At 51.9% G+C, this 128492-nt stretch overlaps 10 protein-coding genes across 17 annotated transcripts; 1 reads left to right on the forward strand and 9 right to left on the reverse strand.

Annotated features, from left to right (window-relative positions):
• Positions 1 to 3747: 3747 nt before the first annotated feature.
• On the reverse strand, positions 3748 to 20282 carry LOC141568499 (peptidoglycan recognition protein 4-like). The gene is made up of 11 exons (XM_074318636.1): positions 20245 to 20282; positions 18085 to 18174; positions 17894 to 18006; positions 13860 to 13925; positions 13089 to 13220; positions 12252 to 12477; positions 10749 to 10867; positions 9343 to 9495; positions 7920 to 8118; positions 5001 to 5119; positions 3748 to 3926 (listed from the first exon to the last, which is right to left on the reverse strand). The coding sequence occupies exons 1-11, from the start codon at positions 20280 to 20282 to the stop codon at positions 3748 to 3750; spliced, it is 1434 nt and encodes a 477-aa protein (XP_074174737.1).
• On the forward strand, positions 20197 to 22806 carry S100A9 (S100 calcium binding protein A9). Of its 2 annotated transcripts, XM_019713206.2 has the most exons (3): positions 20197 to 20354; positions 20738 to 20903; positions 22412 to 22806. In XM_019713206.2, the coding sequence occupies exons 2-3, from the start codon at positions 20763 to 20765 to the stop codon at positions 22691 to 22693; spliced, it is 423 nt and encodes a 140-aa protein (XP_019568765.1). In that variant the 5' UTR covers positions 20197 to 20354; positions 20738 to 20762; the 3' UTR covers positions 22694 to 22806. The 2 variants fall into 2 exon arrangements, with proteins under 2 accessions (XP_019568765.1, XP_019568764.1); XM_019713205.2 differs by lacking the exon at positions 20197 to 20354 and having other exon boundaries at positions 20692 to 20903.
• A 7653-nt stretch (positions 22807 to 30459) lies between these two features.
• LOC109435380 (protein S100-A12) lies at positions 30460 to 32178 on the reverse strand. The gene is made up of 3 exons (XM_019713217.2): positions 32037 to 32178; positions 31170 to 31333; positions 30460 to 30684 (listed from the first exon to the last, which is right to left on the reverse strand). Exons 2-3 carry the CDS (start codon positions 31305 to 31307, stop codon positions 30544 to 30546), a joined length of 279 nt encoding a protein of 92 aa, XP_019568776.1. The 5' UTR covers positions 31308 to 31333; positions 32037 to 32178; the 3' UTR covers positions 30460 to 30543.
• A 10258-nt stretch (positions 32179 to 42436) lies between these two features.
• On the reverse strand, positions 42437 to 43588 carry S100A8 (S100 calcium binding protein A8). The gene is made up of 3 exons (XM_019713218.2): positions 43435 to 43588; positions 42775 to 42937; positions 42437 to 42636 (listed from the first exon to the last, which is right to left on the reverse strand). Exons 2-3 carry the CDS (start codon positions 42913 to 42915, stop codon positions 42508 to 42510), a joined length of 270 nt encoding a protein of 89 aa, XP_019568777.1. The 5' UTR covers positions 42916 to 42937; positions 43435 to 43588; the 3' UTR covers positions 42437 to 42507.
• Positions 43589 to 48534: 4946 nt separating this feature from the next.
• On the reverse strand, positions 48535 to 51834 carry LOC109435391 (protein S100-A15A). Its single transcript, XM_019713233.2, has 3 exons — positions 51697 to 51834; positions 50324 to 50549; positions 48535 to 48890 (listed from the first exon to the last, which is right to left on the reverse strand). The coding sequence occupies exons 2-3, from the start codon at positions 50471 to 50473 to the stop codon at positions 48714 to 48716; spliced, it is 327 nt and encodes a 108-aa protein (XP_019568792.1). The 5' UTR covers positions 50474 to 50549; positions 51697 to 51834; the 3' UTR covers positions 48535 to 48713.
• A 7541-nt stretch (positions 51835 to 59375) lies between these two features.
• LOC109435383 (protein S100-A7) lies at positions 59376 to 95954 on the reverse strand. 4 transcript variants are annotated; one of them, XM_074318462.1, is made up of 4 exons: positions 95936 to 95954; positions 95580 to 95646; positions 60509 to 60666; positions 59376 to 59600 (listed from the first exon to the last, which is right to left on the reverse strand). In XM_074318462.1, the coding sequence occupies exons 3-4, from the start codon at positions 60647 to 60649 to the stop codon at positions 59436 to 59438; spliced, it is 306 nt and encodes a 101-aa protein (XP_074174563.1). In that variant the 5' UTR covers positions 60650 to 60666; positions 95580 to 95646; positions 95936 to 95954; the 3' UTR covers positions 59376 to 59435. The 4 variants fall into 4 exon arrangements, with proteins under 4 accessions (XP_074174563.1, XP_019568779.1, XP_019568778.1 ...); XM_019713220.2 differs by lacking the exon at positions 95936 to 95954 and adding an exon at positions 85120 to 85229 and having other exon boundaries at positions 95580 to 95865; XM_019713219.2 differs by lacking the exon at positions 95936 to 95954 and having other exon boundaries at positions 95580 to 95860.
• Positions 95955 to 96881: 927 nt separating this feature from the next.
• S100A5 (S100 calcium binding protein A5) lies at positions 96882 to 100140 on the reverse strand. 2 transcript variants are annotated; one of them, XM_019713229.2, is made up of 3 exons: positions 100085 to 100140; positions 98780 to 98931; positions 96882 to 97127 (listed from the first exon to the last, which is right to left on the reverse strand). In XM_019713229.2, exons 2-3 carry the CDS (start codon positions 98915 to 98917, stop codon positions 96987 to 96989), a joined length of 279 nt encoding a protein of 92 aa, XP_019568788.2. In that variant the 5' UTR covers positions 98918 to 98931; positions 100085 to 100140; the 3' UTR covers positions 96882 to 96986. The 2 variants fall into 2 exon arrangements, with proteins under 2 accessions (XP_019568788.2, XP_019568787.2); XM_019713228.2 differs by having other exon boundaries at positions 96882 to 97130.
• Positions 100141 to 101887: 1747 nt separating this feature from the next.
• S100A4 (S100 calcium binding protein A4) lies at positions 101888 to 104077 on the reverse strand. Of its 2 annotated transcripts, none has more exons than XM_019713213.2 (3): positions 103927 to 104077; positions 102927 to 103082; positions 101888 to 102184 (listed from the first exon to the last, which is right to left on the reverse strand). In XM_019713213.2, the coding sequence occupies exons 2-3, from the start codon at positions 103065 to 103067 to the stop codon at positions 102020 to 102022; spliced, it is 306 nt and encodes a 101-aa protein (XP_019568772.1). In that variant the 5' UTR covers positions 103068 to 103082; positions 103927 to 104077; the 3' UTR covers positions 101888 to 102019. The 2 variants fall into 2 exon arrangements, with proteins under 2 accessions (XP_019568772.1, XP_074174890.1); XM_074318789.1 differs by lacking the exon at positions 103927 to 104077 and adding an exon at positions 103234 to 103327.
• A 1126-nt stretch (positions 104078 to 105203) lies between these two features.
• Positions 105204 to 107166, reverse strand: S100A3 (S100 calcium binding protein A3). The gene is made up of 3 exons (XM_074318790.1): positions 107101 to 107166; positions 106162 to 106307; positions 105204 to 105720 (listed from the first exon to the last, which is right to left on the reverse strand). The coding sequence occupies exons 2-3, from the start codon at positions 106300 to 106302 to the stop codon at positions 105556 to 105558; spliced, it is 306 nt and encodes a 101-aa protein (XP_074174891.1). The 5' UTR covers positions 106303 to 106307; positions 107101 to 107166; the 3' UTR covers positions 105204 to 105555.
• Positions 107167 to 114235: 7069 nt separating this feature from the next.
• S100A2 (S100 calcium binding protein A2) lies at positions 114236 to 117306 on the reverse strand. Of its 2 annotated transcripts, none has more exons than XM_074318791.1 (3): positions 116947 to 117306; positions 115382 to 115627; positions 114236 to 114489 (listed from the first exon to the last, which is right to left on the reverse strand). In XM_074318791.1, exons 2-3 carry the CDS (start codon positions 115520 to 115522, stop codon positions 114337 to 114339), a joined length of 294 nt encoding a protein of 97 aa, XP_074174892.1. In that variant the 5' UTR covers positions 115523 to 115627; positions 116947 to 117306; the 3' UTR covers positions 114236 to 114336. The 2 variants fall into 2 exon arrangements, with proteins under 2 accessions (XP_074174892.1, XP_019568773.1); XM_019713214.2 differs by having other exon boundaries at positions 115382 to 115529; positions 116947 to 117301.
• Between the last annotated feature and the right edge of the window lie 11186 nt (positions 117307 to 128492).

The following is a 128492-nucleotide window of genomic DNA, read 5'->3' on the forward strand; positions in this document are numbered from 1 at the left end:
GAAATATCGGGTTGATGGGTTGATATGAGACTCACAATTGAAGTGAGTGCTTCCTTTTTTCTAATATTTTCTACATTGGAGAAATTACTGTCACAGTCAAGAGAGTCCTAATTTCTTAGCATCATTAATACATTTTCCACAAACATTTTTGCCTCTTCTTTCTTTAAATTGTCTGTTTTCAAGGCCATTATGAAAACCAAATTGTATTGCCTACAAAACTTTCCTCAGAATAATAATTGGACTAAATACATTATGCCAAGGTATTACTGAGCAAACGAATCTTAACATGGTTGTTTTTAAATATATACCTTATGCTTGAGTTCTAGAATACAACTTTATTAAAGGCATTACTTTGACTGTTACATCATATGTTAGATGATTGTTCTAAATTAATTTTTTATAATCTCTTCAATGTAATCCAATGTTTCATTGATGCTGCAAGGGAGCTATTAAGCTCTTGGACAATATAAAAACTATTAAGGGTATCAAGAGAAATTTCAGCTTCTTCATTTACTGCCAAGTTTAAAGGTTTCCGAGAGAAAGGACCACAGAATTCTTTAGAAAAAAATTTAGGATCTTTGGAGAACTTTTAAGGGTTCTCTATGTATCTGTCGCATTATTGTGCGACACCAAACCTTCCAGTCAAACCCATCTTGTTCACTCAGTTATTCTGCACACAATTATCTACTTCACAATTACCACGTGAAGCTCATTATCCAAGGATAAGTCAAACAAGAATTAATTCCCTTTCAAGGCACTACTAATGCTGTTAGGGACACAGGCTCAAACACCAATCAGTGTTAGGACAGTCCAGTGAAATGTGGACATCCATGTTCTCTGTCACAACGAATTAAAAGGAGCAACAGGGAGACCAGGAATGGGTTATTCAGTCCCGAAGCTATTTAATGGGTTATGAAACCATAGCCCTGTGCGTTTGTGTTTGGCCTCAGCAGGGAGTGCAATGGTGGCAGTGGAAGTGTGAGACGTGAAAGAGACTAGGAATTTCCGGGGTTCTCCAGTGGGAAAGTGGGGTAATCCACAGAGGTGAGAGCTCTGCGAGCAGGGGCAGCTGAGATGAAGCCAGGGGAACGCATTTGGAGTGGAGACAGTTGAAGGGACTGAGATAACAGATGTGTTCTCCGTGGGAAGCAGCCTGGAGGCCAGAGGAATGATCAAGTATTGGCCTGATCCGACCCGAAGGGAAGGACCGCAGTCTGAAGACACCTTTGGGCCATGGAGAGGGTGCCGAGACGTTCTCGTGCACAAGAGACATGGTGGGGGGAGACAGGAAGACAGTGAACGCCTAGTGGAGGGAAGTTTGCCAGCAGTAGGGCCCGAAATATTATGGTTCCACAAAGTACCTTGCAAGGAGTCCAAGATCACGGTACCAGCATGGTCGGTGTCTGGTGAGAGCCCTTTTCCTGGCTGTAGACAGCTGCCGTCCACTGTGTCCTCACATGCTGTCTCTTCTCAGAAGAGCTCTAATCCCATTTTCTTTTAAATGGTGGCCACTCATATGTATTACAATTATATCTAGTCATATGAAACCTCTACCTGATAGCACAGGTGACCATGTGTTTCTGGGTGGGAAGGACAGACAGGATGGCCCTGACGCCTGGCTCCCAGTGGGAGTGAGAACCACATCCTGCCATGCAGTGGGTCGGAGCTGAGCCAGACCAGGCAAGCGAGGATGGTCAGAAGGGCAGTGGGATTTCATTTGTCTGGGAGGATGGGACGACAGGGCACAGTGGGGCTGGGACAGGTGCATGACAGCAGCATCCGTCAGGCAGGACCTGGCTCTGGGGCCCTGGGAGGTCCTCACAGAGAGAGAGGAGCCTCGAGAACATGACAAGACCCCTTGGCCCTTGGCAAGAGGGGACGAAGCTGTCGGGTAGCGGGGAGGAAGGCGAGAGAGCAGACAACACATCCACACAGCTCCCCTCCCCTGAGGGTCAGGACTCAGCTAACAAACTATCTCTTGTCATGCACGGTCTTAGGTCAGCTAAGACGCTCAGCAGACGCACCCTGGACAAGACACCTGTCCGGGAGCCCCAGCTGAGGGGGCCCTTGAGCCCAGAGAATTCCGCGTCCTCAGCTGCCATGAGAACAAGGTCACACGCCCCACCCTCACGACCTCACCTGTGCCTGACTCTCCTTTTGTCTTACAATAACTTTATATGGCGTTGGACCTCAATTTGTTTTATGTTGCTTATTTGACATAAAATTAGTTTTCCTGAACTTTTCAAGGGGATGTATGGTTTTGGGTGGCATTTCTAATCCCATCTCTCTAGAGTTCCCTGTTCGTCACTGTAGTCTGGCAAGTGTTCGAGGAAGGGTGGCGACTGCTACTGAGAGAACACGGAGCTGGACGCCCACCCCCATTCTTATCTGACCCTTTTCTGTTCTTTTGTGTCTCGTATCCATGACCTGCATGACATTCTTCCCAGGGGTTCTCCCCTGGGGGACTCTGTTCTAGAAGTTGGCTCGTTTTGAGTCGTAGGACCCAGACTGCTCCAGGTCCCGCAGACGTTGCCACAGACAGACCGTGTAAGCCCCTCCTGGCTTTAGCTGCTGAGCTGTCTACACTTGTAGCTACGTACAGTTTCATCATGTGAAGGCCTCAGATCCATCGGCATCCTGCTGTCGCCCTCTGCTTCCTCCTACACCGATGCTGGAACCCTAGAGACCTATGGCTCTTGGTGGTTGGTCTCCATCTGCTAGTTCCGGGAGTTTGTAAAGAGATTCTGTCCCCTAGTGGTGTGGCTGGATCTCCCAGGTAAAAGGACCAGTTGGGGACTTGTCATTGGCCTCTGCTGTGGGCAGGCTGGACAATCAACAGTAGTAGTGGCTGGTTCAGTGAAGGGAACTACACTGTCACTGGACCCAGGTGTCGCGTTCATCTCTGCATCTCTTCATCACTTTTCACATGAGACCCTTGAGAAAGTACCCAGGTAGTTAGAGAAATAGACTGACTGATGTCATGTGATCTAGCTGGTTATTATGACTCTACTCTGCCACAAACGCCCTTGAAGGGCAGTCACCTGGGACACCAGGGGCCCGATCTTGCTCTCTCCCGTCCTTGGTCCTGGGGCCAAGTCTTTAGCCACTGCCCACAGGAGACATCTGATTATGCAGGCAAAGCAAGAAACAGACATAGTGCTTGAAGTTCTGCTCACTAGAGGGGAGTATTTGCACAGGAGGAAAGGGGGGGCACACTGTGTTCAGGGGAATGGTGTGTATGATCCCTGGAGGTCGGGGAGCCCTCGGTGTGGTTGGCGGAGGATAACAGCTCTGCCGCCGTGTGCTCCAGCTCTACTTCTCCCTATGCACATTTTTCCCTTTTATTCAGCCAGTCTGTTTTTCTCTTTCTCTCCTCCCCTGTTTTCCAGACCAAGACTAGAGAAAACAAAGGACACTTCTGTGTTTCCAATACAGGCAGGGAGGGCTGCAGAGCTCCACAGCAATGGGTCCTCACTCAGCCCAAGGCCCAGCAGGGCGCCCAGGGCAGAGGAAGATGGCGAGAGGGGAAGTGGGCCCAGACTCAGAGGGCTGGATGCACAGCCACGGGGATAGGGGGTCGCTGGAGGATGCCAGCAGAAGAGGGTCATACCAACCTGAGACAGGAGGGATGGATGGGGCTGGCAGGGAGGGACATGAGGTGTTGAGCCATCGTGGAGGGTGAGGACAGGGGTGGCCCAGCAGCCTGTGGGAGAAGTGGGGGGACAGTCTCAGGGCGCAGGGGCTCCCTCACTGTCTGAAATGAGGCCAGCTGCTGATGACATCATACAAAGCCTTCCCAGGAGACAGGGTATTGCTAACGTCACTGTGCCCCACCAGAAGGTAGTTGGGAGTCAGGTACCCCTTGTCCACTGCACACTGGATCAGGGCTTGGGCTGCCTCCAGTGCCGCGGCGTTGGGGGGCTTTTCTGCAAAACACAGATGGGGCACCAGTTATAGGATTCCAGGGTAACCTGCCCAGGGCAGGACCCACTCCTGGATACCCCCAGCCCACACCTACCCCCAAGCTAATATATCCACTGTTGCCAGCCACTCTAGACAGACAGACAGACAACCAAGTCAAGACTTGAGATCCCTCAATGCCAGAGTTCTTCCTGAATCCAAACAGCAGAGCCTGGGATAAAATATACAGTGACCTGGGATGTACGAAGCCTTTCTCCACTGCAAAAGTTTAGTCTGGCACTTTGCTCCTGGGGGCCATCGTAGCCCCCCCCAGGGGACATTTGGTGGTGTCGAGGGACATTTTGGGTTGTCACAACGAGGGGAAGGACGTTGCAGGCATCGAGCGGCAGAGGCCCGGGACGCTGCTAAACGCCCTGCAATGCACAGGACCGTCCCCACAAGAAACAATGATCTGGTCTGAACGTCAGCAGAGCCGAGGCTGTCACCTTGCTTTAGGTACAGGTGAGCTTCCTGCACCGTCTTCCCAGCCGCATCTCCAGGCACATTCCGGGGTCACCCTCTGCCCCTCCCAACGCTCACTTTAGTATCAGCCTGAACCAGCCCCAGTGACACGGCCTCCTCTTCCCAGAGGTTCTGCAGAAGGCTGCTGAGTCTAAACAAACTCTGGTCAAGAGCTCTGAGCAATGACAATTCTCAGCGTGCACTCCACGTGCAGAGACAAGGGCTCGCCCACCGTGGTTGTGACAAGTGAGGAAAGTGTCCCCACACTGTGGCCGTGGTAGTAACCTAGAAAAAAGTAGGCACGAAGGCTTTGTCTCCTCCTCTTCCGCGTGTCTTGGATAGTGGAGGAGAGACATTTGACTGGGTGTGAAGGAGGTAGATTTAGGGTGTCTTTCTGTGTGGGGGAGTCACACTTCTTGTCACAGTCAACTTAGTAAAACATCCAAGTTGGAAGCTGGGTCAATCCAGCAAATGCAGCCACTAAAATGATGCGTGAGTCGGAGGCCACTGTCTTCCCCACCAGACACTCTCCCTCAAACACCACACGATGACCACGACTGCTGAAAGCATCCACCTACCTGAGAAGGTACCCATGAAGGCCAGGCCCAGGGCAATGTCATTGTACCCCGGAGTGTGGGAGCCTTGAACGTTCCAGCCTACGCCTTCATAAATGGCACCATCCTGGCCCACGAGGAAGCTAGAAGACCGCAAGGAGAGACAGAAGTCAGCACGAAAGAGACGCACTGTGGGATGATTTCACTCATTCATTTATTCGTGCCTTAACTCATCACACATTGATTAACTAGTACATTCTAAGCACACCACTGCTGCCCCAAGTAGCTGTTTATGAAGCAAAGAGCTACCGCTTTCAATCCCTACAACCTGGCCTTCTCCACACCTCGTCCATCAAACCCCAAGGGGACCTGTGACCTCTTCAGACTCAGTACAAAGTACACTTCTCTGCCCTTGCCTTCCCTGCTCTCTGTGAACTTGACACTATGCACCCCTCCCGCCCTCTCAAGCGTCCCCTCCCCGTCACTTCCATCGCACCACGCCCTCCCGGCCATCTTCCCCGGCTGTTCCTGGTCAGTCTCCTGTGCATCTCCTCTTGCTGTGCCCGTCCCTACACATGGGGGACCTCGGAGGGCCGCCCTCAGCCCTCTCCTCTTCTCCCTGGACACATCCTCCCAGGACCAACCCACCCACTTCCTCCGCTTCAGTTGCCATCCAGGAAAGTCCACATGTCCATACCTGGACCTACCTTCTCCCCCACCTGTTCCTCTTTCTGGGCTCCCCATCTTGGTGAAAGGCACCACCACCCCCCATTGGCTCCATCCACTCATTGACCAGCTCGTCACCTGCATCTCCCCACCGCTCTCTCTGTGGACCACCGTATCCTCGGCATAGACCCCTAGCCTCCTCTGACCGCTTAGAGTCCCCACTCTCTCCATGACAGTCTGGTCACCAACCCCTCCTGCCTGGATGGCCGCACAGTCCTCAGACTGATCTCACCACCTCCAGCCCTGCCTTTTCCACTCCTTTTCTGAAGCACTGACGACAATGTTCTTTCCAATACAAATCTTATGTAGAACCCTGCTTTCGGCATCCAGACACAGCGTCCCAACTCCCCAGCTTAAGTTATAAAACCCTTCATGGGATGGCCCGTTTGCTTCCCCGGGTTTACCTCTCACCACACCCCCTTTGGCATCTATTTTTATCATGATAAACTTCTCTGGGCTCCTCAAAGGTACCCTTCTCAGGCTGGCACCCAGGCCTTTACAGAGTTCCCGGCCCCCTCCCTCCTCTGACTAGCTCCCTCTCAGCCCTTAGGTCCCAGCTAACATATTACACCCTCAGGGCATGTAGCCTTCACCCTATATCCCCAGCAACCTAAACAAGAGTTAAAAACACTCCCTGAAACTAATTTTAAAAAATGGTAAAAAAAAAAAAAAAAAAAGAGTTAAGGACCCTCCTGTTCACAACCCTGTGTCCTCACTCATAGCATCTAAAGCACTTGATTAGGATTTATTTGTTTAGTTAGCTTCCTCCTTCACCAGAGTGTTAGCTCCATGGAGACAGGAACCTTCTCTGGGTACATCTCCTGGCATCCCCAGGGCACCGCCTGGGCCCACACACAGTGGGCAAAGCAACCTCGTTTCCATGAATTAATTTACAGCAAGTGGGTATTTACTCCTGACCACAGAGTGTCTGTCTCAAGATAAGCAAACAGCACAGTTGAAGGGAAAGGACCTTGCAGCCCCTCTCAGTTTCCAGTTTAGGATTTCCAGACGTACAGCCAATTTTCAGGAATCCGTTCTAATGAAAGCACACAGTGCTATGAGTAACCCTGCATAGCAGGGCCTAGCTAAGCAGCGGGGGGGCCCTGATAGGTGATGGACGCTGGAGGAAACGTTCTCTCCTATCTTGAAAGGGGTGTTGCTAAAATGGGGAGGGAGAGAGAAGAGGCAGTCAGCCCAGGAGCATACAGCAAGGGATGGTAACTCCATCTAAGGCACGGCCGCTGCATACGGCTGTGTAGGTGGCACTCTGCACAGAGGTACCGAGCTAGCGGCCCAGAAGGACTAACTCCAGCTCCACTAGCTATGCCATGAACACCCTAGAGGAAAGGCTCCTTTGATTGATGTACAAATATGCCGTCTGGGCTAGTGGTGGCCGAGCCTGAGACAAAATTCTGTGTGACTGCTTCTGATGGGGTGTTAGGTGGCATCTAACCCCATCTGGGAGCTCTGAGAGCATCCTTCCGGAAGATTCAACTCTCCCATTTGGTTAGTGTGTTCTTGACTAAAGAATGGCAGATCTTGTCAAATACATGGTGATGGAAGGAGAACTGACTCTGGGTGGTGAACACACAATGGGATTTATAGATGATGTCATACAGAATTGTACACCTGAAATATATGTAATTTTACTAACAATTGTCACCCCAATAAATTAAAAAAAAAAAAAAAGAATGGCAGATCTTGACATTAGAGAAATCAGACGACATTATCTGGGCTCTCCCTCTGACTTCAGATAGGAAAGATATTCTCCCCAAGGAGGCGGACAGTTTCCAGATGCAAAGGAACAGCACAAGTCTAACATGAGGGAGACAGACTTCAGGTTATGGCCGAACCGAGGGGCAACCCTGAGCTGTTGGTTCGTGGGAAGTGATCGCGTGAAAAGGACACAACCTTAGAGCATCCTTTCTACCGGTCTCACCATCTCGCACACATACGACTTCCTCTAACACCTTTCCAGCAAAGGCTTCGCTCCATCCTGTTGATATATGACCTCTAACAAGGACACACATTTTGAGAACACGCTCAAGGGGCATGACGACCCCCTCAGCTAAGTCCTAACAAAGGCCCACCCAGCGCCACGAGAGGGATCTGTGGTGGCACACGGGGCCCCTCTCCCGTGGTGGACACTCAGTAAGCCTTAGCTCCCGTTCCCCTTCCCTTGGGGGTGCCTGCCCATGTGTCCTCAGGTCCACTTACTTATACCCAATGTCACATGCTCTGAATCTGTCTATGAACAGAGACTGCATAGTTTGGACCTGCGGACGGCACTCATCAGACGTGTTACAGGTTCTCTTAGCGGTGTGAATGACGATGATATACTTCGCCGGGAGGGTCATCGAGGGGCAGTGGGTCTCCCTGGCCTCCCAAGCTGACCGAGGGACAATGGCGGGGCAAGCTGTGTGGGGCAGAAAAAGCATGCGTGTGAGGGTCTGACACGCCTCCCATGTCCCCCTACCGCACCAGACGGCTGACGTAATTCTCCGGACCTCCCAACACCCCCCGACCCTGAGGGCAACCTGACCTGATCCTGGCTGTGGAAGCCAGGACAGCCCCCCCTCAGATATGGGGGGGGTCTGCACAGAGAGATTGGACTCAATAGACACGAACCAAAGAGCCACAGGTTCTAACCAGACAGTGGGGATGTTAACTCTGAGGGGTTGTGAATGCTTTATTCCAAAGATAAAGTGTCCTTATTTATCTGCATGATTGCCGTGTGTGTGTGTGTGTGTGTGTGTGTGTGTGTACATGTGTAACGGGGCCCTTTCAGAGAAATGAACTGAATTTTCATTGGAAAGCACCTTTGAGAGTCACTTGTAATCCATAAAACTATCTGTTAATGGAAGCAATTCCTAATATTGACAGGCGGCATTAACCCAAAAGCAAAGATCGATTTTACTTAGAGCTTTCATATAATAGAGCTAATTTTCCTTAAAACTTTATTAAGTCCAAGAAAAGGCTGAAAGCGCTGATTAACTATGCTGGTCCTGACGTTGCCGCTTATTAAACCCCAAATGTACCTTTCCTCTTCCTTTTATCACCTGATAAATGTTAAACTCCTCCTGTGAAGTCAGTGTAAGTGGAGCCAGAAGCGCTTCAGGCCACAGCTGCCACCTTAGCTTTTGTATTCAGAACCATGTGCGTTTGCGCTTATGTGTTTGTGTCCAACGCCTGCCCGCTCCCAGATTCTTTCCCTCCACAGCACCTTTCATCATATAATATATAAAATGTTTTGCTGGTTTATTTGTGCATGGGCTCTCTCGCCCCTCTAGACTGAAGTTCACGAGGGCACTGCTTTGGCACGTTTTGTTCACTGGCCCAGCATCAGTGAGAAGCAGGTGCCCAGTAAATAATTGCTGAATGACTGAAGGAATGAATGGACATGTATCACCATGGGGATAAAGCCGCAGCTCTGATAGTCTAGGAACCTGAGGGACAGAGACGTGACCTGGAGGGTCCCTCCCAAGGTTTGCCAGCCCTAAAGTTTCAGACAGTTGGGTGACCAGTGGCCCTATCAGCAGGAATCCAGTGAGAGCCTGACTGAAAACGTCACTCCCGGTGGCATCTGGAAGTGACTGGGGGAGGAGGCTGGAGGAATGCCCAGTGAGGTTGAAGGTCTTACCTCTCTTAGGACTGGCCGTCCACAGAGGGGCCAGGCAGTTCTCGCCTTTCACAAGAAGTGGCTGAATGTACAGGGGTGACAGGTGGCCCTGTTGGACAGCATAGGCGATCAGGCCCTCCATGGCGGAGAGGGCCGCAGGGCTTGGGCTGTGGCCTACGAGAGAGTGACCGGTGGCAATCCTCAGTCTGGCCTGCGTCAGCGGACTGTGGGGCAAGACGACATATCCTACCAGCCCCTGGGTAGTGACATGTCCCAACAGCTATTGGAGGGGAAGAAAGGGGATGGACTCATCCCCCAGGTCCAAAGCCTGAAAGGCAAGGATCCACCAGGAGCTCTCAGTGGCCCAGGATGAAGATCTTTCCCAAAGACCCACCAACACCTATGCATCCCCTCCTGGTGGCCATGGAAGAGCTGCAGACAAAGCCATGCTCAGGGTTTCTCACCGGAAGGGGCCCTTCTGCACATGTGCCAGCCCTTGACCTTCATGAATGGGTTTACTCCTCACCACAGACCTCAGCGGTGGACGCTGTTATTAACCCCACTGCTCAGAAAGAGGAACTTGAGACTCCAGAAAGCAATGCGCTCAAGACCCCCCTGCTAACCAGGTGACATCCAGGTGGCAGCAGGTGGTCACAGAGATAAACCACACCGAGGTGTCTGGCATGCTGGGAACCACCCCGGGTCTGGACAAGGGAGGAGAGGGCTTGTGTTTTGATTCCTCTCCTTACAGCCGTGTCACCTCGGGCCATTTATCTCTCTGAGGCTGCACTTTGTATCACAGTGATGCTGACACTTCCTGGACGGTCTCTAAGGGTCTTGGGAAGGGACAACAAGAAACTAGATATGCACTAACTTTGTTACCAGTCAAACGGACACAGATCCCATGAAATGCTCCTGTGGCATGTGTGTTGGGGGTGGGGGGGCGGTGCAACAATAAGATTAGGAGAAAGTGGAAGGCATTCAGGGATCAGAGGTCTCGAAGAGGTTTTTTAAAATTGCATAGAAAACCTTGGAGTAAGCGAGCTGGAAGGAGGAAGAGCCTGGCAGGGAATGGGACTGTTGCTACGGACGTGTCCGGGCTGGACAGGAAGACGTGGCAGTCGTTGACACAGAAGGGAGAGCTGAGGCCCAGATGCTTCTGAGATAAGAGCAGGAGAATGAGGCTGTAGAGAGAAGGGGGGACAGCGCCCCCACCGTGAGGTGGCCAGAGGAAGAGTCCACTGCAGAGGCTGAGAAGGGATCCAGGGGCGAGGACGGCCGCCAGCACACCCTGTTGTGTAAGTCAAGGGTGGGGCGAATCCCAGGAGACAGTGGGTCACAGGGAAGTATGAGAGGGGAGAAGGCAGCAGAGCGAACGGAAAGAAGCAGGTGGGTCTTTGGAGAAGGACAGCTGGGGTGACCGTTACCTTCCTTGGCGCCGAAGAAGGCGAGGCCCAGGGAGACGTTGTTGTAGCCCTGGGTGTGCGTGCCTTGCACGTCCCAGCCAACACCTTCATACACCCTGCCGTCGTCCCCAACCAGGAAGCTGTGGAGTAGGGAGATATGGGCTCAGGGGCTGGCACTGTGGCACATGCCTGCGAGAGGAGGAACCACCTGCCTCCCCTCCAAAGGGACAATGGCTCGAGCCATGGTCACTAAAGGGAATCTGTGTGGACTCGTCCCAGACAGTGGCTAAGCTAAGTCATTTATACGTGTCCTGAGAATTCAGAAGGACCCACTCCCTTGTTCCGACGCCCCCGGGATTTCTCATACTCAGAAGGAGAAGAGGTCTGCCATTAGCACACACCCAAGCACACAACGTAAGAGTCTCTCTGCCTCCACATTCCTTTAACATGGCTCCCTTCCTTCCTCCACAATACATGCTTCCGAGTAATCTCCACACCGGTTGTCCATGGGATTTCTCCCTGCCAGGGCAACTGTCTTACAAAGACTCTCCAACAAGGATGTGGATGGAGGCAGTGTATTTGGGAAGAGATCCCAGAAGCCACAATGAGGAATCAAGAAGAATGGGACAGAAGGTAGAAACCCAATAAAATGTGGGAGCTGGGATGGGAACAGTCTCCACCTGGGGCTCAATCCCCTGCACCACCACCACCACCAGCCCCACACGTGACCTTCCCAGGAACCGTGCACTTACACCTTGGAATTGTCCCTCAGAAGGGCTGGGGGCTGAGGAAGTTACCCACAACTCCTCCCCCCGCCAGGGGGATATTATTCCCCTTCACCTCACAGGATTTGGGTGAAAGCCCGGAGCAGGAAACAGAGAGACGCAGTGGGCACTTAAGGCAGGAAGCCATCACCATGCACAGAAATTAGAGAAAGTCAGAGGTGCGCCGAGGGCATGTGGTCGTGGCCACCAATAGGGTCTGGTAGAGTGACCATCAGGGTGAGAGATGGACGATTGCCTCAGCAAGATGGAAGCCCATACGTGTGGTGAAGTGGATACGCAGAGGACAAAGAGACAGTTCGGAGCCAGTGTGGGCTCCACAGTTGTCACACAGCTGTGTGACTTGGAAGAAATCAGCCTCCCAACCTTGGTCCCCTGGCCCATAGCATGGAGATAGTAACGCTTGCCCTACCAACCTCCCACGCTGTCGGGAAGCAAACGCACTCGGGCCCTGGAAATCACCCCTAACCCGCAGTGTGCTGTGTCAACCGGGTTCCCAGGGGGTTTGACAGTATAGTTAGTACTTAACCTTCCCGGCCTCCTTTCAGGAGATCTCAGCATCAAGGACCTCACAGAAAATCCCAAAGGACCTGGAGTTTTTGTAGGCTTTTAAAAATATTTTATTCATGATAAACCCAACGTAATCTCAACCCAGAAAGTCAGGAAATCAGATGAGAAGCGGGGGTGCCTAAAGAGCAGCTCCGACCTCGTGCCTCCCCGTGTCCCCAGCCCAGCCACTTACTTGTAGGCCACGTCACACCAGCTGTTGTTGTGCACGTGCTGAGTCTGCAGTGCTTGCAGCCTCTGACCGCAGACAGTCCGGTTGTGACACTCCAGACCAGGGACGTGGTGTGTGACAAGGAAATCCACTGGCGTGGTCAGCCGAGTGCTGCAGCCCACAGCCTCTGCCCCCCACTCCTTGCGAGAGACCATGGTGGAGACATCTGTGGGGAGAACGCAGGAGGGGGCTGTCACTCAGCACACCTTGCCTATCGTTGTCACATCAGCCCCGGGCGGTGGCATGTACCATCCTGGGCTGTGTCTGTCTCGTGCTGGTGAGGTGAGGAGTCTAGGAGGAGGCCTTCAGCAGCAGGCAGACCCCCTTCCCCCTCCACACCCCCATCTCATCTCCACTCACCCCCAACACAGAGTCTGCACCTGCACAGAGAAACCTGGATGCTTTGCTGACTCCCAGCTGTGCCCACCTTGCACGCCCGCCCTCCCTGCTCCAAAAGGTCTTCTCAGGAGCTTCTCACCACCCATTCTGGGGAATTCCCTGAGTCCCCTGTCCTGGGCACCCCCTGAGCGACTCCGTCTCCTCTGCCTGGGGGCTCCCTCCATGCAGAGCCTGGGTAGGGAGGGTGGGGAGGGTGTGGTCTCCATCCTCAGGTGAGGGGCCTCTGAGTGCAGTGGCGACCTCTCCCCTTACTGGTTTCTGTCCCCTCCAGGCACCCCCCACCCCCCAGGGCCATGGTGATCTGTGCAGGTGCTTTGCCGGTGCCACACTCTGCCCCACATGTCCCCTTCCCAGTCACAAGTGGCTGTTTCAGTCTCAGAGACATCAGGTCACGTGACAAACCCCAGCGGTCCTTAAGCCTCCTTGCATACAGACCCACTCTGCTGTTTCCTGTGAGCAGGGAGTCGTTGGTAAACAGGTACTGGAGCCTCTCCAACATGTGTTTGGCTTGTGCTTGATCCCAGGAGACCTCACCTGCAAAGGGACATTCCGTTTTGCCTGGGTCCTCGGAGAGCCCTGTGCCAGCCACCTCAGTGCACGGGCTCAGGCCAGGAATGGCCACCCCTCCATGGCCCCTCTGCCTCCCCGGGTCCCCGAGCCCCTCCAGGAACCCCTCTGTGCTGCCCAGGACCTGGTGTGCTTTCTCTGGCCAACTCCCCATCGTCCTGCGAGGTTAGTTCCATAGTGAGGGGCAGGGAGCGGGACGTCACCCTTTTCCCAAGGAACTCTCTTATGGACAGACGAGCAGAAAGCCGGGTCAGAGGTGAGACTCTGGTCAACGTAATAACAACACCAACAGAATCCCTGCTCCCGTTTCCCCAAGGCTGTGTCCTTCCTGCGCACTGTCTCCTTTCACCCTCACAATAAATCGAGGAGATTTGTCTCAATTTTCAGGTGGAAAAATTAAGGTTTACAGAGCTGAATAACTCATTTGAAATCATTGCCGGGGGCCGGGCAAGGATTTGAACCCAGGTCTACAGACGCCAAGCTCTGGGCTCTGAATGCAAAGCTACCCTTCTTCCTACACGAGAGTCAGCATTTAAAGAATTCCTGATAAGAGACTTGAGGACCAGCCCTCTCCGTTCCTGTCTGATCCAATGAAGGAAAACTCACCCCAGGCCCCGAGACCCAGCGCGGACAAGACCACAAGGCACGGCAGCAGCATCACGTGGTCCTGGACTGTGGACCGTGGAAGAGACAGATCTTGGAAGAGACGCAGACAGCAAATCAGACGCTGTTCACTCCTCAGGTACCCACCCCAATGCATGTCTGCCTCCTGCCAAACGCGGGCCTCCTGAGGGCCAGCACCTGGCCAGGCTTCCCAGGGTCCCACACTCAGGTCAGCTACTCATTGGATGGATAAACACCCTCATCCTCTTACCCTAGGCAACTCCATTTCATTGAGGGCCTACTATGTGCAGGACGCTAGAACATGCCATCTCATTTAATCCTTACACCACAGCTGCAATGTAGGATTGCAGACTCCCATTCTCCTAGAAGAATCCAGGAACACTAGAACCAACATGAAACGCACATGCGTGGGTCAGTGCGGAGACCTCCTTTCCAGTGGGGGTAGAGTGGGGTGAGAGGGGTGTAGAAGTGGGGCGGTCCCCAGTTCTAGGGCAGAAGAAATCTCCTCATCTTAACACTCCACTGGGTGAAATCCAGATCCTTCGATGGGAGAGGGCTTCCCAGGAAGAAACACACACACTCACACTCAGAAATACCTGGGGTCCTGGGCAGCTCTGGGTACAGGCAGCTCCCCTTTCACACTTGGCCCTGGCCTGTCCTCCAGCCTCTGCTTCCTGGGCCTTGACTCTCCCTGCGCTGGAGGCCACTCCCTCCCGGGAATGGCGCCTCAGGCTCTGGCTTCCAGGAGAGAAGAGGAAAGCTGGACCCCTAACCAAGGTGGAGAGGAGAAGGAGAGCGGAGCTTCCAGGCTGGGTCCACAGCAGCACGAGGAGCTCAGGTGAGACTGGACTCGGGCTGAGCGCTAGGACCCGCCCTGTGAGTAAGCCCAGGTGCCTCCTCCCTGGGAAAGGACACAATTGCCCAAGCTCCCTGAGCGGCTGCCTCGTCCCAGCTCCCGGGAAGCCCGGCCAACCTGGGGGGTACCCCTGGGACCTGGGAGTGTGTCCCACATGTGGGGACTTCCTGCCCTGGAGACAGATGTGCTCTGGGGTGTGGAGGCTGTGAGTGGAGGTCCCTCAGCAACACCCACCCCCTTCTACGCCCTTTCCACCAGGTCACCAGCAGGGGCAGGGTGGGGTCAGAGAAATAGAAAGGTGTGTTCCAGGAGACAGCTGTGATTCTGCCCCTGCAGTCTCCGTGTCCATCATCCCTCTCCTGCCATACCCCGACCCTCAGTGTCAACTGTCACCCACCCAGGAAACCCCCCACAAGCCAGGTATCTCCAGCCCCTGGCCCACTTGCAGCACAAGGCCACGTCACGGTCATCGCCTCACCGGTTCCACACTCTGCAGTCTGGTCTCACTTTTTTCATGGAACCCCATTTTCACTTAAAGAACAGATAATAGCCAAGATGTGGATATTTATGCTAGGGTATACACCTGGCAGGCATTTTCTTGAAAATGAACAGAGTGAAACTTTCAAGTCAAGGAAAACAACCAATGGGATTTGTTAGCATAATAAATACGTATGGAGCGAGGTTTCAAGCACAAATTAGAATTTTGGAATATTGTGCCTGCCACCATGAGTGTGACAATTTCCCAATACTTACAGACTTTTCTGATGAGAGCAATGGTGATAGTAATACATGCCTTTATATATATATGCATATATGTATATCTATTTATATATGATAATGAAATCTGTCAGCACTTGGAAGATGTGTATAGCTTAGTGAATCAATATTTTCCACATGACCAATATATGAAGTTACAAAGTCATGACTGCATAAAAGACCAATTCAAATTTTGTGCTAGACCAATGACTTCTAATATAATAGACTACAATGGATTTGTTGACATGGTTTCAGATTCTACATGGCAACTAACCTTTAAGAAACCTCCACTTGTTGAGTTTTGGTGAATTATCAAAGGAGAATATCCGCAATGATTTTTAAAGACTATAAATATACTCTTCCCTTTTCCATCTGCTTATCTGTGTGAGGCTGGACTTTATATCTTCAATCAAAACAACACATATAGCACATTAAGTGCAGAAGTGGACATGAGAATCCAGTGATCTTATTTTAAGCCATAGAGGTGTGAAAAAAATTTTTTTTATTATATCACTCTTCTCACTAGCTTTTTCAAATATAATTATTTTGTGTGTTCTTTTTAATGTGTTAATATGCAGTGGGTTTACTAACACTACTTTAGGTGAATGAGTACTTCAAATTTTTTAATGTCTAATATTGCAAATATTAATAGATATAACCCACATAAACAAAAGTTCTTTGGGACACTCGATACTCTTTCAAGTATAAAAGGGTCTTGAGAACAAAAAGGTTGAGAACCGGGTCCAACGAATGCCACAGGCTGTCCTAATGCAGGTGTGCCACAAGGGGGCAGCACGGACTCGGCCTTTCACCCACGGGAGTCGCCCCATTCCCTTTCCCCATCACGCCTCCCCTCTTCCTTTTCCTCCGTCTCTGGGTCCTCCCAGCTGCACAGCTTTTTAATCACAGGAAAGAACAATTTTCTAAGCATAGGTTCCGTCAAAACCCATTCAATCACATATTAATCTGCAAACGTTTATCAGCTGTCTCTCAGATGCAAAGCTTATCGTCCAGGGCTGAGTAAACACAAGAACCCCCCCCCCCCCCAAGGAGTTAATCTCGTGAGGGAGACTGACCCAAAGGCCAGTAATTAGAATGCCAACCTGGTAATGTGTGTGAATGCCCTTTGTTTTCTATAAAGGGCTCTATACTCCAAAGGGGAGAGTCAGGGGAAACAAACAGCTGACCTAAAAGCCAGCTGAACCCACTACCTCACTTAATCGATAAGAAAATGGAGCCCTGGACGTGGAAATGACTTCCACAGCCCACCCAGCAGGCCTGGCAAAGCTAGGACTAGAACCCAGCTCTCAGCCCTCAATCCGCTCTAATTTTCAACCAGGGCCCCTCCCATAAGCTACAGGATGCAGAGCCTGGGGAAGGCCAGCGGGGGTGCCTGGTATTACACCCCCGACATAACACCCGGTGTACTATTGGCAACTTAGAAGGAGCAGGATTCTCCACGGACAACAGCAGGCGGCAGAGAAGGGGAAAGGCGCAGACCCACTCTCAGTCCGGGACAGGGGTGGGTGTGGGGGACGTGGGGATTGGGGGAGCACGACCATGGGATTAGAGCTGCAGGAGGTCTGCCTGCTCACCTGTGCTGATTTGTTTTTAACACAGCCCAGGAAACCAGACCCTTTTCTCCCAATGGCCACCTCCAGAGTCACTGTTCAGAACCAGAAAAATTGCCCCAATTCATGCAGGAGGCTCCGAGTTTCCCCAAGGAGACGACCCCACTGCCCACCACCCCTATCCCAACCTCTGGCCTCAGTTGGCGGTGAGGAGGCTGGGTGGGGGTGGGGCTCCTATGGATGGGGCCAGTAATGGCCTGCCAGGGTCAGGACCCGCACAGCTCAGCCCTGCCACCCCCCGCCCCCCAGTCCGGGCTAGTCTGGGACCATGGCGCTGCTGTGCCCCGGGACGAGAGAGAACCCACTACCAACATGGGATGCCATCTATTTCCAAGCCCCGTCCAGCCGCTCACTCCCGCCAACTGCTAATACTATTCACCCTACTGCCACCCTCATTTTACTTTCATGCGGAGTCGACACCATACAGCGACAGTCCGTGGCTCTGCAGAAAGTCACAGGGCAACAGACTGGTGTTCATTTCACACTCACTCGTGTCTTCGTGTTTCTGTGTCCTCTGGCGTCTATTCATTCAACAAACGCTCATCCGACACCCCCTGACCCAGGCCCTGTCGGGAACTGCAGAAGCGAGTCACGCAGCGACGCGGAGGACGCGAGAACTCCGAGGCGCAGCACAGGTGACACACCGCCTGCCCACAGTCAAACTTTGTCCCGCACACACCGTGCTTCCCTGCTAATGTCTTTATTTTCCTCTAAAATTAGGTGACAAATTTTAAAAGCAGACGTTCTCACATAAAAATCTGGATGTCCCGGACCTTCGGAGGTCCGGCAGCACCGGGTCCGCTTTCCCACGTGGCCACCCTGGCCTGCGGCCGAGGTCCATCGGTCCCATTTGCCACAGTCTCCACCGCTCCCTAGTGTCTCGACCCTGAGGCCCCGCGTCAGTAGCCACAGTCACCCTACAGGTGGTGCCCTTGTTGACATTCTCAGGCCCAGCCAGCCTCACCTGTCTCCTCTAAGTTCCTCGTCCCGGAAAGCTGCGTTTGAGATCCTCGGTTCACAGCGGAACGTGCTTCGGTAGAGGCAGCAGAGGGCGCTGTGGGCGCACATATGAGAGGCGCCCAGGCACCTGTCCCAATTGCCTGAAACAAGAGGTTTCCTAACAGCCCGAGGAGGGAGGGCGCGGCCCTGTGCGCTTCCTCCATCAGATCAAACAATGGGGGGCCCGTTGGGGAATGCCCCTGAAGTTTCCATCCACGTATTCCTGCTCCCTACCTGCACTGTCCGTTTATTCATAGATGACGTGCTCATTCATTCAAGCAAGCATTCAGCCAGCATTCATTAAATATGTGCTGTGTGCTTGGCACTGTGCCAGGCGCTGTCCTTAGCTCCCCAGAGTTCAAATGTGACTAGGAATTCAGGATATAAGATTATGCCTTCCCCATGTATTGTGATTCACTCACCAACTTCCCCCAGCGTCTGGCACATAGTAGGTGCTCAACCAATACTTGTATGAATGAATGAGTGAAAAGATAACCGATAATAATACCTCTTCCACCTTTACATGAACGGTCTCAATTCTCAAGGTCGGTCCTATAATTATCCTACTTTACTGATCAAGAAAGTGAGGCACGGAGAGGTTAAGAGGCCAGGTCACACAGCCAGTCTGAACTGAGCCACTATCCCATGTGCCATCTCAGCAGTGCAGACGGGGCGTGCTGAGGGCCAAGTTGTCGCACACACGGGCTGCCTCGGGCTTCCAGGGGGCAGAGCAGCCGTGGGGGCCGGGGCAGTGAGGGAAGGTTTCCTGAGGACCAGACTAAGGACTGGTTCAGGTGGAAGACAGAACCTTCCCTGGTGAAAGGGGAGAGGCCAGAGGAAGCAAGAGGTTAGGGAAGGTGCGTACAGTAGGTCCTCTGGACACGATTCCTGGGCGGAGGGGCAGGGGTGCCAGTAAGGACACGATCCTGCAGCAGATGTGAGGTCTCCCTGTGCCGAGGCCTGAATGGACATGAACGTGAGTAAGAACGCCCCCTGAGGACCTACAGGCCACGATCAGACAAAGGCAAAATATGTATATAAGTTCACTCCAGAGAGGGAGTGTTGAGAGCCAGAAGTGGTGTGGGCATCGTTATCCGTTGTCCGAGGAGAGAGACTGTGCCCCACTGGAAAGAACAGAGCAGGCTCCCTGGACCAGGTAGCATTTGAATGGGGGGGTAAGACTGCACCCTACAGTGGGGGAAGGGCATTCCTGGGGTAAGAGCACCAAAGACAAAGGCCTGGAGGTGGGCCCTGCAATGGGGGGGGCCCAGGGGTGGAGGGCAGGCAGGGCGGGGAGCTTTGTGCCTGTACAGAGCAGCTCAGCCTTCTCCCCTGGGTGATGGGAGGTTTGCAGCCAGGGAGGGACGGGTCTTGCCCAAGAGGCCACATCAAAACAGTTGTCTCGGGTTATGAGCTCCTTGAAGGCGTGGCTCCCACAGCAGGATTTAGAGGAGTAATGCTGACAGCCTCTACAGACACTTACGCCCTGAGGGTCTCTCACACAGGCTACAACAGGAAGTTTAATCCGAATCACCCTTAATCAGGAACAAGGATGTCTGGGCCCAACTCCTGATATGTCACCAACAGGCTATGTGACTTTACTCAGGTCCCTCTGTGTGTGTCAGTTTCTTCATCTGCAATACAAGGGGGTTGACAACCCCGATGGCCCTTCTAACCCCAACTCAATCCACCCCCCCCATAAATCTAAGAACTCCACGTCAACCATTCACCCTCCCACAAGCACAAAGCCAGGCAGGCAGGGGAAGGCTCAGCCATCCTTGCGGGGCTACCCTCATGGGGGAAGGGTCAGAGTGGATCGGGCTCCTCGGGGGTCCTCTGCCCACCACCAGCCACTAGCTAGCATAGGTGGGAAGGTGCCACCTCAACAGGGCAGGGGGAGGGAGGGATGCCAGAGGAGAGGCAGCTTGTTGACTGGGTTTAGGGAGGGCAGGGGTGTGGGGTGTAGGGGAAGTGAACTAACCAACCAGCTTCCTCCTCAACCAGCTCCAGGCCCAGGACAAGGAATTTCACAAAAAAGCAAAAGGATCTGTGTGAACATTTCCTGTCACACCCCAGCCCCCTTCCTGGCAGTGACAGCCCAACTCGGGGTTACCACACTGCTCACCTGTGATGCAATCTGCCCACTAGAGGGCTGAGAGTCATGGCCAGAGGTGGCCTATAAATGCTGGGCACTAACAGCCCTGTCAAACCCCTCTGCGTGACTTCTCTGCTTTGGTGAGTGAGCTGCCAGCTTCCCTGGGCAGGAGCCTGCCTGCCTGCCATCTCTTCCTCTACTCCCCGCCATCTTCCTTTCAAACCCTCCTCCTGGAAGCCCTCCTTGATTGACCCACTCGCTTTAAAGTTTCCTTCACATTTTCTAGGTCTTGTTCTGCAGGAGCTTCCTGTTCTCAAGCGCTCTGATTTGGGGCATTCTCCAGATATTCTAATGCCCATTTCTCACATGTGAGGGACAGGGTCACCTCCCAGTTCAGTTGCAGCCCATGGCTTCCTTTTTATGCTGTTTCCCCCTTCATCCCTGAGAGCAACCCGAAGGAGGTGTCAGGGAAGCTTCCGGCCTTTTCTCCTAAGCACTGACCCCTTGCATCTCCTCTGCTCAGACGGACCAGGAAGGTAGAAGACAGCATGTCGTCCCTGATGGAATGCAGCCTTGAGACTATCATCAACATCTTCCACCAGTATTCCACGCGCCTGGCGCACCCCGACAGGCTGAACCAGAGAGAGTTCAAACAGATGGTGAAAAAGGAGCTGCCCAACTTCCTCAAGGTAGGGCCTGGGCTAAGGAGGGAGGGTGGGGTGCAATGGTCAAGGAGAAAATTCTAGCCTTCAGCCCAGCCTCCGGAGGCAGCGGGCGCCCAGTCCCTGGAGGGGCTCCGAGTTAGGCAGCACCAGCAGAATCAAGAAAGACCAGGCCCTGTCCCAGGCAGGGGTTTGTGGTGGCAAACAGGGACCCAGTGTCCCGATGGGAGAGACAGACACACAGCAAAGACGGTGACCAGGGAAGAGCACAGATAAACCCATTGCCAGTATGTGCCTGAAAGAAAGTCAACGGGAGTGCGGTGTGGGGGTGGGGCTGGGCTGGGGAGGTGACTGACTAGGTCGGTGGACAGGAAGGACCCCTCTGAGATGGTGACCTTTGAGCTGAGACGCGAATGTGGAGGAGGAAGCAGAAGCCGAGGAGACTAAGCCTCAGGCAGACGCTGGGGACAAGACCTGAGGGGGCTCTTCCCACCCCGAGGGTCTCTAGTGGGAACCAAACAAACAGCCTGTGGGAAAGCCCCGCCCAGCACTGACTGGCTGCTACACAGCTCTCAGGACGCGCGTTTACCCATCTGAAAATGATTAGTGCCGTTCTAGGAAAAAGGAGAATTTGTTCCACTAGATCTTTTGGGTTTCTTCACCAATTTGGGCATTTTGGGGGAAGAGCGGCCTGGACGAAGAAGGGTGGGACACCCGGGTCCCAGCCTCAGTTGCATTCCTGGAGCAGATGTCCTGGGTTGGTGGCCAGCCCTCCCCACCGCAGTGGGTGGAATGGTGCAGCGGTAGGAGATGCAATACGAGGATGATGACGGCTCCCCGTAGGGGCAGACCTCAGCAAGCAGGACGCTGAGCCAGGGCAAACAAGAAAGAGCGCAGCCCAGAGGTAGTGCTGGCAAGGTTTCCTCGTGCGAGGCCTGGGCCGGCCCATCCCCCACACCCTCTGCCAGAAGCAGAGTGACGGGCCAGGAGGGGAAACTGGGACCTCGCCAATGCGCTAGGGCCTGAAGGGGACTTAGCTGAGGGGCCCCAGCCAGCGAGTGGCATAACTGGAACAGCCTGAGCTCACTTCTGCCTCACCTTGCGTTGCCCGCATACTTTATCACACCCTTTGGGGTCAGCGGGGACCCACCCTGCTCTCTGTCCCTCCACTAGAGCTGAATCATCTTGTTTTCCTCCGGTGCTTCCCCGTTACACAGGTTGTAACGAGCGTCTCTAATTTGTAACCTCTAGGGAAGGGAGGGTGATGGAAAGGGAGGGAGCGAAGTCGGCAGAAGTGGAGGGAATGGGACAGGACTGACTTCTGCGTCCGATCCCGGTTGTACGAGGAAGAAATGGGAAAGCAAACGGTGCCTCTGCCACATTGTGGGCACCCCGTCCATGGTCGTTTCTAATTTTGAATTGAGACCCAGGAGCCAGGTTTCCCTGTGCTTCTGCCATCGGGTCACTTGCTGTGCTACCGGGCCCCGGGCCTGGCGGCACCCAGGCCTGACCGCCCTGCCTCTCCCAACCTACAGAAGCAGAAGAGGGATGAGGCAGCAATAAACCACATCCTGGAGGAGCTGGACACAAATGGAGACAAGGAGCTGACCTTCGAGGAGTTCTCCATCCTGATCGCCCGGCTGACGGTGGCGTCCCACGAGGAGATGCACAAGACCGCCCCTCCAGGGACAGGCCACAGCCACGGGCCAGGCTTCGGGGAGAGCCGCGGCACCTGCCAGAACAAAAGTGGCACTGAGCAATCTGGCCACGGCCACGGCCACAGCCATGGTGGCCACGGCCACAGCCACAACCACTAATCAGGAGGCCAGGCCACCCTGTCCCCGCCCATCTAGGGCCCCAGGGCTGCATGTGGCATCGCCTTAGCTGTGGGGCTGGGGCCAGGGCTGAAATAAAGTGTTCCTCCAAGCCAGCACTCTCTGCATGTTCTTCCGCTCCCTTCCCAACCTGTCCTGCCCGGGGGTCTGGGGTGCACAGCCCTGGCGTTGATGGGGCTCAACCCCTTCATTCATGATACCAAGATGAGACGCCGCCATAATGTGGGTCTGTTCTGAGCCCCTTGGGCTCCCTGCCCCGACCATTTCCTTACCTCTGACCTCAGGCTCTACTCCCGGTCACCCCAGCCCAGCTCAGGACTCCCCTGTCCAGCCTTGTCACCACAGAAAGCAAAAGGGCCGTATCCCATGCCCTCGAGATGCCAGCCCCCACACCTCCCCCCCCACACACAGCCACAAGGCCTCTTCACCCTGGACTGTCCACACAGCCGTTTCTTTCCTAATGGAAACGAATTCCTCTGCAAGTTTCCAGAGGCACACTGGACGGGCCGCACCTGAGGAATATGGGAGTTTGGGCAGAGGGGACAAGCATAGATGGTGTATTTACACACAATTGGAGCTCCGGAGCCACAGGAGCAGTGGGTGTCTCTTAAGTGAGGAGTGTCTCACGCTCCCCAGGGACACTGGGGCCGGTACACAGGGGTGAGAGTCAGGGAGTCCGGCCCGCGCCCACCCACCCCATGGGGAGGTTGGACTCTGGGTCCAGAGAGGCTTTCAGGCCTGAAGGTCCTGGTTCTAAGTCTTGTGGGCAAGCTGACCACCCTGAGGTGACTGAGGCTCCTCCATCCCGGTCAGTAGCTGAGGGCTCAGGCCAGCAGGGGCACCTGCCTCTCTTTGCAAAACCTGCAGCCTAGCCTGGCTCCCAGCTCCCCGCCTCCAGCGGCCTCCACACCCAACTGCTCACTTCACACACATGCAAGTGACTCCTCTGCCATCTCCCCTGGCCCTTGGGCCTGACAACATCACCAAAAGGTGCCCAGGTTATCACCAGGCTGGGGTGGGCCTTCCAAAGACCAAAGCCCAAATCAGGGGTGTCTGCCTTGTGCCACCCTTCCTGCGGAGAGAAGATGATGGAATTAGGATCAGGGGGAGATGGAGGAAGATTGCCAGCTATCTACGCCCCAGTCTGTCCCCCATATTACACAAGTGGAAAGCCAGGCACAGAGTGGGAAACGGACCAGTCCAGAATCCTACCATGGTGGAGTTGGCCACGACAGAGAAAAGGGCTTGAAACCCATCTTCTCCGCAAGCTGTGCCTCCCAGCTGCTTCCCTGGTGGTGAGGGGAAGAGCAGAGCTGACGGATCACAGTCGCCTCTCCCACACTGCCTGGTGCCCCCCCGCCCCACGCACACCCCTGGGGCCTCTGCTGTGGGTGCAAAGATGTAAGGGCTTCCACTTGAGGGCACGAGGGTGTTTCTAGGAACCGCTGCTGGCCGTGAACTTGGGGAGCAGAGTTTAGAAGCCCCCAATCCCTTCCCTGCCTAACTTGAGGACTCCACAGCTGGGGACACTCACCTTCGGACAGCCCTGCTCCCTCACCTTCCTGTCCCGGGAGAGGGCACCCCTTCTGATTGCAGCTTGGTAGGGGAAAGAGAACCAGTTTGGGAGTTGGGAGGTCAGGGTTGTATCAGTGGCCTTGCCAGAACTCCATGCTTCAGGTAAAGGAGGGTAGAGTAAGGGAAGACGGAGAGGGGAGGAGAGGGGAGGGCAGACTCCACTCACCCCTCTGCCCACCATTACTTATCACAATGTGCCCCGAAGACGTTTGTGACTGCCTCCCACGAGACCATGAACTCCGTGAGGGCCAAGTCTGGGGCTTCTGGCCTAGTCCCTGCTTTATCCCCAGCACCTAGAGAAGTGGCTGGTACATGGTAGGTTCTCAACAGATACTGACATACAGATGTCCTCAGATTTCCTACATGCTTCCTGCTGCTGCGGAGAAAGTGGGGGAAGAAGAGGGTGGGATTAAATCCAGTAGATGGAAGGCTTCTGGATATCATCATGGAACCTCAAACTGGAAGGTAGGGGGCAGGGAGCTGATGGGTCTAAGCCCCTCCCCGGCTTTATCCAGTCGTACCAGTCTTTCTCTGTTGTATGCTAGAAGCTTCCATTTGAAGGAAGGGATTTGTCTTGAAAAAGAAAGTTTGAAAATTGCTGTTTTAACCCAACCTGCCGCACCCCAGGTGTGTCCCCAACAGCCCTGCCGGCACTCCTCCAGGAAAGGAGCCTCCTTCTTTGGCACCGACACTTGGAAGGTCTGTGCTTACACCCAGCCAGAGTCTGGGTCCTCATGCCTGCTGGGCATTAATACCAGTTTCCCACCACATTTACAGGGGCACAGAATAAATCTAACCCCTTCCATCCATGCAGCCACCCACCCACTTCTTCAAAACATTTCCCTAAATGGCATGCAGGCTTTCTCTGGCCTCTGCACCTTTGCACTAGCAATGTTTTCCCCTCCCTGGGGTCTCTCTGTCACCACCTCCATGAAATCTCCCTGACTACCCAGCTTCCTCAAGTACATAGGGGCTTCCTCTGCCAGGCCCAGAGAAGTCTCTGACGCTTCTATCTTTGCACTTCCAGTAGGGAACTGGAACCCTTATCAGCAAGTCTGACAATAAAGCGCCCTGAAGACAGGGATTCGACTGATTTGTTGCTTATCCCCAGGGGCCAGCGGGCACCAAGCTCTGAGTGAGCATTACCCATGAGCAGGTGAAGGTAGGGTGGTCATAGGCCCCGGTGGAGCTGGAGCTGGCCAGTGCGGTGGGAGTTGTGTGGCGAGATGTGAGGTGGGGACAGGCTTGGACATTAGGGACACGTCCGCGGTCTGGCAACCAGGAAGCTGGGAGAGGATGGGACAGCTGAGCAGCAGGATGGCAGGGCTTCTTAGATGCCAAGGGTTCTCCCTTTGCCTATCGCCCTGCTAGCTCAGTCTAAGTAGGAGATTGTTCTAGACCCAGGGAAAGGTCTAGCAGAAAGCTGCTTTCCACAGCCCTGTGGGATGTTCTAGAGACATAGTTTAAGAGAGTCAGCCGCTGCTATCCCATTAGCCCCCGTTCATTCCAAAACAAACGTTTCTCCTAATGTAAGGAGAGTGTCAGTGTCAAGGTTAAGATTCCCACTCCAACTGAGAATGGGTGACTACCTCTATGATTAATGCATCCTTTAGGGAAATAAGAACTTTGGGATTTTCCCCAGTATCAAAATGACTGAAAAACAGAGAACCTGTCATCAAAGACTGCCCTCCAGTTCCCAGAAGAGGGTTCGCTGTCCTGAGCCGTGGAACCTGAACTTCTGGATGACTTTCGGGGAGGCATGAGGAAGGAACCGTGGCAGCCTGAGCTACCACACTCTGCCTAGATGCTTAATAATATTCTGAATTGTCTGGGTGCCCGGGTGATGTGAGATGCTTCTGGAATTGGGGGGAGAGATGAATGATCTTCTCACTTGTCAGTCCACTCATTGATTCACTCAAAAGACTAACTGTGGGTTTACCACGCGTCAGGCTGACTGTGTGTCAGGCTTACTGTGTGTCAGGCGTGGTATATTCTCCGAGGAGCCCCCCATGGGAAACAATGCTTCGCCCTGTCATTAAGACGCTACCAGACCTGCAGGGCAGATGACACAAGTCCTCAAATGCTTCTAATGAGGAAAAAGAAAGGCCAAAGAGATGGGAGGTCCAGGGGGACTTTGAGGGGAGAAGTCTGTCCTCAGCTGGGCTGTCCCCCTGCAGGGACCAGGGTAGAGGGACGTCAAGCCTGGTGGAGAGCCTGTGTGCACAGGCCTGGAAGATGGCAGATGTGGAGTCTGAGCAGGAATGAGGGGCCCCAAGGTGCGAGGGGTGGAGGGAGGTCCTGAGGAAAGGGGGCCAGAATCTAGGCCAGGATGGCCGAGTGCAGAAGCAGGGGAGGTTTTAGAGAGGAAATGATACAATCGTATTTGCATTTCAGAAAAGTCGAAGTGTGGTATGTGGGGTGGATTGTAGGTGGGAAACAGACGGCAGGTACAAGGCTCAGGGGCAGACTGTCCAGGTGAGGGCTGAGGGGAGCCCCAGGGGCACGTCTCAGAGAAGATGGATCCGGCCAGGTCCTCAAGTACCCCAGACCCCATCTCAGCCAGGCAGGCCTGCCCCCAACCCCCCGAAGACAAAGGAGAGAGCTCCGTGCTCTTTCCCAAGAACTCTAGGGAGAAACAGGAAGACAAGCCTCGGGTTTCACCAGCCCTGAGGCAACCTTACACAACCCTGACCCAAGCGTCCCTCTGAAGTAAGATCCAGAAGCCACCTCAGCGCCAGGCCTCCCTCCCGGCAGTTGCTGAAAACTTACATTTTACAAAGCCCTGTGTCATGGATTTTGACACTCCAATTACCAAAGTGACAATAGGACTGAAACTACTGGTTGCTCAAGTCTTGTTTTGCTTCTTAGTGTTCAGTCCCTGTACCCCAACACCCCAGCCAGCTCCCTGGGATTGGACCCCAGCCCCTCCCGTACACAGGAGACAGGGATATGAGTGAGGGCGGGTCGGCTGGCTCTGTCTGAGTACCCATCATTTCTCCCCTTTTCTCTGAGAGTTCTCCCCTTTCCGCTCATGTACCCAGAATTGTCACGTGCAGATTCTACAGTAAAGAAGGGGATGGTTACCGAGCCCTGAGGTGGGGCGGTGGCACCAGGAGGCACGGCAGGTGTCAGAATGCTACCTAGCAGCAAGAGGCGCACCCCCTCACCACCACTCACCTCTCCCTGCCCCCTCCCTTCCTTCATTCTCTCCCAGTCTCTTCCTCGTTGGCTGCTCCCTGCCCTCCAGTCTCGGTGGTGAGGTACCGTCCCAAGTGGCTGGGGTGCTTCGGGAGGGGGATGCCTTTGAGAAGGAACTTGGGGTCACACCTAACCAGGGGTGACTCCCCCAAGAGAAGAGACTCAGCTTCTTCCCCCACCTCCCCATCACCACAGCATCTCACTCTCATTTTATGTCAGTTGTTCATTCCCTCAGTTCGAAAACAGTGACTGGATTCAATTAAACCCACACTCAGCAGGGCTTCATTCAGCAGCTCGGTCACAGAGGAGGCCGCCGGCCCTGCCCTCCTGGGGAGTCCGACAGGAAACACGCCAAGGAATAAATAATAGATCCGTGCAGGTGGGCATGAGTTCCACGCAGAACATAAAAGAGCAAGACGTGACAGAGTGACAGCAAGGTGAGGCGGGGAACCAGTGGGCCTCCCTGGGGAGGTAACAACAAAAACGAGGTCTGAATGGCAAGAAGCACTTGGAAACTCCTGGAGGGTCTTAATCCAGCAAGTGACACAATATGACTGATCTCGGAGGGGCTCATTCTGGCCGCTGTGTGGAGGAGGGATGAGAGGTCAGGAGCAGAAGCATGGGGACCAGGGAGGAAGCTCAGTGGTGTTGATTGAGCCCCGTCTGTATCCTCAAGGAGCCCTCGGTCTAATGGGGGCAACAGACACCCCAGTAGACATTTTCAATATTACGTGTGGGAGAACGAAAAGCAAAGGTGGGTGATGAGCACAGACACCCTGGGAGCACCGAGGAGGCGTTTTGTACCCACCTTCTTGGCTGGGGGGAGGCCGGGTAGAGAGAGGAGGGGTGAGGAAATCTCCCTCAGATTGAGCCCAGCTGAGTTTTGAAAGGGCAAGACTTGCATTTCTGCGTGCCCAGTACTGGGTTAGGTAATGAGAGAAATCAGAGACACACAGGAAGTCAGGTCTTGACAGTCTAGTTTGCTTTCTGTCAACTTTGAAGACTGTCTATATTGGCCAAGTTAAAATGTTGAGTCCTGGTCATTCTTGCCCCGGGGGCTTCAGTAGCCATTCCACTGAATCCAGATCCTTCTCCTGACTTCCAAAGCCCCGCTACACAAGTTGGCTTGGCTTGCGGTGTGCCAGCAGCCTGCCTGAAAGGTCTTTCTGAGGGGCAAGGTGGTGCACACATAGCACCCAAGAGAATGACACTGGTGTCCCTTATGGCACACTGCCGCCCTTGCACAGAGGGCTGGCTCTGTCGGACGAATCATCCCCACAGGAGCCTGACAGCATGACAGGCAGATAAGCCCCAGAGTCCCCAAGCTGAAAATGACTCTGGATGGGAGGTGGAAATATGTGCGGGTGTGTGAATGGGTGAGCTCCCTGGAGGAGGTGACATTTCGGTGGGACCTTAGTGGACAAGCAGGAGTTCCAGAGCCAAAAAAAAGCCCCCCACCCTGGGGCCTAGAACAGGTGCGAAGGATACATTACAATGGTTGCGATGAAGGGGAGAGGGCCCCTCAGCCAAAGAGAACAAGAGGGCACCAGGTCGAAACCCAAGAAGTCTGACGGTTCTCAAGGAAACTGGGAAACATTCTGGGATGGCTGGAGACTAGGGCTCACGGCGGTGGACAGGAGATTGGTGCTGGGACGCTGGAGAGAACAGGTCCAGTCTCTGCGGTCCTGTGGCTCTAACAGGCCTCGTGTGCCTTGGATTGTTTCGTGGTACCTGCCATCGTCAGGCTGTGCATTTTCATGGAGGCAATAGGATCACCTCGTCCAAACATCGCACTTTCCAGATGAAAAGACTGAGCTTCAGAGAAGCGGGGGTCACTGGCTCCGACTCACAGGGCCGAGGGGCCGGGGAGCTGGGAGGCTAACCAAGCACATCCGATTCCGGCTGAGGACGCTTTTCTTCATCCTCAGGTGCCTCTGAGGACAGATTTTAACCAAGTTCTGGGGGTCCTTAACATTTTTCTAAATAGCATTTAAGTCCAATGAGTGGTTCAGTTGGCTATTTTAAAATCACGGCTGGGGGACGTTTTCATGATGGCAAATACACTGAGTTGTGTTCTTGTCGGCTGGCTGTTGTTTTCTACCAGATTCTAATACGACCGTACATCCTCAGAAGTGGCCACAGACATGCATTAAGCAGGAATCCCACTTCTCAGGACAACAGCTTGGTCTGGTTGAAGGGCCTTTTGAGAAAGACCGTACCTATTTGTCCCCTTGGTCAAACACTGGTCAACTTTAACTGTGCAAGTGACCCCCTAAAACCAACCTCAATCTTTGCTCTGGTTGAAAACAACCTTCTCCTGTGGTGGCTGCAGCAGAGATAGCAGCTAACCAGCTACGCTGATCACCTCCTGTATAAATTAGCATCTTACTATTAATTCTGACATTGGCCAAGTGCTCACTCAGCATCGGTGCTGTGCTAAGTGCTTCCGATGTGCAGTTAGGTCATCTAATCCTCACGCTCGCCTCAGGGCCTTAGCTTCTCTCTGCCAGGAACTCCTGGTCCCAGATATCTGCCAGCTGCACTCCTGCCTCCTTTTCCGATTTCTGCGCACGTGCCTTCCCTGACCAGCCTATGCAAGCCAGCAGCCCTCCTCCCCCAACCTTACTCCCCCAATTTAACTCTCGTCACATCCTACCATTGCCTACCTGGGTATCGGAGGATGTATTTTTATTTGTTTGCCTATTTATTTTCTATCCCCACCCCAGTAGAATGCCAGCCCCAAGACGGCAGAAGCTTTGTGTCTTGGGTCTCTGGCTATAATCATAGATGCCCAGTGAATATTTGTGGGATGAATGAACGCACAAGTAGTGAACATTGACTCAATAGGTGAACAAATGAACACAGAGAAGGGGACCTCAGGGGTCTAAACGAGGCAGTCAGAATAGCAGGGGTGGGTTGCGGTCAAGTCTGAGGGCCATGGGCACGGAAAGGAAAAAAATGCAGACACTGTCAAGAACTGTTCAAGAATACATTTATTAACTCTCACTCCACTTGGTTGTTCTTGGGGACATTGCAGGGGAGAAGCCTCTCCGAGTTTCCTACTCTTTGTGGATATTTTCGTGGGCAGTCTCCAGCACACTGGCCACCAGGGCTATGAATTCACTGAACGTCACTTGTCCGTCTTTATCAGTATCCAGACTTTGGAATATTCTGTCAATGGTGGCTTGATCTTTGGTATTCTAGGAGAAGGGGACAGCAGAGACAGTGAGTTGGAAGTGTTCCCTTCCACGCCTTTCTCCAGGCCTCTCTCATCCCTCATGGCTCAGCTCAGGGCGACCCAGAAACATGCATTCATTAGCCCCAAAACTGTGTTGGAGAATCCCGCGTGACAAAACAGAAGACGGAGAGAAGCAATTGTCCTGAGCCATTCTAGAATCAGGCAGCTCTTGACCTGGAAGGTTCTCTGTAGCTCACTAATCCACCCCCTGTCCCCGCCCTGCCTTTCTCCACTTCACTGAAAGGGAACCGATTCCAGAGGGAGGAAGTGAGTAGAGCCTGAGGTGACAAATGGAATTAGTGAGAGAGGGAGGCGGGGCCCCTGAACCTCAGCAGGCACAGGGCGCTCCCCTGGGCTGGAGCCACAATTGGGTCCCTCATCCCGCAGACCTGGCCGCTGCCCTCAGCACAGGGGGCTGGGCGAGTTCCGGCCTGGGGCGTGGCCTACCTTGATTGTGTTGGCCAGTTCCTTCGTGAGCAGCCGTTTCAGCTCACTCTTGACGAGGGTGTCAAAATGCCCCACCCGCACCGAGTACTGGTGAAAGATATTGATGATGCCCTCGAGGTGGTCCTCCAGCTTAGTCATCTTCCCGATGTCGATGTCACGTTAACCTTCAGGAGACAAGGGCAGTCAGGGCCAGGCCCTCCCCACCCCCACATCTCCTCTCTCCTCTCTTCCTGCATCACAGTTTAGACAGGGATAACTTCCCCCACATCTGCTCTGTGTCCTCTCTGCTCGGGGTTTGACCCATGGTGACCCTTCATTTGTGGATTGGATGGAGGGAGAAAGACCCTATAACACCCTCCAACGTTGACAAGAACCAGCCTCAGCTGCCGCAGTGTTCCATGTCCCCATATCTCCTGGGGAGCATAATTCAGAGGATGTCGCTCACTCACGCTCACCTGGGAAGGGTTCTGTGGTTGCCCAGGCTGTTGCCTTTCCCCAGGTGACGATATTTTGGCCACAGGTCCCTTACAGACACTCACTAGCCCACCCACCTCTGCCATCCCTACGTCCTGAGATTGGGTCTACCTAGCCCAGCAAGAGGTGGTCTCCTTGGGTCCAAAATGCAGTCACCCCTTCACTTCATAAGATACATAAATGTCTAATCATTGTGTGGTACACCTGAAACTAATACAATATGGTATGTCGACTGTAATTAAAAAATTAAAATTAAAAAAAAATTTTAAATACAGTCAGCCCAGAGGAGCTCTGGCCAGCTGGGGTTTGTGGCTTGCCACAGCCTGCAAAGGGGCCACTGCGATCACCACACTACAGACCCGCTGAGGGCCCAGCCGAGGAAAAGACACTTACCTTTCTCAAGACAGGAGCACGGAGCTGTAACAAGAAGCTGGAACTGGTGAGGAGCTCTGAGCCAGGGAGGTTTTATAGGGCCTGCAGGCTTCACCTTTGACCTCAAGTGAGGAAACCTTTCTGATTCACTGTTGATGCAATTGCTAGACCAGGATCTGTTGCTCAAAAGAAGCTTCGCACCTGTGGCTTTGACTGCAACATGAGAAGCTCAGATTACACCCATGTCACCCCGCTGCTCAGCCTGAAACAGAACCCCCAGCCCCACCCCACCCACCCACACATTTCTTGGCTCTCTGGCCGGGCGGACCCGGCCTCCAGGTCTAGCTCTGTCCCCTGTATCCAAATAAAGGCCAGGGGAACAAGTTTCACTGCCTCCTGCCTGGAAATGAAGAGTTGGGACTGGCATTTAGCAAGCATCTGTCACAGCAAAAATCACGATGGAATTAAAACACAGACAAGGTAGACATGGAACAGAAAAGGGACAATGGCTTAGAACTCAGGAAATCTGAAGAAAGTACAGAATTCAGTTATTCGTCCTGTATCAGGAGCACTCTGGTAAATGTAATAAATGTACCGTGCGCACGTCAGGTATGCGTGACGGGGAAACTGTGTGCAGATGTGTCGGAACCGCCCACATTCCCGTCTTGATTTTTCCCTAAATCTAAAACTGTTCTAACAAATCATCTACGTGTTTGTAAAAGTGAGCATGTGCCAAGCGTTTCCAACGTGCCCAGACGCTGCTTTACACAAACCCTTTCCTAATTCTCCAGACAGCGCCCCTGGGGCGAGCCCTCACGGTACAGTCATCTGCAGGTGAAGCGATTCAGTCAGGGAGGTTAAGTAACTTTCCTAAGTGCCAAGCCCTCATTTGTCTGCTTCCAAAACCTTTGCCATTGTTGTCACTTCTCCCCTAAAATAAGAATTGGGGTGTTGTTGTTGTTGTTATAAAAAACAATTCCTGCTCAGACGTTTTGTAAAAGAAAAACAAAACCCATAATTTTCGGTGGATGTAGACAACCTTATATCAGACCCTGATCTTTTTCTTCCAGCTTTTTCCCTAATGCTGTTCATTCTTGCTCGGTCTTTGTAAAGATTCTTTCATTGTTGCACCTCCATGCTCCCCCTCCCCACCCCCACCCGGAATCACGGTGTGGGAAGCCCGGTGTTAGGCTTAGGGGCAGGGAAACACAAATCCTGTAGCTGCCTTCCTGGAACTTGGGAACGGATATGACTGACACCTTCTCAGTCATAACATAGGGGATTCACCCCACATGAGTGAAGTGGGAAGCACTGATTGCCAGTCAGGCCAAGGCTAGCAACCCAGATTCCAAACGGGGATGGGGTCTTATGCAAGGCTGCTTTGCAGGCCACAGTGGAAAGCGGTAGATGGGGCGGTCAGCTCTATGCCCCTGTGCAAGCGTTTGCCCTCTGTGAGCCTGTTTCTTTATTTGTGTGGTCATTTCTCTGGTCTCATTTAGTTCCCAGAGTTGTTATGAGGCTCAACTGGGAGACCACGGGAGAAAGTGCTTGAAAACAGTCAAGTGTGAGGTTTAAATTTGTGTTTCTTTTGCCCTCACCCGCCCAGCATGAATGTGGGTCATTCAGCCCAGAGCTGGCCTTCCAGGGGCCTGGACACTGGCCACGGGGGTCTGTCTCCTACAGGGATAAAGAGACTTTCCTCCTGTGTGTCCTGACAGCGGCCACGTGGTGGAGGGGCCTCCACTACGGTCTCTCCTCCAGGAAGCTCCCCTCGCCCCACCCCCACCCAGCACCAGCCCAGCATCTGTGCCAGGCAGCAGGGCCTTTGAGAAGACAAGGAGTCCACATGCAGCAGGGCCTGGCACAGTTCCTGGCACACCGAATAACATCACTTGCCTTACCTTCCTCCCTTGTCCTACCCCAATGAAAAGGTAGGATTGGCCCTAAGGGGAAAGGCCAATCCTGCTCCACAATTGAGTGTCCTGCTGCTGTCCTTGGGGAGCCCAAGGGGGTCCCTGAGACCTGTGGCCTCCTGGCTGGCACCTGGTCTGGTCCCACCTCCCCTCCTCACAGGAGCTCCTCAAGGCCAAGGAGGATGGACGTATGGGAAACTCCTCTGTTGACGGTGGGACACAGACGATGCTACGATGCTGAATACACGCCATGATGCATTTGTCAAAACCCACCGAATGTACGGCACAGAGTGGAGGGAATGTGGAATGCAGACTGTGGACTTTAGTGAATAATAACCTATTGGTGTTCGCTCATCAATTGGAACAAATGCATCACACTAACGCAGGAAGTTAATGATGGGAGATGGGGGAGGGAGGGCCCGGGGGAACATGGGAACGCTGCACTTTCTGCTCAATTTTTTGTAAACCTACAACTTCCCCTAAAACATTACTCTAGTACTATTACTCTATTTTTAAAAAATACTGCTGCATCTCAAGTCACTATGCACAAATAGTAATAGCACACCACGCAAGAAATAAACTTTTCAAATAAATTTTGAGCCAAACTGATACAGATTCACTCTCACAACTCCCTGTATAGTCAGTCAAAGACCATGACAACAATGGGAAACAGAACACATTAGAAAACAATTTAACTAGTGAAAACAAGAATTCATTCTAACTCTTCTAACTTCAACTAGAAATAAATGCGTACTCGGAAGTAGAAGACAGACCATCACCTTCAAGAAAACTGAACTCAATGTGATCATGTAAATATCCTGAAAAGCATGTCGAGATAACATCAGATTTTCATAATGTAAAGAAACCATGGGTTCAGCTGGGACATCTGAATAAACGGTACATGGGAGTTTCTTGTATTACACTTGCAACTTTTCTGTCAGTTTGGAATTTTCCATCACGCTAAATTACATCAAATTGAAATTATGTCAAAATTAAAAGGTACCCCAAAAAAGTACTCATGGGAACCACGTGACTCTGTTAGTCACACCCAAGAAGTGGGCGGAGCACACGCAGAGCTTAAGGTGGGGTGCAGATGGCAACCCCCCAAGGTGGGTTTACTTCCAAGTGAGCCCAGAGAGTGCCCTCACAGAGGTACCGAACTCCTTGAAAGCTGGCCTCTCCAGGAGGGAAATGAACTGCCTGGTATGCAAGGAGAGACACACAAAGGGCGACGATGCTTTGAAGTCTGGGAGACTCTGGGTCTAAAGGAATTCCATCCCTAGAGATATGCAGAGAGCCTCACATGAGCTCTGATCTCTGAGCAATGGTGAGAAAGAGGGGAACGGGCCGTCTTCCACTTGGCACACATTTCCTGACCCTTCGTGTCTGCTAGCTGCTGGCTGGCCGGGCACCAGAGGAGACCACCATGAGCAGTACAGACACGGTCGCACCCTTGAGGAGCTTACAGTCTGGGGAGGAGACAGTCTGAACAAGCGCCTGGTGAGGCAGGGAGAGAGGTGGGAGGTGCAGAGATGAGAAACGAGAAACGTGGCTTCTTGTTTCAACAAAGTACATGACCAGCTTTCCCCTCAGTTCTGGCATGCGGAATGCCAACATAAAGATTCTATGTCTGTGGGGGCAGGGAGGCTAAGGGGAGGGAGTCCTCTCCCTAAGTTGTTTTGGGATGCAAAGCTGATCACCGAGTTTTCAGGAAGTGAGACACCAATCCGTCTGTGCCTTCCCCCACACTCCTGTCAAAATCCCCGATGTGACAGATAGAAAGAGGTTATCAAGGCCTCTGAGATAAAAATGTTTAAGTCGAACCTGGTGACCTCCATTCAGTCCTACAGACTCCAGTGCATGTCCTACAGACTCAGTTACCATGGCAACATGGTCTGAAAGCCTCAGGGCCCCACGGGTCACCACTGAGACCTGGACATGAACCCCTGCAGTGCGTCCCTACAGCCTTGGGCTAGGTTCATCTCGAAAACTGCACAGCCAGACCTGAGAGGCCACACCTTGCAGGCATGAGACACAGCTGCTCTCGAAAGACAACTGAGTGAGACCCCAGCTCCTTGCCCCTTGGCACATGGAAACGGAACTGGGCCCTGCAATGAAGTAAGAAAGCACCTGTGGTGATTGGATAATTCAAGGGTGGGGAGGCCGCAAGAGGAGGAACTGGACAGGCAGGGGCATGAGCAGCTGATGGGGAAAATAAGATCCGTGTCATTTTGCCCTAAACCGATGAATCACGTCCCAATTATATTTATCCCATCCAGCTTACTCAGATTCATGAGCTACTTTGTTCCTCCAGAATTAGGTGACACCTTGGACAAGCTGATCCCATTAGGTAATCAGGTGTGGCAAAGACTATCCAAGTCACTGCTTCCTTTCTTTTTGCTCTGATAGGTAAAAAGAACTCTATTTTTCACAGCTCTGTTGAGGTATAATTAATAGACAAAGCGCTACATGTTGTTAACGCATCCAACTTGAGGAGATTTGACCTACGCAGCACATTCCTGCGATACCATCTCCACAACAGTAAACACACCCATCACCTCCCAACATTTCCAAGTCCCTTTGTTTTTGTTGTGTGTGTGTGTGTGTTAAGAATACATAACATGACATCTACCCGCTTCACAAATGTTTACATGCACAATCCTGTGTTGTTATTGTCCCGTAAGGCCTGTGTTGACCATCAGGTCTCTAGAACTTACTCATTTTGCAGAAATGCAACTTTCTACCCGTTGAGCAATATGGTCACTGCTGCCCTTGAGGGTTCCAGTCAAAGAAGATGACACTGTGCTTGAAGAGCCCCTGCAGGATGCTTCCTGTTTGTGTGTTTGTTTGTTGTTTCCCTCCCTTTACTGTTACATTCGCGTCATGTTGAGACATACACCGACCATATGCAGAGTAGATGGTCATTACAAGGTGAAATACGACAACAAACAGCTGTGACTTTACAGGATGCTTTTAGGACCCTGGACAGATACCAGCGGATTGGGAGAATACTCCAGAGAGCAGGGAAGGAAAATAAAGAATTTTCTGTTTGCTGAAAAATGTAATTCTCTGAGCGTCCCCAGACAAGCTAGCCGCGTAGTGGGCTGTGCTTCAAAAATGATTTTTTTAGCATCTCTTCCTCAGACTCTTTAATCTCTTAAGACGCTGAACCTCTTCCTGGAGAAGGAGGGGCTGGGCCAACCCTTAGAGGGGGTGGTGGGGCCCAGGAGGTGCCGGGAGGGAGTGTGGTTGACAGCACTTGACCTGACAGCCCCAGCAGAGCAGGCTGAAAATTGTAAAAGTGACAGACACCAGAGAAGGGAGGGGAAGTGGAGGTCACGAGATGCCCCACGGGACCCCCATGGGCTTCATGTAAGGAAAACCTGCACAACCATAGGGGGACGCACAGGCCATACAATGTGTGCTGGGAGCTATGAAGCGTTATGGGGCCCCAGTGGGATTTCCAAGAAACGTAGGAAGACGATCAGTGCTGCTAGAACCTGGAAACTACTGGAAAAGGCTCCAGAGGCCAGGCTTGACCAAGTCGGGCCATGGCTGGGCCGCCTGTCACAGAGGGCTCGACGCTGAGGGCTTCCAGCTGCACTCGAGTCACTGAGGCTAATTCAGAAGCGGCAAGGGCCCTGCACAGGCCCAGACACCAAGCTGGGACTCAGTTCCTTCAGAACATCAGTCCGGGGGGAACGTCTAAAGCTCTGAAGGTCTGGGAAGGGGCTGAGGGTGATATTATGCTTCGGTCTTAGATAACTTTATCACGAAGGGTCTAGGACCAAAGCAGGAAAGGGAATCCAGAGCATCGGATTTTGGTTAACTACTTTGCTCTAGAAAGCAGAGTGAAACAAGACGCTGAGCCAACAGGACCGGACGGAGCCCCCGCTGGATTAGGCGGATGATGAGCCTCTGGGTGGGCTATCGCTGCAGGGTAGCTCCCCGCTTTCCTCTGTGCATTAGGCTTTGTCAGCAGCAGGAGGAGGAGGCTCCTAGCCACTGAACGAGGAGTGTGTGCCGACCGCCTGAAAGAGTCGCCAAAGATCTGTGCCCTGACCTTAGCAGCCAGTTCAGATCATGATTTTGGAGACGAGAGAATGGTTCACACGGGAAAGTGTACAGCTCCTAAGACTGGCAGAAAGGCTCCCCAACCCGGGAGGGAGGGGGCATTGTTACTATGAGCTCAGGGAAATCAAAATGCCAATCTTCTTGTTCTATTGTCTGGAGGATGACTCACACCAGGAAAATACCCACAAGTTCAGGCTCTGAGGCACCCAGTTGGTCCCGGAAGGACAGGCGCCCGGGAGAGAAGTTCATGGTGGCATCTGCTGTGCCTTGTTCCATACGCCTCGATGGCAGGGGCCCAGCAGGGAGTGAGGACCAAGAGGCCAGAGAGGCCAGCGGAGGAAGGATGGATCTCGGCACACACTGGATGGAGGCGGACGAAAGGGAGGGCTTTCGTGTCTTAACGGAGCTTTTTCACCTGGAGACCTAATCCTCACGCTGCCACTTGCCAGATTACTCAATGTCGTCAAGGTTCTTCACTTCTCTGGGTCTCCTCCTCTCTCTCGTAATGTTACGAGAAATAAATAAGATCCAGTATCACAAAGTCTAGTGCTGAGAAGCACGATTATCAACAAACACAGTGGGCCCACGTCAAAATGCGTGTCTTAACTCCTTAAGGAGAGAATCAACAAATAGACATTTTTAAATCTGGTTTGAAGAATATTTGAGAATATATAGAGACAGTCAGGAAAGGGATGCCTAAGTCAGACCCTTAAGTTAGATACAAGGATCTTGTAACTTTCAACAGGGTGATGAAAACCCTAACAGTTGGGGGTTTAACGTCTCTACCAGTCTCTACAAACATGTCACCCCATCAGGTAGATGTACCCTGACTTTATCCACTGGGACTTTTTCATCAAATAGACTGTGCCGACCCCTTACATTTCGCAAAAGTGTCAGATGATGGGAGATTCACAAGGTGCAAGGACGTCCTTCTATTCAGACAGACTCTAGCATGAGATCAAAGAGTTACGCAATCACCATTTTGTCTTTTTCCAGATTTGAGATGATTTTTTGTTTCCTTTCGCACTGACACCCAACAGGAGCTCAGTAAGTGTCGGTAGCTTTCCCTTCCTTCTTCAGCCCATTTGAATTTAGGCTGAATTCCCCAGGTCAAGAGGCCAGAAGACAGGCTGGTATCTGGACCCCAACAGAATGGTTCTGGCTCCCAAGTGGAGGGATGTATGAGGAAGTCCTTTCCATTGGAATAAGCTCTTTTGGTCAATTGCCCAATTCCAGGTCCTCTCCATGCCCTTTAGGATTTTTGTCACAACCATGAGGAACCTGGCTGGCTTGGGTGGAGAACCTGGGTGGAGAATCGGATTTCAGACAGGTCATCCTTACTGGCTCCGGAAATCTCAGTGGCCAGATCTGCCTCAATTGGTGAGCTAAGGTCCCCTCTGTGGGCTCAGATGTTACATGAGGTTTCCTGCTGAACTACTTATTTCTCAACTTCCCCATCTTGTTCTTCTTTTGTAGCTGGGGAAACAGGAAACCAAAGCACCTTGCTCTGGGCTACAAGCCGCGTCTGACTCTGCCCAGTGCCTTCCTGTAATGGGCACAGTCTCGTTTGCAAATCACAATCTCCAAGCCTGCCTCCTCCATGGACCTTTCAGGAGGTGACGCCCCTCTCACCTCCACCTCTTTCCCCAGGAAGCCGGTGCCAATGGGGCCTCCTCCCCTGTCCAACCATGAGCTTGGGTATCAACTGTTGATAGCTCAAGGTCAACGCAATTCTTCACAACCAGTGCCCATCACTTAGGGAGAAATTCCAAAGGGCATTCTGGGCCACCTTCCCCATGGTCCCTCTGAGCAAGCTCAGAGCCCCAGACTCCTTGGACTGTCAACTAAAGGCAAAGAATCCATTAACAGCAAGCCCAACAGAGTATCTTCAAGGGGAACCAAAGGCACTGGGGTATGTTGCCCCATGCCCACCCAGACACACATGCACATAGGTACCACGGCACCACCACCACCACCGCCCAGGTGGATACCTGACTTTTACTCTGTCCTTTGTGTACTCTCCCATTATAGTCCCTAAAGGTAGAGTGAGGCCTGGGATGCATCCTTCTGGTCGTTTCTTGCCTGAGCCACTTGGGCCAGCAGCACAGCTTTAAGATGTCCCTCAGACCTGCATAATCTCTGCTTCCACAATGCAGAAGGTGTGTACAGTCCTGACTTACTGGAAACCCTTTGGGGACTGGATAAGCTATCATTCAGGAAAACCAAGAGAGAAGGAAGCAGCTATGTCCCTGGCCTTCTCACTTGTCCAACAGGAACCCATCTCCATGTTCGATGACTAGACAACCCTCATCCCATTTTAGGTCCTAATCTGAATTCTCCCCTGATTGCCAACCATTTTCACTAATATGTTAGTTGATAATAAAACTGGCTGGTGGGCCGGCCCAGTGGCTCAGGTGGTTGGAGCACCGTGCTCCTAACGCCGAGGTCGCCAGTTCAATTCTAAGATTGTAAACAACCATTCTCCCTGGAGCTGGGCTGCCATGAGCAGCCAGAGGTCAGCATGAGCTGCCACAGGCTTCTGTGTGCTGCCATGGGCTTACCGTATGCTACCAGGAACAGCCGGTGGCCAGCATGAGTGGCCGGCAGCTGGCGAGAGCTGCCGTGAGCTGCTGTGAGCGGCCAGCCAACAACTGGTGACTGACTGCCTCAGCCGGGGGGAGCACAAGGCTCATGATACCAGCACGGGTCAGGGAGCTGTGTCCTACACAACTAGACTGAGAAACAATGGCTTGAACCGGGCTTGGCAGGGGAGGCGGAAGAAGCGGGGGAAAAAGCTGGTAATTAAATCCTTGGTTGGTAAATAAAGGTGTAAGTTGTTACTGGTCCCTGCTCATCTGCATTTTTGTACGATTAAAGTTTTACTACAAGCAAAAAGCCCAGGGATCTTGAGTGAGAAATCTTCTACATTGAAAGCCAGTTAATCTGAGTGGTATTTTGTTGGGTAAGGGAAGGGCTTGCTCCTCCTGAAATCTTAGAGGAGTTGGCACCTCCTCCCCTCTTGGGCACCAAGCACTCTGGCTTCTCCAAAAATCCCTGCCCCACCCCACCCCCACGGAGTGGGTTCCTCTTCAGCCCAGGCTCCTGGGGTCACAGGCACACAGTCACCCACAGAGGGGAGAAGGGGCCCCCTGCTGCACTTATGCAGAGGCTCAGTGCCTCCTGCACACAGAGGGACCCCAAGCCAGCCTCTGTGTCCAGGCACGGTGCACCCCCAACTTCACAGAGCAGCAGAGGTGGGGAGGAGGGACGGCAGCAGGAGAGAAACTGATTGGCCCTTAGCAACACACTCCCAGAGTCCCACCACCCACAAAACAACCACACTAATGGAAGTGTTGCACCATCATTGTTAAAACCCAGCTGCAGGACGCATGTGTTAACCTGTTAGGGGGTCTTGGGACCCTTTTGTGAACCTGATGAAATCCACAAAGGAGTGTGCTTCTGTGCAAACTCAGAAGATGCATCCAACTTCAGCTCCATTTCAGGGACGCCTAACAGGCCAAGTGAAGAACCCTGGTTTAGAGACTCTGGTAACAGCGTCCTACCTCCTCCTCTGTCACCACCACCACTGCCCACCACCCAAATGGGGATACCAGAAAACTTCCCAAGGCACCGCATGGAAACTCAGCTCCCAGGCTGGGTGCTGGCTTTCCCATTTAGGAGGCCTTGGAAAATCCAAAGTGACGATGACAGGGAGATGGTTTTAGACAATTCATTGATCACCAGAGCAGTCACCCCACAGGGCAGCATCTGAACACCCTGTTGCTTGAGCTGCGTTTTATTGATGTGTTGGCCTATCTGCCCATTCCTTTATTATTTAATCGAGTTGCAAGATTGGGAGTCACGAGAGACGGACGCCTTCCAAAATCTCTAAGGAGAAATTTCAGGTGTGGGGTCAGGGGGTTATGGTTAGCATTAATCAATGTAGGACTCTAAACATCTGCCTACAGTCACACCACGTATAACGCCAGTGTGTCTGTCTGTCACACACACACACACACACACACACACACACTCACTTCTACTCAGTTACCTCCCTAATTTCCGAAGGGTCACCTCTAAGACATTTAGCAGGAAATAAACGTGTAGCTTAGAGAACAGTAGAAGGTTGCCTTACATTACCAGGTCACCCATTTGGGGACAAGTAAGAGAATCATCAGCTATAGTGTCAGGGACCTTTTAGAATCCTTAAGTCCTAGAACCAGTGACTCAGGGCCGGGGCTGGAAGAGTCGGAAATAGTTTGGGTGAAACTCATGGAGGAAACCAGACAAACGGTCAGCACTGAAGGTTCGTGAGAGGTGGGGCGTGGGGGACAACAGAGGTTTGGTTCTCTTCCTGTGCGTTTCCCAACACCCCCCACTCCAGCCCCCAGGAACCTCATTCCACAAGAGAAAAGCAAGAGACCAAGAAAGGCCTGAGGTATCAGCTACTTTATTATTTTTCAGGGACAAGTCCAGGGGCCCAGCCCCAGGGCCGGACAGCCCTGCTATTCCTTGTGGCTGTCTTCATGGGCCAAGATGCCCACCTTCACCACCAGTGTCAGGAACTCCTCAAAGTTGATTGCGTTATCTTGGTTGATGTCCAACTCTTTGAACCAGGTGTCTGCATCCTTTTTCTGTCACGATGGAGGAAAGAAGCAGAGTGTAAAGATCTCAGTGAGAGCGGAGGCATGGCCATCCACCATGGGGGACCAGGGGCCCCCAGTCTCCTCAGAGCCGGGCAGAGAACCCGGCCACCCCCAGCCCCTCCTCACCTTCATGTACTGGGGACACTCCGTCAGTAACAATTTCTTTAAGTCATCCCTATAGAGGGCATGGTAGTTCCCTTTCTCCAGGGAGTACTTGTGGTAGATTTCAATAAAGTTGTTAATGGCGCTCTCCAGTTCGGTCAGCATGGTGCCCAAGACTTTGCCCCACCTGGAAGGCGGAGCACAGGAGGAAGCCCATGGTGGGGACGGTGCCTCTGCCCACAGCACACTGCAGACTAGGGCACCCTCAAAATGTTCATACCCCAGGGAATGGCTCTGTCCTGGCCTGTACCTCCCGAGTAACTAAACCCAGCAGCTGGCTACAGCGATGACAGGAAGGGGTGGGACGACATGGACACACACACACACACACACACACACACACACATACACACACACACACACACAGTGCCTGCCCGCTCTCCCATGCCCTCACCCTCTGCCCCAGAAAGGCCCAGCTTGGGCAACAAACGTGCCCTCACTCAGAAGTGCAGAGGACTGGCTCCTTCTTTGTCCCTTTCTAGCTCTCCTCCCCCAGAAGTGCAGGCTCTCGCTCCAGACCCCCACGCTCTCTCTCCCCTCTCTCAGACAAGGCTGCCCCACCCCACGCCCGGCCCTCCTGGGGGAAGCTCAAAGTGTATGGCAGACCAGGGCAGTCCCACTTACCAGGTCTCCTTGAAACAGAGTTGACAGAGTAGACAGAGGATGAGCGGGCCGGGTGGCAGCTCCCTTTTATAGCGGCTGGGCTTGGCCAGCTGCCCGGGGCCTCGGGCCTTTCCGAGGCAGCTGCTCCCTTCCGGGGTTGCCACAGCCTCTGGTTTCCTAACCAGGTAAGAGGGACAGTCACTGCACAATGAAGATTTCCGATGGGGGGGGCAGGGAGGGGAACATGTTTGCCAGGAAGTAGAGACCAGGAAGAGGTCATGGTGAGGCCTCCTCTGGGGACTGCCGTCCCCTGGCTTGGGGCCCAGGTTGCTCCCTCCGTAGACCCCACTGTTGCCCATCTCATGCACCATGGCCTGTCTGTGCATCTCAGAAATGGAGCTGAATTTGAATGCATCATTCTGAGTGTGCACAGACGCACACTCCTCTGTGGATTTCATCAGGTCTCAAGGACCCTTTCAAAAGGGTCCCAAGACCCCCTAACAGGTTAACACATGCGTCCTGCGGCTGGGTTTTAACAATGATGGTGCAGCACTTCCATTAGTGTGGTTGTTTTGTGGGTGGTGGGACTCTGGGAGTGTGTTGCTAAGGGCCAATCAGTTTCTCTCCTGCTGCCGTCCCTCCTCCCCACCTCTGCTGCTCTGTGAAGTTGGGGGTGCACCGTGCCTGGACACAGAGGCTGGCTTGGGGTCCCTCTGTGTGCAGGAGGCACTGAGCCTCTGCATAAACGCAGCAGGGGGCCCCTTCTCCCCTCTGTGGGTGACTGTGTGCCTGTGACCCCAGGAGCCTGGGCTGAAGAGGAACCCACTCCGTGGGGTGGGGTGGGGCAGGGATTTTTGGAGAAGCCAGAAGTGCTTGGTGCCCAAGAGGAGAGGAGGTGCCAACTCCTCTAGGATTTCAGGAGGAGCAAGCACCCCTGTCCCCCAACAAAATACCGCTTGGATTGTCTTCCAGCGCCGAAGATTTGTGGCTCATTTCTCTTGGTACAACGCACTTCGTATCCATATAATCTACTAGGAGCCTCAGACCATGCCTGTCAGGAAGGTGGGGCACAGATCCCACCCAGTCTACAGACGTGGGAGCTGAGGGCAGGAGGTGAAGTGCTTCCCCCAGGAGCTTCCCAGACCAGATCTGGGAGGCTCCAGAGGCTGATCTGACAAGAACCTGACTCCGCTGGGAAAAACCCCTTTCCTCTCGCCTTCCTTCAAGCATTCAACAAATACGTACCCTGTGCTCCTCCAGACCTAGGCCATCATCGCCTCCTGGGGGAAGCAGATGGGATTAGCCGCTCTCTCCTTCATGTTTCCACAGCCCTTTGGGCTTCATTATATCAGTAACTTTACAGCTGTGTGGCCTTGGGCCAATTACTTAGCCTCTCTGTGTTATAGTTACCTCAATTATTGAGTAGAGATTAAAAATAGAGTCTACCTTCAACATACAGAATATGAGAGCATATCTGCAAACCATACATCTGATAAGGGGTTAATATCCAGAGTATATAAAGAACCTCCACCACTCAACAACAAAAAAACAAACAACCTGACTGAAAAATGGTCAGAGGACTTGAGTAGAGATTTCTCCAAAGAAGATATACAAACGGTCAATAAGTACACGAAAAGATGCCAAACATCACCAATCTTCAAAGAAATGCAAATCAAAAGCCCAACTAGGTATCACCTCACACCCATGAGAATGGCAACTATCAACAAAAACAGGAAATAGCAAATGTCGGTGAGGATGTGGAGAAATTGGAACCCTTGTGCAGTGCTGGTGGGAACATAAACTACGTTATGAGGATTTTGCCACGATTAAAATTTGTTAACATTTTTAAATTTTTAAAAATCCTAGAAATAAATAGAATCTACCTCATAGTGTTATTGTGAGGATTAATAATAGCTGCAAAATATGTGTGATTTGTGGACTTTTCTTCATATGTATTCGTACATTTTAATAAAAAATTTACACAAAAACCGTCATGTGCTCAGAGCCGTGCCTCACTAGCAGGGCACCCAATTACTGCCCATGGAGGCCCCTGACACCCCAGCTGGGCTGTCAGCCCTCGAGGACCAGCCTGGACCATGCATCTCTGCCTCCCCAGGACCCAGCACCATGCCTGGCACACACAATAACGGCAACAACAAATAATAGCAAAAGCATAGCTAATATTTACTGAGCTTCTACCATGGGCCAGTTGCTGTTGTATGTGCTTTTACTTACAACAATCCATTTCATTCTCACAATAATTCTATGCGCTATGGACTCTCATAATTCCCATTTTCTAGATGAGGAGACTGAGGCCCACAGTGAGACAACACTCAGAGTGCATCAAGCGATTTGGATGACTTATGCCACGTTGCGACATCATCCACTTCCTGCCCTGCCTGGAATGCCTCTTTGCCGGTAAAGTCCCCTTGTCCTTCCTGACGCAACCCGGGCACCATCTGCTGGCCGTCCCTGTCTGTCCCCACCCCTGTGGACACTGAATTCATTCTTCTCTCCTGCTCTCCAAACCCCTGTGCATCACAGCATTTGCCCTGCTGTGTTGTGTTCATCTGTTTCTCACCTGTCTTTTCTTTGGAACAGAAACCACATCACAACCCTCGGGCCTAGTACATACTAGGCACTCAATTAATATTTACTGGGGGGATCGATGAATGCAGAATGGAACACTTGACCTACCCCCTGTCTGATACAGAAATTCCCTTTATCACACCAGCCCCCTGAAACCACTTTGGGAACAAGGCAGGATATAAATCCACCAACCAAATGCAGTCTAACTTCTTACTCACCTTCTTGACAGGAAAATCGGGCTATTTCTGACTTATAATATGAACAGTTTCAACCGGTGACGAAGCATTTGATACGTACCTATTATTCACCAGGCCCTCTCCTATATGACCTGGCATAATAGCACCTTACCCCAGATAGCACATCATATTTGCGGGGTGGCTTTATGTCCACTAACCCTGTGAAGTGGGTATTACAGGTGCAATTATCCTTATGTGACAGATGAGGAAACTGAGGCACGGAGGTTACTCAGGTTCCTCGCTGTCGACATGTGTTCTGCTTTGTCTTGGTGCTTAGGTGCCAAAAAGCAGACATTACAACAGGCAAGCTGGCTTTTCTGAGGCTCCACACCCCCTAACCATGGTCCCTGTGAAGACAGCTTTCTTCATGCAGAGAGTTAAGGAAAGCAGTCCCCAGGTCCAGTGAGGGAGACTCAAGGCAGCCGCCAACCCTGAGCCCCTAGGATGGTGTGCTTTTCAGGGGAGCCTGCTGACCAGTGAGGCCAGCAGAGACAGTCCCCCAGACAGGCACTTTGGGGGCTTCAGGGCGAGCAGAGCCGCTGAGCTGCCCCAGCAGGAGAGGCTGTCGGGAACTGGGTAAGCATATGAGGGGAAGGCAGAGCCTGTAATCATATTGTCAGATGTGGGGCAACCCAGGGGGTGTGGAGCCCGGCCCTGTTTACAGAAAAAAGCACGGTCCTGTGAGTGACCCAATAGAGCCGAGGAGGCCCACCCAGCCTAGGCTGAGTAAATGAGGGCGGCGCAGACAGGTGGTGGAGAGACCCCCCAGGAAAGGGCAGGAGGAAGGCGACCACGGGGCTGAGCTGCCCCCTTGGTACTCAAAGGCCTGTGGAACCCACGTCGGTTCAGATGACACAGGCGGAAGAACCCTCTCCTGGGCTGGCGCCAACTGTCTCCCCGTCTCCCAGAGGCCACGATGCAGCACACACCGGGGTCAGTGGATCCCAGTCTCCTTCCTGCTCTCCTTCTTCCAACACCACTGAGCAGAGCCTGTGCTGACACGGGCCCCGGGGGAAGGGGAGATGCCAAGACACGGTACCTGGCGTGGTGGAGGACACAGACAGCAAACCCCACACACCCAACCACAGTGCGGCAGGGCACCCACCTGCACAGGGCAGCTCAGGCCCCACGGGGCGCAGGAATGTCCACAGGGGAAAAGTGTGAGGCCCAGCTGAGCCCCAAAAGGTAAGCGCTGGTGCACTGGCAAGTGTGGGAGGGGAGGCCTGGGGGGAAGTGGGGCAAAATCAGGCTTCAGAGCTTGTGTGATCAGAGACAAAGGTCCCCACTCAGCCCGCAGGGCGCGGCTCCCCTCACGTGGCACACAGACCCAGCTGGGGGAGGGGACCAAACCAAGCCCCTTAAATGGCCGCCCCGTTAGCACGGGGAGCAACGCGGATGATCGCCCACCATTCTTTTAAAACTCATTGTTTCTACCACAATAAGTTCAGGACACGGGGTCCCAAACCATCATCAGACAAGAAGCCCATCAGGATGGGCCCAGACAGGGCCTAAAGGCAGAGGAAACCCTCCCAGAGGGAGTGTGCGTCCGAGTCCTGGGCTCCCAGGGAGAGATAGGAAAAAAACGGACAACACAGAAACAGCGCAGGGGCAGGTCTCAGCTGGGAGGGGTCAGGGGCCACGACAAGACTTGGATCAGTGAGTCACAGGTGTCCCTGAGTTGGAGTAACACCCATATTCATCATCATTTTTTATTGGTCAAAACCAGACGTAGCCCTTCTTCCTCCAGGAAGACTTCCCTGACTGACAATCACTGAGTTTCCACTCATGGCTCCTCCCCATAACAAGCTGGGTCGTTGGCTTTGCCCTTGCCTGGTCTGACTCAGCACGCGCTGAACCCACCACACAGCTTCCTTCTCAGCCTGGCCTGCCGCCCGCCCCAGGCCCACCAGCACCACCTTCCCCTGTCCGGGCCCCTTCACAGGCCACTCTGCCTTTCTACACTGACTCGTTGGGGCTCTGCCCCAGTGCAGACCTTCAACATGAGGGTCCATGTCGAGTGTGCCTCTGCCCTCCTGGCTCCTGGCCCATCATGTATGTGTAGTGAAAAAATGATCGAAACATCACTTGTCAGAGGGCCAGCTCCCCAACGGAAGAGAGGCCTCCCTCTCCGAGGAAGGCTGGGGGCAGGGGCTGTCTCCCCCTCACGCAGGGGCCCCTGGAGGCAGCAGCTCTGTCTCTTACCCAACATGGAGGGTCCCCTACCTTTGGGGATCAAACCCTCCCCTTTCTGGACCCATCACCGACTCCCTTTCCATGAACTGAGTGACACCAGAAACTGTTTGCAGTTGCTTTATTCTCTTCCCGGCCATCTGCCCTTCCCACAGACATGCACGTGCGTGGGCACACACACCGGGCACACGCAGACACACATGGCAGAGTGCCCCTCCGCCTCCCGGAGCCGGCTCACGCGGGCTCCTGGGGCCGGCCCCTGCGGGGAGGCTGCCCACGGTCCCTCTAGTAGAGGCTGTGCTGGGCGCAGTAATGGGCACACAGCTGCCGGTGGTACTGCAGGTGGTAGTCCCTCAGCAGCCTGCCCAGGATGTAGAGGAACTCCTCAAAGCAGATCTGGTTGTCCTTGTTCTTGTCAGCGGCCCGGAACAGCTCGGCAATGAAGTATGGCTCCTTCCGGCCCTGCAGTGGGCAGAGCGTCAGCCTCCACCCAGGTGCTTGGGCCTGCAGATGGCCAGGCTCCCCTCCACCCGCCCGCTGGAGGGGGATGGGACGGGCACTGTGTGTGGCCCTGCCTGCCGGGGGGGCTTGCAGGAAGCAGCTCCCTACTCAGTGGCCAGGACACCCTGTGCTGCAGAATCAGCCAGAAGAGGCAGAGGGCTGCTGGGCAACTCGACGTGGGGCAGACGGACAGAGCAGACTGGGCACCACTCGCTGGCTGAGGGTCTGCAGGGGCTGAGTGCCTGGCCGTCAGACGGTGCTCTTTAAGCCTGTCTTCCCAGCCGACCTACAACTCCTCGGCAGGGACAGCCCAGCCCGGGCCTTCCCTTGGGGACTCGCCCAGGCAGAGCCCACCTGCCACTCATGTGTGCATCTCCTGCCCCCTGCGGCCAGTGCTGAGTGGGGTCAGATGTCTGTGTGCTGTGGCATCTGCCCAGGGATTGTTTATGACACATGGCCTGTGTCATCTAGAGAAAGCACAGAGTGAGGGAAAGAACAAAGCCATGGGACCTGCAGCTGTCTGGGACATCTGTCCCTGGGGGGCCCGCACCCCGATAAGTGGCAGGGCCTGGTGGTCTTTGCATAGCCCTGTCGTGTAGGCAAATGGCCCTGGTAGGGAAAAGTTTTCCCTAGAAACAGGGGACTGAGCACAATCAACCCTGTCCCTGTGCTGTGACCCTGGTGGCTACACTCCAATAAACGGAGGGCAAGACTCTCCTGTCTGATGTCCCCAAAGGCAGGCAAGGGGAGACGCTCAGAGACCAAGACGCTCTTCTCCTGGATTGCAGTGGCCTTGGGTCAGGACACGGACCTGAAGTCCTTGGAGACGACCATCCAGAGACCCTGGGGCACGGCACAGAGGGCAAAAGGCCGCGCCCCACAGACACTCCGTCACGGGGCCAGGCCTGATGGCAGAGATGTGTAGGCCTGAGCAGGGTGTCCAGGTGTCACCTGGATTCAGGGCTGGGCCCTCAGGCTGGCCCAAGACTCTGTTACCCAGCAGACAAGAGGGGGGAGGGAAAGCTACATTTCCTACCCCTGCGACACCCCACTCCAGTCAGCCACTTACAGAAACCCCAGGAGAAGGGGCTGCCCTGACAGGGCTCTGGGCAGGGGAAGGGTTTAGGACCTGTTCTCGTGGGAATCGAGACAGGAGAGAACAAACAGGTTTGGGGTTAGGATGGAGTTTGGGGGATTAGCGAGGCTTGGGCTGGAGTGGGGCCAGGCTGGGAGCTTCTGGAGAAGAGTCAGCCAGGGCCCATCCTCGCCCTGGCCACAGATTCTGCCCTCAGCACTCCCCCTCCTCCAAGTGAAATTCTCCTGGGAGATGTTCCCTGCACCAGCACCCTCACTTCCAACCACACAGCAGCCCCCATTTGACGCCCCAGACCCACCAAGCTCTCCATGAAACGGGGCACAGTGTCCATGAGCAGGGCCTTCAGCTCTTCCAGCGACAGGGTCTCCACGTCCCCCTCCCGGGCCGCGTACTGATGGTAGCAGTGAATGAGCTGGAAGAGGGATTCTTCCACTGGCGTGTCCGTCATGGCGGCTGGACCCCGGCCCAGGACAGGGGCCAACTCTGGAGATGCCGGGGTGGAGCAGCTGGGGACAGTGGAGACGCTGGGAGGAGAGAGCAGCACCTCATTTGGGCCAGTCCCCAGCGGTGGCCCCTCGCCAAGAATCTTCTCCCCCTCCTTCCTGCCCACCTTCCGGCCCCTTGTGTCAGGGTCCCTCCCTGCCCTCATTCTGACCCTTTGCAAACTCGCCTCAGCCTCTTTGCCCTCCAGGCGGCTTTGCTGAGAACTCTCAGGACCCTGGCTCTGTCCCTTCCCTGGGACTACGGCTTCTGAAACTACACTCCTCGAAGCAAGACAGCATTTTCCAATGGAAATGCTTTTAACCCCCTTGAGAAGACAAGAGCCCCACTACCACAGACTATTGTGTAGCACAAATGACACAGTAAAATAACGATACCACCCAGAGCCCCAGCCCTGAGCAACTGGTGGTGTTTCCCTTCCTCGACGGAGCGTACAGCCCACACGTGGGTCCCAGCGTTGTGGCTGTGGCTGCCCTGCCATGTGTCTAAAGGAGTGTGCCTGCCGTCTGCACAGTCCCTTCATCCCTGCTTCCCATGGCCCTCCCAGGCCCTATGCGCTCGGCTGGCCAGTGGGGGGCAGGTGGGGACACCTGCAGCCTGTCCTGGTCACCCCACGCCACCCATCCCGGTGCTCTGCACACAGGTGAGGAACTAGTGCCGAGACCTCCTGTTCTCACACACACACACTTGCTACGGAGGTGAGATTCCTGTTTTCAGGTGGCAGGACGGTCAGGCCAGCGTCCTCCATGGAGCCTGTTCAGATAAGACTCACAACAACTGCTGGTGCCAACTCTCAGGGAGCCGGCCAGGCACTGGGCAAGGCCCTTTACACACAGTGTCCCATGGCGTCCTCACGCTGACCTCATGGGGTAGGAACCATTACCCCCACTTTTCTGAGTTGGAAATGAAACTCAGAGAGGTCACATAAACTTCCCAAGATCACACAGCTGACCCACCCAGAGCTGGATTCACACCAAAGTCTCTGGGAACACACATCGTTCTCTTAATTGGTCCCCAAACCCCTTTGGGCCACAGTCATGCTGCTGGGACATCCATCTCCATGGCACACACTCTCCAAAACAAGTAAGAAGCCCACCTCTGCTTTTTTGCACCAGCACAGACCCACCACCATCCACCCGCCCTCACAACTCCCTCGGAAAAGGGGCCGACCTGTCGCTTTGGGCAGAGGCTGCTCCAGCGGCCTGCAGAGTATCCTAGAGACTCCCCAGCACTCAGGCAGGAGGCAGTTGTGTGAGCAGCAGCCCCGCCACCAATCCCACAGCCCGCCCCGTCCTCAGTGTCTCTAATCATAGCAGCGAGTCTTGTGACTCTCACAGGATTTCCCACAGGGACAGTGAGACTTAATTGCATTCCTGAGATGACATCACATGACACTTGCTTCCTACAATTAGCCGGTTTCCGGGACCCACCTTCCCTCAGAGCCTGATCTGAAGCATCTCGGATCCACACAAGGTCACTTTATCCATCCCCCTGCCTCAGAGCTCATCCTCCCAGCTCCAAGGTGTGGGTGGGGTCAGACACACGACTTAAATACATCTTCCTTGGATGCCCTCCTCCCTGGGAAGCCCCCAGACTCTACCATCATAAAGCACATTTACTTGTCTGACAAATATTTCTCGAGTACCTACAGCATTCCAGGCCCCTCGAGGCAGTATGAGTAAGTCACAGGGCCAGCTCACAGGGTGGGGTGCGTGGAGGGGACAGAGTCACACACACTGTGAACACTACTAATTTAGTGGCACCAACAGGGTACCCTGGGCACCCAGGAAGGAATACCTTCTGCCTGGAGAGTTGAGGAAGATTTCCTTAGAAGGTGGTCTTTGAGGGGGCACTTGAAGGTTTTTGTTGCCAGAAGAAGCGTGGAGAACCAGCACTCCAGACAGAAGAAACAGCACAGGCAAAGGCTTGGTGGTAGGAAAGAGGGTGGTGGCCTGCTGGGGAAGGAGTCCAAAGCATTCAGAAGAAGCAGGGCTGGAGAGGAGGATGGAGAAAAACAGGAAGGGTCCTGTGTGCCAAGCTAGAGCCTCCACTTTGTCCTGGGCACGGGAAGATGGTAAGTGTTGGGGGATGGGTGGCAGGTGAGAGAGAAGTGGTAGGAACAGTTTTGTTATAGGGAAATAATCGACTGCAATGTGGCAGTGACCCTATTCTAAGGGAGGCCAGATATGTAGGCCTGGTCTCCACACAGGTGCCACCTGAGCCTCTGAGTGACAGGTGAACTGCTTTGCCCCATCTCAAGCCTTCTGTCAGGGAGCCGTTTCTACCTGGCCCCATGCCTCTCCCCTGGGAGGGGCTGCACAAGCTGGTGAGTAGATCTCCCAGAAGGGGGTGCCAAAGGACAGGTAATGGAACTAGAAACTGTCTCCGCATCCTGAAGGTTTGTGAGAAATAGGTAAAAACTTAAGCCAAATCTTTTCCAATTCATGGGGTGAGCCTTCATCTACCCAACATAAAGATTTCCTCAGCAAATACGAGGTTCATCAATACACTAAATAAAAACATGGCTCAAACTTCTAAAAGGTAAAACAATTTGGCAATGCCAAGCTAGAGTCACAGAGAATTTTATTGAATACCTTGTAGTCAGCCATCATTTCCCAGAAATTTATCCCAAGAAAATAATTAAACAGATGTTAAAAAGCAATAAATAGGACATTCTTTACCAGTACACAATCTCTATAGACAAATAACAAAAATAAAAACCTAGAAACCACTTAATTAAGGAATTTGGTATGCCAATATGACCTTGGACAATTACTAGATAATAATTCATCACTCAAAAGGAACTCTATTTTTTTTTCAAATTTTTATGCTTTAATTTTGATTTTTATTCTTAAAAGAAATTGGAAATTTGAATTCATTTCCTCCCACCTCCCAGTTTTTGTTAAGTGCATTATATGTCCAAGTTCTTCATTTTAATTCATCCTTCCTTCATTCTTTTTTTATTCGTCTCAGGTGTACAAAACAACATAATGACTGGACACTTACACACCTCACAATGTGATAACCCCAAGAAGTCTACTATCCATCTGACACCGTACGAAGCCATTACAATACCACTGACTATATTCCCTATGCTGTACTTTACATCCCGTGAAAATATATATATGTAAATTCATCTTTCTGATTGGCTGGACTCTTTCCCAGAAGAGCTCACAGGTGCTAGAGATCCTGAATTCTTTCCTGCTCCAGTGTCTGCCTGCTGCTCTTCTACTTAAATTGACAACCCCCATCAGTTTAATATTTTTGGAGTTTGCTTTCTTTCCTTCAGAACATTCTAGACATTGCTCCATTGTCTTCCCTTAATGAGTCTGGACACCTGGCTTTTCCCCTTGTAGGTTTCTTCTACCTGAATGTCTGAGAAGTCTTTGTTTATCCTCCAAGTTCAATATCTTATCCAGGATACAGCTGAATGTCAGTACTTACATATTTATTTCCCGATGCCGCCTTTTTTTTTTAAGTTATTGGGGTGAGGAACTCTATTTTTGACGCATAGCTTTTTGGGAGGAGGAGGTCATCTTGCAACCCCTTTCACCCTTTTGTTCAATCTGGGACCAAAACGACCCCCCACACTGTCGCAATACACAGTGAGGATCACACATTGTGACTAAGGGGGATTTATCCCAGGGATGCAACATGTGTATATCAATCAAGGTGATAAGATGTGTTAGCAAAATGAAACCAAAAAAAACCCCCACGTTTCTCTCAATAAATGCAGGAAAGGCATTTGACAAAGTTCAACACCCATTCATGATTAAAACTCTCAAAAAAACAGGTACAGAATAATCTTATCTCAACATAATAAAAGCCATATATGAAAAGCACACAGGTAACTTCATAATCAATGGGGGAAAACTGAAAGATTTCTCTCTAAGATCTTATCTAATAAAATTAGACAAGAAAAAGAAATAAATGGCATCCAAATAGGAAAGGAATGAATAAAATTACCTCTATTTGCCGATGGCATGATCATATACATCGAAAACACTAAAGACTCGACAACAAAAACCCTGTTATAAATAATAAATGATTCAGTAAAGTTGCAGGATACAAAACAAACATACAAAATCAGTTGAGTTTCTACACACAAACAAATTACCCAAAAGGCAAATTGAGAAAACAATCTCATTCATAATAGCAACAAGAAAAAATACGTAGGAAATAACTTAACCAAAGAAGTGAAAAACTTGTACATGAAAATTTTCAAAACACTGATGAAGGAAATTTTAAAAGACATAGATACATGGGAAGACATTTTCTTTCATGGGTTGGAAGAATTGATATTGTTAAAATGTCCCTACGACTCACAGTGACCTACAGATTTCAAAGCAATCCCTATCAAAATCCCAATGTCACTCTTTACAAAAATAGAAAAACAATGCGAAAATTCATATGGACAGTGGCCTTTGGTTGGGGACTTAAAAAGCAGAATCAGATTTCTGGTCAAGATGATGGAGTAGGTAAACGCTGTGCTCACCTCCTCACACAATCACATCATAATTACAACTAAACTACAGAGCAACCATCACTGAGAATCAAGTGAAGTCTAGCTGAACCAAAGCCCTACAGCGACAGACATAAGCCGCCTAGAGACTGGTAGGAGGGGCAGAGACTCGGAATGAGCTGGTGCCACACCCACGTGTGACCATTAAAAATTAGGAGGGATATCTCAGCTGCAGAGTTGCCCCTGGGGGAGCAAGGAGTCCCAGCCCCACACCAGGCATCCCAGCCCAGGGTTTCAGTGCTGGGGAGATAAGTCCCCATAATTTCTGGTTGTAAAAACCAGTGGAGATCATGACTGTGTGAGCCGGAGGGAAGATGCAGTCCCAGGTGCTCCTTTTAAAGGGCCCGTGCACGGACTTACGTGCTGATGGAGTCACTCCAGCGCTGGGGCAGCAGCTCGCAAGGCACCAGGGACAGATGGGGAAGGAACTGAATTGTCTGGCATCAGGGTGAGGGCAGGAGGGGCAGCTTCCTCCCAGACAGAGGAGCTGGCGGAAGCCATTGTTTCTTTGTTGAGCCCTCCCCCTTCGCTGCGTGCAGACGCAGGTGGCCATCATATTTGAGTCTCCATCAACCTGGCCCAGCCCTAAAGATTCTGAGACCCCGCCCCACCCCACTTTCGAGCACACCCAAGCCCCTTCCAGTGGCTTTTCCACACAAACCGCCTGCCTTGGCTCATGCTGCAGACTTTCCTAAAATCTCACAAAGTTTCACAAAATCCAAACAAGCAGCTCATTCAGGGCTGGTCATTGACAGAACAAGCCATGATTAGAAACTTGGGATTTTCAGCCCCAACCCCCAATCTCTTGAGAAGGGAAAAGAGCTGAAAATGGAGTTAATGGTCGATCATGAAGCCTACATGATGAAGCTTCCATCAAATCCCAAAAGAATGGGGTTGAGAAGACTTCTGGGTTGTGAACACAGGGACCAAACTTAATATCCATTTGCCCTGAGATACTGCAGCTTGGGCTACGGCAGGATGCCGCAAAAGTGTGTTAGTCCAGTCTCACCAGGGTGGTTTAGAGCCGAAGAGGCCTGGTGTGCAGGGAGAAACCAGGCTAATTCTGCAACTATAGCCCAAAGTGCCAAACTGTCACCAGATTGAAACTTGAGCTGATGTTAGCCATGTTTCAAAGTATTTCAAAGGGCAGAGTGGGGGGCTCCACATTCATTTTCGACCAGAAGGCCAATATGGAGTAGTGCCTAATGGCATGACTTTTAGAATTATACTGACCAGAATCGAATCTTTGTTCAGGAACATACTAAACTGGAATCCGTTGAAGTGTAATTAGTAGTTACTCTGTGTTGTAGCAGAATTAAAAAGGGAGGAAAATTGACAACTGTGCCTGCACTCGTGTGACAGGTAACAGTGAGAGAGATTCTGGACTCCAAAAGGTCTCCAGATATCCTGGCATCACAAGACTCCACTAACTTTTGCAATATGGATAAACACACGCGACTGTAGTTGTGCTGTCCGAGGTACTGAACCCACTGGAACCTTCTCACTGCCCACTCCTCCCTCCGTTTACGTTCTTCTGACTCACACTCTTCAACCCTCGCTATAGGAAGGCCCTTCTTCCCCGCCCACCCCACCCCCAAGTACAGTGGGTTATCTTCTTTTTCACAGTAGTACTCAGAGCACAAACACCACCTTTGCGAATTATAAAGTCAAGGGATCGTCATAGGACGGGTGTTTTAGAGAAAAACAGAAAATAGGCCAGACCATAAAAAGGGGTGGACCTGTGAGGAGAGAGGTTCCTAGGGACAGATGCCTCACGGTCATGCCTTTCTAGATTCTATGGTTGTTGCTGACGGACATCTGGAGCTCAGATGTGAGTACCGAATTTTGACATAGCAATCCTCAAGGAGAACAACCCCTAGAGGAGAAAGGAATGTCTGTGTCCACCTCTCCAGAACTTCTGACGCAGAAGGAAACGGGACCCTACACTAGCCCTGCAGTTTATGTTGAATGTGTCAGTTGGAAAATTGGGGAACATGACCTTGTTTAGCCTTAGGGTGTGAGAAGAAATCGCTGCCGGGAGATAACGGCTAGCGTCCCAACAAAAGCTGTTTGCTGGTTGCCATTACTCTTTTAGCCTGTCTCCACTCTCTGGGGCGCCTTGCTAAGGTGCCCAGCCGACCTCTGGGACTGGAGGTTTTGGATTGCGGATAACACTGGATGGGACGGACCAGAGCTTTCACAAATACACTTAAACAGAAAATGACGTTAGAGTACTTATTTCGTGCCAGGACCACTAGGTGTTGGGGATTGCTAAACAAGTGTTGTCCCTCCATAAACTCAAAGTCTGCATGGAAGACAGACCAATGGGGACAGTGACGTGATGTGGTTGCTGTAATAGAAGTGGGATGAGGGTGAGGGGAGGCACGAAGGAGGGAGAAAAGATCACCTTGGGGAGAAGGGCTGGGGGGTTCACTTCAAAAAGAATCAATAAGAGACGTTGACATGTGAGCTCAGGCATGAAATATTATTTTAACCAGGCAGACAAAGCATTAGAAGACATTTCAGACAGAGGGAGGAGTTAGAAAACTTGACCCTGAGACAGGAGGTAATAATGTGTGTTGTTGGCGTGGGGGGTGCAAGCACTGGGGCCACCAGGAGCTAGGTTCCCAGGACAGGTACAGGGAGGGGTGGGTGGAGAGGAAGCCACATGCCAGCACACAGGAGCCCGGGTGTAATGGTCCCTAACAGTGACAGAGATCTTGGTGCAGGAGGAGGAAAGACAAGGGGAGGGATTGGTGCAGGGAGGAAGGGTTGCAGGGAAGGTGTGGCCCAGAGGAAAGCAGGCACCAGAGACGCTAGTCCAGTGAGGGCAGTTGCTGTGACGGACCATCGGGCACAGGCTGCATGGAGACAGATCAGGGGTCTCCTAGGAGAGAACCTGCAAAGGCCCAGGGAAGCGGGTCTTTCTGAGTTTGAGAGCCGGTGGAAAGGAGGGAGGGAGGGAACAGACAGTAGTGGCCGGACAGTGAGAAGTAGTGGTTGGGAAGCTCAGACGTGGCGCAAACGATGACAGGTGCAGAGGTGGTCAAGGAAGGAGGTCCCTGAGGTGGACGGAGGCAATGATCTGGGAACCGAGGTGCTCAAGAAACAGTGTAAGAAGGGAGTGGATGAGTCACCACACGGACAAATAACTCATGCTGTGTGTTTCCTGCAAGCGCGATAGAAGGAGACTTGGAGACAGTTGCCTAATTTGTCCCTGAAGAACTTTCTCCTGATGAAGGGCTTGGTAGGAGACTGAGGAGGAGGTAGGAGTGACGCAGCCGGATGGCATGAGCTTGCAGGAGAGGGTGCTGATGGAGGCTGCAGGGACATGTCTGGACGTGTCACCGCAGCTCCAGGAGAGTGCTGAACCGGCTGCCTGGCACCGTGGAGAGACCTCCGTCTGTGGGGAGAGCCGGGCTCTGCTGAGGCAGCTTCTGTGCCCTCTTGTTTCGAACTCCTCCGCCCCTAGCACTTTGGCTGGGCTCCACGAGCCCAAGTGGAGTGACATGCCCCTTCCCGTGGCAGATCAAGGACGCTGTCATTTATGGCGCTCAGCATGAGCTGTCCTTCTGATCCCTCAGTGGCCTCTCCTGCGTGCACCCTTTTCAATCCCGTCTTCTCATTTGGTGCCCAGAGGGGGCTGGACTCCAGGACTAGCTTGCGCTTCTCACACCTGGACCACCCACCACCAGGTGGGTTTTCCCAGACAACCAGCGTCTGGCATTTAACAAGCGTTACGAGGTCAGCTCAGCAGACAGCATGACTCTCTGACCTCTACAAGGACACTCACCCAGCTGAAACACAGCCAGACCAGGACACAGCCCAGGCGCGCAGGCCACAGGCCACAGGCCAAGGCTTCCAGTCACTGCTGAGTGTCCCGTTCAGTGACAAGTACCCTGTGTCCCCAGTCTCCTCCCAGCAAGCCCTATTTCACTGGTGCCATCTCCCCTGTGGCCGTGGGGCCACGCTGGGGCAGGAGCGGGTGCGCATGGGGCACAGTGCCGAGACCTCCGCTCCTGATCCTGAGTTGTGTTGGGCCCAGATGCTGACCCCTGGCTGAGAAGGAAAAGCACGGCTGGGGCCTGGCAGAACGCTTTGCATTGCTCACCTCTGCAGCAGGATATGTCGGCTGCACGAGGGAGCAGGGACAGAGGTGGACAGAAGCCCACGTTAGAGAGGTGGCCGGTTATGCTGGAGGCCCCAGGCAGGGCATCCTGTTGCCACGTTCCTGGGTCACCCCACCCCGTGAGCTTCCACAGAAAAGATGCACCAACAAGTGGCAGTTTCGACAGCATAAGTAGCCAAAGAGGAGACATAAGCAGTGTCTGGGGGGAAACACACTTTATTGATTGGGGGGGGCTCTGCAGGCCTCTGGCTGGCCGGGTCACTCGTCGTCCCCACCACAGAGTTTGGCGCCGTGGCTGTGATTGTGGTAGTCTGTGGCGATGCTCCCCAGCACAGACAGGAACTCGGAGAACTCAATCTTCTTGTCCTTATTTTTGTCGTTGTCCTCAAAGACGCCTGACAAGTAATCTTTGCCCAGTGTGTCCTGTGGAAAAAGACACAAAGCAAGGCAAATTCAGTCCCAAAGGAGGAGGCGGAGGCAGAGACGGGGGAAAGCACCACCTGGTCGGGGTGCGTGGAGGGCACGTGGCAGGGGGTGTTAGCATTTCCCTGCAGTTCACTGAGCGACAGTGCTTGGTCCAAGTGTCAGCGTGAATGAACCACGTTGGGGTGGAGAGCGGGCTCTGCCCAGAGCTGCACTAATCAGCGAGCTGGTGGGGTGTCCCCAGCCCCACAGCCACACCCCATCCCTTCAAGGTCACCACCTGCCTAAGTTCTACCCAGAAACTCAAAATAGGCCCTAACCCCTGTCCCCTTCATTCCTAACCTTCCTCTCCTGTCCTCTATTTGGCTTCCAGAATCTTCCACGTTCTGGGTTCCCTCTTCCTGCTCAAGTAGTCTCTGTGTCACCCAGTAACCCTCTCATTTCAGAATCGGTTCAGATTAAATCTCTGTCAGATTAAATTTGGTTGCCAATGAGCTTTCTCGTTGTAAAGCAGGGTGTTAAATTCAGCAGTGATGGAATTTCTATCCTTCCCTCTGATCTCAGGGAGTCGAATGGGAGCCGCTAGAGACAGAGCCTGAGCATGTGAGCTTGAGTCTCCCGGAGGGCGTGTGACAGGTGGGAGGGGACCCAGTCACTGCCCTCCATCTGTCGCGCTGTTGGACCCGCTCATAAGGCCCGTTTCTATCCATACATCGTCACGCTTTGCCACATATGTCACCTCTTACACCCTGATCGTAAGGCGGGACGTGAAGTCCTCCCTGGCCCTTTTGCAGATGAGAATATTGAGGGTCAGAGAATGGGAGTGACTTGTGCAAAGTCACACAGCAAAGTGTCCTCAGCCATGCCAGGGCCCGAGCAACGTGAGACGCCCGCCCCCCGCAACTCACGCAGGCCTTGAGGAAGTGGGGGAAATACTCCTTCAGCATCTCCAGCAGACCCTTCTTATCAATTGTGTCATCGGGGTTCGTGTATTTGTGAAACAAGTCAATCAAGTCCATCACGCACTGCTCAGCCTTCTTGGGACTCATCTTGAATTTTGAAGAAGCTGCCAGAGAGAAAGACAGTGACCTTGATCATCCTTCCCCGGTGAGGACGCTGAGTTAGGACGATGGGGTGGGGCGTGAGGGCTCCGGGAAGCGAGGCTTTGGTGAAGCAGAAGGGGCCCTGGTCCCCTAGGAGGTGGGTGAGGTGCTTAAAAGAAGGGTAGGACCACAGCTGGGACCAGGGCCCATGCAGGCCAGGCTCCAGAGGAGCCAGAGGAGAACACAGAAGCCCACTGGGGACAGGGCCACAGGACAGGGGAGGGGTCAACCACGCTGAAAAGGACGGAGCCTGCGCTGGGACCCAAGTCAAACTCAGCACTTGGACAGCCCTGCCCTTCAAATGGCGTCAGATGCATCTCCTCCGATGTCAACATCATGGTTAGAGTCCTGGGGACAAGACCATGTCCTTGCTGATCTGGTCTAAACTTCCCAGGCTGCTTCGGGAACAAGACCCCCTGGGGCCAGACCAGGACCGTAAGGCAGGCTGTGCAGGAAAGGGGCTGGGGAGCCCCCGGGCGTGCCTGTGAGTAGAATGGTGTGAGCCAAGAAACACGCCCTGGCCTGAGGCCTAGACCATCCCCACAGGAGAGAGAGGGGGACTGGGGACCAGACAGCCTCAGATTCGTAATGAAGAAAAATATCTGCCCTACTTATTAGGCTGTCGGTGGAATGTGGGGAGACGGGCTCCTCCGGATTGTCTGTTATTGAGGATTTTCTGCCCTTCATACCTCCCTGCTCTCTGAATCGCCAAGACTAGACTGTGATTAAATAAAGAGAAGACCTGACTTCCTAAAGCTGGTCACTTCCCCAATATGCTGACTCCCAAGCCAGAGAAATGGGACCGTGCGGCCCTCACATCCCAGACGAGCCAAAGCACCCAGAAAATGCCCACGGCTCACACGGTGGGCGTCTACTACAAGCACCGTTGCCTCCTGAGCTGAGAGAAAGCTCCACGCTGTGACATCGCTACGTGGAACCACCAAGGGCTCTGTCACCTTGGCTGGGGCCAGAGCTAAGCCTGTGCCCGGAAGGTCACTGGGCATCCCCTGGCTTGATCAATGGCTGACCCAGGTAGGTGCAGGTCTTCTCACCAGGGCAGTGGTGAATGGGTACCCCAGGGCGGGGTGAGGAGAACCTTCGAGACTTTGGCAGGGACACCCACTTTCCCACAAGGTTGGGGTACAGAGTGGGTCCTCATCAACCCAAGGCCTGAGAGGCAGGCGAGTCCAGAGAGGAGAGAAGCCAAGGAGAAGAGGGGGAGTCATGCCCACTGGGGACATTTGCACGGGAGTTATCACAGGAGAGCCCAAGAGCAATGGGGAGAGTCTGGTCCATCATCTCGCTGTAGATGAGGACCTCAGAGGGGTGATGTCACAGCCGCTGGACGCAGAGCTGAGCTGGACCCAGGCTCCCGAACCCCCTGCCCCCTTCCCCACCCCCATCACTGCTCGTCCTGCTCCTGCAGACGGCAGAGCACGCCGGGCCCTAAGCTGCGCGCTCCTCCTGGAAAATGCAGACTCAGACCTACCGGAGCTGACGAGGTGTCACTGAGCAGAAGGACGAGTGGGATGTGTGTGCATCTGGGCAAAGACTGGTCCCTTTATAAGGCTCACCTGAGCTTGTCTCAGGGTCTGGGTGGTGCTGGGTCACATGTGCCATGTGCTTCCTGGACCGTTGCCCCATTCAGGTGGGTGGACCACACCTTGGAGGGCGTGTGCAGCATTTTCCAGCAAAATCCCAGTCACCTCCCAGGGACAACATCTAAAACCTTCTCCAGTCCCAAACTTGAACAGGGGCTGGGAAGCTTGTGGGATGTGTCATAAAGGGAGGGTCATGTGGTAAAGGAAACTGGGTTTCTGGACCTGAAGAGGATGGAATGTTGGAATTGGAAAGCCGGCGTGTTGTGTGTTTATTCGTTCACCGAGTCCTTCCACAAATCTGTTCTGATGGCTTCCAGAAACTACCCCCACTGCTCTTAAGATGCACCAGACATCATGATACCTGCCATCCGACATCCCCCTTAAGCTCTATAACCTCATGAGATGGTGTTGTTACCTCCATGTTGACAGGGGAATTGAGGCGTGAGGACACGAAGCCGTCTGCAGAGCTCGTAGATGGCAGTCAAGGCCTGATTTCGAAAACACCTCGTTCAAAACCTTCCTCTGAACCCACCGCTAAACGTGTCAGGTGACTTCAGGGCCCTCCCTCTGGGGACCCAAAGTCAAAGGAGGGAGGCAGGGTCACCTCACTGCCATCTTCACATCGGGTCCTCACTGGAGCCCAGGAGGGTGACTGGTGTCATGAGCCACAGTGACGTTGAGAGCACACAGAGAGGGTAGTGGGTTCAGCTCATCTCCTGCTGGTAAGGGGAGATACGAGCTCAGAACCCTGAATCCTGACTTTAGTCCCACAGTTCTGAACTTCACTTGGCAGCCCCAGGGGTGCCTGAGACCACCAAGGGCCCCTATGTCTGGACTCAGTGATGGTGACCGCCACAGAGTGAGCCATCAGGCCGGGGATTGGGCAAAGTGGGCCCCCCACCCATGACACTGACTTCCCATGAAGCGTGCAGGGAATTTCCTCCTCTCAATGCAGAACAGTCTGCTCAGGAGTGAGTGGCCACGCCCGTGGGCCGGCTATGTCCCAACCTGCTGGGGAAGGCTGGTTCAGGCGCAGGAAACAGGAGCTTGGAGGTCAGGAGGAAGCCTGGGGATGTTTGGGATCTGCCCTGCTGACTCACAAGGACTTCTTGTTCCTGCTCTCTGCTCCCCTTAGGAAACCCTCCCATGGAGTGGGGAAACTGCAGGCAAGACGCCCCGGGACCAGCCCCCACGGAGCCCCGGCCAGGCCCTCCCAATGCCCTGGACCTCCACGCCGCGGCCTGGACTTTCGTCCCCAGTTATGCCACATTCCCTCCAGCGCCATCCCTCCTTAATTCACCCATGTAATCCATTCTCACCCCACTCAAAGCCTCCAGGAAACGGGAATGGGGTGTCTTCGGGTAGGGAACCTGAGATTCCATTCCCACCCCAGCCCTGGTGTCGCTTCTGAATGTCGAACCACGTCAAAATACTTACAGTTCTTAATTTTCATATTTAAGTTTTGCCTTTGTTCAGTTCTCAGCCTCAGTTTCAGAGGCTGAGCTATTCATAATCTTCAGCTCCCAGAATCTAAACATTACGGAGCTGTTGTCGGGTCGCTCATTTATTCATTGACTTTCCTCTAATCTCCATTCCCATTCAATTTCCCTCCCCCCCCAAAAAAAAAAGAAGCAATATTTTTTTCTGTTTCTTTCTATGCATTCTTGCAAATATGAATAGTCCTTTTGGTTCATCTTCTATTTATGCTTTTTATTTGATCAATCATACAGAAAAGTACAACAAACAATAATATACAGCCCAATGAACTACGTCTAACGCCCGTGACTGTCACCCAGGTCAGACAACAGATCATTGCGGCCACCCCCTGCAGTCCCTGCCCGTCCCTCTGCTCCGCAACCACCATCTGAACTGTCAGGAGAAGGCTCTCTCTTCATTTCCTTTCTATTTCACCCCCTCAGCATACATCCCTAAACACCACCGTTTTGCTAGCTTTGTAGACTTTACGTGAATGGAAACCTACTCTTTTCATTCTTCAGCGTCTGCCTTCTGTTGCTCACTATGAAAGTCGTAGGCTTTCTCCATGACAGTATGCATTTGTATGAATGTGACGTGATTTCCAATAACTCTGCCTCAGATACCACTCACTCTTGTCTTGTTGTCCTTTGAGATGGTTCGCTGCTCAGGGATCAGTCACGCTTTCTGGTGAGGTGTATGGAAGGGCCCAGGGCAGGACCTGGTTGGGACAGTCCGGAGTGTTTCAGGAATGAGGAGGGGATGAGCCTCCGGACACAGAGCCCAGGGACCAATTTCACTTCAGCCCTGTTTGCAGGCAAAGGGGTCAGTGTTTGCAGCCATTGTGACTAACGCCAAGCCACACCCCGGCATCTCCCTTATCACTCACCTTCCGGAAGAAGGAAGGGCTCTAGGAATTTTCCTTGTTGCCTTAGGCAAAGAGGCCTTTGTCACCTTGGGCTACACATCCAGGCCAAACTATCTTGGAACCATGTCTAAAGCTTTGGGGATCTGGGAAGGAAGATGGTTTCTGGTCGCCCATCCAGGCACTGAGCTAATAATACAAGAACCACTATTTACGGTCGGTACTGGGCTAGGGGTGGAGTTTCCTAAGGTAGGAGCTTAGAGTATCGTTGCACTGTCTGAGTGGGCAGCAGAGCAGGCTGGCGCCTTGAGTGTTACACTGGACGAAGCAAAGGGGCAGACCCTAATCACCGGCCCGTCACAAAGCCAGAGGAGCAGAAAGACCCAAGGAAAGTGTGGATTTGGGCAAAAGAACAGGATCTTCTGTGAGGCTCAGAGCTGGCCTCGTGCCTCCGGCCAGGAACCCTCGCTGTCTACCTGCCTCCCAGAGCATGGCAGTCCGGCCCAGAATTTCCCACCAGGACCTCTGGCCCGCCAGTGCCTGCTCCACCTGGGGCCCATTCACCCAAAACCTTTGTCCCATCACAAGCCCCAAGGGACCGGGTAAAAGTAACAGAAGACTATAGATTAGAGCAGAGATGAAGGGTTCGTCCACTGACGTCGCTGCCGGAACTGTTTTTTTTATTAGAGATTCCAAATGGGGATTCGTAAATTATATCATTCTTTACACATTCATGATCTAGGATTCTTCTGAATAGAAGAACGTTCTCTCATCCAGGACTAGGATATTTGGTTATTCTGAAATACAACTCATACCAGAGAAGCAGGAAGAAATGCTTAATTCCTTCCCTTTAATTATCAGTTTCCAGAGTATTGAGTTGGTACCTAACAACGCCCGATGATATTCTGGTATTCGTTAAGTCTTCTCTCTCTCTCTCTCTCTCTCTCTCTCTCTCTCTCTTCCCCCCCCCCAACCCCACCTTCCTTCCCTCCCTCCTTTTGTCTCTGTATCATTATGCATCCATGGCGTTCACGTAGTCAGTGTGTCTCAATAAACAGCAGGTTCCTTTGCTTTAAGTCCATGCCCTCACGAGCCCTTGACAGCGCCCCTGATCTGTGGCCCACCGTGATTCACATGCTCGCGTATCTCTCTCCCAGTCCGGTTTTATGATTCTTCTTTGTACTCATCTGGTTGATCTATCTATCACCTCTGTCTGACTTTGGAGACTTGGAGGTCAGGAAACCTTCCGTGAGCAATGTCGCTTGGTTAACTGTCCTGGAGAGGACCCTCATTTACCAATGAATTACCAGTGGGTCTCTGGGGAATTGGAGGTCAGCACTGCAACTGTCAGGAATAGAAAGAGCAATTCTAAAGAGAAATGAGCCTTGAACCGGACAGTTTCCTGGAGGCCTCCACCCTCAGCCTTGCCCAGCTCTCTCACTGGCTCCCGGGAGTGGCCAAAAGCCTTCTGGGGCTTGACCCCACTCTCATCTCTGCCTCGGCTTCACCCCCCAACTTCCTCTGATGTGGACTCTGTCACAGTCATTTGCCCGGGACCCTCTGGCATCTTCCACCACCTGGGACCTTTTTCTTAGCCTCCCAGTTCTTCCAGGGACCCCCTGGTTCATCACCAGCAGCCCCCTAACGCTTACCACGTGAGTGCCATTCTCCCCCACCCACCCCAGAGCCTCCATCATTTCTGTGCCTGTGCCTCTGTCTTTGCTTTCCAAAGTGAAACTAGCTCGTGGGTGACAAGGTACACTGCTCACATGTTTACACACTGAGGAAGAATTTCTGTCTGACTGTCTCTCCAGGCCAACCGGAATGGGGCTCTAATGTAGCTGCCACTCGTGTCCCGAGCTGACCACCCACAAACCAAACTCAGGCCCTCCCCTCTTTAACTGATCGTATGAGAACCCCCACCCCATGTAGCTAAAAGTCTGAGCTGAGGGAGAGGCAGTGGTGCAGCTCTGCCAAGACACGGAGTCCTAGGCTGTGTGACCATGCAGCCTAGTCATGCCCTCCAGTGGTGCCGAGACTCAGCCTGGAATGCACCATTTCTATCTTGTGATGGGTGCTGCTGGGCCTATTTCATGACTTCCCAGGTCCAATAGAACATAGCCCACGGTGGGCAGTTCCAGCCGCATCATCACCCCACGGTCCAACATTCATCACTAACAAGGCCCAAGAACGTGACAGGGGCTGTTTCCCAAAAAGCATAGAATTCTCTGCTGTGGATGGCAAAGCATGATTCCAGAATCCAAAGGACCAGCCTTGCTGTTCTCCCATCAGCACCATCGTCTTTCCCCACTTCTGAAACTTCTAATATCTTAGGATCTGCCAGATCAGATGGCCCAAGTGGCATGTGACCTGCTCGCACTGTAGCCCGGACCCCCGCCCTCCGCACTCCTGGCCCCCGCAGACAGGCCCCTCACCCTGGCCCACTCAGACCTGGCGGCCTTCAGTATCCCACAGTATATGGCCCAGAGCGAGATTCCCCAGCGTGGGACGTGCTGCCTCCAGAACCCAGCGAGGCCTACCAGCCACGTGTTTCCTTGTTTGTAGTGGGGGAAGCAAGATGCAGCAATTTGTCTTCTATTCTGGATGGGCTACCCCAGGCCACCCCCTGATCACTGGACCCCTAAAAACTGAACTAGAGCAGCAGGTCCCCGAATCTTTGAAGCATGTGTCTCACCAAGATCCAGAGTAACAGCCCCTTCTTGCTCATCCTATCTGGTCACCATGATGTCACTCTGAGGGAGGTAAGTGAGGGAGGGACCCCCAAGTTCAGGATCGGGCCACCGGTGCCCGTGGGCCCTTCCCGTCCTGCCATCTCGCCCAGCCTCAGCCCCAGCAAGACCTGCACTCACAAAACCCACATGGATCCCAAGAAATGAATTCTCCTTCATCATTTTCAGCAGACCTGACAACCGGTGCCCCATCATGTTGGATGTTGTGAAATAAACCAATCAAACCATCACAAACTTCTCATGAGTGTTGCTCATGTTTGTTACTCATGTTTGTGACAAAATAATAATCTGTGCGTTGTGCCACAAGGCGTGAGTCTGCGAGGGGAGAATAAGGTGGTTGATGGATAAAACAGGTCGGCAAGGATCTGAGAGCAGGAGGGTGTAAGAGGTGGGAGGAAAGTGCTGAGAGCTGAGCCACATTTATTTTTAATTTTGATCTGAATTAATGAGGGGGAGTAGCAGGGCCACCCCCCTTGCACATCTTGGGACAATATCATTCGTGTTGCTCCACAGAGAACAAAGGTTAAGTAATGCCCGGAGTGACATGCAGTGCTGGCTGGGCACAATATTAGGCCCTGTCCTGGGAGCTGGGACCGCTGAGCCCCCTGAGGTCCCTGGGGTGACGCAGGGGAAGGCAGTGACGCTTGCTATGCACAGAGGAGGCAGAGAGCTGGCGTCCTATGGACTGTGGGAGCATGCAGGGCTCTGGAGGCAGGGTGTTGGGACAATGCGTGGTGAACAACACAGGAGAAAGGTCTCCAGCCCAGCACTGCACGTCCTCTCCAACTGTACGCTCAGGTCTGGCAGCAAAATCTCCCCAACCGTCTGGAAAGCCAGGGTTGGTGTCTGATGTACCCAGCAAGCAACAGTCCTAGGAATGTGACACTGGTCCATGAAGGACCGGCCCCCCGAGATTCCTGGAACTCTTCCTCCCAACACACATACTCGTGCACACGCGTGCACACAAACACGCATACACACCAGCACCACGGCTCACTTTGGTGCAGCCCCCTCCCAACACAACTAGCACTTCAGTGGTCTGACTGCCTCCTGTCGTGCGTGAGTGTGAGCAGGAATAAACATTCTAGGAACACTAAGAAGAAAAGTGAAGCTTTGAAGGGAGGTCATAACCCCTATTCCTTCCAGACGAAATGCATCCCAAGCTTCTTGACCCAGTAGAGGGATTAGATGCCTTTCTGTCAACCACAGCTGCCTCTGCTCGCCTCTCAATCAGTCAAATCAAAGGCCTAAGCTTTCTAAGGTCTGATAGGAGAAGCAACTGTCCTTTCTGCCTGGGACTGAGGGGTTTCCCAGACACCGGGCTTTCAAGTGGGTCAGCCTCATCTGGACTCGGGAAAGCAGGTTGTTATGGAGATGCGTGTACGTGATTATACCACGTGATACTGGTTAGTACTTAGGTTGGGCTGGGTCCAGGGAAAGAAAACTAACAATGGCACCTTGATCCCAAAGAACTCCCTACAAAAGCACCCTCTTTTCACCCGGGTCATGAGTGTGCACAGTTGACAACAGACTCAAAAGGTCTTCCCAAAGAGAATAAAACCCGCATGTTGGTGACTCGGTCGGAGAAAAGACCCAGGACCCTCCTGAAGATGTGACTTTCACAGTCACGTGGGGAGAATGAGAATCCGTGGACTGACCTCTTTCTAGAACAAGGAAGAATGTGGCCAGGACAAAGAGCTAAGGGACCCCAAAGCTAGGGGCAAGTGGGAATATCAGAACAACTGAGCCGGCCTCCAAGTACTTCCCTGGGAATTTTGGTAAACCCCAAGCCCAGGATGTTGATAAAAATCAAGCAGGAAAGCAGGTTAGTGAATGCTGGTCATCCTGTGTTGGCTGTGAACCCAGCTCCTATTGAAGGTATTTCCCCAGCGGCTCCCCATGACTGGAGACTCATCGTATCAACTTCTGAGCTGGGACGGGTGTAGCCCAACACCCTGATTTTACAGATAAACACACTGGGGCACAGGGAGGGGTTGATTCACCCGAGATCACACTCACTGCCTAGCTGCTGACAGAGCTGGTGAGCTGACACAGGCTCACGACCTGTTACTACAGGCAGTTCCCCTCGCTTTGCAGATACTGCACACGGGCTTCGCACCTGAGGAATCAGAGGCGGACTCGGATGCTGTGAGGACCTCTCTTAGTCCATTTGGTCAACTCTACAAAAACAGCCTCGACTGGGCGGCTCAAACAACGAACATTTATTTCTCACCGCTCTGTAGGCTGGGGACTCCAATGTAAAGGCACTGGCAGATTTGGTGTCTGGTTCATAGACGGTTGTCTTCTCCCTATGTCCTCACATGGCAGAAGGGGAGAGGGGGATCTCTGGGGTCTCACAGTCACAGGGAATGGGACTGTGGCTGCCAGCTAGGCTGGCCGGGCGATGGAGGGACTAGTGCTAACACAATGGCCCTGGGACCAAGAGAGCAGGTTCTGTTTGTGTGACACCGGGCAAAATCCATATTTCTTTTGTCTCTGAGAAGTCTGTCTTCTCCTCTGCCAAATGGCGAGATGAATTACCAGCCTCACAGAGATAATGGCTGTGGAAGCACCTGGGAAGGTAGAAAGTACTATTTACACATAGGGGGTTGTATGATAACTGCCAAAAGATTCAGGTTTGCTTGGAGGAAACACGGAGTGACATTCTCCCCTCACCGGCCACGACCCCGTTTACAGAACTGGGCGGTGGCAGTGCAATTTCAGCTTCCACAGGGTGTAACAGCAACTCATTGGAAAGATTAATGTCAACCAAACAATGCGAAGCAACCCCAACTGTTCTGAGGCCAGAGCTCAGCCCTGCGGTGAACTTGACTTCCTGGATTATTCTCAGGACACGGGCCGCGTCCCTCGTTCAGCCTACTCATCAGTGTGAGCTCCCCAATTAAGCACTTGTGTAAATCAGCTGGAGGCAAACAATGAAATTACCATGAAAAGTATAAACTGTGCTGCTCTCCACACCGAATCCCGCCCTTAGAATACTGTCAGCGCCGACAGCTGCCCCTTGAATTCTCACCTTTTCCCAAATTCTATCCATACAAATCGCGCTGAGTTGCTTTTTTTTTTCTAAGGCATGTGCCCATTTCCCCCAACACAGTGGAGAAGCAGGAGTAAAGATCAGGGTTTGATTTGTAGCAAGAGGGCTGTGCACATCTCTGGAGCGAGCAGCTGAGGGGCCCAGCAATTCCACTCCCCACCCAGCCCTTCTCCCCATCCCACTGATAGGTGCACAGTCTTTCTCTCCCCTACAGGGCGCCACAGTGCGGAGTCTGTGGCTGGTTTGTGTTAGAAACTCCCCTCCCTTTTCCCCTTCGGGAAGGTGAGCAAGATTGCAAAGGCATATAGCGCGGTGGCAGGAGTGCCTCAGCCCTGCAGCCCAGACATCCAAGTTCAAATCCCAGCCACGTGGGTGTGAGTTGTGTAACCTTGAGCACGTTACCTAACCTCTCTTTGTCTCAGCTGCATCATCTGTAAGCCAGGGGAATTAGCAGGATCTCCTCTGTAATGCTGAGAGGATGAAGTGAGCTAAGCCCTTTGATCTCGTCTACTTTTTCAGAGACATAACACCAGGTCAGAGCAGGGATCTCTATCTATTTCGTTCATTGCTGTATATCCCCAAACGCTAGAATGGTTCCCAGGACATAACAAGTTTTTAAAAACATCACATTTAGTGAATGCATCTCCTCTCTAGGCAGATATTTATTCCGATAGAGACAGGACCAACAATTAGAGGGCACACTGGAAAGCACCACTACAGCAATTTGTGGGAATGCAATCATTCAACAGATATTCGCTGAGCACCTATTCTGTACCAGACATGGTTCTAGACCCTTTGGGACACATTTATGTGAATGAATGATGTGGCTACAGTGAGCTGACGCTCCCCACCCCTCCTCGTGCAGTCCCCCTGTGTCCTCTTCCTCCAGCCCAGGCCCAGCCCCCTCAGGGCCTCCCCTGCCCCCAGCGCCTCCACCCTGGGACTGCACCTGCCTCCTTCTCAGCTGCCTCATCCCATGCCAGCCCACCCAGGGGTCTGAGGCCCTTCACGTCAGAATCACGCACAGGTTGGAGTACAGAACCAACTTGGTTTGGTCCCACCTCCCACAACCACCCTCCCAAAATAAAAATCTGCTTCTCTGTCTTCTCTGACTGCTGTCTCCTGTCACCAAGCCAGCTGCCCCACCCCACCCCACCCAAAGCAAGAGGCCACAGCTGAGCTCTGTAGACTCTAAATTCTGACCCAGGAAACCCAGGCCTTGCTCTCTCTCCTGGGTCCCAGACCATTGCATGGGCTCACTCCTCTGCATCCCTCTCCCTCACCCTGACCCACCTCCACACCCTTTCCCATCTCACACACCCCAGCAGGGCAGTATAAACCTGTTCCTCACCCCACTCGCACCCCTTCTGCTCTGCCCTCTGAGGTAGCTACTATATACCCTCTACCTAAAACCCTTCTCCTTTTTTCCCAGGCCCACAGCTCCCTCCAGAACTGTTCTTTGTAAGTCAAGTTACACATGTACGTAATGTTAAAGTCAAACACGTCTACAAGGCGAATATCAGCCCTCCCCTTCTCTCTCCCCACGCTCACGTTCCCGTCCCTGAGGCAACCACTTTCAATCCTGTGGCCATTTCTTTCTGTATTTACTTCTATATTTCTAAATAATAGACTTCTATTTCTATTGGATGATTTTTTTTTGGTTTTGTAGACTAGCCAGTGAATTCCTATACTGGAAAATAAAGATGTGGTTCTTTTACAACACACACACACACACACACACACACACACACACACTTCCCCTCCCCCACAACTTCTCCAGTCAAGTTACAGCATAGTTTGTTAGAACAGAATTCATGACATACATAATAGAATTACGACTATGTAACTACTATTCACAGGTAAGCAATGTTATCTGCTTTAAGTATATTTTCTTCCTTGTGCAACTTTCTGTTTTCTCAGGAGTTAACAGCTGACATATTTTTTCATTTGTCTCGTTTTCTCTTTTCCGACCACTAACCTTCTCCTAGAACTCTCCACCAAATTATAAATCTCTTCTCGATTCAGTTCACTATTAATACATTAGATGGTCTGCAACTTTCTTTTTATTACTTGAAGACATCTCTCCCGGAGTCCTCCATAATCCTACTCCAATCTGGACTCATTTCTCTCTAGATCTTTTGCAAGGCCATCTTCTTAGGTCTTACCTGCACCTTCATCCTAGGATTTCCTTTTGCCTTTCCCCTGTATGACACCACCTTGTTCCTGGATTTCATGCCTTCCTCTTTCTTGGTTTACTCCCTTGTTTTGAGAGAGCACATCCCCCAGGAACTTCCCAAGGAAGGGTTCTTAGGAGGTAACATTAAGACCTTGAATATCTGAAAATATTTTTCTGCCCTTACAATTGATTATTTTTTTGTCAGTCAGCCGCTCACAGCATCTCACGCTGACCTCCGGCCGCTCACAGCGGCCCAGCTCCAAGGAGAGCTGTTATTCACAATCTTAGCTGTAGAGGGTACAGCTCACTGGCCCATGTGGGAATCGAACTGACGACCTCGGCGCTAGGGGCACGGCGCTCCAACCACCTGAGCCACCGGGCCGGCCCCCTTGTATCATTTCTTTAATCATTTTCTTCCCTCCATTGTCTTGGTCCGCTCTCCACTCTTGGACTTCCAACCCTGATCCTCTACTATTTATTTCTTTTCTCTTGTTCTCTATATTTTTGTTGGTTTTTCTTTTTTTTTTAAATTCTACTTTCTGTTCAATTTTCTCTTCTAATGGTTATATCGAATTTTTACTTTACCAACAATGGGGGAAACCCAGAAGCAAGTTTATTTTGTGATTTCTAAGATCCTGTTCTCTGAATGTTCTTTTAAAAATTTCCTTCTATCCTTCTGTCACAAATTCAACAGCTTAACTTTCTGAAAATACTGTTCTTGTAAAGTTTTCTTCTATTCCCTACACTGACTTTTTTTCCCCACTGCTTTTTATCTGTTTATTTCTTTATCTGGGTTTTTTTTCTTAGGATTTTAAGGAAAACCTTAAACATCTGGTGATCCTCAGCTATCTTCTCCTGTTTAAGAATGAGGCACTAAAAACTATTGGGAGCTCTGTCTAAAGGGCAGGGTTTGTCAGTCAGTGACCTTCGCCATAGCGTGATCGGACTGAGTTGTTTTATGGAGGACCATCTCAGATGCTCAATTCCCCAGAAAGGAATTTTCCAGTGTTCTTGAAAGTGAGTAGAGGAAGGAGCTGAGATGGTCTCACCATCCAATCAATAGACTTCTACCTGATCCCAGGGTTCAGTGCCCCACCTCTGCCCTCAGCTGTGTTTGGGGTCTTCCTTTAGGGTCGGTCTGCAGAGGTGGGAAAGGCGACTGGCGTCCACCTGCTTTTTGTACAGACTTTCAGTCAGTCTTCTCTTTATCGGCACAGATATAACACTTGCCCTCATGGTAGTTCAGTGTAGTGTCAAGTACTGACGTCAGATTTCTAGGTTCAAACCCCGCTCTACCACTCGCAAGAAGTTTGACCACAGACAAATTACCCAACCTCCCTAAGCCTTTTCCTCATTTATCAAAATGAAAATTGTACCTGGCTTATAGCCTTGCTTTGAATATTAAATAGCATAACGAATGTAAAGCGCTTGGCAGAGCGGCTAACGCATAGCAAACTTGAATAAAGACTAGATGTTTTTTTACCCACTTCTCTCCCCCAGTTTCTGAAGTGCTATCTCTCACCCCCTCTTGCCCTTTTCAATCCCATTATTCATCCTTCCGTCAGCATGACTTTTTTGAAATATAAACCCAATCAATCAAGCCCATTCTAATTTGCTGGGGACTGAAGGGTTTCCCAGACACAGGACTTTCATTGCCAACATCTGACCGTCCCCAGCAAACCAGAATGAGTTGGTCCCTCCCCTACAGAAAAAAGATGTCCGGGTTTCCCATCCCTCTTTGAGGAAAGTACAAACTCCACACCGTTCAAAGCTCTGGGCGATCTGGCCCCTGGCCTCCAGGCTCGGGTCTCTCTTCCCCCTGCCCGCCCGCCCCCACCACACTCCAGCTGCTCTGGCCTCCTCCGGCTCCTTCATCACAGGCCATGTTCTTCCCCCAGCAGAGGCACCCGTGCTATTCCACATGCCCAGAACACTCTTCCACCCCCCCTCCTTCCTGGCTAAGCTGTGTGTTAGGTATCTGTCGGGAGGACCTTCCCTGAAACCCCGCCCTCTAGTAAAGACTCCTGGGGGCAGCGGACAGGGTGTCTATAGGAAGAGTATCTTGTTTATTCCTGGTTGTATAACCAACCAACAGTCAGCACAGGGTCTGCCCCAGAGTGAGATCAAAGTCACTCTGCTGAATTAACTAAATCATTAAAATATAAATATTCCTTTATTATCTGCTGACACTTGGTGCAGATGAATTAGCATCCAGGTGACAGCAAGGCCCTGGGAAAGACACACCAGGTTTGGGGGTGCGGAGGGGATTGGATGGAGGTCCTGAAAGGAGAGATGGGAGGGGTCCAACGAGCAATTCTCCCTCCTCCTCAGCTCTGTTGTAGGAAGAAGGACTCTGGAGAAACCACTGGCACCCCTAAGCATTTCTTAAAACCCTCCTCACCCTGGGAATCAGAAACCTGGCCCTCCACACCATTGCGTGCAGCCCAGCATCTTGGCTACACCTGCCATGCCATAGGCCCTGCCCTACTTGGGAGAAGTTCTTGTGAAAGGTTAGTACTTGGATGTTGGCACCAAAGCAGGTGAGTTCAAGGATCTTACCGCCTCAGCACAATCTGCCACTGTGCCGCCCAGTCTCAGCCCCTTCCTGCCTCTACATATGTCTCCCAGCCAGGCCTTGCTCAAGCCTTTCCCCACCACACATTCTGCCCCCTACAGGAGCTCTACTCATGACATCCGGCCCCCACCCTACACCCATCTCAGAGCCCTGCTGCCCAGATTGTTTCGTCTCATGCCTTCTCAGCAGAGGCTGTCTTCTCTCTCCGACCAGATGGCCTGGAAGGTGAGAGTGCTCCCTGGGTGGTCCTCAGGAGTGGGCTGTGTCCCTCCTCAGCTGACAGCTTATTCAGGACAGGGTTCAGGCTCCCCACTCAGACTGGGGGGTCCCTGGGGACCTCTTCTGCCTCTGACCCTTCCTAGCCCCTGCTTCAGGCCTCCAGGTAGAGAATGCCCAGGAAAGGAGACAGTGCCCTCATCCTAGCTCCTCAGGGATCAAAGGTTGTGGGGAGGAAGACCCCATCACTCCAGCAAAGAAAGAAGACAAGCAGCCAGCTTTCCAGGACTGGCAAACAGGGGCTCACTCAATCAGCAATGATTGGCAAGCTTCTCAGTGCCTGGTCTAATCCGATTAGCACTGACTCTTCCTCACCACCCCACCTCACCAACGTGGCCGGATTTGCAGGTAGCTACAGTCAAAGGAGACAAAAATCTGACCACAGGGGCAGCTATCGGTTTTCTTAAAGGGCTCAACCTGGGATTTAACCAAAGTACCATAAAGAAATCTTTCCAGAAATTTTTACCAGAAGCCATTGCCTCTCCCCGAAACCCCACTGGCTCAACACAAAAATCTCTCCAGCTCTCATCCAGGACGCTCACTGCCATATCTCTCTCCCCACCCCTGGCCCTTCACCACACTGCCATTCCTAGCCAATGTCACATGCAGGACTTCCGTTCCTCCAGCAGGCCCCCCTCCGCCGGAGAGCAGAGGCACCTCACAACTGCATGGCTGCAGACATAAGTGCAGTGTACCCCGCAAGGTGCAGGGCAGCTGTATAAATACTAGGCATAGTTGGGGGGAAATGAATAATGCCATTTGTTCTAGATCACAAATTTAATACCTAGGAATCAACCTAAAAAGAAAAACACCAATTCTGAAATGTATATGGAAAAGCATAGGTAATTTTGAAGGAGGGGTTCAAGACAGTGGGCACCCCTACCAGAGAGAAGACTTATTATAAAGCAGTAATCATTAAGAAACTGAAGTAATGACCCCCAAACAGAGAAGCAGAATAAAACAGAGACCCCAGAAACGGACACCCACACGAATGGAAACCTGATCTGTGAGAGAGGGACACTGCAAATCAGTGGGAAGTGACAGTCTAGCCAATGAGTGGTGCTGGAATAATTAATGATCCCAACGGAGAAATGCAATAGAACTGGATTCCATCGACATCACATAATATACAAAAACTTAAACATAAAAAAGAAAACTTTAAAGCTTTTAAAAGAAAATAGAGGAAAAGATTTTTTTAGGACTACAGGGCAGTGAGGTTTTCTTAAGCAAAGAGAAAAAGAAAGGACACAACCCAAAAAAGAAAGGACTTCACTACATTTAAATTTAAAATTTATGTCCATCAAGATACCACTGAAAAAATACAGGTCATAGACTGGGAGAAAATATGTGTGACACAGATAGCTGAGCTAGAGAAATAACTCCTACACACTAACACGGAAATAAATAATGTAACACCATTTTACATTCCGACAACAGAGCGTAAGAGTTCCAATTTCTTCACATCCTAATGAACACTTGGTTTTTCTTGTTTTTGTAGATTAGCCATCCTTATGGTATGAGGTAGTATTTCACTGTGGTTTGGATTTGCATTTGTATTTCCTTTATGATTAATGATAATGGAGCACCTTTTCATATGCATGTTGACGATTTGCATATCTTCTTTGGAGAAATGTCTATTCAAGTCCTTTGCCCATGTTTTATTTGTTTTGTCGTTGTTGAATTACAAGACTTCTTTATATACTCGGGATACTAACCCCCTATCAGATATGTGATTTGTAAATATTGTCTCCCGTTTCATGGGTTACCTTTTCACTCTCTTTTGATTGTGTCCTTTGATACCAGTTTTAATGTAGTCTAATTTATCTATTGTTTGTTGTTGTTGTTGTTGCATGAGCTCTTGGTGTCATATCCAAGAAATCATTGTCAAAACCAATGTCGTGAAGCTCCGCCCTGTCATGTCTTCTTATGAGTTTCATAGTTTCAGCTCTTACATTTAGGTCATTGGTAATGGTTTACATGTTAAGCTGGGGGGTAATTGAACATTCATTGTGTTATTTGTTATTGTGTGTGTGTGTCCGCCCCCTTTTCTTGGACCATAGTAGATGAGGTCTCGTCCAACTATCCATAACAGTCTTGGGGGCTTCTACCTAGGAATCAATTTGTGTACATCTTATTGAAGGAGTTACCTGCTTCTCTGTCTCAGAGGTAAAAGCAAGTAGCAGGCAAATCTCATCTAAAGCATGGGGGTGTTTGCCCCCATTCGAGAGCTAACCACCCAAAACGCCAACAGCGCTGAGCTAGAAGCCCTTCCCAAATGATGGGAGTCAGAGTGGTGAACCTGACATCTGTGTGGACAGGACGACACACCCCTCCCACCGAGTCACCAGGAAAGAAGAAACCCGGAGTTGGGCCTCTGATGCAAGGGCTTGAACATTTTATAGAAATTACAATAAGAACATTCTGGAAAGCAGGCAGACTCTGGAAGCAAGCCCAGATGTACCAATGTCTTCACTGTATTAAAATCACATGTGTCAAGTGCCAGGCTCATGACATAAGGGCTTTGTGTGATGAAACGACGTGGGGACACTGTCCCCGGGCTGGTGGGTGTGATCTCACGGCAAACAGCACCGGCCTCGGGGGGGCGGGGGGGGCAAGCAGACATAGGTTTGAATTTTAGTTCCTTTACTCCCTAGCTATGTGGCCTTGCCAAGTGACTTCTCTGACCCTTGGGTTCCTCACCTGTGACGTGTGGATAGTAATATTCACTTCGCAGAGTTGGTCAGGATTAAACAAGGCGATGCTTAGACAGCGCCTAGCACAGAGGGAGCCCTCAATAGTTTGATGTGCGGTGGGATTGTGGCAGCAATGACAGGTGCTATGATGTCATCAGGTTCCCATTCAACTCCATCTACGTCTAAGGAAAGAGCCAATTAAAATAGCGCTAGAGAGTCTGCCCAGGTGTGAGACGGGAAATGGGAAACCACAGCTCCTTGGGTCACCTTGATTCCCATGGGAGATGGGGGGGGGGGGGGTCATCTTAATGAACAGAGAATATCATCAATGATAAAGAAACGGCTCCGTCATGCAACATGGCACCCCAACCCCAGCCAAGTGACCTCACCTGGAGCTCCTCTGAGGAAACAGCCACCTTTCTCAACAGCTGAAATCCAGGTCTGTGCTAGATTTGTTGAGAAACAGTATGTCAGCCTCCAGTGGGACAGCATTCTGGGAGGGGCTTCCAAGGACACAAAGAGCTAACACTTATGGGTTTACTTAGTGCCAGGTGCTATCCTAAGTCTTTGTAGATATACAAATTCATGTAATCCTGACAGCGACTTGAAGAGGTAGGAACTGTTATGGCTAACCCCACTTTACAGATGTGGAAACTGAGGCACAGTGGGGGTAAGTAACTCGCCCAAGATCTCACAGGTAGTAAATGGCAGAGCCTGGATTTGAACTCAGACAGTCTAGCTCCAGAGTCTATGCTCTTAATGCTGGACTCTGCTACCTACGGTAACTATGCTTCTTTTTCTGTCTCATGCTACCCTCTTTGGGAGCCACGGTGCCACAGTAGCAGAAGTGGCAGTGGGTGGCAGTTGGAGGGAGGGGGCAAGAGAGTAACTCATAATCAGAGTTCAAGGACATGAATGGGGGTGTTCAACCACTAGAGTGAAACTGCCAAACCCGACGGCTCTAAAATCGAAACTTGAAATTCATGGAAGTTCTCCCTTGACCCTAAAAGTCCAGTTGTCCTTTTTCTTCTGGGCCCAGAGATGAGAAGGTGCAGAACCCACCAGGCCAAGTGCAGCTGGGTGGAGAACACGGCTGACAGAGGGGCCCAGAGCTGCTTCCCCATTTCCTCACCCCGCCCCACCTTCCTCCTCCATCTCCGCCAGGCAGAGAATGCACTCAATCACCATCACCTTGTCTGAAAGGCCACCATTTGGGCCTCGTTCCTGGAGATTAATTCTTACATCTGTCCCCATCGCCTTTCACGATTACAAACCCTCTTAATCCCATTTAGTCCCATGACAATAGTCAGAATGGTGATGTAACTCTATCTGGTTCCCAGCCAGCTCCACACTTAAATGTTAATCCCTCTTAAACACTGAATGTGTTGTGACCCGTTTTGTGTTGGTTTGTCACTGCTGTGGCTGCTGCTGTTAACCCTGCTCCTGGCCGAAGTTAGCACAACTCCCAGGTGGAGATGGCTGGAGACGGCTGAAGACTCGGAACAAGAACTCAGCAGGAAGAGGGGGCGAGCTACCGTTCAGTGAGTGCCAACCGCGTGCGAGGCACCGCTCTAACTCGAAACAATCCAGTGTGAGGAAGCCAGGCACCAACAGGCCAGTCTGTCTGAAGCCACGCAGCTCACAGGCTGAGCGGTGGGTCCAGCTGGAGTCAGGCCCCCTACAGCCCAGGACGCTGGCTGCTGCTTTACAGGTGATAAGATGGAGGCTGGCGGAGATCAAGTGACTCGCCCAAGTCTACACTGCTGGCGAGGACAGAACCAAGTCTCAACTCAGGGCTCCTGAACCCCGACCCAGGAGCCTTTTTTAGGGGTGTGGGGGGCTCTATGTACTCCTGAGAGAGGAAACACCTGTGCAATTTGCTGACCCCTGAGTTGGCAAGCCAAGGAGAGGAGACCCTGAGGTGGGGCCTCAGGGTGGGAGATCCCAGTGTATGGGGTCGTGTTCTGGAGGAAAACGCATGCTCACCCCTAAACATGTTTTAAGAGCCCCATCTTAAGCCTCGGGTGAGTCACCTCACCTCCTTCCAACTGTGTGCTCAGCCCTGCCCAGGACAGCATTCCAGGTGCAGTGACAGTAAGGAGTGCCCACTGGCCCCACAGGAGCTCTGGGAAGGCCTGAGGTGGGAAAATGGGCTGACTTTTGGAGCCTTGCTATTTTGCTGCCCAAACTTCCTCTAGCCCTTTGGGTCCATTCCTTGAATCCCCCCTGACAGGACTTTTTTCTGCTGAGCACCCCCATCCATACTCACATCCCCCCAAAGCCTCCCCGCAGTGACACCCCTGATTTCCAGCCCAGGCCACTCGCCTTCCCAAAGGTGGAAATCGGCTGAGGGCGGGCTCTTCTTCCCCATCTGCACGGATCTCCTCCCGCTGCTGCGAAGGGCAATTGTTCTGATCGGGACGTCAGGACAGAGAAGTGTGCCGGTCCCAGTTCATTCCCACCCTCCTCCAGGAGTGCCTGGCCTCCGGGGGGCTTTCCCCACTGAGGAGGCTACAACGGTACAATGCCAGCCTCCACCCTAGGGGTTCAAGGTGAGTCCTCCGGTTGAAACCAGCAGGAGGAAAAACAGGCACTGAGGTGGCTTTGATCTCACGTTCAAGTAAATCCCAGCACCGGTGCGGTTCGGGTGGGGCATCCCTCACACCCAAAGCTCAACCCGAGGTTATGCTTTGGTCCCCAACACGTAGGCCATTCTTAGCCCTAACAGCTCTCCCCCTCTTCTTCCTTCAAGCCCCGAGAACTTGGTCTTTTTTCTTCCCCTCCTGGGCAGCCACTCCATCGCCCTTGGTCCTCTGGTAAAAGCAGGCCCCGTCTTTACCAACCATCCACCAGTCCCCTCCCCATCCTTTCTCCGTGTTGGCCGAACCCACCTTCCATGACAAAGGCTGAAAATGCCAAAAACATTTCAAAGATTCCTTTGTATCTGGAAGTGGCCCGTCTGAACCGGTGATGGGAAGAAGTCTTCTGAGAGGCTTATGAGAAAGGTTTCCTGCCTTGGTAAGAAAAAGATGCCGGAAGAAAACGTCCCCTGCCCTCCCTTCTTCCTTTAGCTGTTGTCATTGGAGGAGATGAATCAGATCGTCAGATCCCAAAGGGAGGTCCAGGGAGATAAGACAGAGATGGTGCCCAGTTTGGCTTTTTCCACAGATGCAGCTGGGTGTCATATTTCTGCTGTCTTCTAAATAATGTAAGTATATTTCTACTATCTTCTAAATGTGACCTCTTCCCGCTGTAACTGTCTCCTTCTGAGATCACTGCTTCTGACCAGACAGTTCTAACTCCCTTCTGTCCTGCATTTGAGGCCTTCTTGCACAGCCCACCCCCGCTCGCTCTGCTATGGTGTGACGGGTCTCACCCACGCCCTCCTTCAGGCTGTGCCCCTGAACGCATGCCCTTCCTCCTGCTCTCGCCCACCCATGGGCCTCCATCTCCCAAGCTCAGAACAAGTCCCGCTGGCTCTCTGCAGCCTTCCTCACCCCAGCACCCCCGGCTGACCAATTCCTCCCACCAAGGCTTGGGATTTACTTCCTCCGTCATATCGCTCAGGCCAGAAGTACAATCATCTTCATTTCGCTGCCATGAATCTCCATGGCCTGTCACAAAAACCAGGACCCTCCTCCCTGAGTCATGGCCCCAGAGGACAGAGAGCAGAGAAACTACCCTGGCTTGCAGATTCTCCAGCCTATGGAGCAGGCTCTGCCTGTTTCAATTCTGACTCAAAGGAGGACAGGTTCACAATTGTGTTTGGGAACAACACGTTCTCCCGAACCTTCCCAATACGGGCCTGACCTGCCATCATCCAAAGCAGCACGTCCCATAAATGACAGCTAGTATCTCTGACACATCAGGGCAGCTTGGCATCTGCTGTTCACGGGTCTGACACACCACAAACACCATCTCCAGCCGTTTCAAACTTTTCCAGCACTTACCTCAAAATATTTTAAGTCTTATGTATTTTTCCCCAAGTGGAATCTGTATGTGAAAATTCCTGAATTGCATTTGTCACCAAACTGTAAACAGGGGTCTCCCTGTCCATTGCTACGACCGTCCCTGTCTGGATTCCATCCCCCTCACCCCACATATGTTCGAAGCCCTCCCCGAGATTCCTACAAATTCTAGGAGACTTTATATCCTCTTGTTTATCTCTGCCTCTGGGGCCTGTTTTCACGCATGAAATATCCTATACCATGAGTCACACGTGACAGACAACCTTTTCCTCAATTTCCACCCCAAACAAAACACAACAAGTGAAAGCCATACAAAGCACTCGTGCATGTAAATGACGTTGCTAAATATTTGGAAGGGAGCGTCTCAGGGAACGATCTCATCAGTCAAGAAAGAAAAGCCAACCGGCTTATCTGAGAGCAGAGAAAAGTCAGAATGCACTGGAAGAGCGCATTCTTCGTCAGTACCAGGTGCCACCAGGAGTGGGTGGCGGCGGAGGAAAAGTCAACCTCCCCCACCTGGAATCCCGTAACACAGCGACTATGAATTTCTGGTGCGCAGAGCCCAGAAAACCATGCAACCTACGGCTCCCGAGGCCAAGATGTGACGCAGGGGGGCACCTTGCTCACCTCTGTGTCTACCAGCCCCCACCAAACCGTTCCCCACCCTCTGTCTGAGAGCCCCCTGGATCTGAACCAACTTCCCGACTTTTCCCCTCCCTCCTGCACCTGCCCTCCCTCCTTCCAAAGAAGCACTGCTGCCCCCTGCTGGCCTGTCTTGGCAATGGCCCGAGACTACCCTTGTCCTGCCTGCTTTCTGAATTGAGAAGGCGCATGTCCCTACCCCTCACACACACCCCACCCTCCAACTGCTGCTCCCAGAAGGCCAAGGACACTTCATTATCTTCTTGGCATCAGACTGGACGGGCAAGGGAGAGATCCATGTTGGGCTCGCTCTGACCGACCCAGAGACTAGCCCTATCTTACCATTAGACTGGCAACTCCAGGGGACAGGGGCTGTCTCTGCTCAGGGCAGGACTCAGCTCTCTCCCCTCAGCCTGGGAGCTTCCTGCGGGTGACCCTGTGGTTAAAGCCATCCCCTTCCTTCTGGTTCCTCAGGCTGACCAAGGGAAAGCCAATGGAACAGAGTGGCTGCCCGTCAACAGTCCAGCAGCAAGGGAAGGTGAACCTGGTAGGAAGGCTCCCAGCTGGTGAGGACGGGCTGGTCCCAAGGATAGGCTGGGGTCACACCTGCTCTGAACTTCGTTGAGACAAAGAGGATCCACTCCCAAGGTGTGTTGGATTTGTCTAAGGGATTAGCCCCATTATTAAATTGTGAAGCATGTAAGCTCTTCCCTGCGTGCATGTGGCTTCCCCACCCACCTCCCATGAGAGCAGCCACCGACCTCACCTTTCCCGAGGGGCCCAGTGCCTTTGTTACCCCAGTGGCCCATGCTTCACCCCCACCCCCATTCCATCACCTCCGCCTATATCAGTCTATGCTCCCCAGAAAACATCATGAATCAGCCACACAGGCTATGGTAGACACAGATACCAGGGATCTTTGATGGATCTCAGCAAGAGGACGCCCCCAAAGCCAGCTTGGAGGATCCAAAGACCTCAAAACAGTTTGGAGGTTCTGACAGGCCAGCAGGGACGCGATCAAGTTTCCAGCCAACTCAGATCAGAGCTGAAGCCCATCACTGCCTCCCTTCTCTCCCAAATGCCTGCTCTCCCAGGCTCTGTCTTCCTGCATTCAATTCACTTAGCACCTGCAGGGGGCTAGGCTGCCCCCGGCACTGGAGAAGCACAGACATCAAGACAGACAGGTGGACAACTGGATTAAGAAACTGTGGTACATTTATACAATGGAGTATTACACAGCCATAAAGAATGAAATCTTACCACTTGCAACAATATGGATGGACCTAGAGAACATTATGCTAAGTGAAATAAGTCAGACAGAGAAAGAGAAATACCATGTGATCTCACTTATATCTGGAATCTAAAGGGAAGAATAAATGAATGAACAAATCAGAAATAGTCTCAGAGACATAGAGGAAAAACTGAGGGTTGCTGGATGGGAGGGAAGGTGGGGATAAGGGTGAAGGGGAGCAGATTAGAAAGCACAGTTGGTAACCACTAGATGGCCATGGGGATATGAAAGTCAATTTGGGGAATGTAATCAATAATATTGTAAAGATTTTGTAGGGTATCCGATGGACACTTGTCTTATTAGGGAGACCACGTCAGGGATGATGTAGATGCCTGATCACTGCACTGTACACCTGAAGCTGAAGCTGAACAATAATGAATGTCAACTATAATTATATATATATATATATATATATATATATATATATATATATTTATATTTATATTTATATTTATATTTATATTTATATTTATATTTATATTTATATTTATATATATTTATATATATTTACAGGAAGTGGAGCACAGCATTAGGAATAGAGACAGTAGAAATGTAATGGCTGTGTGCGATGTCAGAGGGGTAGTAGATAGGGGGGAAGGGTTTATCACTGTGTGAGGGATACAAATGATAAATGTCTATTACATTGTTTTATACCTGAAATTAATAAAAAATAAATAAATACCAACAGACAGACAGACAGGATCTTTGCCCTCCCAGAGTTGCAGTCTGACATTTAAGAGGTTCTTTCATGTTTTCAACCTTCTTTTCTTTTATTAATTACAAAAAGTAATCCATCCTCATTACAGAAAACCTGGACTATACAAAAGCACATAAATTAGGAAATAAGGAAGGAGATCCAAGATGGAGGAGTAGGTAAACACGGTTCTTGCCTCATCCCGTGAACACATAAAAATTACAACTAAATTATAGAACAATCAACCTGGAGAACCACCTATGGTCTAGTCAAACAGAACTCCTATAACTAAAACTATAAAGAAAAAGCCATGTTGAGACTGCTAGGAGGGGCGGAGACACAGAACCAGCCACATACCTGCATGTGACAGTGAAAATCAGGAGAGATATCTCAGCCACAGAAGCTCCCAACAGAGTAGCGAGGGACCCCAGGCCAACACCAGGCTCCCCAGCTCAGAGTACTGGTGCCTGCAAGAGAAGCCCCCACAACATCTGGCTGTGAAAAACAGTAGGGATTCTGACCATCCAGGTGGGACAGAAGGCGGCAGAAAACCCAGCTGTCCTCTTAAATTGCCCTTGCACGGACTCACTGGTGAGAGACTGAGTTGTGTAACTTCGAGGCAAGCACTGGAGGGACAGTCCCCATTTTCCTGTGAGGGGTCCTCCTCGCATGTAGCCTGCAGGCGGGTGCCATCTTTCCTGTGTTGAGCCCGCCCCCAACAGGCAAAATCTGAATCCGATTGGCCTGTTGAGCTCCAATGCTCAACCCTGCCGACTCATTGAGACCCTCCTTACCCAACTTGGTACAGCAGGAGGCTTTATCAGCTGCTAAACCTTATGAGAGCTGGCAGGTGGCACCAGGCCTCAGAGTGTCCTGGCTTTTTGCAGAGCTACCCCAGACCCAGTACTGGTGGCATCCATCCTTGGTACAGCACAGGCAGTGACCAGCTGTGGACTGCTTTGTAGCTCCTACCAGGTCCTTACCTGGACTGGAGCCCTTCCCAAGTGGCCCCAGAACCAATATATTTGGAGGTTAGCTTCAGACCACAGCAGAGCACCACCCAATTAGCCCCACAAACGGCACACACAAAGGGAGGTCTCAACATGTACCAGAACCTGCTGGGGCAAATCCTGCTCCATGAGATAAGCCCCCTGCACAGTAGCCCATAAGCTGTGGACGTGGCCAAATCCCACAGCCAGTCAGCCTGAGGGTCAATCCCACCCACTGACATGCCAATAGCAAACAGGAGGGCACACACAACCCATACAAGGGACACTCCTGGAGCACCCGGCTCAGGTGACCAGGGAGATTGTGACTAGGCCCCACAGGACACCTACTGCATAAGGCCACCCGTCAAGACTAGGAAACATAGCAACCCTACCTAATACATAGGAACAAAGAGAGGCAGCCAAAATGAGAAAACAAACAAGTAAGTCCCAAATGAAAAACCAGGAGAAAACTCAAAATAAATAAATAAATAAACAAAATGGAGTCAAGCAAACTACCAGAGGCAGCGTTCAAAACAATGGTTATAAGGACTTTCAAGGAACTTAGTGAGAACTTCAACAGAGAAATTGCAAGCATAAAAACAGACATAGGAACCATAAAATAGAACCAGTCAGAAATGAAGAATACACTAGAAGGAATCACCAGAAGACTTGATGAAGCAGAGAATCAAATCAGTGATTTGGAAGACAAGGTAGTAGAAAACACCCAATTGTAACAGCAAAAAGAAAAAAGAATTTTTTTTAAAAAGAGGGTATTTTAAGAGGCCTCTGGGATAACATCAAGCATAACAATATTCATATCATTGGGGTCCAAAAGGAGAAAAGAGAGAAAACAAGGGGTTGAGAATCTATTTGAAGAAATAATGACTGAAAACTTTCCTAACCTGATAAAGGAAATAGATATACAAGCCAAAGAAGCACAGAGTTGAAAAAAAAAAAAAAGAACTTAAACAGGCCCACACCAAGACACATTATAATTAAAATGGCAAAGGTTAAAGACAAAGAGAGAATCCTAAAAGCAGCAAGAGAAAAGCAGTTAGTTACCTGCAAGGGAGCTCCCATAAGACTGTTGGTGGATTTTTCAACAGAAACTTTGCAGGCCAGAAGGGATGGGCAGAAAATATTCAAAGTGGACCTACAAACAAGACTACTCTATCCAACAAGGCTGTCATTTAAAATTGAAGGACAGATAAAGAGCTTCCCAGACAAGAAAAAGCAAAAGTAGTTCATCACCACCAAACCAGTATTACAAGGAAGGTTAGAGGGACTTATTTAAAGTGGGGAGGGGGGAGAGATAAAATATATGAATAGTAAAATGGCAATACTACATATCAACAATTGCTTTCAATGTAAGTGGATTAAATGCTCCAATCAAAAACATAGAGTGGCTGAATGGATAACAAAACTCTTACATATGCTGCCTACAAGAGACTCACTTCAGATTGAAAGACACACACAGATGAAAATAAAGGGATGGAAAAAGTTATTTCATGGAAATAGAAAAGCAAACCAAAAACCTGGGTAGCAATACTTATACCAGACAAAGGCTATAACAAGAGACGAGGAAGGACCCAGTAATCCCACTTCCTGGTATTTATTCGAAGAAACCCAAAGAGCTACTTCAAGGGGACATGTGTATCCATATGTCCATTGCATCATTGTTTACAATGGCCAAGATATGGAGGCAGCCTGGATGTTTGTCAATAGAAGAATGGATAAAGAGGAGGTGGTACATATATACAGTGGAATATTGCTCAGCCAAGGAAGGGAATAGAGTCTTGCCATCTGCAGCAGCATGGATGGACCCAGACGGTATTGTGCTGAGTGGAGTACGTCAGACAGTGAAAGACAGATGCAATGTGTTTCTGCTTATATGTGGAATCTAAAACACAAAATAAACAAAACAGACTCATAAACACACAGAACATTTTGATGGTTGCCAGATGGGAGGGGGATTGGGGTGGTGGGTGAAAAAGGTGAAGGGATTAAGAAGTACAAACTGATAGTTACAGCATAGTCGTGGGGACGTAAAGTAAAGCATCGGGAATATAGTCAATGATATGGCAATACCTATGCATAGTGCCAAGTGGGTACTAGACTAGTCAGGGGGAATCACTTTTTAAATTATATAAATGTGTAACTATATGCTGTACACCTGAAGTTCATGTAAAATAATATCGAATGTCAACTGTAACTGAAAAATTTAAAAGGGAGGAAAAGATGAAGAGGAATAAGAGGTCCAAATTCCCAGGTATAAGACAAATAAGCCGTGGGGACGTAATGTACAGCGTGAGGAATAATAATGTGAGAACACAGTACAGTGTCAGATGGTTGCTGGACTTGCGGTGGTCACTTCTTTAGGTGTATAAATGTTGAATAACTAGGGTGTACCCCTGAAACTAATATAATATTGTATGCTAACTATATTTTTAATACAAATCTTAAAAAAACTATTCATGGTACAAACGATTTTTACTTTTTTTGTTGTTGTGCTTTACTTTGTATGTGTCCATCAAACTAACACATGTACCTAGGCTCTTAAACGTTAGCCTACCTTCTCCCATTAATCCTGACCCTGCGCTGGTGGTCTCTGTAATTATCCCTATTTTAGAGATGAGGCCATTGTGAGCGAATACGTGACTTTCCCAAAAAACACACAACCAGGAAACGAGAGAGCCAGGGTTCACGTCCAGGTCTGTCCTGGGATCTGGAGTCAACCCCGTGGCTGCTCTCCTGCCTGCCCCCAGCCATCCGCCCATGCGAGCTGGAGGTACCCACACTCGGTCCTTTATCCCACAGCCCTCCACAGTGTAGAAGTGAGTTGACCCAGTCAACAAAGATTTATTCAACACCTGTTATGTGGCAGGCCCTGTGCTAAATAAAGATGCGGATAACATGGTCCCTCACGCTGAGGAGCTCACAGCTGGGATCAGGGGAGGGGGTGGAAGAAAGGGGAGTGGGGAGGGGACAGGCTTATAAACAGACTGTTACACTAAGGTGTAATAACGACTAGTATAGAGGACTGTGGGGGGGGGGCGACGATGGGCGATAAAAGCAGGAAGCTCTTACCTGTGCCTGGGACCTGAGACATCACAAAGGAGGTGATATTTGAACCTGGAGTGGGTTTGCCAGGAGACAGAAGACATTGCAGGGACAAATCATGGAATAGACCTGGCAAGATCACACCAGGTCCGGTCGTGCAGGCGAGCAGCACTCCTTTCTACCAGCAGAGGGCGACCTTATAAGGGCTCCAATCCCAGCAGGAGGCTGCACACCCATGACCTCATCCGAACCTGCTTACCTCCCAAAGGCCCCAACCTCCAATAAAGTGGCGCGGGGGCCGGGGTGGGGGTGAGGGTGGAGGGCGGTAGTGAGCATTCAGTCCATAGAAGCCAATATAGGAAGCTGTGCAACCAGCTTTATTTACCAGAAAGACACATCTAACAGCAGAGTGGAAGACGAACTAGATAGAGCCAAGTCTAACTCAACTGTTTCCTTACACTGTGGGGCCGCCCATCACGAGGGCAGTGTTATTTGATCCTGAAGAGGAAGGGAGAGGTCTGGCTTCTGCTCCAGCCAGCTGCTGTCCAAACATCTGGCCATCTGGTTCTCCCAGGCAACCCATTGACAACCCCGGACCGCTCAGGCCACTCCCATAGGCAAGACCCAGCTGAATGGGGAGCGAATGGTCAGCAGGGGGTGCCAAAGGACCAGTGATTGGCCTATCACAGGGTTAGTGGGACCCTGCCACGTGTAGAAAGGAGAGCCATCCTGTGAGCTCCATCAGCCCCAGCCCGGTGCCCTGATATGCAACGGAAGACAAAAAAGAAAAAGGGCAAATTTTTTCCCCCGAAATTTTGGGCAAGGGATGGGGAAACACACACACATTTTTTTAAAGGCTCTTCCCACTTTCTTGGGGAAGTTTCTACTACCAAACTTACTAATATTCTGATTGGGTCTTGGATCACATCTGCCTATTAACACCTCAGCTCTGAGCTTTGAACAGGACCAAGGAATGCATTAAAAAGTTTTGACGGGTTCCTGGAGGCAGTTCCCGCACAGCAGACTGTGAACATTTATTCTGTCCCCTGAGAAAGGAGAGCAGGCACAGGGGCTTCTTGCTTGGTTGAGACTCTGACTGTTTGCTCATGTCTGTTAAAGAATAAGTGATCACAATGCCTGTTTTCTACATCTCAGTATTCTGGTACAGAGTGTAATTTTTAGGTACCAAAATGTTCTTATTTTCGTTGGCATAGCAACGTCACTTCAGTATGTTTTTAAATCTGAATTCTTAACCATTTATATATTGAGCTGTGCCTAAATATTAAAGGCTACATTACATTTTCACATCACACAAAGTTTCCCTGACCTAGAAAGCATTCTTCTACACCTCCATAATCCAAAAAGACAAAGAAAATGCCAATCAACTCTCTACCGCAGGAACCATTTTTATTATCTCTGAGCAAGTGATATATGGACATCTCAGCACTAAAGCTGGTACAAGTTCCTCTGCACGGTACGCTCGATCCACAAATGAAGTAATTAAGGAAACAGGAACTATAGCTTACAATTGCAACAAGGCCCTGAAAATATTCCGAAAGCATCTCAAAGTTATCAGACAAGAAATGGGGTTATTTGAAGATGGAATAGGCTGCCCCTTCCCTTGTCAGTCTAGGGGGAGAATTAAGAGTGTTTTCAGCAGCTGGGAAACTGCCAACAAAAATGCATTCACAACTCAAGACAGCGTCATTGATAAAGACTGCTTTTGAAGATTGCATTTTTTGTTGTTGTTCCCAACCTTCACATTTTATTGTATTGATTTATTTAAATTTATTTTTCAATTACTGTTGACTTACAATATTATATTACTTTCAGGTATACAGCATAGTGGTTAGACATTTATCTAGCTTATGAAGTGATCACCGAATGATAATTCTAGTCCCCACCCAACACCACACGTAGTTATTACTACAGCATTCACTGTATTCCTTTTGCTGTGCTTTGCATCCATCCCTATGACTATTTTGAAACTTCCAATTGGGACTTCTTAATCCCTGCCCCTTTTTCACCCAGCCCCTTCAACCCCTCACCCATATGATGACCAACAATTTGTTCGCTGTATCTATGAGTTTGTTCCTGTTTTGTTTGTTCATTCATTTTGTTTTTTACGTTCCACATATAAGGGAAATGAGATTACGTTTTCTTTAAGATGCCTTTTCATCTTCATTTTTTTCAGCTACCACTAGACATCGTTAGTTCAAAATCCACTGGACCCTGTCAGACAGGGTAAAAGTTTTTAAATGCTGCCTAAGGCTGTCCATGCTGGGAAAGGCTTCTCTCATTTCCTTCTAATGGGAAGTGTGAATTGTTATCGCTGTTGTGGAAAGTAATATAGCAATAGCTATTTAAATTAAATATGCATGTGCCCTTCAACTCAGCAGTTTCACTTCTGGGATACTGTACTAAAGAAATAAAAGCATCGGTCCTTAAGAATGTGTTCACAAAGATGCTTATTCAGCAATATTATTATTGTCGTTTGTAGTGAAAAAAAAATGGGGGTAGGAAATGCCACCATTAGGGAAACAGAAAATGGTCAGCTAGATTGTGGTGCTTACATGCCATGGCATACTATACAGCTATTAAAAAGAAGGATTTAGATCTACCAGTTGACTTGAAGGAATTTTTATGATACATTGCTAAATAGAGAAAAAATAAAATGAGAGAAGTATGTATCATGATCTAAGTTTTAGGATGCAATTACATCATACAAAAACATTTCTTATGTTCCATCCTGTGTGGAACTGTATTTCTACATAGTGGCGTAGTGGCGTGAGCATAAAGAGAGCGATGGAAGAATGCATTTTAGTTTATTAACATTGGTTGTTTGAGTGTGGCAAATACAACTGTAATTGAGTGACAGCTTGAACTGCTCATCACACAACACCTGGTAAGTCAGATGACAAGGAGTTGGGGCAAGGAAAGCGACTTTATTCAGAAAGCCGGCAGGCAGAGAAGATGGCGGACTAGCGTCCTAAAGAACCATCTTGGAGAAAGTATAGAATTCAGGCTTCTTGTATGTCAGGGGAAGGGAAAAATGGGAGAGGTTTAAGGTCAGGAGGTGATTAATGACCACAGATGGCTGGATGTCAGCAAGGGTCTGAGAGGGATGATGAAACTTCTTTGCTTTTGGTCAAGAAACTCCAGTTGCCATAATCTCAGTCACGGGTCCCTATAAATCTTTTGATAAACAGTCATTATGTTTGTACATACCTTCCTTATCTCCTTGGGGAGGTAGTTTTGAGCAGGAAGGTTGTTTCTGGAATTCCTAGGCTACAGGTTAGAATCCTTTAACAAGTAACGTACTACGTGCAGGGCTAAGCAGAAGTTTCTAACTAACATGGCAGGCTCAAGCAAGATGGAGTCCAGAAGATGAATTATTTTTTTTTATTACACCTATTCTGCCATTATTTATTCTTTCATTCAACAAGTATGTTCTCAGAGAGTGCCTTCTGTGTGCCAGGAACTCTCTTCATTGCTTTGGCTGCCATGATTGAGATCTATTCTCTGCCCTGTGGGAATTCCTTACCCATAGCAATTCAGAGGAAGTCATTTCAGTTTACTTAGATACTTGCTTTTAATGGGCTTCATAGCTGCAATAAGACAGCTCATAAAAACACATAGCCCAACTGCCTAGCCCAGGAGTGAGGCTGTGAGCTGAAGAACTATAGTACACTACCGTATTTCCCCAAAAATAAGACCTAGCCGACAATCAGCTGTAATGCGTCTTTTGGAGCAAAAATTAATATAAGACCCAGTATTCTATTCTATTCTATTCTATTCTATTCTATTCTATTCTATTCTATTCTATTACATTATAGACCGAGTCTTGTATTATAGTAAAATAAGACCAGGTCTTATATTAATTTTTGCTCCAAAAGACGCATTAGAGCTGATTGTCTTGACCGAGGGTCTTATTTTCAGGGAAACACGGTGGTGTTAGACGGGATGTTAGAGATGGTCTAGTACAGGCCTATCTCATTTTATTGCATTTTTTACAAATTGAAGGTAAGACCCTCCACTAGCAAAAAGCTTACAACTTGCTGAAGGCTCAGATGATGGTTACCATTTTTTAGCAATCAAGTATTTTTTAATTAAGGTATGTATATTGGTTCTTTAGACATAATGCTATTGCACACTTAATAGACTACAGTCTACTACAGTGTAAATGTAGCTTTTATATTCACTGGGAAACCAACGTTTGTGCGACTCGCTTTATTACAATATTCACTTTACTGCGGCGGTCTGGAACCAAACCCACATCTTCCAAGACCTGCCTGTACGGTGTGTTAAAAGCTGTGTCCCCTGGCGGGGCTGCTGAGAACAGTCATTTAATTTGTGTCCTGGACAAAAAGGCCCCGGCAGGGGAGCTAGTGGGGGATGAAATTCAGCAGGTGCTGAGCTTTCCAAGCTGCCACGTTGGTGCCTGGCTGGACAGAACAAGAATGGAATCTTTCCTCATGCTTCAGCCTTCATAATATTAATAATTTTAGCAGCTTGGTTAACATGACTCCATTTTATATTCCCAATCTTCACTCTTTCCTCAGGGATCATATAATAGATGCTGATTTCTTGGTGATACTTTTAAATTTGTGGTTTTTAAAAAATTTTTATTATGGTAAAAAAAAATGCATCTTAACCATTTTTAAGTGTACAGTTCAGTAGTGGTAAGTACATTCGCAGTGTGATGCAACCAGTCTCCAAGACTCTTCACCTTGCAGAACAGAAATTCTGTCCCAGTGTAGGTGTCAGAGTGACTAGATCATAGGATTGACGTCAGTGATGCACAGCGAGGGAACAAGGAGCCATTCCCACTGTCCCACCTGCAGGTGAATTGGACTCTGGGACCAACCTCAGGTGTGACGCCCCAGCTCACACCTGACCTTCTCCCTCCCCTCTAAGCCCAGACCCTGCTCCACCGAGTGAGCGCAAAGGGTTCACTTCCAACTTTATACAAATGCAATAAAAATGAGCAGTCTGGAGGCAAACGCAATAAAAATGAGCCATCGGTGCCCCTAGCCACACCCAGTCCCACCCTTGGACGGCTGCACTCACCAGATTCCATTGTAAATGCTGCTTTCTCCCACCTCACCCACAAAAAAACTTTTAAAATCACACCCTCAATGCCAACAAAAGATTTGCCATTTGTTCCGGGTTTTGTTTTATTGCTTAAATCCATGCTTCTGTTCCTCTCCACTACTGTGGACACGCCTGGTTACTTGGGGGGGGGGGGGGCTGTGTCATTTGTTGATTCTCTTCAACCTCTTGGCAGGCCCACCCACCAGATCCCTGGAAAATAAGGTTTGCCAGCCTTCCCAGAGCAGCCTTCTCCGAGGCCGTGGGTCTCTGCCCACAGAAATCACACCTCCCTCTTTGTAGGAAGATCTTCTCAACCCTGAAAGTAGGGGAGGGGAGGGGCAGGATTCAGATTCTATTTGTCGGGTGTCTTAGATGAAGTTGAGTTGCTTTATTTGAGGGTTCGTTGTCGGGAGCCAAAAGATTCCCCGGCTGACTTTCCTTGGGAGTCCAAGTTCTGTCTCCCTCTTCACAGAGAAGGCCCCCTGATGGCCAATGCCACCACCGTTGGGTACTCCCCAGGGATTCAAGAAAACAAACCCCGACTCTCCCCCCAGCGTCCTGCTTTCTACCCACACGAGGGCGCTCCCTCTACGCCCCCGAGTTGCCCGCCAGTGCGGGCACCGAAAGGTACTTTCCCCGATGGAGTTGAAAAAAGCCGAGGCTTGGACACGGTTGTGCAGAACAGGAGCTCCGGCCCTGGGTCCCTTCCTGTTGTCCAACCGTGCAAGCTTCTAAAAGGCAAGAGGTGGGAAGAGGGGGCCTGGGGCACAGCGCACCTTGAGCAGCCCCCTCAGCTCCCCCTCGCTCAGGGACGGCTTGTCGCCCTCCCTGCCAGAGTACCTGTGGAAAGCGGACACGACGAGGCCATCGGCCTGATCCAAGGGGGCTGCCATGTCTGAGGGCTGGACTCCGAGCTGGGGCAGAGGGGCTGGTCAGTGCCCTGAGCAGCAGGGCCTTCTCACCCCCACACCCCAAGAGCTCAGCCTCCGCTACCCCCCACTTCCTTGGACCACTCCGCGTGAAGCACCTGGCCTCAGGCACACGCAGGTGGTACCAGGACACCGCCCAGGACTTGAAGGAAAGAGAAGATGGACTCTAGGGCCAAGAGATCAGCGAACTGAGGGGGATCAGAGCTAAGGAGGAAGATTGGTTCAAAGATTCTAAGGACCAAGTAGGGCCACCGCTGAGAGTGGTCCTCCGGGGGACCCAGGAGACGCTGGGAAGTATGGGGGGGGGAGGTGGAAGCTGCACCCAGCCCTACACGCACAGCCTCACGGGGACCACACACAGCGGGCTCACATACCCAGGACACGCCCTCCCGCACCCCAGAAGAGCTCACTTCGGGAGCCGCCCCATCGGGGCGCGGAAGCCATAGCCTGGGGCCTGCGGGCGCTCCAGCCTCTCCCGCCGCCCAGGAGCTCCGCAGACCCGCCCAGTCTGGAGCCCGCACGGCCGGCCCGGGCGGCGGCTACACAAACCCCAGGGACCGAGGGACGGCTGCGGGGGCCAGAGCTCACGCCCAGCTTTAGCGAAGCCTAAGGGAGCGGGGAGGGGATGCGTTGAGTGACCGGCCGCCCACGCGCCTTATAGCGACAGGTGTCCGGACGAGGCGACAGCCCACCCCGTGCGCCACGCCCGCCCGGCGCCCCACCCCATGGTTTGCGCAACACTTACCCGGTCCACTCCACTTTTCACGCCTCCTGCCCAGGGGCTGTCCCGCGTGGGGGGAGGGGAGGGGTGCCTAGAAGGGAGATGGGAGGAACCCAGTGGAGATCACTGCTCGGTTTGCTTGCTGCTGTGCCACGTGACCCGCAGGGGCAACGAGGTGGAGGGCCAGAGCAGTGTGTGTACCCGTGTAGGGGGGCGAGAAGGGTGCCCCCCAGAGGGGGTTGGACTCAACCCTACATGAAGGTCCAGCAGCCGTGGTCTACAGGATGTGACGTAAAGGACTTCTAGAACATCTATCCCCCAGTAAAAACGGATTCCTCCACCACCCCACTCCCTCCCCCATCACCTGGAATTCCACCCACCTGGAGCTTTCAGGTTAATGTGTGAGGTTGTCTGAGCCCAGCCCTGCCAGCATCATTAGTTATTTACCCTCCACTGACAGGTGATGAGTGGGGTGGAGCTTGCTGCCAAGGGGAAATAGAGGAGAGAGAAGGGGGCTGTCATGCAGGGTCTCTGCTCCCGCTCCCCGCACAAGAACACAGGATACAGTGAGGCTAAAAAGAAACAACGAGCCACAGACAGGGGACTCCCATCACTACACTCTCCACTGCCATTGCGGCGGGTGGAGACACAAAAGCAAACACCCGCCAGTACCCCAAGGAGGGGTTTTCCTGCACCCCTTTCTCTCTGGTGGCCAGGCGAGACACAGGAAGTAGGATCAACACGACCCACTTCTCTGCCAACCAACCAACCTCCCCGGCATAGCCACGGCAGTTATATTAGTGGCTAATGGCTAACTGGTCACAGCTGATGGCCACCCAGCCACAGCTGATGGCCATCTAAGAACCGAGCCAGCACCTTTCCACGTGAGGCCGAGCCTGGAAACTGCTCTCTGGGACTCTGTCCCCACAGCGGCCCCTCTTAGTGTTGTCAGGGTGGCCTCCTGTGAGCTAGCGACAAGTCAGACTGGCTTGACCACCACTGCCCTCAGGAACCACACCCCAGCGCCCCCAATATCCTCACTCTCAAAGCTCTTTCCCCTTTAGCGTCCTCTGCATCTTAGCATTCTTGGGAGGCAAGCAAAAGCCTGGCCCCACTTCCTCATTTTCCAGTAGGGCACAATTAAGCCTGGGTAAGCTCAGTGAGGCCCACAGTGAAGACAGACAGGAAGTGGAATTGGGAGCCCTGGACCCTAACACCCAGAAGCCCTCAACCCTCACAAGGAGTAGCCCTGCCTGCCATGCGCTGCCCCACCCCCCAGCCAAAGTGGACAAAACATCTTGGAGTGGAAAATCTTTATTTCCTCTGCTGGAAGGGAAGGCTGACACCCAGTCCACCTGGGAGGCAGAGGACAACGGTACAGGGCCCCGGAGGGTCTGCGAGTTGCTGCAGAGGCCAGGCCGGGCAGGCGGGTCATTTGTGGTCCTCCAGAAAGAAGTCGTTGTAGGTCATGCACAGCGTCGTCAGGAATACTGAGTACTCCTTGAAGTCAATCTCCTGGTCGCTGTTTTTGTCCAGGCTCTTCATCAGGTTATCGATGCTACGGTCCTGCATCTTCTTGGAGGAGCCAGGTAGAGGGACAGGTCAGCCACCACTGTCCCTCCACTGCTCGGGGCCACCCGTCCCCTGGGACGGCAGCCCCAGGGCCATCCCCCACTGAGTCAGAGACACTGAGCATCTGGCCGTCCCCCAGTCACCCCCAAGCCACACCCAGCACAGGGCCTGGCAGCAAGCAGGGGCTCAGTGACCTGACACCTGGATCTAAATAAGTTACAATAGGAAGGCAAGGCCAGCAGCCCCCCTTCCCCTCACCACGTTCCACCATCCAAACCAATAATCTAGATTTTATACGACACCTCATAATAACAGCTCGGTGACGTGTGGCACTGAGCAGGACCCAAGTCTCCGATTTATTCTGTCCCTATAGGGGACAGTGGAGGATTGACCCAGACAACACGTCTCTCCATGATGGCCGCGTGTTGGAGCTAAGCCACTGCGTCCTTCCCCTGCTGGGAGAGCTTGCAGGACAGCTGTATGGAGACAGTGCCTGGCGCCCTACTGTTACCTCTGTCTGATTGGCTGCCCTCCTCAGCTCCACCAAGAGGATGGGGACGGGCCCTCGAGTGGAACAAGAAGAAAATACAGACATCTGCCCTCTTCTCTTCACTACCCTCAGCTCCAGCTTTCCCACAGGAGACAGGACATGGGACATACAGAGATGGAAACAGCCTCTCTGTGACGTGATCCTTTTCCCCAGTCTGGGCTCCTGTGATAGCCAAACCCTCCCCAGGGCCTCGGACCCCTTGTAATTAACCCGTACTGGACCCATGGCCCTCCCTCTACCCTCATTAACTCCAGGATGCAGAGAACCTGGCACAAAGGACAGAGAGCAGGCCTGGTGATACCCACACCTGCTTCAGTCCCCTGCCCACAGAGGCACACTCGGGGGAGCTTCCCTCTGGGGAGGCCTGCCAGGGTTCAGGATGTGACAGGAAAGGCACCCACGCTGAATTTTAAAGGAAAAAGGGCCTTGCCTGGAATTTTAGCCCAAACTTTCATTAGCTGAGTGTCCTTAGACAAGTCGTACAATGTATCTGAGCCTCGGATGTGTTTTTAACTATATAAATAATAACTACCTCATAGATCACCTCTCTCCCACCACCTCCAACTAGTAAGAATCAGTTCTGCCTCCTTCCAGGCCTGTGTTCACAAACTAGCAGAAGGATCCTTTCGGTTCCCGTGTCAGCACCAGCTGGGAGCCCTGTGGGGGCCCTCCCTCGGGCTGCGCACAGGTCGACCTGCACCCCAGATCGCCTCATCCCCCACGATGTCGCTCACAGACTCTGCCTCGCTGCACAGGCCTGGCCTCCACATCAAAGCTTCCTGGATCTTGTTCTCTGAACCCTCACACAGATTTCCTGCTTCTCAGTGAAACCCAACTCACCCCCCAGCACAGAGTCTAGAGTTGTGTTGGCCTAGAATGTCCACCCTCTTCGTTAGGTCTCTGTTCCCTTCGGGCATCTGCTCCTGGCTGAGAATAGGGTACCCTGAGGGCAGGTGCGTGTTCCCTTGTTCTGGGTCTCTATGGAGGCAGGGCTGGGTCTCCCGTCTCCCATGGGGAACGCCTGACAGGGGTATCGGTGCTTCCTCTATTTTCCCCTGCCCCCCCCATGGTGCCCATAGCGGGAGGTGGGACAGTCACGCACCTCGCCGAGACACAGCTCCTTCTGGATCAGCTCCTTTAGTTCCTTCCTGCTCAGGGTCAGTTTGCTGCCCTCTCTCCCGGAGTATTTGTGGAAAGTGGTGACCATAGTGGTCAGGGCCTTCTCTAGAGGGGTCTCCATGATGATGTTCGACTCTGGACGGGGAAAGAAGGGGGCAGGTCATGTTCCCTGGGAAGCCAGACCTTCTGCAGCCCCCATCACTAGCCCAGCTCCCAGGGCCCTCCCTCAAGGACCAGAGACTGGGACCAATCCACCAACAAGTGAACCCAAATATGTCAGCATGGGTTCTAGTGAGACCCAAGGCACACTTGGAACAGCCAGAGCAGTGAAACTGACCATCCCCCAAAGGAGACCACACACTGTCCTGCTTCGGGGGTGTTGAAAAAGGGCTCTAGGGGCAAAGGGATGATGAGACGACCTCCCCAAAAGAAGAACTAGTGGCAGACGATGGAGCAGATAAGGAGCCAGGATTTCTCCCTGCCCCACCCAGCTCATTTTCCTCGCCCTAGTCACCGTCCTTTGCCCGGCTGCCTGCATCTCCTGATATCAGGGAGTGTCCCATTATAGAAGCAGGGGACAGGGCAGGGAGAGAGACCAGAGATTGGAGGGGGCTGGGGCTGGAACTGGGAGATGAGGTCTCAACAACAAACAGGACAGAGGTGTTTGGACTTGTCCAGCTGGTCTCAGTCTCCCATCCAGGGAACCACACACACACTAGCAGGGAGGGTGGGGGCCTCTGAAAATCTCCAGGATCATTTGAGAGCTGGATCCAGAGGTGGCAGAGAACGGAGCACAGCCACACCCACCCACGAAAAGTTGCAGCTGGAGCTCCCGTGACTCAGATGTAAAAACCACTTCCCCCTGAGAGAGGAAGGAGGCAACACCCAGGGAACTTGCGGGCTGCAGGTAAATCTGTACAGAGCCCAGAGCAAGCAGGAAGAAGCCAGTTCTTGAACCAGACCTGTCATTCACCTCCCACCTCCCAAAACACTCAGCTTCTCCGCACCTCCAGGAGACTCAGCCAACACCGCAGTAGACGCAGGGGCATCTGGGTGTCTGCAGCAGAGTCTTGGCTGGTTTTGATCCCCACCTTCCCCCAAAACCCCTTCTCAGGAAAGGCTGATAGCCACGGTTCCAAATTCCCTGCCCTCTCCTCCCTGAGCACAGGCCCACTCATCAAGCTGGGTCTTCCTTGGTGGAGGTCACCACGGCTTTTCACACCCTGGCCACGTCGCCCAGCTTGCCCCACCATATAGATGGGTAGGGAGCTAAGACAGAAGGACTCACCGAGGAAGGAATAAGCCAGGGCACCCAGGCAGCAGAAGTCGACTCGCTCCCACTGCTCTCTGCCTTTATTCCCTCTCTCCATTCCCCGGGAAACCAGGGGAGGGGCAGGGCCAATGAGAAGGGGCCAGGGACACGAGGAGACCCAGGGCAGAGCCTCCTGGGACAGGACTGGGGACAAATCCAGTGGGGGAATGAGTGGGGGAAGATGTTTCTTGCCAAGGTCATGGTCAAGGTCAAAGTCATTAGCCGGTATGGAGCCTAAGGGTTTTAAAGGGCTTTCAAATGAATGATTTCTCCTAAACCTCAATTATCTTCCTGGGAAAGAATTGTCAGAGACCCTTGGAATGGAGGGGTGAGGGTCAGGGATTGGGGAGGGGGTTAGGGAAGGATCGGGCCTAGGGATGGGGTAGAGCTTGTGGACTGGGGAGAGCAGGTTCCAATGCAATAAGGAACTGGGTAGGGGTCAGGGATAGTTGCCTGGGACCCAGGAGAGACTCAGACATTGTTCTACCACCAACCAGCCCAAGTCTAAGAACAGAACCTAGTGAGGGGTCTAGGACCTATGGCTGCTGCAGCCGCACCCTAGTCTGCCTGGGTCCTCAGCACTAGAGAGGCAGCAGGGACTGGTCGCCTAGCAACAGGAGTTCCCAGGTAGAGAGTGATGCAGGAGGGCACGCCCATGGATGAGGAAAGAGAAGAGGGAGGAGGAACACTTTTTCCTGGACTAAAATTCCACCCAAGTCTCTGTAGTCACACTCTGGAGTATCTGAGTCACCTACCCAACTCTTCTGAAACTTGAGAGAACAACACATGTGATGAGAAGAAAACGGCAAAGCTCGAACGGTCAAGGGGACCAAACCCTCCTGCCTCTGGACCTGCCCTCTCTACTCAACTCTTCCCAAAGGTGCCCATCCCACCCAGGCATGGCCTGGAAACCTAAACTCAGCAGCCCCCACTGAACACTGGGCTACTGGCTTTTAACCTAAGGAGAAGCAACCCCGTGCCTGATATTTTCTTGGGGGTGGGGAATCTCAACTTTATTTCTGTGTCTGGAGTTTTGTCTCCAAAATTATAGTCGCCTCCCACCATCTCCCTCACTCCCACCCCAGCCACTGTCCTCTACTCGTCACTTCCGAGGTCCTTTGTCCTTCTCTGAAAGAACATGATTAATAATTAAGAACAGATGTCACTCACTGCAGGGCCTTTGGGGCAGACCCAGGGTTTGGAGGACATATTCTCAGGCTGCTGCAACGGCCTGGCCACCCCCACAGCGCCTCCCTGATCTGTGGGGACATCCCCCTGGGGTGAGGAGCCAGGGCGCTGGAGGGCGGTGGCAGGGCAGGGCTGTGGACCTCGGGACTGAGCCCTTCTCCACATTCCACACGGGCCTCACTGCTCCCCGTGACTCAGCCCTTTTCCCCACCTCACCCCCAGGGCACCCAAACTCCTTTCCAGACCCCAACCAGGAGCAGATGTGACCTTCAATCCCAACGAGCCTCAGTTAGAGGTCCTGCCAGCGGCGAGGTGGGGGAGGTGGGAGGGGCGAGTGCTTTGGATAAGGTCCCACAGCTGGGGCGGTCCAAGCCTCTGGGGGCCCCCTTCCTGCCCCCGTCCCTTCAGAGTCCACGCTGTCACACACACACACACACACACACACACACACACACAGTCACCCCACATCCCTCCCCCGCCTTCACTAGTCTTCTCTCCACAAAACTGCAACCCACACCCAGAGTCCCTCACCCCCCCCCAAATCCCTCAGCTTCCACCCCACAGCCCCACAGAGTCAGACCATCAGCCTCGTAGCTTCTAAGAATCTTTATTGACTTGCTCAGCATCGTACACATGTCGGAAGAAGCCCGAGTGAGGCTCTGTGCCCACTGCACAAAGTGGGGAGCCCAGCTGGCAGGCCCCCCACCCGCATCTGGGGAGCCCTCATTTCTTCCGGGGTTGCTTATCAGGGAAGCCCTCGAAGAACTCATTGCACATCATGGCGATGCAGGACAGGAAGACACAGTACTCCTGGAAGTCGACCTCGTTGTCCCTGTTACTGTCCAGGTTGCTCATGAGCTTCTGGAAGGCAGCCTCGTCCGTCCGTTTCTGCAGGGGGAGAGGCGACAGGTAGAAACCGCGGGTCTGGGGACAGAGCCAAGACTAGACCAGGCTTCCTCCTGCAGACGGAGCTCAGGCAGGTGCAGCCACTCCCGGGGGGCCCAGCTTTGGAACTCCAGCCGTCAGGTCAGGGCCAAGCTAGGGAGGGAGAGTAGCTGGATGCAACTGGAAAAGGGGACCACATCTTCCCCCCGGGGAGGACAATAGTCATGAAAGCAATATACGTGTAAGTTGCATAAAGTTTGATACAGATGGAGCTAGGATTGCTCAGTGGAAACAGGCATGTGAGTGTCTCCGTAACTGTGTCTTCTTCACAGGTAAAAAAACAAATAGAAACTCAAAAAATGGTTCTTTGCTGCCGTAATGGCAAGAGGTGGACCGCCCTGGTTCGTGGACCTCAGCTTTGCACGCTACCTTGGGAAGTTCCTTAGCCCCTCAGAGCGTGAGTTGCCCTTCTGGTAGGTTGTGCCAAGCCCCTGGACGACTGGCTGGCTCCTAACCCCCTGTTCATTCTCAGCCCCCTTTCTGCTGGGCCGCCAGGAAATGAGTGACCAGTGCTCACCACGTCTCCACCCCAGGCAGCCAGAGCAAGCGCCACCTTCCCCACCTCAGTGACAGATGCCCGCGGCAATGGCTGCCCTGCAGAAAGACTGGTGCCTCCCAGGGCCCTGTCCAGCCTCTGACGGGGACACACCACAGGGGGACATACTTCCAGGCAGTAGCCACTCACCCCCAAGAAGCTGGGCATCTCCCGGGTCAACAGGTCCTTTAGCTCCGACTTGTTGAGCTTGAACTTGTCACCCTCTTTGCCTGAGTATTTGTGGAAGGTGGACACCATCACGTCCAGGGCTTTTTCCAGAGGTTGTGCCATGGTGGTAGTCAGGATCTGGGGGTCACAGAGGCATCCTTAGCTTCCCCACCCCACCCCAGCTATGCCCCACCCACTCCCATGCCTCGGGAGCACTTGGTGACACTGCTCCCACCACGGGGGGAGCTGGGAAAGGTGGGTCTCAGCTCCTGGTGGGGAGGGTGTGCACCATGGGAAATGCATGCTTCAGGCAGTGAACACTTCCAGGCCCCGCGGCGCAGGCCCTGGATTTCAGCATGCAAGCTCCCAGGGCGCACTCGGTCCTTTTGGTGCCACAGCTCAGCCCACAGCAGCCCGCCCAGCCCATTCTCCCCGCCCCACCCCCCCACCCAATGCTGGGCGAGGCTGCTGGACGCCTGCCCAGCACGGAAAAAACCCCGGGGTCTAGCGTAGGGAGGGCAGGGTGAGGTGGCAGAGGCAGGGATGCAGGCGAGGGGCCGGGAGGCCAGTTTGGGCTGGGCTGCTGGAGCTGGGCAGAGGCTGATGGGACACGGCCAGACAAAAGCCCACAGTTGCCTTCTGCCTTCACTTTCCTTGCCACACCCAAGTGTGCACAGCAAACACAAGCCAGCAAACACAAGCCAGTGTGCACACCCAGGAGTCAAACGTGCACCAGGACACACTACAGCAACAAAACATACTATAGAGCTTGAATCCAGCCAACCGCACGCGTCTTTCTTTTTGTTTTCGTTCTCCGTTGCACACGCGCGGGCGCGCACACATGCATCCCACCCCAGAGCTTCCACGCCGGAACCTCACATCTGGACTCACTTAGCACATCTGGCCCCCACCCGCCTCCCCTTCTCCCGCCCCAGCCTCAGCCTGACACCCCACGCATGCCAGTCATGCGACCACAACTCACCAGGCCGAGAGAGGAAACGCAGAGAAGAGAGGGTTGGGGAGACAGGAAGAATGGGGAGAGCCCAGCAGTTGGACCTATTTATACCCTGGGCAGGCCCTGCCCATGGCAGAGGATGGGGGAGAACGGGAGACAACCCTCTCCTCTGCCCAGCCTGTGTGATGCGTGCCAGGCCCCCCCCACTCCCCCACCCCCCCGCCCACCAGTCCAGCCTAGAAATGCAGCTCCCTGCCCCTGGCAGCCACAGACAATGGGCGAGCCCCAGTGGGCGCAGGCAGGGGCCTCAGCCCCACCCCTCCTCCCCCCGGTGTACACAGCCTGAGTTTTAGGGAACTGGAGGAAGGGACAGTCTATGCCTGGAGCATAGAAGACAGAGAGCAAGTGGTCCCACCCAGCAGCTAGGAAAGGGGGTCCAGGGTTGGTGGGTGATAGGTGGGAAATTGCCCTGAGGGAGGGGACCCCAAGCTCAGCGCTTGGCACAGCTGATGCTACCTTTCTCTCTTCCCCAAAGTGTTCTCTGCCATGTTGAGTGAGGCCCAGGGCAGTAGTTGGGGGGCTGGGAGAAGCAGGTATCCCCCAAAGGAGGCACTGGGACCAAGCTCGTCAGTGATGAGACAGTGATGGAGTGGGAAGTGGGAGTCAGGTGTGGGCCTCAGAGATGGTGTGAAGGTACTAAGAGCAGGTGGGGAGGGGAAGATGTCAGGAACGGGAGTTTAGAGTTGCGATGGGTGTCAGGAATGAAGAACAGGGTGGAAAGTTAGGGGTGAAATGGCCCAAAATGGGGGATTAACCCCTTGGGGTGGGGTATAAACTCAGGGATTGAGAGAAGGTCAGAAGTGGGGGTTAAGTTCCTCTGGTGGTTGTGGTTTCGGGGGATGGGGTCTGCCTCAAGGCCTCCTCTTCCTGCTCCAAGGCCAGGCACCCTTCCCCGGTTATGGGACAACACCCTAACCAGACCTCAGGCACCCTAATCCTATTAGTGCTGCTCTGGGCTCCCACAGCCCGGGGCAGGGAACAACCCCGCCCCAGACCCAGGGCCCCACCCTCCATTCAGGTCATCCTGTCATGAGGACTGAGTTCCATCCCCAGGGAACCTCAGGCTGCCCTCTGGCTCCCAAAGAGAGAGAGACAGAGAGAGAGAGAGAGAGCCCAACATGGTCTGTGTGGATCCCACCCCCTCCTGCTGGACCCATGACGTCCTCCAGTGGAAAAGTCCAGAGCGGAGTGATGACCTCCACAGGACTGCCCCCCGGCTGGCCTGTAAGAAGAATCAAAGCACACCGAGTGACCCCAGTTCTTTATTAGGAGTTCAGCAGGCCTTTTCCCACCAGGGCCTCCTTCGTGCACATGCTCTGTGGGGTCTGGGCAGTCTCAAAGCACCCCCGCCTCTCCCATCGCGTACCACAGCCGGGAGGCCACGGTGGCCGCTCTGCATGTCACTAGCTGTGATCCTGGGGACAGGTCCCTTCACAGGTCCCTGCCCCAGACAACATGGGTTAGGATGTCAGGGGCAAACCTGGGAGATTCCAGATGAGGAGGGGTGCAGGGGAGAGGGCAGGGGGTGTGGGTGCCATGCCCAGGACCCCTCAGGGCATAGCTGGAGCAGGTCCCAGGCAGACCCTGAGGCAGAGGCTACTGGGGGCAGGGGGGGTCCGGGGAGCAGTCCTTGAAGTAGTCGTGGCAGTAGGTGCAGAGGCAGGCCAGTGAGCGCACGTATTCCACGAAGTCCACCTCGCAGTCCTTGTTGGCGTCCAGAACACTCATGAATTTACTGTAGTCACACTCCCGGAACTCCGTCTGTGTGGGGGGAGGGGGCCACGGGGGACAGGAGGCCTCGTACATGCTGCTTCCCTCCCCCTACTCCTGGGCCATCCCACCCATCCCAACCCACAGCCCTTCTGGGCCCAACCTGGCCGACCTGCTCTGATAACTCACTGTGCCGACCCCCTCTCCTCCCACATCCTCCTTCCCAGATTATTTGTGGAGCAACCCACTATGGCTGCTGAGGGCCTCCTGTGTGTTTCCTCACTGTACTCTCACTCCATCCTCCAACAGCCCTGCAAAGCGGCACGTGTGATGAGGAAACGATTCCTGCCCTGTCACTTTCCTGCCTGGTGTCCTCGCCCCATGGTCTGGCCTCCCCCACTTCCTGTTGTCCTCTGCTCAGAGCGTGTCCCAGGCCTCTCTGTGCAGAGTCCAAGCGGTATTCCCCAGAGGCTGGGCACCCCAGGGGCTCACCGGGGTCCAGGTGGGCAGCTCCTTCTGTACCAGCTCCTTGAGCTCCGCCTGGCACAGCTTGTGTTTGTCCCCACAGCGCCCCGCATATTCCCGGAAGGTGCACACGATGGCAGCCACCGCCTGCTCCAGAGGCCTGGCCATTCTCACTGTCACAGAACAAGGATGTGGCCCACAGCAGAGGCCCCGGTCACCACCCTGCACCTCTGCCCTCCATGTTCCGGGCCTGTCCCAGACCTGTCTTCATCTCCACCAAGCTTCTGCTCACACAAGCCCGCCTCCTCTGAGCAGCCCTCCCTGACCACACCAGCACCTGCTAATCTGTTTCCGTACTGCGCCCCCATTGTGATTTTCCTGGACAGAGGTCTCATTTCCCCAACATCACTGCAAACCCCTCAGGGAGAGTGTCCGCCCCCGACCCCCCCACAGGGGATCCCTGATTCTCTCCACCTTTCTCATCCCCAACACCCAGGAAGGACTCAGTCTCACTCTGCACTACGCCCGGCCCTGGAAGGCTCCTCCCCTTCAGGACCCCAGAGCACCAGCTCTCCCTGTCCTCAGGCCCTTGGAGGAGCCGGCATTATCAGGGAGGGTCAGGTCTGAGAGGAGCTCCCACCACCTCACCACCCCTCACCATCCCTCCTCCCCCTCCCCCAACTCAGGGACTCATCATCCAAAGGAAATGCCCCCTGCCTCTCACTAGGGGTGCAATCCTAGGTGAGCCATTTACCCCGACCTGGGTCTCAGGTGCGTTATCTGTAAAGTGGGGTCAATCCCACCTCATAGGCCTAGTCGGGGAGCAAGCTCAGGTATTTACCCATCTGTCATCTGCCCCACCTGAGCCCACCCTCCTGACCCCTGGGGGTCTTGAGACAGGAGGCTCTACATTAGGGAACCCTGTTCCGTTAGAGGGGAAGCCCTTTGTGGAATCGCCCACCCCACCCCACTCCACCGCGTTCCACTGGGCCCTTCCACCGTCTTCTGGGAAGAGCCTCCAGCCTGGTGAAACCCGAAGGCAGCCAGGAAGACAAGTGTTGTTTTCATGTGAGCCCAGTGACTCACTCGGTTTCCTCAGGGGACGGGAGTCTTGCAACAAGGCAGCCAGGGCCAAGCCTCTCCCTCTAATGAGTCCCCCTCCGCTGGGCCCTGTACAGCAAATGGCCAGCATGGTTGTGGCTATGGAAAGGGCGGAGGCGGGGGAGATGGGACCAAGCGCTCCCCGGGGTCTGACTCTTTGTGCCGGCCCAGGACTGGAGCACACTATCCAGGTTCCCAGGAGAGGAAAGGGCCCTGATCCCAGGGACTAAGCCTCAGGCGTGCTCAGCTGCCCCGCTGGGCTCCTGCCAGCCTGCCTGGCGCCACCACTGCTGCTTTTCCAGAAGCTAGGTGCTTAGAAACCCGAGGGAATCCGCTGTTCCCCATGCAGCCTGGCCTGTCTCAACCCATTGGAAGAAAGAAGGAAGGAGGCAAGGGGAGCAGGAGGGGGTTCACTGAGGGTAGCACCAGTGCTTTTAGCCCATTGGCCCTCCCCAGGGCCAGACCTCAGCCCTGCACGCCCCCTAACCCAAACTTCCCGACAGCCCCTCACTGTACAAGAGAACCTGTGACTTCCCTCACCCCATCAGTCCCAGCTTTGGTTATCCCTCTGCCCCATGCCCACACCTGGGACCAGGGGACCGACACTGAACTGCCCGACACCCAGTCCAGAGCAGGACCCAAGCAGCTGGCACTCACCACTGGCAGTTGGCGGTTCAGCTGTAGGAGCCTAGAGACAGGGCAGCCCTATTTGTAGTCTCCCAGGGAAGGAAGAGGGCAATTATGGGGGGGCCCAAGTAGGTCAAGGTGAGGGTGCCCCCGGGGGCTTCGCTGCCTCCTTGCCTGGAAGTCCCTATTACAGGCCCAGCCACCCACCTACCCATGCAAACATCAAAGGCCCAGTCTGGGCATCAGACTCTGCACCCCTTCATTCCCCCTCCGCCCTCCCCTAGAGCTGGGAACTGGGGACAGCCTCCTGCCTGTCCCCTTCTGTCGCTGGAGGAGACAGGCTGGGCTAGTCCATCAGATCCATTCCCTATCTCCTCACTCTGAACAGGCACCCCGGAATACAATGTGGGAACACACTCTAGCCTGGACACATCTGTGCCCCCAGAGAACCCCTGTGCCAGGGGTTCTCCTCTTGGAGCATCTGGTTAAGCCCTTCATTTACAGGTGAGAAGACAGAGGCCATGGGACACCCCCTGCCTGATCCCCAGATGTGTGTTTGGTAGCTGTGGGCTGGCAACTGCTGGCTTCCCTGGGAAGGGCAGCCGCAGGCTGTGTTGGGGAAGAAAAAGTCTCCTTCTACCCTTCCAGGTTCTTTGGCTGGTCTAATACTCAAACTGACATAAGACACATTAACAGAGTAACACATTTAATTTCCTACTTGGGGGGTGCTCCATAAGAATACGGGGCCCACAGGCAGTCAGGTGATGGGGGCTTATGTGCTCTCCTGAACTACGGAGAAGGGGCTAGGGATCTGGGACTTCAAAACACAGGGAGATGGAAAAGCAAATATTGACGGGTCAGGGAGGGACTCAGAGAGGACTCTGTCTCCAATCGCAGCTGAGCCCCCCTTCAACACACCTACCCCACATTCTTTGTAGATCTCTCTGGGGATAGAGCTCTTCCTGGACCAGGCCCTTTACCTAAATTGTTTCAGACGGTTAAAGGGGAGGCAAAAGTGCTTTCTTAGGCTTTGGGGCCTCCATTGTCTTCAGCTCAAAATGATGCCCTGCCAGGGGTGGCACGTTCTGGGGACCCTTCCGAATGCCCACGATGACTTTGAGGCACAGGAGGAAGGTGTGTTTTGCTCCCAGGGGCACTTGAGTCTGTCTAGGCTGAGTTCTCTGGCTCCTCTCCACCCCCACCCCCTCCCACAGTGCTGTGCGTGGCTGTGGGCTGCAGACGCCTGCATGGGCTGCCTGGGGCTACAGCTCAGCACCACTGTTCCTTCTGATCCCATGGGTTTCCTCGGCTTTGAACTGAAGCAAGTAGCCCTTTAGGGTCCCAGCATGATGGGGAGTGTGCCCCCTGTTGCCCACCTCGAGTGAGCTCTGGGCTTTAGCTCTGTCTTCTTCACTCCACAAACCATCAAAGCCAAAGGTCACTTTGGCTCAGTTTGGCCAATGTCTTCCGGGCACTGTTAGCTCTGGTGCACGGCTCGCCTCCCGGAGTCTGCTTTACTGAGAGTTTGATCTTCCCATTCCTTCCTGCCTTGTCAGCATTCAATACTTTGGAAAATATATATTTTTTTTTTTTCAAATTCTATCCAGCGTTTCTTGTTGTTGTTTTTAGCTGGAGCAGGCACAGACCACCGTATTACCAAAAATGGAAATCCCTTCTGAAGAGGTTCCGGACAGGCCTCCCCAAGATGTGTCACTTGGGCTTGTGAATTATTTTGAGCTGAAAGCAACCAAGACCCGGTGGGCCCATGAGAAACATTTACTCCTTCCTTAAACAATTTAAATTAAGGGCCTTCTCCATAATGAGTTATCACCAGAAAGTTCTTCTATGACCCATCTCTATGGCCGTGTAAGCATCTAATTACCGAACACCTGCTCTTTTTATCGTCCCACCTATGACCCTCCCTACCTCTAAAGCCCCAAGGCACCTTACCTCATCCTTAGCGCAGAACATCATGTGTGCCTCAATTTAACTTTCTGCCTCTGAACCTCTCGTGTATGTGGGATTCCCATACATACGTAGGTAATGAAATGTGGCTATTTTCTCTCGTTAATCTGTCTCATGTTGATTTAATAATTAGACCAGCTGGGAGAAGCTAGAAGGGTGGAACAAAGTTTTTTCCTCCCCTCACTTTATGTCACTTCTCCATTCCCTCCCTCAACCCTGAACCTGAGGGGCCCCTCCTCGTTTCACAGAAAGAGAACCCAGGACCCAGAAGAGTGTGGGAAGGGCAGGAGGCGGTGAGCTCCTCGTAGAGGCAGCCAGAGCAATAATAACACCTTGAGGTCACCCCAGGCCCCCAGTGCCCAAACCTTGCCTGTGCCACCTTCTCCTTGAAGACCCAGCCCCTCTGGGTGAGGAGAGCAAGCCACAGGGAGGGAAGGGCAGGCTGTGATTAGCCCTGTTTTATAGGCAAGGAATTACGGGGAGTAGGGCACAGAAGTGAGAGGCAGAGTGGACCCACAATTAACTCAGTTCTAGGTCAAGCATTTATTCTCGTCTGTGATGTCCCAGCTCTACCCCCAGCCACCTCCCGGAAGCAGTTCATTCCCCAACTATGGGCCTCATTTTCCTCACCTGTCAATCACCGAGGGTAATAATGGTAACCACTTCATAGCATTGCTGTGCAGCTTAAATGACTTAATACATACAAAGCTCATAAATAAGCATGGTAAGGGCCTCAGTGTAAACTGAGAGGTAGGTCACTTGCCCAAGGTCACATGATTCGTCAGTGGCAGGGCTAAGGGCCATTCGTTGTTTATAGAAATATTTAGAGACAACTGTCCACAGCATTGAGGGGACAGCCCATAAACGAAACAAAGTCCCTGCTCTGTGGAAATGACAATCTAACGAAGCAAACAGACAATAACACATACGTGTGTGATAGACTGTAAATAGACGGGTTGAAATGCCAGGGAGAAAAATAAAGCAGGGATGAGGGAAAGAAAATGGTGGTGGGCCCAGGGATCTTTATGTACATGGTCAGGGCAGAGCCAGGCGAAGGGAGGCAGAGAGGGCGGTCTGGGTACAGACGCTTTGGGGGACCGTCATGGAAAGAACCCTTCCTTGGACCCTCCCCCCTAGTGCCACCTCTCTCTTGCCACCTGACTTCGAGCGTGTCCTTTATCTTGTTTGGGCCTTAAATTTCTTGCCCTCCTAAATGGGTTGGGAAGATTCCTACCCCAAGGCTTGGATGTCAACGTGCTCTGTATCCCTTGCTGTTACTGTGGACAATGTCAGGGCAGGGGTCTCTGAGTCACTCAACAGTCTCTCGCTGTCCCTTTAACAAAGGCAGCAGGAAGAAGTGAGGTGGACGAGAGAAGTACAATGACCTCAGCAGGTCATTTTGTCCAGCCTTCTGCCTCCACGCCGGCCAGGGGCAGAGCTGCAGCCCCCCTTCCCTTGCTTTCTGAGTTCTTCCTGCCCCAGCATCCACCCTGAGACCCCTTCTGCAGTGGTTCCAAATGCACATCACACTAACCGCCCCTCTGAGGCCCCGACAGGGACCATCCTCCCCCCTCCACATCCCCCATCGTCCACACTGCCCACTCGATTCTCTGCCCTCAGGTAGACACTTGGGAACTTTTGGTTCCACTCTGCCCAGCCCCCAATAGACCAGCAAACAAGGACTCTGCCCCTTCTGTTTCCATAGGAAACACGTTGAATTGTCCGCGGTACCAAGCCCCACTGCCCTCTCCCATGCACAGACATTTCCTAGCAGGACCTACGGGGTAGGTGGACATGCTTTGGCATTTTTTGATGCTAGCAGGTGACCATGGCATTTGTTGTTACTGGCAGCCAGTGTTTGGTTTTTATTCCTCTTTTTTTAAATGATCCCATGAGAATTAAGACCTGGGAGTGTTCTATTTCCCACTACTTTAATACCTCCTTTGGGATTTTCTATACCTGCGTATGTCAAGCTGAGGACGCTCTGGACCTTCCCCTCCTGGTCCCGACCAGAGACCTGTGTATTCCACTGTCTGATAGGGGGTCTTGCCCAGTCGCTGGGCTTCATCGGGGCTTAATGTGAACTGAGCTTTTTACTTCCACAGAACACAAGCCACTACCCTCTGACCTTTCTTTCCCCTTTATTTTACTATGCTGTGGGCCACAGAAGACACACATGGGGATGACCCACTGATATGTTCATGGTTTGGTCCCGGGGTGCTACGGTAGCACCTCTTTCTGAGCAGAGAAATGATTTAAAATTGGACCCGGTTTCCTTTGACTCGCAGATGCTGTGGCTGAAGACATCAAAGATAGTAACCCTCCCTCCTCACCCCTGCCACAAGAAAACACCCCTTTATTTATCCAGGTCCTGTTCCTACAACCCTTCCCTAAGCTCACTGTACAGCGTTTGTTTGAGAAGCCCTGTCTGCACAGGTTTCCAGCAACTCCAAATGCTCTACTCCTTTCTTGAAGAAAGGATAAGAATACACTTGTGCTGTGCCCTGCCCTCCCTCACACCTCCTGCCTGTGTTTCTGTGGGTCCCTAAGCCCCAGAACCACGCCGATGAGATGCACACACTGTCTGTAAACCCCTGCGTAACTTGTCATGAGGCAGACCTCAGGGGGTTCTGTATAAAAGGCAAAATAAATGTTTCTATTAACAACAACAAAAAGCGAGATGGAGCCCAATTCTCCTTGTCTAGAATCTGGGCCAGCTGGCCTTAACGACTTGCTTCACCCACAGAACGGGAATTCTGACATAAACCTGAAGAAGCCTTGCAGCTCTTATCTGGGCCTCTGGGGACAGTCTCTCTCAGTACCATGTTCTGAGAGGCCCCAGCCACATCAAGAGGGCACATGTAGGCACACCAGCTGACAGTGCTGGCTAAGCTCCCAGGTGACAACCACCATCAATTGCCAGGTATATTGAGTGAGTAACCTTGGCAGTTGAGTTGCCTGGAACTTACAGATGACTCCAGCCCCAACGTCCATCTGCAACTACATCAACTGATCCCAGTTTACTCACAGGACCTTGAGAGACGATTAATCCACCAAATGTTGGGGTGGTCTGTTGTGCCGCAGAAGTTGACCAAACACCATCTCTGAGTCACTGAACTAAAGCTTGCGTACCCCAGACTCCTTCTTGTGTGAGGCGTTTAAATACCAACCTATTTCAGCCACTGTAAGTCAGGTTTCCTGTAACATACAACTGTAAACATTCCTACCTGGTAAAGAATTTGGTAATTAGAAGTGGGATCCATCAAAAAACAACAACAACAACAAAAACCTAAACATCTGAAATCAGCCAAATGGAGGAAAGGATAAAATATGGGGACCTAACCTTTGCATATTGGAAAGTTGGTGACCTTGTTATGGGATGGCAACGCATCTGGTCAAACTATCATCTGATTATGCATAATATATGGCTGCCCAGAATACAACTTTAGGGGAAATGGTAGGAAAAATCAGAATGTCCTAGTAGCTTTCAGATGAGACCAACAGGAGAGGAATACACTCTAATGAGAGCCAGCCAATCTGAAAGCAGACATAGAGAAGAAATCCAGATGTGCTGAAAACACAGGTGTCATGGAGGGTCTCTGGTCCCGCTCCCCGCACAAGAACACAGGATATGGTGAGGCTAAAAAGGCACACCCACAGAGCATAGATAGGGGGTTCATACCACTATATTGTCACTGGTGGCTGGGTTGGAGACACAGGAAGCAGGAGCCACACGATCCACAATCCACCGTCCGCTTCTCTGCCAACCGACCCACCAACCAACAACCCCCTTGCCAACGCAGCCACGGCAGTTATATTAGTGGCTAATGGCTAATGGCTAACTGGTAACAGCTGATGGCCAACTAGTTACAGCAGATGGCCATCTAGTACCCGAGCCAGTATCTTTCCACGTGAGGCCGAGAGCCTGGAAACTGCTCTCCTTGCTCTGTCCCCACAACGGACACTGCCTTTGGCCGGCAATCTGACAAGAAGTCCTAATACGAAGCTTTGCCAGTGGATAAGACAAACTTATGTCTCTTGAGCAGATCCTAGAACGGCCAGCTCTTCAGTGTTGAATGTCAAGGTCTCTCCTTTGTGCTGAGATTAGATCTTTCCTTCTTTGTTGGAATTTTCTCGTCTGATGAAATGATAGTGATGGTAGGGGGCATTTGCCTTTTTAAATAGCTTTATTTGTCAAAAAAAAAAAAAATGTTACTATAGCAAACAATCTCAATTTCCAAATTTTTACCGGTATTTGAAATCCCAAAGTGTCGGACCTAAGGCACAGCTCTGGCTTTGGGGAGACTTCCAGAAGGAGAGTCCGGGCCCAGAAGGGGACTGGATCTAAGAAGCCGTCCGTGTCCAGCTGCCCAGCTGAGCCAACCAGGACATCACTGAGCAATTAAAATACCATCGACAAACAAAAACGTTTATTGAGTACAAAACTGAAAGGGAGAGAGAGTCCTCCTGGGCCCAAGGGACCAACGGCAGGGAGTGGAGAGCTCGGGATCAAGGTCGGTCGGGGGCGCCCTGGAAGAAGTCATTGCACATGACGGTGACGAGGGCCAGAAACACGGCGTATTCCTGGAAGTCCACCTGCTGGTCGCTGTTCTCATCCAGGTTGCCCATCAGCTTCTTCAGACCCTCCTCATCCACCTTCTCCTGAAAGCAAGGAAGAGTGGGGTCACCGCCAGGCCGCCCGCCACCCCATCTCCACCTCCAACACTCACTCAACAGTCAGAGCCCAGCTCTCCCTCCACACTGGGCAGCCTGGGAGCTACTAAGACGCCGCCCTGTGAGTGAGGGCAGATGGACACTCATTGGTGAAAGCCTCCAGCTGTCCCTGGTGAGAGTGGGGAGCACACCAGGCACCCCCTAAGCACAGGCTCAGCTCTACTCCCCACAGGATTCCAGTGAGGTGGGCATCATAACCCCCATTTTGCTGATGAGGAAAAAAGCTTTCTGGACCCACCGCTCTCCATCACCAGCGAGGTGAATTCACAAAAGGCAAACTCTTGTTAATAGTATTCAAAATGAAACTAAGTTAGGAACGTTTAACCAAAAAAGGAAAAATTCCTTTAAAGGAAAGAAGAATATGCCTTCTATGTTCCAACCCTAAGACCTGATTTTGGGGTTATCCCGGAGTCGGTATGGGGAAGATGAGGGGCAAATTGAGGATTGACTGCCTTTCCCTGCAAAAGTCTCAGGGTGCGTGTCTTAGCTGGGCTTTTCTCTCCCAACACACCTTAGTTTGGCATAGAAATATAAAAAGTGAGAGGGCGAGAGAGAGCTGTGTGATGTTGGGCCAATCACTTCCCCTCTCTGGGCTCTGGTTTGCTCAGCGCTCCAATGAGGGGATCGGACAGATGGATTCTGAGGGCACTGGAAACACATCCATTCTCTGGAAAGCTACCGGGAACAGGCAGTAACAGGGCTCTCACAAGGGGCCGGCCCCACCCGGGCGTCTGCATGAGCACCCCAGAGGAGGGATGTAACCTGCACCCCACACTCACACACCAGGCCCCTCCCTCCCGTCACACCGGGCCCCACTCACCCCCACGAAGCTGGGCAGTTCCTTGTGCAGAAGTTCCTTCATTTCCCCCTTACTCAGCTTGAACTTGTCACCCTCTTGGCCAGAGTACTTGTGGAAGGTGGAAACCATCGCAACCAACGCCTGCTCCAGAGGAGTGGACATCTTGGATCTGGGGCCAAAGGGGTGGCAGGTGATGGAGACGCCTCAGCCCGGCCTGCAGGATGCACTTCTGCCCTCGTGCCCCAGAATGCCTCTCCAAAGCCCTGTCTGAATGGGCAGGCAGGGGTCGCGTCTCCCTCACAATGTGGCTCCCTGGGCAGGGGCCACACCTCCGCCTCACACTCACACAGATGCTAAACCTTTCCCTGTGTTTGGAAGTCACCAAGGACAGGGCCTCATGTGTCCTCTGACCACACTTGGGGCACAGCCCTGAGGGCACGGCTCCCCCTTTGAGTGTCTGTGGGAAGGGAAATGACAGGGTGACCAGGGTTCCATTTGGCTCCTTCCCAAGCCAGTGGAGCCTGTGCCAGCACTGGGGCAACAGGCCTCTCCATGGGCTCTTTAGTGGCGGCTCCCTGGGCTTTGTAACCATGGCTATAGCCTAGAGGTATGAGGTTCCCAGAGTCCTTTCCCTCCTCACCCCTCCTCACACAGCTCCTAAGGCCAGAGGGTGTCACTCTCCCATCTAACTGGAAGCTCCTTCAGGCAGGGGTGTTTCCTCCTCTGACTAGCAGCTCTCAGGGGGAGAGGAATCTGTGTCCCCTCACAGTGGAGGCCCCTGAGCTGGGGGTGCTGTGTCTCTGAAGACAGGGTTTGGGTAGGGTGGGGGCAGTGGAACCCCCTCCCCACCAGGAAGGCTCCTGTTGGGTTTGGAATTGAAGAAATTAAATGTCCAGTGCCCTGGGATCAGAACCTGGAGACATAAGGACAGACCTCGAGCGTCACCTTTTCCAAGGCCCGACCTCTGAGAATGCCCAGACCAGCCCAGGAGGGTTATGCAGGTGCCAGGACGAGGCCAGAGTTGCTGGGGACAGGGGCAGGACAATCCCTGGGCCCACCCTGCCAGCCCTGCCTCCATGGGGAGGGAGCAGAGAGGAAGTGGGAGTGGGCCCACCGCTTGGGGCAGAGACCCAGCGGCCGGCACACTCAGAGCCCTGGCTGTGGGCCTTTAGAATCCAGGACTTTGCAAAAAACAAAAACCAACACCAAACAAACTCAGAATTCTCGTTAAAGCAACCCCACCAGCAACCCCCCCCCATACACACACACACACACATACACACACACACCCTTCCTACTCCTAGGTCCAGACCCCCAAGAAGAACCTCTAGACTCAGACACCCACATTGAGACCCACAGAGGGGGCCTCAGAGTAACCCCTAAACTGAGACCTCACAGAGGAAGTGGGAAAAATCCTTCAAACTGACACTTCACAGAAGCTCCCCCCAAATGGGAGAGACCCAGAGAGCCCCAGGCTCTTCCACCAAGGAAGAGAAAACTATGGAAAGAAAAATCAGAACAAAGGGACACAGGCAGAGACCCATGAGGGTGCGCCCCACCCAGCCCCCCACAAGACAGGTACTCACCAGACCAGCAGGCAGGGAGACTCAGGGAGGAAGGGAACCGACCAGCTGCTCAGAATGGCGATTTATATGCCAGCACTAAGGGCCCTCAACTTGGCATTTTAAGGAGATCGAACCTGTCCTAACCTGAATTTACCAAGGCCTGGCCTCCTGCCACCTCCACCCACTCCCGCCGGGCCCCCTCCCTCCAGAGACTGTCAGCTCTGCCAACAGCCAGAGGACAGCTCTAGGCCCAAAGGCAGCCCCTGGGCCCACCCAGGCCACCAGGGGAGGGGGCTGTCATGGGGAAGGGGCAGCCTGGCCCCAGGGTGAGGGGAGGTAGCCGTTGTTTGTGGGGCCTGGAGACTCATGCCAGGCCTTGTTCTCATAACATGCCTGTGAGTCACGGCTGCAGGCACACAGGCGCACACGTGCGTGCATATGTGTGTGTGTGTGTGTGTGTGTGTGTGTGTGTGTGTGTGTGTGTAGCAGTCTGGGACTCCCTCAGAAAGCTGGGGGCCAGAGAAGGTTGGTGGGGGACATCAGGAAGAAGACAAGTTCATGCCGTGGGGGAAACAAAGTTACGTTTAATAGCTGCCACCAGAATACCTGTCAAGACGTAATGAGAAAGTGGAGGTGCTTGAAAAGACCTCAAAAGATGCACTCTGGGTAGGAAAGGGTGTGGAAGGAGAGAGAGAAGCAGTGAGACATGGCCATGGCTCTGCTGACAGTTGCCATTGCCTGAGAAACAGTCTGTGTGGAGTGCAAGGAAACCTGGAGCTGAAAGGCAGAACAGAAAACTTGGGCCTGCTCTTCTCCAGCCTGGGAGATGGGTGACTGAGGAGGGGCTGCACAGCTTTCTACGCCAGGAGGCCAGGCGTGGGGCAGAGGGCCAAGTGGCCCTCCTTTTCTCTCCCCCCACAGGCCCTCCCTATACCCAGAGACAGGTGAACACTGCCCATTCAGGACCCAGGGAAGAGGGTCTCAGGGCAAAGCAGGCTTCAAGCTGCCCCCTCTCAGGCCCCCCTGCCTGTTGCTCTTGGTCTATCCCCACGCCATCTGGGCACCGCCCTTCCTGTGGGCTCAGCTCTCCTCCCCCTCCCAGATGTCCAACAGCCTCTTCCCCTCCCCCAGCTTCCTCGAGTCCTAGGTGACTCACTGGTGGTGCAGGCCCAGATGCCCAGGCAGTGACTCAGCGGCACCGCCCTCCTCCCCCAGGGCCAGGGCATCCGGGAAACCCCAATCCAGCCTAGGAGGAGCGTTCTGGCATGGAGACCCTTCACGGGCCCACCCTGGGGTGCTCTGGATTTCAACACCCCAGAGAAGCTCAGATTGAGAACTGACTAGGCTCAGATATGAAGCCAGGCTGGTCTCTTCCTGTAGGTCACCATGGGACTTGGGGGCCAGTAGAGTGCCCATGAAGTCAGGTCTTGGGGCCCCAATGTCCTCTTCTACACCTTCACACACCACCCAGGGTCCCTCCTCCCCAAGTCACTTGAACCCCTCATGCCACTGCCCTTCCCCCATCAAAACCTATTTCACATAGAACTTGGAATAAAAATGCTTCACCCTGAGTGTAAGGACCAACGGGGTGGAAGGAACGAGTGAAGAAAACAAGATGAAGTCCTTACAGCTAAGCTGATTTAAAATGGAGTCTGTATAGTCAGCTGACAAAACTGGTTCGGACCAAAGAGGCTGAAGCATGAGTCATAGATTTTATTTTACTTTAACCAGCCTGAGGACTTAAGTTGTGCATCAGTGCCTAGAAATACAGAAACTCCCACAGATAACCCTCTGAAGGACTGAGGAAAGAATGTCCACGTGTCCAGACAGCCTGACATCCATTATCCAGACCATCGGACATCTGGATGTCACCATCACAGACCAATCCAGAGGCTAAGAAGGCAGGACTGATTTTTCTCAAAAATGTACTTTTTCCTGTAAGAACACTCAGCTTTTCTTTCTTCTTCGGAACACGCTGGGCATTGCCTAGTTGTGTTTTCAATTTGTAAATCCTAAGACCCTTGAACAAGTCTTTGTCATTTATTTCTAATGCAAGCCTCCTGACTCTCTGTGCTCCTCGACAGGTGCAATGCTTTTTTTTCACAGCACTTCCTCCATTTTAACCGAACACTTTAGCAGCTACCTCTGCTCTCAGAAACTGCAGTGGTGTCCCCCTGGCTTTTCCACAAAGGCCAGCAGTGAGGTGCACAAGCTCTGCCCCCCATCTGCTTTCCCATCTCCCCTGCATATACCCTGACCACCTTGCTCACTGTGCCTTGAACATATGTGGCCAAAACCCTTTGCTTTTGCTGTTGAAATCCCACCTATCCTTCCAAGGCCAGTTAAATGCCTCCTGCTTCATGGAGCCTTCCCCAGGCCCAACCAGATTCCGTCTCTATCTGCGCCGTCCCACACAAAGCACTCCTTTTGTCCCTGTGTACTTAGACCATTCTGCCCTAGGCTGAATCACTTGTGTACATGTCATCTCTTGCCTTCAGCCCCATGTGGTGAGCTCACCAGATGGCGACTGGATCTCATTCGTTTCTGCATGAGTAAAGGGTATCTCCCACGCCAGGTGCCAACCAATGTTTATGGCTACTGAATATCAACGAGGGAGGGGTTCTTAGGGGTACTATTTAGGAGGCAGGGGGCCTTCTCACACCCCCAAGTTATGCTACCAAGTCCCAGGAGTGTTCCCAAGTTCCACTCCTCTGGATCCCAGGAGTGGAACTGAGACATCAGGTTGGAAAACAGAGCTTCACTGAGCTGCAAATCCCTGAGGAGTGACGGCAGGAAACATGGCCCTCCAGGGACCCAGTGAGGAAGGGAGCTGAGCAAACTCCCCATCCGGCAAAGAAGGAGACCGGAGGGAGAGACACAGAGTCAATCAGATGGAAACTGGGGAAAAAGGTCAGAGAAAAATAGTCACAGAAACAAAGGAAATGTGGGGGGAAATGGAATAAGATGTGAGAGAGGGAGGGGCTGCTGGTTACTAAGGGCAACGTCTAGAGACCTGCCCGTAACCTAGGAACTGAGGCCAGAGGGTGCACATCCAATGGCCATATGCCTGAGACTGGTGACAGCACATTAATTTGCCACTAATTTGCCGTGTGATCTTGAGCAACAACTGCCCCCTCGGCAGAATAGGAGGGTTGGATAGGATCACCCCTAGAGCCCAATTCTCCTCTTCATTCTCCACTTCTCCATGAAGGCAGAGAAGCGGCACGCAGACAGGCAATGGGCACATCCTGGCAGTGACTCTGCCCATGCCCAGCCTAAGAAGAGAGGTCCTCGCTTTCTGTACACACACTCACTCACTCACGCTTGCCAAAGGGTTTTCATCAACAGCGGCTGGGTTTTGCCCGCCTGATTCGTGCCCCCTGGTGGTTGAGACGTGTCATTACAGGATGGTCTCTCCCTACTCGCTTCCTTTCTCCTGTCCCGATAGGCGCGACCTGACTCCTGACTCACACAGGAGGAGGCAGTGTAGACTCATCTCCAAGAAGCCTTCCCACACCCACACCCTTCACAGCTACCTCACATATAAGGTATTTCCTGGACAGTCCCTGCTGAGCAGCCCAGGTGGACTTACGTATGGAAGCCAGATGCCTGGAAGCTATCTTAAAAGCCCTAAAATAGGGGAGAAGGGAACTAGGTGGCAGAAGTTAGGGTCTGAACACTGCCCACCCACTCCCTTCCCCAGGGCAGTTAGGTGCAAAGAGAAATGCCCTCACCGTTCCGGCCTCAGGTGTAAGTCCTGTGTTCCCTCTGACTCACCATGTGACCTCAGGTGGGTTGCACCACACCTGTGAGCTTAGACTTTTTACCAGAAGCATCCCTTTCATTATCCCTCTGCCCTCAGAAATGTACTCGGAAACATTTACTCATAACAAATTGCATTGAATAATTTAACTATCCCCTGATACCATGGTCAGCGTGACAGTGTTTTCACAGTGGTCCAGGTCATTCTGGATTTGCCACGTGTCACGGGTTTGTGCGGGTGACATTATGGAACACCTACTGTGTTGTAGGTGATTGCCATAGAGTATCCCTTTAATTGACACCATCCTACCCCACTTTACAGAGGAGGCCGCGGAGGCTCAGGGAAGTTTGCCCAAGTTCATCCAATTAAGGAGGCATGACTTAAACGCAGGTAAACTTCCTTTACAAGCCCCAATCATTGAGAACCCCTGAGAGCCCCAACTTTCCGATTTCTACTCAGACCAGCCTTGGTCTCCCTGACCATCCTCTCCCCACCCAGTCACTCTGTCATTTCTCAACCTGCCCAGTGCCCAGGAGCCCATGCCCTCCACCTGCTCTGATCTGACATCTTCCAGGATCCCCTTACCTCTTGCCTCCAAATGCGCGATGGCCTGGATTTAAAATAAGCTTAAAAGAAACCGTCCTCGGATCTCCCACGTCCCGTAGCCCTCGTCTCTGCCACAACTGACACCACCATCCACCCAATGGCCCAAACCAGAAACTTGGCCGTCCTGCTCGCCTCCTGCTTCCCCCTCTCTGCCCTGCAGGTGTCCGGTCAGCGACCTACGGGTCCCGCCCGCCGTCTGCATGCCCCTCAGCTCTGCCCACACTGCCTGCGACCTCGCAGCAGCACCTTGCCCCTGGACTCCTGCAAACACATCTGGACTCCCCTCCCACCCTGACCCCTTCTCAGCTCTGCCACCAGGATGACCTCCTTAAAATTCAAACCTGAGCACGTCATTCCCCAGGTGAAAACACCGAGTGAACCCCCATAACTTTCCGGAGAAGGCTACCTACCCAGCATGGCACACGTTCCTGGGCACGCAACTCCACGGATGCCTCCGAGCCTTTGCCTACGCCTTTCATTCTCTTGGAAAGCCCTTCCTCGGTTTGTCCCCCTGCCAATTTCCTAATCACCTTTTAAAGTCAGCTCATAGATCACCTCCTCCGTGCAGCGTCCCTGAATCTACTTCCCAGACTCCCACATACTAGAGCATGAGTGTGCGCATGCGCGCTCACAGTGAGGCGCCCTGCCTGGCCTTTGCAACCCTTCGCCCATCGCCCTGTAACAGCACCTTTCACGTTTAATTGTCACTATTTATTTATGTATGTTCCCCACTAGACTGGGCTGCTGGGAAACAGACACTGAGTATTAATTCCTGTTATCCCTGATGTCTGACACAGAGCAGGTGTTTGGAGTGACCAGATGGGGGCACCAGTGCTGTCCCACGTTGCCACAATCCTCTCTCCTCCCTTCAAGACCATGTTTCCTGACACAGGCCCTAAATCCTCTACCCAACTCCTGCTCCTTCTGAAAGCTGACTTGCTATATCCTATGGACCCAGCTCTCTCCGGAGGCACCAGAAGCTTCCTTCTTGCCAAAGGCAGCATTCGGGGAAGGGACAATGTAACACCAGCCTCTTCAGAAGGGCTCTTCAGAGGGAGCGGCCATCCGAGTGCTCTCTCCATCACTCCCTCCCCACTGAAGGAAGAGGGGTGGGGTCCTGCCCCTTCTAGGGTGCAGCTCCCTCTTTCTCAACCAGCCGGCCCCTCCCCCCCTCACCTTCCAGGTGACTCTGCCATCCCGAGGGGCAGGGTGCAGTTGGGCAGCTGCTTTCTGTGATGAGGTGGAGAAGGTCAGTTGGGAAAGCAGCAAGATTGGAATATAAAGATCTTTTCGGCTTCAGTTCCAAATTACATTCTCTGGTCCACAGCTGAGCTCTGGAAGTTTTCTCGGAACTCAAAGGGAGGGAGTGTGAAAAATCAGCACCTTGAGAAACCCGAATACTCGGGCCTCCTCCTCCGTGGCCCTTCCGTTGTCATCTAGACCTTTAACCAGGGTCATTCTGTAGGGGATTTGGTCAGGAACAAACCATTCCTTGTGCCCTCAACGTCCAGCCACCCCCACCACCATTTGTGTCCTCAGAAAAGCAGGCTCACAGGAGTGCAACCACTTCTTTGGCCGTCCCCTCCACTACTGGACCTCAGGTTTGGGGACTCGCCTCCACAACCCACAACTCCTTACAGAGAGTCAGTGTGCAGAGGCCTGGCCCCTCTGCCCACTCCCAGCACACTCACGCCTGGGTGTCAGGAAGACTTGGATCTGAGGCTGGGCTCTGCCATTTGCCAGAATGGAGGGCGGAGGATGGAACATGTCACTTGGTGAAACCGGTGCTAACAGCAATCAACATAAAACTGAGTGATTAACAATCTTCCCAGAAACACCCAACATGAGAGATATGTTCTGATGTGTCCTGACAAACCCGGGAAGCTTTGCAAATCTCAGAAAGGGACTGAGGGCAGCTTCAGAAGAAGAAAGGTGACTCAGGAGAGTGAGCCGTGATTTTAAAAATTATAGGGTGTTGCTCACGAGGAAGTGGTTTAAAGAGAGATATTTTAAGAGATCAGTGTATAATACTAGGAAATGTTTAGAGCAGAGAAGTTAAGATGATTGATTCTGAGTTTGAAACTCGAGTCTGCCATGTTCTAGTTCTATTAATCAAGATTTTTAGCTGTAAGAGACAGAAGTTGTAAAAAAGGGGATGTGTTGTGTTATGTAACTGGTAAGGTCACTTTGATAACTTGGGAGATTAATAAACCGTAGTCCTGGGGGCTAGAACGGGGACTCAACACCATCCATCCTTCCATCTTCCCCTCCATCCATCCATCCATCATCCATCCATCCATCATCCATCCTCTCATTCATCCTCCATCTTCACATCCATCTATCTATCCATCCATCCTCCCATCTGTCCATCCACCCATCCCTTTATCCATCCATAATTCTCACATCATTATTTGTCTCTCTTTCGTGTTGGCTTCACTCTTACTGTACCAGGATATCTCTCCATAATGGGGAACATGTTCCAGCTTTGTGAACCCTGTGTCCATATCTGCTGGGAAGAGCCTTGATTGGCCCTGCTTGGTTCATGTACTCGGCCATAGACCAATCCCTGTTTCCAGGGAATAAAGGTGCTATGATTGGCTAGTGTGGGTCATGTAGCCAGCCCTACGGTCAAGGGTCTCTTACCAAAATAAGGAAGCAAGATACTGCAGTCATTACTCTAGCCAAGTGACCTTACAAATGATACTTAATCTTCCTGCAAGTATCAGTTTCCTCTTCTGTAACATGAGGATACTATCGCCCACCTCAAAGATCAAATGAGATAATGCATGTAAAACATAGTTATGTTAAGCACTCACTGAATGTTATTAGATACGGCAATAGAAGAGGAAACCATGACACACAGTTAGAGCCAATGACCTTGTTGAGGCTGTCTGACATGTCAGCAACATAAAACCACCATCAACCCCCACAAATCCACTAAAACCACAGACTATTGTCTCCTCCTGGTTTCCTGTCAATATTTACTCGTCGTTTCAGGCCTCCTGTTGTCATCTGCCAAAGTCAGATGTCAACAGTTTAAGAAAAAAATAAAAATTAAAAAAAAAAACCTTCAAATTGAGAAAAGTCTCTTCTTCATTTGCTGCATTCTATCTCCCAGCTTGGAAATGATCACATTTTTCCCATTGTAGTAATTGACCAAACACCTAGGCCCAGCTTCAAAAGTAGTGCAATTTGCTGACTATCTAACCTGATCTGGTTGAAGGCCTCCCCTTAGCCCATTTCACAGATAAGGAAATTGATTCCCTACATGGGGCACGTGATCGTCCCAGTTTACTGGTGCAACCCTTTAAGAACTGGGGGTACCCAGTTACCCAAGCTGTCTAGTCACCAGCCAGCCTCTGGTTTGCATTTGGATTCTCAAAGGGACTTTCCTTCTGGCAAGAAATTGAGCTGATTTCCGGAATGTTTGGGTTCACCATGCAGTCATAAGAATAAACAAGAATTAGTCTCTCAGACAGGAGCATCCCCTAGTGAAGTAGCAAAGCATGACCTTCTGAGCCTGCCCCGCTTTTAGCCAAATAAACATCTAAGAAGGAAAGAGGGCAGGAAACGGGTGACAGAGAAGAGACTAAAGTTTACTGACTGTTTACTCTGTGTAGACATTGTTTTAAGTACGTACAAACACTACCTGATTTAATCCTGCCACTCGCCCTATAACGTGTGATTGATGCATCAGGAAACAGAAGCTCAAGGAGTTAGTGTAGAGGGAGATTTGAACTCAGGTTGGGCGGGCTGCAGGGCACCGCTCCTCAGCCATCTGCTGCCCCTTCACCCAAAGTTCCCTCTCTGGCCACTTCCCTGCTTCGTCCTCCTCTCCCTGCTCCTGCAGGTGGGCCGACCATGAGTCTTCTACCCTTCTTTCTGTCTCCTTTCTCTCTCACCTTCTGCATCACAGCCTCATCACCCACTCAGTTCAGAGAACTCCTAGAATCAAAGGCTTTGAATCCACTCCGCCAGCTCCATTTTCCCAGCCCCAAGCTCTCACTGCTCCCTCAGTCGTCCAAGCCCCAAGATGGGCATCATCTCTGCCTTGCTCTGTAGACCCCCAGACCCAGCCAGGCAGCCTTGCCAGCCAACGTCCTCACCAAGTGCTGCTGGGTTTTCCTTGGAACCTCACCTACCACACCCTTCCTCTCTGTATCCGTAGCCACCGCCTCACCCCCAGCTGTCCTGGGACAGCAACCTCCTGACCAGTCTCCTCCTGGACACCAGTTCTCCCTTCCTCATGCATTCTCATCATAGCTATCCATTCTGTCACTCACTTGTTCAAAAACCTCCTGGATCTCTCTCCTGACCACCTCATCCTTTAAACTCTTCAGTGTGGCTCTCAAGGACACAATTCTCCAGTTCATTTTTCATTCAGGTGCCCTGTAAATGTTTATTAGACATTGATACTGCACTAGACCCTGGGGATACATCAGCAAATAAAACACATCTACTCTCTGCCCTGGTGGAACAGGTAATCAAGCGGGGAAGACAGGAAATAAATGCAGACTCGCAAGTTGTAGTAAGTGCTTTGCCTGAAAACCAGTGGGTGCAATGATTGAGAATCACCACCTGGGTAGGGTACTCAGGACAGGGCTTGCTAAGGCGGAGACCTTTCACCTGAGACCTGACGGATGAGGAGTTACCCACACAAGGAGTAGAGGATGAGCTTTCCAGGCAGTGGCCCAAAGATGGGAAGGAGTTTGGGGAGTGAACGAAGCACTGGAACAGTCTGCTGGGCCATGGATGGTAAGGGGTAAAATGGCACAAGATGAAACTGAAGAGGTCAGGGCCATCGCCTCATGCAGGGCTCATAGGCCAGCGTAAGGAGTCTGGGTTTAACCTAAGTACACCAGGAAGCCATTGGAGTATTTTAAGTAATGGAATAATCTAATCTAATCTTAAAGATGCCGCTGGGGAACTCTCGATGAAAGATGGCGGAGTAGAGAGCATGATTTTTGTTTTGTTTCTCCACTTTGGAACCTCACTGAGAATAATCAAACAAAATGAAATGTAGAGAGGGGAAAAGACCATGTTTAATGAAACTGGTATAACTTGAAACTGGTATCAAGCCACGAATCATGAAGGGTGCCTGCCAAATATAACTATGTGTGGATCTAAGCAAGGGCATTACATGAAAGACATGCTCTCCAAACCGTTGGGTAGAACCCCACCAAAAGGGGTACCCAATGTCTCTTTGATTTAAGGCAATAATATTTGAGGTTGAGAACAAGCTGAGAAGAGACGTCCCTGTGGAGATCAAGCTTGACACCTCAGGACAGCAGGAAAGGGGTAGGGGGAAGAAACCATGCTGCCACGATATTCCTATTGCCTTGTGACGTGGCCTCCCAATCGGGGATGCCCCCACAGTGAACTGGGGTGAAGCAGGGGAGGAAGCAGGAAATATCAGACTGCATGCCACCAAGTTTTCCTGTGATGCAACCCTATCTCCCAAAAGCCAAAAATTGAGAGGACAGGTACCACTCCACACACGCCCAGGTCCGCCACGTTCCCACCCTACTTTACAGCACGCCATCTTTCAGTTCATCACCAGCTCCACCTGAAGTCAAAAATAATCAGAAAAACACAATCTCAAAAACAGACCAAAAAATTCATTAATGTGATCTTTTGCAAATACAATTTTTTAAAAAGAGATAAAAGGGCGGGGGGATAAAAATAAATAAATAAAAGAGATAAAAGATTCAAAGAAAAGATTATATGGAAAAGAAGAAAGAATTAGAAGACTTCAGAAAAGATATTTTTAAAAAATTAAAACATTCCATAGACGAAGGCCATATTTTAAAATAGAATAAACACAATGGAAAACAAAATCAGGAACAAAATGAACAGATTCAAGAAAATCCTAAATATGAAACGGAAAGGCACAACAAATCATTGTAGAAAGAACGAAAAATGTGGAAAACAAAAAAATCCAACCAATCTATAACTGGTATTCCTGAAGAAAAGAACAAAGCAAATAGGATAAAATAATCTAAAATAAATCAGATTTGCCTTTGGATTTCAAGGGCACAACAAATTCTAAAGAGAAAAAAAAATGATCCAGAATTATCAAATCCAAGACATAGTCTGATGAAGTTATTGTATTAAGGAAAAGAAATAAGATTTCCATTTCCAGCTGATCAAAACACGACAGTCTACTCTTTTTAATTCATAGCTAAGCTCACAAGAAAATAAAATGAATCTTCAGATTGCCTCCAAGCAAAGGAGGAACTAAAACGAAATCAGCACGAGTTCATGCTACAGCTATCCACAGCTGTCCCTGGGAAAGGGTGGTCTCTAGTCTCAGGAAACAAGGGGCTTCAGTTTTTAAAGATCGTTGAGAAGAGATGAGTCTTTATATCTACAAGTAGCTGGGAATTGGAAAGCCCCTTACATGGAGCAAAGATACTCAAAGGCCAATTTCCTCAGTGAAAGAATAGGCTAAAAGAAAAAAGTCTGTCGCCAGCCAAATGAGATTCCAAGGAAGTTTGTATATTTTGGCCTGGGCTCTGAATAGCAAAAAATTATTTTCCTAGAGAAATTTTAACCATGGCCTGCCTTCATATGGATTTGAGGTTTTAATTTACATGACTGGCATGGTTCAGAAAATCCTAAAATAAGAAATTAACATAAAAGCGGTAGGAAATTGGGAATAGCCCTGGGGTACTTGGGAAAAGTAAAGTGACTTTGAAGGCCCATACCCTTAAACCAGATTAACCGTATTCCCCAGGTAAAACTAAGATTGAAATTTCAAAAATTCCATAAAATAAGCAGTTTTGCAGAAAAATATATAATTTACCAATATTGATGAAGAAAGAGAAAATCGGATGACCTATACCATTAAAGAAATGGATCAGTATTAACCGTCTACATACAAAAATATGAAAATTAAAAATAAAACAAGGGGTGGCCGGTTAGCTGAGTTGGTTAGAGCATGATAACACCAAGCTTGCCTGCCGATTTAACCCCCGCATGGGCCACTGTGAGGTGCACCCTCCTTAAAAATAATAATAATAAATAAATAAACAAACAAACAAACAGACCCAAATGGTTTTTATGGGCAAGTTTACCAAATCAAGGCGGGGGGGAAAAGTCTTATATAAAGTCTTATATAAACTTATATTTCCAGAGTCTAGAAAAAGAGGAAATACTGCCCAATTTATTTTTTGTGGCAGGTATAAAATAACATTTG

This window comes from Rhinolophus sinicus, linkage group LG14 (assembly GCF_036562045.2).
Source record: "Rhinolophus sinicus isolate RSC01 linkage group LG14, ASM3656204v1, whole genome shotgun sequence".
Taxonomy (NCBI): domain Eukaryota; kingdom Metazoa; phylum Chordata; class Mammalia; order Chiroptera; family Rhinolophidae; genus Rhinolophus; species Rhinolophus sinicus.

Excerpts from the sequence above, each read along its gene's own strand:
- LOC109435383 (XM_074318462.1), bottom strand. The coding sequence starts at position 60,649 with ATGAGTCCCAAGAAGGCTGAGCAGTGCGTGATGGACTTGATTGACTTG. Across the intron at positions 59,601-60,508 it reads CCCACTTCCTCAAGGCCTGC|GACACACTGGGCAAAGATTA; the intron begins GTGAGTTGCGGG and ends CTTTTTCCACAG.
- S100A9 (XM_019713206.2), top strand. The coding sequence starts at position 20,763 with ATGTCGTCCCTGATGGAATGCAGCCTTGAGACTATCATCAACATCTTC. Across the intron at positions 20,904-22,411 it reads AGCTGCCCAACTTCCTCAAG|AAGCAGAAGAGGGATGAGGC; the intron begins GTAGGGCCTGGG and ends CCCAACCTACAG.
- LOC109435391 (XM_019713233.2), bottom strand. The coding sequence starts at position 50,473 with ATGACGGACACGCCAGTGGAAGAATCCCTCTTCCAGCTCATTCACTGC. Across the intron at positions 48,891-50,323 it reads CCCGTTTCATGGAGAGCTTG|GGCCGGAAGGAGCCATACTT; the intron begins GTGGGTCTGGGG and ends TGCCCACTGCAG.
- S100A8 (XM_019713218.2), bottom strand. The coding sequence starts at position 42,915 with ATGCTGACCGAACTGGAGAGCGCCATTAACAACTTTATTGAAATCTAC. Across the intron at positions 42,637-42,774 it reads AGTGTCCCCAGTACATGAAG|AAAAAGGATGCAGACACCTG; the intron begins GTGAGGAGGGGC and ends CCATCGTGACAG.
- LOC109435380 (XM_019713217.2), bottom strand. The coding sequence starts at position 31,307 with ATGACTAAGCTGGAGGACCACCTCGAGGGCATCATCAATATCTTTCAC. Across the intron at positions 30,685-31,169 it reads AACTGGCCAACACAATCAAG|AATACCAAAGATCAAGCCAC; the intron begins GTAGGCCACGCC and ends CCCTTCTCCTAG.
- LOC141568499 (XM_074318636.1), bottom strand. The coding sequence starts at position 20,282 with ATGACTCTCAGCCCTCTAGTGGGCAGATTGCATCACAG. Across the intron at positions 12,478-13,088 it reads GAGGCTTAAGGACCGCTGGG|CCCCCTCCTGCGTTCTCCCC; the intron begins GTTTGTCACGTG and ends GCTGAGTGACAG. Across the intron at positions 10,868-12,251 it reads TGGTGTGACGTGGCCTACAA|CTTCCTGGTTGGGGACGACG; the intron begins GTAAGTGGCTGG and ends CCTACTCCACAG.
- S100A4 (XM_074318789.1), bottom strand. The coding sequence starts at position 103,302 with ATGCTGAAATCCAGGGCCTGCGCCGCGGGGCCTGGAAGTGTTCACTGC. Across the intron at positions 103,083-103,233 it reads TGAAGCATGCATTTCCCATG|ATCCTGACTACCACCATGGC; the intron begins GTGCACACCCTC and ends TGTGACCCCCAG. Across the intron at positions 102,185-102,926 it reads AGATGCCCAGCTTCTTGGGG|AAACGGACGGACGAGGCTGC; the intron begins GTGAGTGGCTAC and ends CTCCCCCTGCAG.
- S100A3 (XM_074318790.1), bottom strand. The coding sequence starts at position 106,302 with ATGGCCAGGCCTCTGGAGCAGGCGGTGGCTGCCATCGTGTGCACCTTC. Across the intron at positions 105,721-106,161 it reads AGCTGCCCACCTGGACCCCG|ACGGAGTTCCGGGAGTGTGA; the intron begins GTGAGCCCCTGG and ends CCCCCCACACAG.
- S100A2 (XM_074318791.1), bottom strand. The coding sequence starts at position 115,522 with ATGTCCACTCCTCTGGAGCAGGCGTTGGTTGCGATGGTTTCCACCTTC. Across the intron at positions 114,490-115,381 it reads AACTGCCCAGCTTCGTGGGG|GAGAAGGTGGATGAGGAGGG; the intron begins GTGAGTGGGGCC and ends CCTTGCTTTCAG.
- S100A5 (XM_019713228.2), bottom strand. The coding sequence starts at position 98,917 with ATGGAGACCCCTCTAGAGAAGGCCCTGACCACTATGGTCACCACTTTC. Across the intron at positions 97,131-98,779 it reads AGGAGCTGTGTCTCGGCGAG|AAGATGCAGGACCGTAGCAT; the intron begins GTGCGTGACTGT and ends GGCTCCTCCAAG.